This window comes from Artemia sp. Qi Xiang Cuo, chromosome 8 (assembly GCF_049724085.1).
Source record: "Artemia sp. Qi Xiang Cuo chromosome 8, ASM4972408v1, whole genome shotgun sequence".
In the NCBI taxonomy this organism is placed as follows: Eukaryota; Metazoa; Arthropoda; class Branchiopoda; order Anostraca; family Artemiidae; genus Artemia; species Artemia sp. Qi Xiang Cuo.
In genome coordinates this window covers 768,544-901,379 of record NC_142801.1, presented here as the reverse complement: position 1 = coordinate 901,379, position 132,836 = coordinate 768,544, and the positions used below count along the sequence as shown (strand labels likewise).

General features: G+C 35.7%; 1 protein-coding gene across 3 annotated transcripts; it reads right to left on the bottom strand.

Annotated features, from left to right (window-relative positions):
* Window positions 1-14,601: 14,601 nt before the first annotated feature.
* Window positions 14,602-116,046, bottom strand: LOC148949052 (erythroid differentiation-related factor 1). Of its 3 annotated transcripts, none has more exons than XM_089093121.1 (13): window positions 115,952-116,046; window positions 96,105-96,333; window positions 89,992-90,097; window positions 77,681-77,824; window positions 76,186-76,350; window positions 68,840-69,009; window positions 65,790-66,161; window positions 58,873-59,130; window positions 49,388-50,085; window positions 27,970-28,756; window positions 25,688-25,842; window positions 23,750-23,984; window positions 14,602-14,824 (listed from the first exon to the last, which is right to left on the bottom strand). In XM_089093121.1, exons 2-13 carry the CDS (start codon window positions 96,308-96,310, stop codon window positions 14,662-14,664), a joined length of 3,459 nt encoding a protein of 1,152 aa, XP_088949247.1. In that variant the 5' UTR covers window positions 96,311-96,333; window positions 115,952-116,046; the 3' UTR covers window positions 14,602-14,661. The 3 variants fall into 3 exon arrangements, with proteins under 3 accessions (XP_088949247.1, XP_088949246.1, XP_088949248.1); XM_089093120.1 differs by having other exon boundaries at window positions 115,896-116,016; XM_089093122.1 differs by lacking the exon at window positions 115,952-116,046 and adding an exon at window positions 99,484-99,508.
* Window positions 116,047-132,836: the final 16,790 nt, after the last annotated feature.

The window sequence follows — 132,836 nt, the reverse complement described above, 5'->3', positions numbered from 1 at the left end:
GAAATTCAAAATGAACTTTGAAAAATTAAGAGAATGTAACTGTGACGAGGTAAACCACGACAAGACACTACTGAAATATTCCAACTCTTGCATTTCAACGAAATAAATTCAAAATGAACTTTGAAAAATCAAATGAATGTAACTGTGATAAGGTAAACCACGACAAAACACTACTGAAATATTCCAACTCTTGCATTTCAACGAAAGAAATTCAAAATGAAATTTGAAAAATTAAGAGAATGTAACTGTGACAAGGTAAACCACGACAAAACACTACTGAAATATTCCAACTCTTGCATTTTCACGAAATAAATTGAAAATGAACTTTGAAAAATCAAGAGAATTTAACTGTGACAAGGTAGACTACGAAAAAACACTACTGAAATATTCCAACTCTTGCATTTCAAAGAAGGAAATTCAAAATGAACTTTGAAAAATCAAGAGAATTTAACTGTGACAAGGTAAACCACGACGCAACATTACTGAAATAATCCAACTCTTGCATTTCAACGAAAGAAATTCAAAATGAACTTTGAAAAATCAAAAGAATGTAACTGTGACAAGGTAAAGCACAACAAAACACTACTGAAATGTTCCAACTCTTGCATTTCAACGAAAGAAATCCAAAATGAACTTTGAAAAATTAAGAGAATGTAACTGTGACAAGGTAAAGCACGAAAAAAAACTACTGAAATAATCCAACTCTTGCATTTCAATAACAGAAATTCAAAATGAACTTTGAAAAATCAAGAGAAGATAACTGTGAAAAGGTAAACCACAACAAAACACTACTGAAATATTCCAACTCTTGCATTTCAAAGAGAGAAATTCAAAATGAATTTCGTAAAATCAAGAAAATGTAACTGTGGCATAGTAAACCACAACAAAACACTACTGAAATATTCCAACTCTCGCATTTCAATGAAAGAAATTCAAAATGAACTTTGAAAAATCAAGAGAATGTAAGTGTAATACGTTAAACCAAGACAATACACTACTGAAATATTCCAACTCTTGCATTTCAACGAAAGAAATTTAAAATGAACTTTGAAAAATTAAGAGAATGTAACTGTGAAAAGGTAAACCACAACAAAACACTACTGAAATAATCCAACTCTTGCATTTCAATGAAAGAAATTCAAAATGAACTTTGAAAAATCAAGAGAATGTAACTGTGAAATGGTAAACCACGACAAACCACTACTGAAATAATCCAACTCTTGCATTTCAATGAAAGAAATTCAAAATGAACTTTGAAAAATCGAGAGAATGTAACTCTGACAAGGTAAACCACAATAAACAACAACTGAAATATTCCAACCCTTTCATTTCAATGAAATAAATTCAAAAATATCTTTGAAAAACCAAGAAACTGTAACAGTGACAAAGTAAACCACGACGAAATACTACTGAAATATTACAATTCTTGCATTTCAATAAAAGAAATTCAAAATGAACTTTAAAAAATCGAGAGAATGTAACTGTGACAAGGTAAAGCATAACAAAACACTACTGAAATATTCCAACTCTTGCATACCAAAGAAGTCGAAAATGAACTTTGAAAAATCAAGAGAATGTAACCGTGAAATGGTAAACCACGACAAACCACTACTGAAATATTCCAACTGTCCTAGTCAATTACGTCATTCAATGCCCATATATGGATTCCCGTCACGACTTCCTGATAGGGCTGTACAGATTGTGTAATCAATTTCCCAGAAATCCAACTGTATTAGTCGATTACGTCCGTATATGCCCATATATGGAGTACCTTTGTGACCTTCTGATAGGGTTCTACCGATTCTGTAATCAATTTCTCAGAAATCCATTTGTCCTAGTCGATTACGTCATTCTATGCCCATAAATGGACCCCCGTCACGACCTCCTGATAGGGTTCTACCGATTATGTAATCAATTTGTCGTAGTCGATTACGTCATTCTATGCCCTTAAATGGATTCCCGTCACGAGCTCCTGATAGGGTTCTACCGATTATGTAATCAATTTCTCGGGAATTCTCTCCCTTCGATTACGCAATCAATTTCTCGAAAATCCTCTCCCCTCGAGGGATTCTATGCCCATATATGGAGTCCCGTCACGAGTTATAGATCAATACATTTCTCCCACCGTTAATGCGCATGTGCAAACTTCGCCCGGAGACAATTCTCCTGGACGAACTCCAACAAATCAATTTCTCAGAAATTCACTTCCCCTTCGATTACGCAATCAATTTCTCGGAAATCCATTTCCCCTAGGGAGTATATGCCCATATATGGTGTGGGCGTGGGACTGGCACCCCCTTCTCTACTCTTATTACCACCAAAGATAGATGCTTGTCTATGCCAGTCCAAAGGGCTCAAAGAAACATTTTTTTATAAGAAAGAGCGTATCCCAGATTTTTGTCTTGGGGGGGGGGGGGGTACACAAAAGCATAAAATATTTGTTTATATGCATTTTTTTTACGTTTTTACGAGTCGGACAAAAGTTTCAAGGAGCGAGGTTAAAATTCGGTAACCCTCTTTAGATAACCCTTGTCTTTAAGAATTAGAATCTTTTCTGTTTAATTTTTTTCCAGTTTCTTAGCAACGCTTCCAGTCAGCTGAAAATAAAAAGCAGATTTAATATTGCATTACGTTTGTTTCTTTTTTATGTACAAAAAAGGAAAGAGAGAACATATTAAGTTTACTAAACATTTCTAATAAACTTACTAACGATTTTCGGTTTAGAAGGCTATGTGAATAGAAGGGGGGTGAGCCAACTTTTACTATAGTGTATTTTTGCTGCTCTGATACCAATTGTTTCTACTACTTAACTAAAAAGAAAAAAAAAACATTAACTGAAAAGCTTGAGAAATGGCTTGCGTCATCACTTAAGCAACTTTTTTTTTACCAAATTCTTATATTAAAAATCTATAATCTTTAACGCATAAATTAAATATGCATAAAATAATTAGATCAGTTAAATCAGTCAAGAGATTGTTTAATCAATTAAATACTATTTAGCTTCCATACACAATCCATGTATATATATATGGTCTATTTGTAAATCTTTTTGGATTTTGCAAAAACAAAGCAAAAAAACAAAACACGAACAGCTCTTAGATGTAATAGAAGAATGTTCTGCGGGAAGAAAATTGAAACCATACCGCATTTAGCAAGAATTTCCAGTAAATAAATAAACTATTTCTAGTTTAGAATAGTTGTTCCGCCAATTCAGAGATTTGCCAATACGGGGAGGGAGGGCTGAGTTTCCTCTTATCAAATATTTATGCGCATTGTGCACAAATATCAACTTTAATTTCAAATTTTTCAACTTGACTTTTGGGCAAGATACATGGATGATATATTTATTACTTGGGATTATGGAAAAATGAGATTAAACTAAGGTTTTCTTAGAGCATGTGAATAACCTGCGATGGGAAGCAGTTTAAGAGAAAAAGAAGAATTAGTTACCATTTTTGGATTCACAAGGGGAATAACAAATTACAATTTTCAATTCATTGTGCAACTACCAAATAACATTGCAAAACTATTAAATAATAATCATTATTCGCTTTTACATCAAATCATCCTATCAGAGGCTCTATAGTGTCATTTGCGCTTTACTGAAAACCAAATATATTTTGAATTTTTTCATAGCTATAACATTAACAAGTAAAAACATATTGTTAAATAAAACCTTGAATCTTGAATTGCTGGTATTTCTATAAATTAATAAATTAAATATTCAGCTTATTTTCTTTAGTTATTTCCAATCATCTTGATTATTATAGTGTTTTTTTTTTTTTTTTTAAATTAAAGAACGCTGTTCAAATCAAAATACATATAGTTAGCGAATGATGCAACAGACTTTAGAAAGTTTACGTTTAGAGGGGAGGGGTGGGGGGCTAACCAAGCTCCTCTTTGTAGTAATTCATGTTTGTTTCAAGTTTTGAGTATTAGTTTTGATTTCTACTCGTTTTAGGATTTATTCATTCATCCATATTAGTATCTCTTATTTTTATATTTGATGCGATAATTTGTTTTAATTTCTGTTAGTTTTTGGTTTTGTTTATTCTTTGTAAGAAATTTCTGGTCATTTTAAGTTTGAATTGTTATTGGGCTTTATTTATCTCGTCTTAAGCTTTGAATATGGCTCTTTACTTTTATTTCAATGGTTTTTTTTTATTAAGTTAAAAGAGAAGTTGTGCGACTAATTCTGCCAAACCATTTGCTTATTCTGTCAAATTCTTGCTTTAATAGTTTAGTGATCAAATTATGATTACTGTCTTTTATACTAATTATTATACAATTATTGTATTAGTAACTTCTATTGAATAATAAACTTCCTGCTCATTTTACATGTTCGTTCAACATTCAAATGGGGATAAGTCCATTTATTTAGACAGTGAAAAGAGACAGAAAAGCCTATATATTTCGATCACATATACAGCGATCTCTCTAAAAAACTTAGTGAATGACCCGGAAGTTGACTATTTTGTTTTGTATGAAAATGTCAGTTTTAATTTTAATATTTTAGTACTTCTACTGATGACGATCGCTGTATATGTGATCGAAATATCTAGACTTTTGTACCTGTTTTCCCTGTTTAGATAAACGGACTTATCCCCATTTGAACGTTTATTTGTTCGGCAGTGTGGTCTGGGAAAAGGATACTTATTTCAAGGTATTACGTCGAAAATGCGACCTATAAGAACAGTGGCAACAATATTGTGGATATTGATTTGGTTGTTTTTATTTCTTGGTTTTAGACTTTATTTGTTTTTAGGTCATTTTAGTTTTTATCTTTGTTTCATCAACGTTGAAGACGCCTTGTTTTCATACAGGTGAAATATCCACTTCGTTTTAGTTTTTATCTTTCCTTTCTACCGGCTGTAATCCCCTTTGTTTTGTTCTCCGTTGAGATTTCTCTCTTTACAGTTCTTTGTCATAGCTGGCCAGTTCAGCTTAAGATCTTTCATTGTATTAAATATAATATATAATAATTATTGTTTCATTTTAACATCCTATTCATTGTTTTTCTCTAGAAAATGAAGTTCAAAATTATAGAATACACGAGATTCATTTATTGGTGTGCAAGGACGCATCCAGGATTTTTCGGGGGGGGGGGGATACAATAAAAAAAAACGTATCAGAAATTTGTTTATATCATTTTTGTTAAGTTTTATAAGTTGACAATTTTTTTTTTTTGGGGGGGGGGGGTCTAACACCGTAAGCTCCCCCCTCCTGGATACGGCCTTGTTGGTGCATATATTATCAGAGAAAAATTTCTACCTTTTGAACTCTTTGACTCATCATTTGACAAAGTAAGTTCTTTTTTATTGGGCTGCAAATGAGTTTCCGGCGAGAGTTCAACGGTCTACATATTTTTTTTTTTTTTTTTTTTTTTTTTTTTTTTTACTTTATTTCTCGACATAGTTTTGAAATTAGCACCATCAAAATATAATATAGACGAATCAATTTTCATTGAAGATGTCTGAATTGGGAATGGACATCCTCAAGGAATGAAAAAAAAAATTGAAAGATGAAAGAAAAACTCAGAGAACAAAGAACTGTAGAAGAAAGTAAAAAACAACAAAAATAACTATCTATCTCTACCACCTGTTTCTTCTTTAACACAAAAATTATAGAGAGAATGAAAAAAAAAAACCTCTGGATATGGACTTGGTACCAGCTACGTTATTAAAGAATAACTTGGTACCAGTTATTAATTAAAGAATAAATTTCTAATTGAGTGAAACAAAGATAAGTCATTGTGAGGTGGAACAACTCAGCGTCGCGTTGAAGTAAGGGTCAAAAATATTTTCGAGCAGGTGAGAGATGATTTGTTATCTAATGATATAAATTCACTAAAAGACTAAAATTAAAATACTATTGACCTAGGCCGAATTTAAACAAGGCTGTTCCAAAGAATATTTCAAGAAAATGTCATGTTTGACCATGTACATGATATACTATGTCAAGTTGCAGATTTTAGGATAGAGACATAAAAATATTAAGCCTGTTTCTCGACATAACAAACTAATTCGCGCATTTTTTTTTCAAAAGATTCTTTAAAGCTCCGAGCCAATCGGGAAAGTTTTTTGGACTCTTTTGTGGCCCCATTTTTGAAGGGACTGTGCACCAGCTAGAAAAGTTTTCTTCGTCCTTTTCCATGTAGCATTTTAGGGGGAATATAATATCCTTTTCATATTTTCCTTGTCCATTGGGGATCGGACATGCCCTCCTTTTTTCGATTGGCGATTATCATTATCTGCGGCTCTTGCCCCAGGAGATGTGGTGTTTTTGTCATCCACGGAGGAACATTTATTGGATCTTTTGACTACCTTGAAAAAATGGTTATCAGAAAATTCTGAGCCGATGTCTTGGGCGCTGCCTCAGAGTCAGGCTGCAAAAAAGGGGTGGAGAGGGGGCTAGGGGCCCTCCAATCAGTTTTAAAACTTCAGAAGTGTATTATAGCTTTTAACCAGCAAAATGATCCCCATCCGAGCTGCTATGACCACCCCTTTCAAACAAAGTGGGCGGGAAAAATTATACATCGAAGGCAAATTATACATCGAAGACACATGGCTCTTTACTAAGGCAATTCTTGCGCGTTTCCTCTGATCATATAAATAAAAGACGTTATCTATAAGATTAAAATAACAAATAGGGAGGAGGAACTCCCATTTACAATTTTTTAATTAGAAAGTAAGCCATAAACTTTCGTAATGCTAAAATTGAGAAGAAAAAAAAAAGTGTAGGCGTAAATTAGAAGCCAACGAACAAAATGTTTGAACTGGCTTAGAAAAGGTCAATCAGGCGGATTAAACAACGGAAGCATTAATGCTCGATTGGCAAACGAAAGAATTCATCCACTTTTCTAAACTCATTTATGTCAAAAGCCTTTGATCTGCTTTTGATTTTAGGTAACTTTAATTGTATTCGCCTACTCGCCTAGGTGTGGTTTAGTGTTTAAACCTTTTTTTTTTTTTGACCATTTTTACATAAAAAGGTTATTGCTGTTTTTATATAGTCTCATACCGAAGGATATTAATTACTCCGTTCAAACTGTGCATAACCATTCACTCATTTTGATTCAATAAGCTTGACTGAGGAACGGGTCAAGGAGGTCACAGGGATATGCATCCCCTCAGAAAATCGAAAACCGCACTGATCACAGGGGTAGAGAGACCCAGTTTCGTTGGTGCCCCGTCCCCAACCCAACATAGATTCTGTATCAACCCCTGGCTGGATCGGAGCACCAGTTTGAGGTGTACATGTAGACAGTATGCTCAACAGCATAAATATTATATAGTATGGAAAGTTCCTATATACTCCATTACAGATTTTTGGGACTCATCAGTCGCAAACCTTTCGTCATGGCTCAATCTTCGCACGTTCGCAATGACAAATTTTTAGCTCATTGCGATGGGAATATAGGAGCCCTGTTGAGGCTTTCATTGTGACGCTTTAAGGAAACCCCCAAACCGCGTGCTTTGATGTGTCCCATTTCTGAACCAAATTTTCGATACTGTATAAAATTCATGCTGTGGTATGTTATATCAGCGGTTGGCAACCTATTTCGGCTACGGATACGGCTAAAATCCAGCCGAAATAAGAAAATTCAACCGATGTTTGCGTCAATAACATTTTCATTTTAAATTATTTTTAAGGGAATACACTTTAATCAACCAATGGCATAAATTGCATTTTCATTAATGACATGAAAAAAAAAAAAAACAATTTGCCCTCCCCCTAGATGTTGAAAAGTACATTTCACCCCTTTTCTCCCCAAAAACAGTTTTTCGTGAACTGAAGCCACTGTTATCAGGCGACTCATACTTGATGTATAAGAGAGTTCGTGAGCTAACAAGCAAGAAAAGTCTCAGTTCTTGTGCACTGCTAGATAAAAACGGCTCCCAGATACAAAGCGCAGAAGGTATCCGATCGAGATGGATGGAGTATTTCAAAGAAAAGCTTAATCCTGATATCCTTCCAAACCCTGCTGTCCTGGACCTGTTTCCCGTTACTGTTTTAGACCCCAGTCCAGCTCCTCTCCGTTCTGAGGTTGAGGATGCCAACCAAGAGCTGAAGACTAGCAAGGCCCCTGGCCCAGAAGGAATACAGGCAGAACTGCTGAAAGTCCGGTGCGAACCACTTATAGATCGTTTCCACAAGATTGTATCCGCTGCCGGACAAAAGGGTTATTTCCCAACTTCTTGGTGCGAAGTCACAATTGTTCCGCTACACAAGAAAGGGTCAAAGGCGATATTTAATATTTACCGTCCTATTAGCCTAACAAGTCAAACTGCCAAGATGTTCACCCGAATTATACTCCAACGGATCAGAGCCGTGTCGTCCTTAGTCATTCAGGAATATCAAGCCAGTTTTCTCCCTGGGAGATCGACCGTTGACCAAATTTTCACTGTTCGCCAAATTTTAGAGAAATACCTGGAATTCGGTCGCGACCTGTATCAGCTCTTTATCGACTTTAGGCTAGCATTTGACCTTATTTGGAGAAACAGCCTATGGCATATCCTCCTCCATTACGGAATCCCACGAAACCTAGTAGATCTTATCAAAGATATGTACTCTTATAAAAGATATGTAACTTCTTGGTGCGAAGTCACAATTGTTCCGCTACACAAGAAAGGGTCAAAGGCGATATTTAATATTTACCGTCCTATTAGCCTAACAAGTCAAACTGCCAAGATCTTCACCCGAATTATACTCCAACGGATCAGAGCCGTGTCGTCCTTAGTCATCCAAGAATACCAAGGCGGTTTTCACCCTGGGAGATCGAGCGTTGACCAAATTTTTACTGTTCGCCAAATTTTCGAGAAATATCTGGAATTTGGTCGCGACCTGTATCAGCTCTTTATCGACTTTAGGCAAGCATTTGACCTTATTTGGAGAAACAGCCTATGGCATATCCTCCTCCATTAAGGAATCCCACGTAACCTAGTAGATCTTATCAAAGATATGTATTCCAAATTTGGGGGTCTCGTCATGACTAGTGAAGGTCTCACTGACAGTTTCCAGACTTCCGCAGGTGTCCTTCAAGGGTACCTCTTGTCTCCACAGCTGATAAACCTTTTCCTCACAGCAGTCTTATCCCTGGTGGAAACAACTTGCGACGCACATATAGGGGGTGTTCAGACAGATAAGCTAGCCTACGCCGACGATATCGACGAAATGGCTGAAACACCCGAGGATCTAAAAGCCGTTGCTAACAACGTCCTCGAAACCACTAGTCCTTTTGGAATGAATATAAATGTATCAAATACAAAGGCTATGTGCTGCTCACGAAAGCCGCAGGATACAGTTAAGCCAGACCTGAAACTTAATGGAGAGAGTATCCAGTGGGTCGACGAGTTCCCTTACCTCGGTAGTTTGATCACCAGCGACAACAGTCTATCAAAAGACATTAAAAGACGTCTCGCCCTCTCAAGTTCCAGTTTCAAAGCCCTTGTGCCCATATGGCGAAGCAAGGATTTGTCTCTGCGGCTTAAGACACGACTTTTCGATACCCTGATCATCCCCATCGAAATCTACTCATGTGAAACATAGACGCTGAAGGTAAATGACAATCGTCGACTCGCAGCATTTGAAACTAAGTGCCTCCGCCGCATCGCCGGGATCACTTACCTTGATAGAATCTCAAATGTCGAACTTCTTGAGCGCCTTAAAGTACAACAAACAATTCTCATGAAGATCCAGTTCCAGCAACTTTGATGGCTCGGTCACGTACAACGGATGAGCCGGTCCCGTCTCCCGAAAATCACCTTCGAAGGCCAAATTCACGGTTCTCGTCCTCGTGGTCATCCCCCAAAAAGGATGAAGGAAAACTGTACCTCACCACCTTTCGGTCCTTCTTTACCATGCAGAAGATAGTAAAGCATATAGAAGCCACTTCCACGTCATTAAGAAGAAAGAGGCCCCAAGGCGACGTTTACCGACCGAATGGAATTTAATCAAGTTGTCAACTGCAATTCAATTACGTCAGTAGGCAACGAATCCGTTTTTACCTTTCGTCAATGTTTTTGACCATATATACGTCATGCTGAACTGTTCTAGCTGACAATAGAATTTCTTTGATTCTCTCAATTATTTTTGGTTATTTCCAAAGTCATTGAATAAGTGTTTGGAACAATTTATGAGCGCTTTTTCCAAGAACTCGCCGATTGTAAACAGTTTTCCATTAGCATCAATGCAAAGAGTTGCAATAAAGCTGATGGTTGTAGTTGGAAACAAAACTTTTTAGGAATCTTTTATGTTTTCCAAAATTTAATTAATATTTAGTATTCAGATTTCTCTTCACTTAACGTTTCACCCACTCTAGAGCCATTGATGCTTCATAGTATCAAATCGACGTTTCAGTTGCTGAGTCTTTTTTTAGAGGGACAGGTAGCAAGCCTGTCGTCGAACCTTGCGGTAGCTGAAATCATACCCCGGACCCTTATTGCCAAGCAGAGCTGCAATTGACTGCACTATTTCCAGTTTTTTTTAAATACCTGACCTTCCCATACCACAAGGCCTATAGGAAAAACAACCATAAAAGTTTTCAGTTCTGATCCTCTAGTTTCTTGTGTCTCTTTTTCTTTATTTATAGTTTTTCATCTTTTTATGTTATTTTTTTGATATATTTCATTATAGTTTCTTTTCTTTCGCTGACAAAACGTTCGGGCTTTTCAAGTTTATTTTTTACTATCACGATTGCTTTTATTTTAGTTTATTCATAATTGTAAAGAGAGTAGAGTCTAAAAAATTGTTTACTATAATACTTAGATTTACGGCCCACCCCCTGACGCTAATCAGGATTTTCCGATTGGACCCATCAAGTTTCCCAGGTATTTTCTGATATAAAGTTTGTTCGCGATGACCTTATTTGTATTGCTTTTTTTTACAAGAAAAAGAAAGTTATATACAAAAGAAAAAAAATTAAATTTTTATTTCGTGTGATTTTACTGAAAAACTTCATCTAATAAAAAAAAAATGAGCTTAGTTTTGCTATTTCATACTCATACTTTCATTGTTCTCGGTTTCCTTATACTTGTATATCCAATGGATATATCTGGGACCATCAGGGCGGGGGGGGGGGGTTGGCGTAGTATCCAACAAGCGATCATGATATTTTTAAAGAGCATAGAATAAGGAATTTATTGGTACTACTTTTCTTCGTATAGCATTTTTCCTTCAGATGCGGTCAACAACAGCTATGCGACCTAATTTAACCTAAGCTGTTGCAGGGGTTAAGTTGATTTAGAGTTCAGTTACATGGGGTTGAGTTAAACTGGGATGGGTTTAATTAAAATCGAATTGCACTGGGCTGAGTTTCATAGAGGTTGAGTTTAACAAGGGTTGGGCTGGACAGGCTGGAGTTGGACGGAGCTGAGTCAAGCAGGAACATCGTAAAAGATTTACTAGAGACAGGAAGAGTAAGATAAAAACTTTCAATTTCATAAAAAACACATATTTTCCCAAGGCATTAAAAAGTAAAAAAAAATATTTCATTCTATCCAGAAAACTGAAGCTTTTTGAAAGTAATGATGAAAGCCCGGGCCGTTATGACATAGAAAGTTGTCGCTGATAATTATACAACTGTCACTACTGCTCCAGGATTTCACCTTGTTTAAAAAATCCAAAATTTTTTCTTTTTTAGGAAACATCAGAAAAAGCAGAAATTTTTATCTTTACTCATTTAAAGATACAAGGTGGTCTCTACAAAACATTATTTATATTCTCTTCCTTTTTTTTGATAAACTTTCTTTTTAGATTTTTTTTTCTAAAGACACTTTTTTTTAGTAGATTTTTATGTATTTTTTAGTCTTTTACAATTATTTTCGTTTATTATGTTGTGTTAAAAGAAAATAGTTTATATTTTATTTTTGTATCTTGGGCGTCACGTAGAAGAATAGTTTTGAATGTAAAATAAAAAAAATTCTGTACTAAATTTGCATAATTGTTTTTATTCTAATTATATTAGCTGCATTATAATATATTAGTCATTTTTTGTTTTACTTTAACTCATTTGCTCTTTCAATGGAAATAAATTCCATGCACAAGAAATAAGACTTTTGAAAAGCAAATCATTTGGAAGACAATCGGAAAGGTTTTCAATTTCTTTTTTTTTGCTTTTTTTAACAACCCTAGACAATTATATAGAATTTCAGATAGATCTAAAAAGTTGTTTCAACAGTCAGAAACTGAGGTGATTCTAAAATAAATAAACTAAATTACTAATTTATTAATGATTACTAATCAAACAATAGTTACTACTAACTGACTAATAATTGTTACTAATTAGTAACTGAATTACTTTGAATCGCTCAATTGGTTATTACTAACTGATTTAATACTAGTCACTAATTGATATTATTATTAACCACGAATTAAATATAAATTGTCCTTTGAATCGTTAATTACATTATTAAACATAACTTAACTGACTGTTTACACAAATCTTGCATACTTTCATATACTTAGACAATCTTCTATACTGTTAATCCTCTACAAACTTTTAATTAAATTTGAAGTTGCTTTAATTCAACCGACATTTTCCACCTGTATAAACACATTACGACCAGGTCACAGTATATACCTCCAAATTCCTTCGTAATAAGTGACCTGTCATTTGTGGCATTTTTTATGAAATAAATAAATAATAAAAGAAACAGGCAACCTTGTGCCATATGACAGTGTAAAACTTGTATTATTAATCTATTAAAATATACTTAACATACGAAACAATTAAAGACCTATACCAGCCTTGTTAATCGTTTTTATATGATATTAAAAGAAAGCATTCGCTCAAATGCATATTCTTCCAGGAAGTTGTACGTAAAGAAACTGAAATAAATATGAAAAGTTGTATATAAAATAGCAAATTAAATTATTTACGGCCAATAACTTAACTGCTACAAATCATTCAATTGATTATTATTGATTGATTTTTTCATCACTAATTGATGTTATCTTTTAACTAGGCTACTAATTGAAAATTAATTAAAAATTGAAATATCAATTGAATTATTAAAAACAACTAAACTGACTGTTTGCAATCTAAATATCTAAATGACTAAATATCTACGATGTTTAGAGAAACTTTTACATTCTCAGTTCTCTGCGCACTTCTCATTAAGTTTGATTTCATTTTATTTGAACAGAAGTCTTGCACCTTAATGTACACATTATGCGCTGGATCATTGGTTATTCCACCCATCTCCTTCGTGTAGGGGCATATAATTTCTTGTCATGTACATATCTTTATGAAAAAATTAAATAAATAAATAAACAGGTAGACTTTTGCAATGGGATTGTAAGGTTCATGGGTTATTAAAAATGCTAAAAAAATTTCGAGTAAAAAACTCAATACATTCTTTCTTGACAACGGCTTCTCCTTCAGCTTCCTTTGCAATAAGTAGCCTGTCATTCTCTTCGTTTTCGTAGCTTTAGAGGGGGGGGGGAATAACCTTCTGCACTAAAAATGTGTAAAGCTCTTATATTATTAATATATGCATAATATACAAAATAATTAAGATCTGAATTAGTTATGCTAGCCGTTTTTGGTATGATAGTAGTAGATTTCATTAGCTCTATTTTTTAATATTCTTCTAGCAACAACTGTATTTTAACAACTTAAATCCCCTTGATCAAGCTTTTTTTTTTTGAGCAAGCAACCAGCTTGCCAATCTCAGATAAAGAGGCATTAATTGATATTTCGACAGATGATTCTCTGGGTTTCGAGTTTAAACATGTAGATCTTATGAGTTCTGGGCCCGAACAAGGAAAGAATATAAAAGCATATGTGATAAAGCCCTGAAGTATTTGTTGCGTTTCCACAGCCCAGTACTTGTTAAGAGGGCATTGTCATCCTATGTATTAATCAAGAACAAACATAGAATAAATAAACAAATAGAATTTGGTCCAGATTTAAAAGATTAGCTCAAATATTCAAGCTCAAGGACTCATTGAGAAGCATTAAGTTTTCTGTCCATACATGTTCATGATAAATTATTTAAAAAATACCAATGCAAAATGTTCTGGTCCATTTAAATTATGAAAAAAATGTATCAAACTTAGATTTAATAATTGTTTTGTGAAATATAACAATAACTTGCAAAATGTCTTTAAATGTTTGTTAAAAAAATTTCAAGTCAGATTTAGTAAAAAAAAAAAAAAAGGTTAGGAACCACTGTTCTAAGAAGTTATAGGTAAAGAAGGTGAAATTAATCTAGAAAGTTGTTTCAACAGTCAGAAACTGAGGCGCTGCTAAACAACTAAACTGAATCACTAGTTGATTAATGATTACGAATTGAATGTTATATTTATAGCCTACCAACTCAATTGCTACAAATCACTCAATTGGTTACTATCAATTGATTTGTGATTACTAGTCACTAATTGATATCACTAACTACTAGGTGAATACTAATTACTTATACAAATACTAATTAAATTAAAGAAAACAGATATACTGACTTCTTGTAAAAACCTTGCAATAAATTTCACCTAGTTTGATGAGAGCTTAAACTCCGAAATTTTCACCTAATTTTCATTTAGATTTTGTTTTGCTTTAATGCAACTACAGCTTTGCGCCTTAATAAACGAATAACATTTGATTATTAATTTATTAATATACACACAAAATATAAAATAATTAAAAGATCTATACAAGTTATATTATTCGCTTTTTGATATGATATTAGTAGAACTCATAAGTTCAAAAGCTTTCTGGAAAGCCAAATCAAAGCTCTGTAGAAATTCTAAGAAAGGAGGCTTTTGATCCACTTTCAAAAGAACCTGATAAACTTCTTTAAGCTTAGTGACATCAACTTCAGAGAACCTGCAAATAGAAAAATAGCCCCATAATCAGGCGCAAGCGTATAAACTTATTTCAAGGGAGAGTGTATTCTAATAAATATTTAAAATAGAAAAATATGAAAGTTGTAAAGAAAAACAAAGAAATCTTGAATTTTTCAAAATTTAGGGGAATATGAAAAATTTGAAAAAAATCTAAAACTTTCAAAGGAACCTGATACACTTCTTTGTGTGTATTTGTATCAACTTCAGAGACCTTGCAAATAAAAAGGTAACCGTATAATTAAGCGCGAACGCATGCACTTCCTTCAGGAGGGGGGGGGTGGAAGAGATGGTTTTCAAGAAATATAAAAAGACTAAATTATATAAACACTTAAAGAAAAAGAAGAAATCTCCAATTTTTCGAAATTTTGGAAAACAATCAAAAAATTGTCCTACGCCGTTACCTGGGTTTTATTCCATACATATATTTTGAAGTTTAATGACAAGATAAACGCAATAAATCTACTTCCAGTCAGGTTTATGCCCAGAATTATTTACTTAGGGGGGGGGGCTAAATTCAACGGAATCCGGAAACAGAAAAAGTAACGCTTAACTATAAAATAACAGTCGGACCCACGGCCTTAATTATCAAATAAATTTCCTTTTTCTTCTTTATATAGAAACTGCTTTCATCGAGACCTATATAGAAACTGCTTTCATTTGCGGGTTAATTTTTGAAGCTTAAATATAACCAAGAAAACACATTGGCTTATAGCATATTATTTCTTGAGGAGTGGTAATAGCCTGGTAAACGACACAGCATTTGCATCGGAGTCCATGGACAATTCTTCTGGGCTCGGTCTGTTTTGATGGGCGTTTTCGGGATGAAAAACCTCTTCCTAGTTAATTTATCTACTATGGGCTGCCTCCCCATGGCAGCATAATATTTGTAAGCATGGATATATAATGAGTCAGAGGTAATAGGCTTGAGATTGTCTGTGCAGGATTTCGACTCTTGTTGATAGAAGAGCATCGCCAAGTGCTGAAAACCATGTTGTTACCAAAATGGGCCCAAGATTGCACAAAGCCTTCATTCATACTGGAGGTCCCAGGGACATCTTGCTGACCGGTTCTAAGCCGGCTTAAGCACTTCGGTGTAGACTTGAGAAGATACGTGATCCCCGTCCTGCACTGGTATCCGGGATCATTACTTTTCCTGAGGCCAACATAATTTCAATGATTTAAAGAACATGAAAATTGGAACTTGGAATGTTATGACATTAAAAAATGACTATCGTATCGACATTTTGACTGACGATTCGAACTGGACTTATTAGGAGTTTCAGAAACTCATATCCCAGGGGTAGGAAACATGAAATTAGGAGATATAGACTTTATTTATTCAGGCAGGAAGGATGAGGTACATAGACAGGGAGTAGGGCTCATGATGAATAAGGAAGATGCTAGGTTATGTTTAGACTGGGAAGGTATTTATAATTGAATACTAATTGCTCATTTTATGACTAAAAAGTTCAGGGTATCAGTTATAGTAGTATACGCCCCTGTAGTACCGACTGACGGAGATACTAGTGACTCAGATGAATTTTACTTACAGTTACATGAGCAAATAGACAGGGTCCCAGGTAGAAATATGATGTTTTTTCTAGGAGATTTTAACGCCCAGGTCGGTAGAAATAGGGATAGATGGTATCCTAGCCTAGGTAAACTTGGTGTAGGAAAAGAAAATAGTAATGGATACAGACTTTTGCAATTTTATAGGTATAACAATCTAGTTATAACCAATACGGTTTTTGGTCATAAAATGGCTCATAAGTTAACACGGTATTCAGATGATGGTAAGACAGCAAACCTTATTGATTATGTTACAGTAAACCGCAGACTGGCAGGATCAATAAAAAATACTAGGGTACATAGGAGTTCTTTTGTTGATGTCAAAAGTAAAGATCACCATCTAGTAGTATCTAGGGCTAATTTCAAGCTGAAATTCCAGAAGGGTAACTACCTACCGAAAAGTTATGTTGTTGGTAGACTCCAGGACGAGAATCAGAGAGAAACTTTCCAGGAACAGTTGAATACTAAACTTGAGAGTTTCAAATATACAATGTAGAAGATGGATGGAATAATTTGTAAAATTGCTGAAGGTGTCTTAGGGAAGATAGCTAGTACTGCAGCTACGAGTGTTAGTGATAAAGCTTTATGTTTAATAGAAAGGGGAAGGGACTTGTACAAGAATTATCTGAGTGATAGGTCATATGAAAACAAAAGGAATTCAAAGAAGGTGGAGAAATCATTAAAATATGAACTAAGGAGGTGTGAAGTGGAGGCCATGGATAAAATTGCCGAGGATCTGGAAGATGCAGCTAGTCGGCATAATAGTAAAATATTGTACTGGCAAGTCAATCCAGACTTGTCCCAGTTAAAATAAGGAACGGGGTCACAATTAGTGATAAGGAAAGAGTGAAAGAGAGATGGGAAGAACATTTTGAGAATGTGCCAAACCGAGATAGAGTTACAGTAATAGATATCGAGGAAAATGAAAAAATTTTTGATACCTTGGATGTGAAGGAAGATTTGTTTTGTGAGGAAGAATTAGCGACAGTACTAAAAGGATTAAAAAACAATAAGGATCCAGGTGCTGATGGTAAATGAGTTTCTTAAATATGGTGGCTCTGAGGTCAGAAATAAGTACTGAAGATTATGAATATGATTTTTAAAAAAGAAGATGTACCTAACGATTTTAGGAAAACCTTAATTAAGCCACTTTATAAGAAAGATGATAAAAGTGAGTGTGGTAATTATCGAGGCATTAGTCTGGTCTCTGTAGGTAGCAAATTACTTAGTAATATGATACTTTTTAGACTGACAGATGCCGTAGACAAAGTTTTAAGAGAAGAACAGTGCGGTTTTAGAAAATTTAGAGGATGTGTCGACCAAATTTTCACTCTCAGGTTAATAATTGAGAAGTGCCTGAGTTGTCAAACACCTTTGGTCCTCAGTTTTATAGATTATGAGCAAGCGTTTGATTCTGTTGATAGAAGAGCTTTAGTAAAGGTTTTATCCTTGTATGGTATACCAGACAAATACATTAAAGTGATTACTGCTATGTACGAAAATAACACTGCTGCGGTTAAGGTAGGAAATGAGGTTAGCAGCTGGTTGTGTATTAAATCAGGAGTTAAGCAGGGTTTTGTTCTATCCTCCTTTATATGGATTATTTTGATAAACTTTGTCTTAAGGAGCACAGGAAATTTTAAGCACAGGAAAATTTCATTAAATTTAATGAAATTTTAGAGGTTTTGCGGATTCAGGGTGCTAGTATTGGTTTGAAAATTAATGTTAAGAAGACTATGTCACTAAGGTTAGGAATTATTGAAGATGAAAATGTGACGTTGGGTAACGAAAAGATTGATCAGGTGGGCAGCTTCATTTACCGTGGTAGTATAATTAGTAAAGATGGTGGGAGCTGTGAAGATGTTAAAAGTAGAATAGCCAAGGCTCAGGGTGTTTCACCACAGTTAAAAAAAAGTTTGGAAGAATAGGAAGATAAGTCTGCAAACCAAGATTAGAATATTAGAAGCTATAGTGACGGCAGTGGTCAAATATGGCTCTGAAGCATGGACGCTCCGAAAAGCGGATGAAGATTTGCTACATGTTTTCCAGAGAAATTGCTTAAGGATTGTTCTGGGTACCCGGATGACTGACCGTATTCAAACAGCAGGCTGTACGAAAAATGTGGTTCAATACCGCTTTCTAGGACTATGATGAAAGAAAGGTTGAGGTGGCTAGGGCACATTCTGCGGATGAAGGATGACAAACTGCCAAAGATTGTCCTTTTCGGCCAACCGTCTATGGCTAAATGGAAAGCAGATCGACCTAGTCTGGGGTGGGAGGATGTCATAAAGAAAGATTTAAAGGAAATGGGAACTTCCTGGGAGGATGTAAAAAGGAAGCCTTTGAATGAGGGAGGGTTGGGATGGAGAAGGAGCGTGCGTAGCTGTGTTGGCCTCAGGTGGCTTGGTGCTGCGGTGAGTTGTTAGGAGTAGTAGTAGTAATATTTCTGTACGAGCTATACTAACTGACTTAGTCTTTTTCATTGATTTGCTTTCTGGATACTGTCAGATAAATTTTAAAGGGTTATTGATAAATGCTTCTTCTAATTGGTCAGTGTCTCCGCTGGCCCACAGTGTCTAGCTAGTTAAAGAAAACTCCAAGTCCATGGAAGTCAACGTTCAAGTGAGTTAGTGAAGTCCAAAGTTTGTGCTGGTATGACGTTTTGGTAAGTAAAAGTCGGTTATATTTTCTAGATCCGCTTTTGGTTATCCCCTAACCCTGTTAGGAGAGGAGAAGGTAGTTTTAGAGGCGAGTTCTTAATATTTGTTGAGGGATGGCACCTACATTTACACACCCATAGTATATATATATATATATATATATATATATATATATATATATATATATATATATATATATATATATATATATATATATATATATATATATATATATATATATATATATATATATATATATATATATATATATAAATATCCCGTATTATATAAATATAATAACGATGGCATTGGATCGTAGCACCCTGCTTTATCTCCCTCCCCCCTCAGACATATAATAATGACCAAAAGAAACACATTTTTATAGAAACATTCATGTTTTCGGTAGGAGAGGGTAAAACAGAGAATTACCCCCCCCCTCCCCACATACCATGAGCTCGACCTTGGTTTCAGAATTACTCCAACTTCAGTCGCTTACTGCTAAAATTGAACGTGTTGTCTACTTGGAAATCCCAAATTTGATAGTAAGAAAAAGAAAATCAGATTTTTTGATGATCATCCGAAAAAAAGTACGGAAAAACCCGAGAATATTAATTTACTGGCAATAATATAATTTTAATTCAAATTAAATTTGCTCTTAAAAGAACTCTGTCTTTCGTTTCTCGAATAAAACTTTGATCTCCATCGTCATTTATATCTGACTAATAACGATAATTTTGTAGTTTATCAAAAAGAAATTGAACCAATATGGGAATCTATTGTAAAAAAAAAAGATGTAAAGAAGGTGAAGAAACTATACCACACAACAATGTGACCAACAAGAGAGACCTAAAGAGAACCCCTACCTCCCATTCCTTTCAGGGGATATGTCTAAGAAATATAAAGAGAAAATTATATAAACGTAATATAATAACAAACTTATATACGTAATTATATTATAAATATAATGAATAAATATAATCAAATAAACGTGATGAATAAAATCGAAGGACACTATGTTCATTCAGGTTGTCAAAAAGGCAAATATGCAATATCTCAGGAGCGGCTAAAGGTATTAACTTGAAACTTTCAAGAAATGTTGTGCGGGATGTACAACTAAATCATAATACACTATTTGCATCCACATTATGAAAAGGGCGCCTGTTCAAGATCTCAAAAACACCTAAGACTATTACAAACTTTCAGGGCATGTTGTAAGGGCTACTGAACTAAATCCGAAGATATTATGGGGATCCTGGTTGTCAAAAGGGTGTATCTACGATGTCTAAATAACAGCTAAGGGCATTAAGTTGAAATATTTCAGGGCATGGTGACTGGATGTTAAACTAAATAAAAAAACACTGTGTGCATCCAGGCGGTCAATATCCCAGGAATGGCTCACTTTTAGGGAATGCTGAACTACATCAAAATACATCATCTTCATCCTGGTTATCAAAAGAGCGTATCTGCAATGTCTCAGAAACAGGTAAGGATATCAATTCGAAAATTTAACGGAATTTTAAGAAAATATCGAACTAAATCAGAAGACACTATATACATCGAAGTGGTTGTTAAAAAGCCCCATCTGCAATTTATCAGGAATGGCTAAGGGTATTTAATTGAATCTTTCAGAATATGTTGAGGGGATATTGAACTAAATCTAAAGAAACTATGTGCATCGATGTTGTCAAAATTGTGTATCTGCAACGTTTCAGGAACGTCTAAGGGTATTAAGTTGAGACGTTCAAAATGCATGTTGAGATAAATCTTGAACACACTCTATGCTTTCAGCATGTCAAAAGAGCGTGTCAGCAACATCTCGGCAACAGCTAAGGATATGAATTTGAAACTTTGAGGGAATGATGAGGGGTGTATTTAACTGAATCACAAGATACTGTGTGCCTCCAGGTTGTCAAAAAGACATATCTGCAATATCTTAGGAACCTTTAAGGGTATTAATCGGGAACTTTTAAGAAAATTTTGAGAAGGGCGCTGTATAAAGTCAAAAGACATTATGTGCGTCAAGGTCGTAAAAAAGGAACTTTTGCAATATCCCAGGAATGGATGAGGGTATTGAGTTTGAAATTTCAGGGAATACTGAACTAAATCAAAAGACATCCAGTTCAAGACGGCTGTCAAATTGGCATATATGCAATGACTCAATAAGCAGCTAGGCGTGTTAAGTTGAAAAGGTTATGGAAAGTTGAGAGGGATATTTAATTAAATCATAAGACACTATTTGTATCAAGGTTGTCAAAAGGGAATATCTACAATATCTTATTAACTTGCAATGGTATTGATTTAAGACTTTCAGTTAATAGTGAGGAAGGTGCTAAAAAAAATGAAGACACAATATGCATCCAAGTGGCCAAAAAAGGGCACATCTGCAAAATATCAGAAACGGGGGTATTTAGTTGAAAGTTTCAGGACATATTTGAACTAAATCAGAAGACATGTTGTCGAAATAGCGCACCTGCAATAATTCAAGAACGGCTAAGGGTACTAAATTGAACATTTCAATGCATGCTGAGATAATTCAAAACACAAGTTTTCAAAAGGGCGTATCTACAACACCCAGGAGCAGCTAAGGATACTAAGTTGAAACCTTCAGGGAATGGTGAGAAGGGTTCTGAACACAATCAAAACTTAATAAAGGTACTAAAGCGCAAATGATGTTCTATTTTAGTGGACTTTGGAGGAAGGAGTGCGTTCCATTAACTCCTGTTTATGGAAGTTTTAGTTCATTTTAAGTTTGACTTGACCATTTATAGTAATTTCTGCTCGTTTTTGGGGTTTGTTTATTTATTGATATTGGATTTATGTTCGTTTTAAGCTTGAATTATAATTATTTGACTTTATTTCTCCTTGTCTTTGGTCTAATGTTGCTCTTGACTTTTTCTTGAAAAAACTTTTTCTGTGGATCAAAATTCTTTTTAAATTAATATCACACCAAACCACTTATTCAGCGGGAATAAAATGATACCATTAAACCAAACACGAAGAATTCGGTTATTTGAGTTTTAATTATTAAAAAAAAATGTGTGATACTGTCCATAAAAGAGAAGTTCTTTTCTTTGAAATTTGAAGAGATGATTCGTTCTTAACAATTTTAATAGAGACACCTAGGAATAACAGCCATTTTGCGAGCAGGGCATGTTGAGGTAGAATTTCAGAAACGAGGCTGACGTGAACTGTTACACAGAAGGGAGTGTCATAAATCACATGGACAGTTACAGTCCGAAATACCAAGCCCTCCTCCCACGAAGGAGCAGTTTTACGCCCAAAACTTTGCTTTGCTTAAGGCTCTCAAAAACAATAAGCTCAACTAAAAAAATAATTCTCAAAAATAAGAAAAATACCTTGAAATTGCCAGTGAAACCGAAAAATTCGCAAATTTTCTTTTACTAATTTCTCTGATAAGTTTCTTTCAGTTAAGAACTTTGTTCCAAAGAGTACTTTGACCATAAAAGTAAATTATACGTCACATCAAAACTGTAATTTGAACTTGATCGGCAAACTCTCTTTTCCAATGGGTGCAGACTTTCTTTAAATAAAAGCTGACAAAACCTACATTTTGTATTCTCAGATTGATGTACAGGAGGCCCGAGACGGTCAATCATTTGGATCAAAAAGCTTCCGTAAATCGATTGACGTGTGCTTCAATCAACCCTTCCATCCAAAGCTAATTTCAAATACATTTTTAACTCAGGGCCCGATTTTTAGTTTCAGTTGAGAGCCAGGTAGTGAAGTATCTACCGTGTGTGAAATGCAGTCTAATACTTATCTGACTTTTCTTGCATATACTTTGGTTGCACTCAAGCGAAAACAAAAAGAAAATAGGAAACATCGTTGGTCCAAGGAGTGGTACCAAGGTCCAATGGTTGGTCCAAGGATGAGAAATCGCTTCCCTATTATCACTTATTGAACGTTCTTTGCGATACAGAACAAGAGGACAACAGGAATTTCGGAAACTGTAAAATCTAGTTTCAATGTCTTTACCGCTCGCAAAATCCTGTCAAATAACAAACTTTTCTTATTTCGTTATAATGGTCATTACGTTTAACTTTCCGTAACTCAGGGTGATCCCGGTATGCCCCTATTAATAAACAGACATGCTCGCGTTCCGCATTTTTGCTTACTTCCGATGTGTCTTCCATTGCTTGGCGCGTGACTGACGCAACACTTGAACAAAACTAGTCTAGACGGTCAATCACCCTCTTCAACCGATTGAGTGATTCAAACTTTCTATCAATCACCGTCCACGCTTGACTCAGGCGTCAAACAGTTTCGTAAATGGTCAATCATGCTTGAATCAATCGATTAAAGGAAGCTTTTGATCAAAATGATTGACCGTCTCGGGCTTCCTTAAATGTTATTGTTATGCCATTAATATTGGAAGGGTATTTAATACTTAAAAATAACTACCCAAAATTGCATAACAATAATGCCTTAAAATTACCAGCAAAACCCCAAAATGTCAAAATGCCATTTGAAAATTTTCTTGTATGTAATTTCTTCTTCTTTTAGTTAAGAACATTGTTTTCTTTTCGCCAATACAAGTCAATTAATTTTGATTGAGCTGTACCCAATCTCTAGGAGGATAAGGGATTTGGAGTTAAATTTCCATTCTCTTTCCTAATATCTGTAGCTTCACTAAATAAAAAGAAACAAGAGCTTACTTTTTGTTTTTTTTGGATTGTTGCAAATGCAGCTGTATGCTTTGAAGAAGAGTTTTTAATAAATTTTTCAAAAAACTTCGAAGGACAACGTCAGCTTCGTCTTTGTCTTGATCTTCGGTTGATTCTCCGGAACCAAGCGCTACAAAATACATTTGTGACATCTTGTGCAGCACAGAGTGACAGCTAAAGTAACAGGAGATGGCAGCACGTGCTTGTTTGAGCCGGTGATCTTCATCTATACGAAGATTTGCAAATTGAGTGAGTAAGTCAGCAAAGAGGAGAGAGAGACAGAGAGAGAGACCGAGAGAGAGATCTCCATCCAAAAAAAGGAAGAGAAAGGCAAAAGGATTGGATTTAACTTTTTTTAGTTGTTATAACCAGGTTTTGTATATATTTTCGAATTGTTTTGGTAAGTTCCCTTCAGAAAACCTATTTAAATTTCTTAACTTACTAGAATTCCGTTGTCTTAGACAAAAAAAGGTGGCGAATTCAAAATATTTCTTTTAAAATTCCTTTTTAAATATATAAACAAACATTTTAAATTCTTTTAGCTTCAAATGGGTAGCTAAACCACCCTCTTCTCCTAGTTATGCGTATGGCTCAATGAGATTCACATAGTTTCTTGAATACCAATAACTCAAATCGGGTTATACAATCGCTTGTATAACTGTATAAAGCTCGTTTTTATAAAAAGGGAGATCAATGATAATCACAATTCAATAGCAATGTGCATCATAGCAACTTCTACAGTTAGTATTAAGGATCTGGATAATTATGTTGCTGAGAAAAAACCTATTTTGCATTCTAGGGTTCCTGAATCTGAGTCCTAATGTGAAATGTGTGAGCGTCATTCAAGAAGGTGGCCAATTTTAATTTTTTTTGCATAAAAATGCAAACACTGGGTAGGCAGTAAGAGCAGCTGTATTTTTATTGAAAATTACATTAATGACAACACAACAAAATAATATGACAAGGCTAATCTTGGTTTACAATTGAGAGGTACCAAAAATAAGAGTGAGGCTACCAATCCTCGACTAGAAAGGATTGAATGTTATTTGCCAAAACAGCAACAGCAATAAAAAAGATATTACAGGAAAAAAAAAAAATTTCTTAGACTCATAAAATTTTTCATTTTTCAATTTAATTTTACAACATTAAAAGAACACTTTTTTGTCAAAACTTTTCTTTCGGATCCTATTCCGCTAAAAAATTAAAAAAATTGATGCCCAAATAAAAATTTAAAATGAATATAGATAATTGTCAAGTAATCTGTATATTTGGAAGCAGTTTGACCAACTTAAATATTGGGCCTAAGCCCCTCCCTCCGCTAAATAAAAAGAGTGCCAATAACGGTTTCTTTCTTTTCCTTGATTAAAACCATATTCTTGAATCAAAAAAGGGATCACGTCTAGTGCTTCCCATACAAAAGTTATTTTCCTTTTTGTTCATGGTGGGGAACTATAATTCTTTCTCATGAGACATCTTTCTTTTAAACGCCTTTTTAAACACCCGGTTACTATGTGCCATGGTTCCCTCTTTACTAGGTTGCAGCTACCACCGCTGATATTTTTCTAAGCCATTTCCCAAAATCCTTCAGGTCCTCAAAATTCGACGGTTTTATTGGAATTAGCAGGTAGTATTAGATTCTCAGAGGAGATTTTTCCACTTCTTAATCCAGACCACCCTCTCCCCCAATCTTTCGACAGATAGTTTTGATGTCTTCACAAATGGAAACTCCATCTTTCGTGGTCGTAAAATACTTTAAAAGTAAAACTCCGCTCTTTTTGCTCTCTTCTCTCGGTGCCGCCCGCTAGAAAGTGCCACCTTGGGTGGTCTACACCCTCTAGTTATGCCACAGCTCACACCCCCGGTGCGTGGCTATAGTGCTTGCTGCATAAAATTTATCTAATTTATTTCCTTGTAAAAAGGTAAACAAACCTGCACCGCAAAGAATAAGATCGCATCGCTCCAGTTGGACAGCAAGGTATTTAGCTAAAAACTCCATGTCCAGAAACGAATCGGCTGCCTGCTTATAATGCTTTTCAGCTAATTGTCTAATCTTCGTCACTGCACTAGAGCTAACGTCTGCACGCCTGTAAAAGAAAAAAAGAAACAAAAAGCAAAACAAAGAAAAGATTACAAAACGGATAAAAAAATTAATCTTAAAATTATAAATAGATCTTGTTATGAAATTTTGCCAAAAACATTAAAAGTTGGTGATATTGTCTCTTGCTCTCGGCACAATTCATTAATTTGGGCAGCAGACCTTGTGAGGCCAATTGCTTCTATATTTCATTTTCAGACTTGAAATGCACAAACCTTCAAACTGAACTACCTATTGAGTATTTGTTCAACGGAATTAACAGACTCCCTTAGCAAAACAAAACTCCAGAGAGAAAACATACAACAGTATTTTTCTAAAGACGACAACACTGTGTCTCAAGGAACTTTGCCCTAGATGTTTTTTCCCTGAACATAATCAGAGTGAACAGTTATCTAGATATGATATAAAAAATCAAAATAACGAGTTGACTTAGGAACATAAGTGGGATTCTAGGGTATCAGACAATTCAAAAGGTTGGGGAAGTAACTTCAAAGACAAAAGTTTTTTAAGATCCTTATATTGAAATCTTCGCGTTCTCACAGTTTACTACTACTACTACTACTACTAACAACTCACCGCAAAACCAAGCCACCTGAGGCCAACACCGCTACGCCTACCCCTCCTCCATCCTAATCTATTCAAAGCCTGAAATAAGGTCAGTCAGCCGGGTACCCAAAAAAATCCACAGGCAATTTCTCTGGAAAACATCTAACAAATCTTCGTCCGTTTTTCGGAGCACCCATGCTTATGAACCCTATTTGACCACTATCGTCACTGTAGCTTCTATTCTTCATTCGCAGACTTATCTTCCTATTCTTCCAAACTTTTTTCAACTGTAAAAAAACACCCCGAGTTTTGGTTATTCTACTTTTAACATCTTCACTGCTCCCACCGTCTTTACTAATAATACTACCAAGGTAAGTCACGCTGCCCACCTGATCAATCTTTTCGTTACCAAACATCACCTTTTCGTCTTCACTTATTCCTAGCCTTAGCGACTTAGTTTTCCAAACATTCATTTTCAAACCTATTCTAGCACCCTGAACTCGCAAAACCTCTAAAAGTGCATTCATTTTGTTCCCACTGTCATCTAGGATACTAAAATGTCCTTAATGCCCTTACACAAAAATAACTCACAGGAAATTAAACACTATTGATTTAGAAGAAGGGGAAACAACAAAGGAATGAAAGGGAAAAATAAAATTTAAGAAATTAAAATTTTCCCAAATGTTCGTAGGCTAAATCTCCTCATGAAAGCAAAAGAACCTATAATGCATAAACGAGCAGCAAGAGTAGAAGAAAAACTACTCCTTTAACAAGAACAAAGTAATCCTAAGAAAGCAGGGAGGTACACAGAGGAAGTGGCCTTTGGACCCCTCTAAATTTTGAAATCCTTTTTTTCTCCCGTAAATTTTAGTGTTTTCCATTTTTTCGAAATTACCATCCTGTTTTGAAATTTTAGATCTCTGGAGAAAAAATCCAGCGCGTTTAAGTACTGGAAACTCATCAATAATAATTGCCACGTGCCGTCCACATAGAGATATGGCTAGATTTATTAAATTTGTATTTAGTCACAAAAAAGAAAGTCAGTGTGAAATCATTAGAACAGGGGTTCGAGTCCTGGTGTGGCTGGTTATTTGCTTTGCAATGGTGGTCAATGGTGTGACTCTGTAAGCTCAGCCAGAGTCAACCCATCTCTAAATGGGTAACGGGAGAAATCTTGGGGAAAAACACGGGAAGAGTCGAATGATTTTCCCCAAACCATGCATTGCATTCCCGTGCAGGAGCAACGCGTACCATTTGGTCAGCATCCAAAAAAGTAGAAGTTTTTTTTAGTCACCATATATAACCGGCTAATATGTCTCCCTGAGAGCACATGCCTTTACTATTACCTATGTTAGCTCTTTTAAATCTAAACACGTCTGGCTTGTATTGGGGATAGGGGAAGGACAAAAGATATTTTCCGAGAGATGGGTCAAAAACACAACTAATGTGCTTTTTTTAAGGTCAGTACTTTCTATTTTTTCCGAGAGCGGGGCTTTGAGAAAAATGTTAATAGGGATATCACCATCTCCCTATTCTTTCTGCATTCAGTTATGTTAATAACTTAACTTACTTAAGAGATGAGTGATATTGGGCTGCGAGTCGAAGATGAATCGTTGCAATTCGATATTGATAAAGCGGCAGCCGTGAGCAGGAATCCTCCACTTGAGAATACTTCAAACAAGACAAAAACAAGGAAGCTACTTCACGCTCTACATCACTTGCACTTTTAACGCTCAAAGGTGGGTTCTCTTGTAGTACACAAGCAGCATTAAACGAAGTGGTAGACAAATCCCACTGCACAGCGTCCCAAATACCCGGGTTAAAGTCACGCTTTCCTAAAAATTCTAATGCTTTCTTATATGCTTCGATTGCAGAAGAAATATAACTTTGCTCCTTGGGAGACATTTCATTATCCATCTTTCTCTTTTCTAAGTGACTTCGCAATCTATATAATCTTGCAGAGTTTGATTTCAATAATGCCATATTACAGGAATCTCTTATTTCTTCAAAATAGTCAAAACCTTTTTTTAAACACTCTTTACTTTTTACCAAATACTCCTGTATATCCATACCATCATCTTCACCCACTGACGTCACTAAATCCATATAATATACACCTAGGTCATTATGTATGTTCCCTAGTCTTCGAAGAAGTCCAGGTATATCGTAATCCGTTTTCTTACTATTTTCTTCGTCTTCTTCTGTAGGTTTACGATGCTTACGTCGTTTGACTAAGGAAAAATTTTGCAATTGTTTTCCAAAATAAAGTGCTCGTGAGTAGCAGTACTTCGACTTTTCCAGTGCATTTCCTAAGGTGGATGGAAAAAAGATTTCTTCCGTAGCTTCTTTTTCGACACCTGAAAAAAAAACTTTCTATTTAAAGTCAGGAGCAGAGTTTTGTTTTAATACAAGTTCAGAGGGAATAGAAAACAGTTTTTGTGTAGAAGTTAATCCCGTAAAGCTACGTTTCGGGAGGCGAGGGAGCAGAAAAGACAACTAAATAGGAATTTACCGACGGAGATGCCAGACTTGTAAGAACGGGTGAGTTATGTCAAAATTATTTAAGAATATTAAACCATCAATGCACGAGATTACGGCCACTAAATTTTTTTTTATGATAGGTTCAAAACAAAGACCTTAAGCTAAATAAACTCTAAATTTTGGCAAAATCACATTATCCGACACGATTCAGATTTCCCGTGGATAGCATGTCCATTATAGTCATAATTTTTTTTTTAACCTCTGTGCATTTGCATCTGAATGGCAAGTTTCCCCAACAGGAGTGCAAATTAGGGATGGGAAGGGGGCAATTGCCACCACTGGTTTTTTGAAAAATACCTTTTTGGTACTATAATACCAAAAATATCCCCCCCCCCTGATTTAAAAACACCTTTTCGTATCTTAATTTTAAAAGTTGAAAAGACATCCTTGCCCTCACCCAACCCCCCTATTTTTGCAAATTTACACCCCTGGTCCCCGACACTAGCGATTTTAGTAATATTTTTGCCATCCGCAAGTAACTGAAAACACAAGATAGCGTTATTTGGTGTCTGGATTACTACAAGGTCTTTAGTTCAGACACACTGAACATAAATCTCCGAGCCTTTAAAAAACATTACTTGGCCAAAAAAATTATTTATATTGACATTCTTTTGTATAAATTGGAAACTCAAGCAAATAAGCCCCTAATGGTAAGTTATGACACACAGTATGACACAGCATTCATGGTAAGTCCGAACCCACTGGAACTATAAAAAAACCAGTTTGCCTGAAAAAACATTTATGGTGACCCTCTCCAACAACTTACGGTTATAAAACTTACTAAACATGACAAAGAACTTATGTAAGTTCAGACACACTGGAAAACAATCGCCAAGTCTATAGAAACAACCCGCTTGACTTTGAAAACATTCACGGTAAACATCTTTTCATAGGCAGCGCAATAGCGCTGCCTTTGAAAAGAACAATGTTGGCACAGTGTATTTTTCTATTATTTTTTTTTGGTTCTAGACCAGGGCACTTCGTATCGAAGGAGTTGTCGTAGAAACTTTGAAAAGGGCTCATTCGATTGGAAATTGGAAGGACTTGTGCCCTTTTTAATAGTCGAAAGTGATCAGAGGAAAACTAACACCCGTCTCACACCCACCATTTCCCTAAACACATCCTATCAAAATTTTGAAATAGGTATTTTGTACGACGCAGTTGAAAGGTTCGGAAATTATGTCATTTAGGAGTACACTTCACCCACAGCCCTCAGAGCAAGGGTTGCAAGTTTTACCCTGGGGGCATATTGCCAGCCCAGTCTTGATGCAACCTATTGCCCAAAATACTTGATAAATTCAATTCAAAATCAACGTTGCCGTGGAAACTTAAATAACGGCTCATTCTATTGGAAATTCAAAGGGCTAGTGCCCTTTTTAATCGTCGAAAGTGATTGTAGGGCAACTAACCCTACTCTCATGCCCACCATTTCCCCAAACACATCCGATCAAAATTTTGAGATAGCCATTTTCTTCAACGTAGTTAAAAGTTCTGGTAAATAGATGTTTGAGGATGACAACCCCTCCCCCACAGCCCTCAGGGCAAGGGTTAAAAGTTATGCCCTGAGGACATATAAGGTTTTAATAGAAAACATTGTCGTAGAAACTTCAAAAAGAACTCATTTGATTGGAAATTGAAAGGGCTAGTGTCCTTTTTAGTAGTCGAAAGTGATTGGAGGGCAACTAACCCCACTGTCACCTCCACCTTTTCCCCAAACACATCCAATCAAAATTTCGAAAAAGCCATTTTTCTCAACGTTATTTAATTGTCCGGGAATTTTGTCTTTGAAGATTACACTCCCCACAACGCTCAGGGCAAGGGTTGTAAACTATAACCCGGGGGCATGTAAGGATTTTATAGAAAGCGTTGTCGTAGAAACTTCAAAAAGGGCTTATTGGATAGGAAATTGACAGGGCTAGTACCTTTATTAATAGTCAAAAGTGATCGGAGGGCGAATGCCCTCCCCCACGCCCATCATTTCCCCAAACGCTTCCGATCAACATTTTGATATATATAAAACATTTTGAGCATTCATTCAGGTTTTGTACTGGAAGGTCATAAACAAGTTAACTTTGAGCTTAATCAGATTGCACAACAAGTTCAGTAAGTAATTGCGAAATCATCCAAATAGGATTTTGGATCGAGGAAATTAATTGGTGAAAAATATATGCATTAAAGAGAGATTCGCATAATTTATTGTTCAATTCAATTTTTTTTTTTCAGCTTGAAACATTACTAAGAACAGTTTGGCTGACTTGTAAGTCTACGGTGTAACCAAAAGGTACGAACTTTTTGTGTTATCGAAGTTATTTTACTAACTAATTGCTGGCTAGTTAAGCAGATGGCTAAATTTACTGTTCATAAGCTGGGATTGGCTAGGTTTCGAGGTTACCCTGAATGGCCTGCATGTATTGTTGAAGTGATAGATTCGAAAGGAAATGAAAAAATTAGAAATTACAAGTATCTGCTTCTGCTACGGTACACATGATACCCAGTTCGTGAATGAGTCCCAAATTTTAGATTTTGAACGCAATAAAGCTTAGGCTATGAAAAACTCTAAAAAAGGTGTAAAGGGAGCGTTTGAAGAAATCGGGCAGAAACCAGACATTTACAAAGAAATTTGCAAAGACAAAATACCAATTTACATAACTTTTCGGCATCAACCACTCTTATTACCAAGATTACAGCGACAAAATACGAAATTCAGTCTGTCATGGAAAACCTTGCTCAGAAAATAGATCAGAGATTAGAGGAAAAATTAGCAGCTATTGGAGGCAAACAGTCATGTTCTAAGGGCACAGTTAGTGCAATCACAGCGCAAAGCTCGTCGATTTCAAGTCAAATTTACCAACTATTAGTTGTTGAATTCGAGCCGAAATTTGTTGTATTATCTAATGATTTAAAACATTTGAAAAATCAATGCTTATTCATTGAGGACAGGATTAAAGTTGGAGAGTAAAAGCTAGATGTGTATGAACAAGAAAAGAGATCAAATATTATCATGTTCAGTGGGGTTAAACAACCTTCCAATAGTGACTTGCAGTGGGTAGTTCTTTATATATTGACAAACAAGATGGAGCTAGAAATATCAAATCAAGATGTGATCGAAATTAAAAGATTAAATCTAAGCAAAGGCAATAGTAAACAGGATGCAATTGCTCCTTTAGTTGTAACATTCAAGTCTAAAGACCTTGCTTCTAAAGTTTTTAAAGAAAAGTCAAAATTAGCTCGCACAGGTATTTTTGTGTCCGAAAATCTGACGAAACGAAGACGTGATGTTCTGAACTTAGAACGGGATAAATATGGGAATAAGCAAGTGTGGTCTGATCAAGGTCGGATTTATGTACGTCTTGCTAGAGATTCGTTTCCACGTCGTTTATGGTCTATCGACGATATTGCTTAATAGTGTGCACTAATAGTTAAAAGTCGTCATATTTTCACTAGCTGTTTTTTTTATTTTTTTTTATAGAAGTTGTATTGCGCTAAGTCATCTTAAAGTTGTGGTGAGAGACTAAAGACCTTTGAAAATAATCCGTTCCAAGTTGAAGATATTCTTAATGCTGATATTGCACAGGGACGCTCTTCTATCACATTTTGACCGAATAGAGATAGCTATTACGTAAATCGGCTTTCTTTGATATCTAATGCTGATGAAAATTCGTTTTCTCTTGGTCATTGAAATTGCCATGTTACGTCATCGTATCGTGAAATTCTGCAGATGCATGATAGTACAAATTGCAGATTTGATATCAAAGGTCTATGTGAGACTTTTTTAACGTCAGAACATTCTGTGTCCCTTTTTAGTTTTCCAGGATACCAGCTTATTGTAAAAAATAGAAAGACGATGGCAAGCGGAGGTTTAGCATTTCTAGTTAAGGAGCATCTTGTGGCTAATGTGAGGGAAGATTATTCCATTGGGATAGAAGGTAAGGTTGAAATTCTTACTCTTGAGCTGGAAATTGGTGGGAATCAGATTTTGATAAGTTAGGTATATAAGCCTCAAACTTAATGGGAAGAGTTTGCACTTGGTTTTGATCGAGTTTTGGATGAGATCCAGTTGAGTACTTCCGAGTTTATTTGCATGGTTGACTTTATTTTATATCTTTTGTGTTTGAATAATGACAATCTAGAGTTTTTTACCCTTATGGTTAGTCATGATCAATATAGTAGGAATTCCAACGCGCGTTACTGAACATTCAGCAACATTAATCGATAACATATTTGTTCGATCTCGCCTACTTGCTACTTCTTATGCTGATGTAATAATAAGTGAGTCTTCTGATCATTTTCCTTTGGTGTCAGTGACTTCCATAAAGAGAATAAAGAAAAAGCTACTGAGAAAAGAGAATATTGATAAATTTAGGCAAGAACTGAATGTTTTTTCATGGCAAGATGCTTATGATGAATATGAAAGTCATCCGCTGCATTTGATAAGTTTATAGGTATTGTTCAACCGATATTTGATTCAACATGTCCAAAGAGAACTGTCAAGCTGAAGAAATTTACTCCTAGAAAACCATGGGTAACCGAGGAGCTTCTTCAACTAATCCAGAAAAGAGATGATTTGTACGTACTTTATTTGAATTCAGGGTCACATGAGTTGTTCAATTACTTCAAAATACTTCGTAATGAAACTAATCGGCTTCACAGATCTTGTGTTCAAAAATATTATGGGATGAAATTTGAAAATAATAAAGGGAACACGAAAGGTAGGTGAAAAAGTATTACTGAATTATTAAATGGTGGCAAGAAAAATGAAAATTCAACTAGCTTAAGAATTGACGACCGAATAGTTGATGGAAGGAAGGGAATTTCTTAAGTTTTGGGTGAGTATTTTTCAAAAATAGGTAAATCAGTAAGTGAAATTTCAAATAATGATAGCAGCAAAATTGCTCAGCCTTTTAAAGATGAAAGAGGTTTTGGGGGTAAAGATGAACATTGCTGAAACTAATCTAGATAAGATGAAGTACGTAATAGGATTGATGAAGTCAAATCCGTCTGGGAGTGATGGTCTCAATCTGCAAACATTTAAATTAGTAATCGTGTATTTGTTGCCCTGTCTTGTATATTTGATTAGCTTATCGCTGAAAAAGGTGAGTTTTGTTCAAGATTAAAAGAGGCCACGGTTATCATGAGAGGCCTCCTTTGCATAAACGAGGTCTGAAGAAAGGTCTTTCAAACTGGAGACCGATTTCGATGATGTCTTTGTTTTCAAAGCTATGTGAAAAGGTCATGAAAAAGTTATAGAAGATTGTACAACCATCTGAATCTATATGGCTTTCTCTTAGAAACACAGTTTGGATTCAGGAAAGGCCATTCAATAATAGATGCAGTTTACCATTTCACAAGTTTTGTTAAATATACGCTTGAAGGGTGGAAGCTGGTGCTTTCAATTTTCATAGATTTTAGCAAAGCTTTGGATACTGTTGTTTTTAAGATCTTATTGAAAAGGCTACGTTGTTAAGGTGTTCAGGATGTATCTTTGAATTGGTTTGAGTCTTATCTTGGAGGGGAAACACTTAGAATGAATGTTGATTGCTGCAAATCAAGAAGTTAGTCCATTGCGGAGTTCCACAAGGTTCACTGCTTGGGCACCTACTTCACCTAATTTATGTAGATACCATGCAATTTTATATTCCTGGGACACTAATCACGTCCTCTGCTGATGACACTGTGTTTACAGTAACATCATCTTGCCAAAATCTTTTTATTGAAAAGGCAAATAAGGCCCTAAATGAACTGGCAAGTTTTACGAGATGTAGCGGCCTATCTGTTAATGTTTTTAAGACGAACCTTATCATTTCTTCTACGATCAGTGCTCCTATTAGTTTAAATAATAAAATTTGTCTGAATGGTGAATTCCTAAAAAAAACTATTATTGACAAGCTTGTAGATTTTTTTCTTAATTGTAATATTGGTTGGACAGTACAATGTAATGTAATAACAGGGAAAGCGGCAGAAGGACTGGGTCTTATAAGAAGGTCAAGGAATGAGCTCCTACCAAGAATTCTAATGATCCTCTATCATTCTCTTATCAGTAAATCTTATGGTTGTTTGCTGTGGACTAGTTATTTTGTGTCAAATTTTAAAAGAGTTCAAATTTGGCAAAATAAAGTTGTTCGTGTCTTAGGAGATTATGTGAGATTTGAAAGTAGTACTTTGAGTTGCTTCACTAAAATGAAAATTCTAAATGTTTATAAGTTAAGAGATTATCAACTAGCTATTTTTTTTTTTATCAATGTTTGAATCGTTATTCACCGGAGTGCTTTTGAGAAATTTTTAAGTCTAACTACTAGGCATTCTTCAGGGATAGTGTCTGAGGCTCGGAGTACTCCATGCGGATCTTTATTTCCGTTTTTGCAGGACCGCAGCTGTGGAATTCCCTCCCTGAGGGTATAAAGGTTACAGATAATGTTAGCCAGTTCAAGAGTGGGTTGAAAAGTTACCTTCTGGGAAGCTGTTAACAATTTAAGTTGATTTAAGTATATGTCGCTAGTAATTAGTTTCCATGTCGTTTATGGTTTATCGACGATATTGTTTAATAGTGTGCTAATAGTTAAAGTTGTTATATTTTCACTACTCTTTTTTCTTCCGTGATTTTGATTTATAGGTGAATCTCTCTCTGTCTCTCTCTCTTTCTCTCTCTCGCTCTCGCTCTCTCTCTCTCTCTCTCTCTCTCTCTCTCTCTCTCTCTCTCTCTCTCTCTCTCTCTCTCTCTCTGATATAGCCATTCTGTTGAAAGTAATTGAAGGGTCCGGAAAGGGGGACAACCCCCCACAGCCCTCACGGCTAAGGTTGTAAGTTATGCTCTGGGGGCATATAAGGTTTTTATAGAAAGCGTATTCACATAAAATTCGGAGGGGGCTCATTGGATTGGTAATAAGGCGCTCTAGTGCTCTTTTTAAGAGTCAAATGATCGTTGGGCAGCTCCCCCCCCCCCATACACGCACGTCGTATTGTCCCGAAATGCATCTAATAGAAATTAGATATCTATTCTATTCAAAATAGTCTAAATATCATATAACAAGGCTTTTGGGGTTGGAACAAACCCCAGAGATTAGGGGCAAGGGTTGTAAGTTATGCCCAGGGGGTATTTCAGGTTTTTATGGAAGGAATGGTTGTTTTAACTTTAGAAGAGGCTCATTTGGTTCAAAATTGGAAATTCTATTTCCTTTTTAAGTGTCAACAGTGATTGACGGCATTTAGCCCTCCCCCCTTCTATAACCCCTTCTTTAATCAAACGCATCTGACTGAAATTATGAGATAGCAATGTTTTTTCAAAATAGTCCAAAGAACATATAATAATGTCTCTAGGGATGACACAACCCCCAGCGCTCTGGGAATAGGGTTGTAAGTTATTTTATGAGGGCATATAAGGTTTTTATTGAATGGGAGGTCGTATAAACATCAGATGGGGCTTATTTGATTTTAAATTGGAAGTTAATGCCATTTTTAAGAGTCAAAGTGATTTGACAGCAAACAGCCCCCCCCCCCCCTCTCCATGTTCAGCATTTGCCTTAATACCTCCAATCAAAATTTCAAGATAACAATTTTATTCATCGTAGTTGAAGGTTTCGGAAATTATGTCTGTGAGGAAGACAACCCCCCCCCCCTCCTACAGGTCTCATGGAGAGGGATGCAAGTTATACCCTTTGGGCATATACGGTTCTTACTGAACGGTTGGTTTTATATGTTTTAGAAGAGACTCATTGGATTTGTAACCAGAAGTTTTAATGTACTTTTTAAGAGTCAAAGTGATCAGGGCGCAGCTAGCCCCCCCCCCACACACACACAAAGACGTCGTGTTTTCCTGAGATGTATCCAATAGATATTTAGAGACGGTCCTCTTACTCAAAATAGTCCAAATATCATATAACAAGGCTTTTGAGGTTGATACAAACCACCAGAGACTGAGGACGAGAACTGTAAATTATGCCCCTGGGGCATTTAGGGTTCTTTTGAAAGGGGTGGTTGTATAAGCTTTAGAGGTGGCTCATTTGGTTGAAATTGGAAGTTCTAGTTCCCAGTCAATAGTGATGGAGGTCAAGTAGCACCCCACCCAACTACCCCTCTTTTCATGAAATGCATCTGATTAAAATTGTCCGATGGCAATTTTGTTTAAAATAGTGTAAAGAATATATAATAATGCTCCCAGGGTTGGCACAGCCCCCCTGGGGTAAGTTCTTTAAGTTATGCCCTGGGGGCATATAAGGTTTTTATGGAATGGGTCGTCGTATTAAATTCAGATGGATGTCATTTGATTTTAAATTGGAAGTTATAGTGCCCTTTTTAAAAGTCAAAGTGATTTGAGAGAAGCCTCCCCCCCCCCACGCCTATCATTTCCCGTAAAAAAATATCCAAACAAAGTTTTGAGACATCAACTCCTTTAGCATTGTTGAAAGGTTCAGGAATTATGCGCAGCAATAGATGTAGTAGCAGTAGTAGCAGTATGCATATAGCACCTTTTTTTCAATATCCCCTTGAACACACGATGGAATTTTAACTTAATACCATCAACCGGTCCTGAAGTATTGGTAATACTTCCTCTTGACAACCTATATGGGCATAGTGTGTTTCGTTGTATTTCAATACAGTTACAATATTGCCCAAAATTTATTGATACTGAGCTGTGATACTATTTATTGATATTATTTATTTATTGATACTGAGTTGTGGTAGCTGTATGCCTGGTAGATTATTTTATTCTATTTTTGTTCATTTTTGGTATAATGGAGCTCTTTACTCTTTTTAAAAAACACTCATTTTGTGGAAAAAATTTTTTAAATTAATTTCTGTTCGTTTTCTATTATATTTTCAGGGAAAAAGAAAATAATAATTTGAATCTTCCCCGTTTTTGCTTTAAGAATTTATAGTTTGACTTGCTATTTATATGCTGGAGAAACTTTTTCAGCAATTTTAAACAACATAAACTCTTTTGAAAATCATGACACAAATAGTAGTGTTTAATTTAGTCATATACATCCTCTAATTGACGTGATAAATAAAACTTAATCCCGTTCCCCCAAAATTATATCTAGGCCTATGCTCTTTCACAGCATGGATACAATTACGCTCTTATTATTTATAAAAGTTTTAAGACCAGAAATAGTAATAGAAGTGGCCCCAAAAGTTTGAGCTTAATACCCTCAGTCGTTCATTGTATATTGCGGAGATATCTTTCTGGCAACCAGCATACAGACAGTGCTTTTTATTTTAAATTTAAAGCAGAATTTAGTTTCTGAGCATAATGGACAAATTACATAACTGTTGGGGGTTGACCTACCCAATAACCCTAAAGGTATAGTTACTAGACCATTCAGCTATGCTGAACGAAATGGCTGTCGAAAACTTTGGATAGGAAGTGTCTTAAAAATCATGAGCTAAAGAGGAGGGCTAACTTCCCTCCAATCACTATTGACTCTTAAGAGGCCACTAGAACCTTTAATTTTCAATCAAATTAGCTCCTTTAAAATATCAATGATAATAGAGCATCGCTGTCTATGTCCTTGTATGCCTTATAGTGCTTATATGCCCTTTTAATACCTGCATGCATATAGGTTTTTCGTTTAATTGAAACTCCTCCTAAACGTTCCCTAAAAGTTTCAATTTAATGCCGTTAGTGTCGTTAGTTGCAGTAACCGTAGAAGCAGTATTAAATGAATGCACACAGTGTCTTCTGGCTAGCTCAAAATCCACAACCTATGAAGGTATGAAGGTGAAATTTTCAGAGAATATTTCTGTTGTACGGATAAGAGCCTGCCATCCGTATGCAGGTTGTCGAAAGGGCATATCAGCAATATCTTAGGAACAGTTTCTGTGTTAAAGCTTTGTAATTTAGTTAAATATTAATTGGGTAAAAATATATTAAGACGCAAAAACAAAGTTTCAAAATAACCCTTTTTAAGATAAAGATACAAATCGTGGAATGTGTGGGATGGAGGGAACTTGCTCAATAACAATTTTCTAGCTAAATGCGTCAATTTACCGGAAGAACGTGGTTAGGGTTTTCATATATATACCCCGATTTTTGGGACTGAAGGCAGACTTTTTGAATTGCCGGGTGAACATCTGCCCGTTTTTTTTCTCATTAGAAATACCTTGGACTTTGTCTTATAGTCGTCACAGACCTAGTTTTTTTTACAACCTATTTTTGGTAAATTTTTGCCGATATCATCCAAAGTTGGATGCAACTTCAGCCAATTTTGGTTCATGTATGATGCTAATATCAACCAATTTCTGGTGCATTGCAAGAGTTTGTAGTTAGTATCTCCCAAGATAATCTTTCTATCCAGGACCGATACGTTTACCTTGTCCGAAATCAACGTCAACAGAATCCAATAATAAGTGAGAATTTACTGCTAATTTATTGACTGACAAGTGAAGCTAAATCAGTAATCTTTATTGCTTAAGATGTCTAAGCAAATGGCTTATAGCCTAAACATTCATTAACTTAATGTAAAATGTGAAGAAACTGTAAAGTTTTGTTTTTAAATAAATCTGTGGTTACCCAAGGCATTTCTAAAATGAAACAAAAACGGAAATATCAACTACACGGTAATATCAACCACGAAATATCAACCACATCACACAGATAAATTAAATTATTAATGGGAATTAAATTAAAAAAAAAAAAAATCATTAAACTTTTCTAATATAAATCTAATTTAAGCAAAACCACTAATATTATGTTTAAGCTGCTTGGGGTCAAGTAAAACAGAAGATGCATATGAAGAGGGTAAAAGAGCAATTGTCAGTCCTAGAGATAGAGAAAGAGAAACAAGGATGAATTTCAAATTGAAATCCTTCGACAAAAAAAGAACATGGCCAATATTGCAGCAGAAACATGACCCTAAGGAAACCCATTGAGGGTATATTCACATAATGACCCAAAGATGGCAGCATAATAGCTTTAAACGAAATTAAGTTGTTTTAAAAGTAAAATATTGAGAATTGGGACAATTCTTCTTTAAATGGGGAGTATCGTGGTAAAGCTTTCTAATTTAGTTAATTATTAATTGAGTAAAAATATGTTAAGACGCAAAATCAAAGTTTCAAAATAACACTTTTTAAGATAAGGGTACAAATCGTGGAATGTGTGGGCTGGAGGGAACTTGCTCAATAACAAGTTCCTGGCTAAATGCGTCAATTTACCGGAAGGACGTGGTTAGGTTTTTCATATATATACCCCGATTTTTGGGACTGAAGGCAGACTTTTTGACTTGCCGGGTGAACCTCTGCCCGTTTGTTTTCTCATTAGAAATACCTTGGACTTTGTCTTATAATCGTAAGTGTCTAAGTATCTTATTTATATTTTATTGTTGTGTTATTGAGACTTGTGGGCTACTTGGGACAGCCAGTCCCAGTAGCCAGAATATATCCAATTTTATTATCTGATAAATGAATAAAAGTATTGTATTTTAGACGAACTCCCTACGATCTATTTTTAGCCTCTCGAACATACTCAATCGGTACGCCTCATTAGTTCGGTCATAGCCTAAGGCACGCTACCAAAGTTCAATTACCTTAGGGCCAGAGTTTATCTCCCCTATAAAGGGAGAATAAAGGCATCTATGACTACAACCCCCAAATACCACAAATAAAGCTTCACAACATTTCGTGTGTGAAATTAAAACTTACAACGCCTGTTGTGGAGGATATTTGCATCATAATACTAATGCTTCTACCCCTACAACTACTGCTACTACTACTACTGCTACTAAAGCTAAGACTACTGCTATTGACTGTATTCCTACTGCTACTACTGTATTTACTGGTGCTACTACTACAACTAATAAACCTAAGGGTATTAAAACTCTACTCAAAAAAATATTTTATGTATTTGCACTTTTACGACATTAAGACATGAAAAATCAGTCAAAATCAGAAGCAAAAAATATCTTCATATATTTATTAAACTGACGAGTCATATTAATTTGAATTTTTTTCAGTGAGATACAATTTATATTCTGGCTTATAGAATGCATAGACTTTTAAAACCCTACTCATATTAATTTCTGCTCGTTTTGAGTTTGAATCTGTTATTAATTTTAATTTCTGTTCGTCTTGGGTTTCATTTATTTATTGATACTGATTTGTGGTAGTTGTATGCTTGGCAGATTATTTGATTCTATTTTTGTTCATTTTTGGTTTAATGGAGTTCTTTTAATTAATTTGGTTTAAAAAGTTTTTTTTTAATTAATTACCAAAAGAGACACATTCTAGATGACCATCAACTTCATGGTAAGCTATAAAACTGAGTAAGAATGGCTAGTTCGGATACACTGGAAAACAATTTCCCAGTCTGTAAACATGGTCATTTAATTCGCCTTGGAGAAAACATTACTTTTTGCCGTTTTTTCTCAAAGGGAATAAGAGTCTAGCTGACTGTTGGCAAGTCCTTTTGACAGACAGCGCTAAAGCACTGCCTAAGTAAAGAGCCATGTGACTTTCATGTTTTTCCTTTTCCCCCAGTCACTCCGTATGGAAGGGATTGTCACAGAAACTTCAGAGGGGATTCATTCGACTAGAAATTAAAAGTTCCAATGTCCTTTTAAAGAGTTGACAGTGATGGGGAGGGGGGGGGGGTAAAAAACCCCCCCCCCGCTCCTTTTTGCAACCTGGCCCCTCGGTAAACCCCAGATATTGAACCAAAATAACAAGGTAGCCAATTTGTTCAAAATACACAATCAATAGGTCCAACAAATACAGCTCCTAGAAAGACATGATCCCCACAGCTCCTGTGACAAGGGTTGTAAATTATTCAAATTACCAACTGTTTACAGATGGATTTTCTAGGTCTAATCCTTGCGTTTCGCTAACAATGCCCTTCATAATGCACGGACAACTCTCCTTTACCCTAGTCAATATTTACCCTTCGACCCCGCCTCCCGTGTTCTGCTTCATCAAAAATCACCCTTCTTGCCCCAATAAGAGTTTCCACTGAAAATTATAGAAGAACTTTCATCCCTTACTTAGTTGACATCACAGTTTATATAATTATCCAGTATGATCTTTCCCTATCTCACCCATTATAAAAACCCGGACCAAGGTGCGAGTGCTCCAGAGAACGTTGTGCTCCAGAGATAATTATATAAACTGTGGTTGACATATTCAATCAGGGAATCTCTGCCGCCTCCCCCCCCCCCTCACTTCTCTTTTTACCTCATAATTTTCGATTTTAATGTTCATTTTGCAAATTTTGAGGTTTTTATTTTTTAGTCACATAATTCATAATTTCTTCGACCACACTGCTTTTCCATTTACGAAAAATTAAGCAAGAAAAAACGGTTTCTAATTTTAATAAAGCAGTGAAACAAAAATAAAAAAGATAAAACTTTTCCCATTGATAAAGGCTCCCAGACGTGGGGCCGAAATATTCGGAATATTTTGTAATTAAAGTGTTTACTTGTTTTTATTTATTTTCGTTTCACTGCTTTATTAAAATTAAAACCCGTTTTTTCTTTCTTAATTTTTCGTAGTCACATAATTAGCTTAGGTTTTTTTTTAGTTATTTTATCCCCTTTTTAATTTTACGAGTTTTCATTATTTTGAAATTTTTGCTGATTTGGCATTGACCTTCTAATTTTGTGAGTTTAATTTGTTTTTGTTTTTAACATTTTTACGTATTTGAAATTGACCCTTTTATAATTTTCTGTGTTTATGGTTCTTTTTTCGTTTTTATTGACACTAAAGTGCGAATTCGGCCCTTTTTGGGCTTGTGATAGCCGTTTGTCAGAAGTATTTCTTATCTTTATAACAACTGTTTTAGCAATTCTAACATTTGATCCAAAGGAGAAACGTAAATATCAAGGAGGCACACTTGTGCCTCTATAAAGAGGCGACCCACCACAATGTTAAGCGATTTCAGGTCCTAGAGGTCGCAGAGAGACGGCGGTAATTGCATTTTGTAGCCCAAGCTCAAACTAAGAAACTTGCAAAATTTCATCCTCCTCCGACTTTATCTTCATGGGGTAAACTGGGCCGGAAGTTTGGACCCTCCCACCACAGCCCCCCTTTAACGTTGTCCGATTGGGTTAAAATTTAGAGGTTAAGCTTTCCTATGGTCAGGGAGCTTATCCTCGAAATTTCAGCTCAATCCGATCACTCTTTCCCTGTTTTCAAAAAACCAAATATAGCCACTTAAAATTCATTTCTCTTTTGTTTTTTCTTAGCCACGCCTACAGGCCACAGTTGGCCCCGGATCCGGTTGAATGAGGACTCATTCGAAGCAGAATTCGACCTGTTAGGGCCTTTTGATATTTTCAGACCGAAAAAATTATCCCCCGAATTTACATTTACGAAAAACCTCGTTTTCCTATATTAGCCCATGTTAATTTTTCCCTCCACAACCCCCCTTTAACGTTGTCTGATCGGGCTGAAATTTAGAGGATAAGCTTTCCTGGGGCCTGGGAGCTTATCGTCGAAATTTCAGCTCAATCTGATCACTCCTTCCCTGTTTTCCAAAAACCACATATCAAGATTTTTGGGAATTTGCTTGCGTCGAAAATACTTTCTATTTGCTAAACAACAATTACTATTGTGTTTGTATAGTCCAGCGGCTGAGACTTTAGACTTTCAGGCGGAAAACTCGGGTTCGATTCACCATCAGAGCAACTTTTTTATATACTTTGAAAAGAAACTCAGTTTCTTTTTTAAATTATTTGAAAAAAATTACGTTTTCTAAAGAGTTAAAGAGGCTGAGTTACAAGGTCGACCCTTAAAACGTACAGGGATTAGGAGGCACAGTTGGGGGGCTGTTAAAGAGGCTGAGTCACAAGTTCGAACCTTAAAACGTACAGGGATTAGGAGGCACCCTGTACGACGTGATTTGAGTATTCAGGAATTAAAAGCCTTAACACAAGAATGTTCAAGAGCGGGGGTTTGGGGGGCGGCAGCCCCAACTTTAACTCCTGACACGATCAGCTAACAGTTAGTCAAGCAATAATAAGTAATAAACTGTACAAAAACGTGCAGAAATTATTTGAAAAAAACTACGTTTTCTAAAGAGTTAAAGAGGCTGAGTTACAAGGTCGAACCTTAAAACGTACAGGGATTAGGAGGCACAGTTGGGGGGCTGCCGCCCCCAAACCCCCGCTTTCGCAGCCTTTAAATAAAAAAAAAATTTAAACTGAAAGTAAGGAGCGACATTAAATCTTAAAACGAACAGAAATTATTCCGTATATGAAAGAGGCTGTGCCCTCCTCAACGCCTCGCTCTTTACGCTAAAGTTTGACTTTCTCACAACTCTTTTTTGAGAACAATAAAAACTTTAGCGTAAAGAGCGAGGCGTTGAGGAGGGCACAGCCTCTTTCATATACGGAATAATTTCTGTTCGTTTTAAGATTTAATGTCGCTCCTTACTTTCAGTTTAAATTTTTTTTTATTTAAAGGCTGCGAAAGCGGGGTTTGGGGGCGGCAGCCCCAATGCCTCTAATCCTGTACGTTTTAAGGTTCGACCTTGTAACTCAGCCTCTTTAACTCTTTAGAAAACGTAGTTTTTTTCAAATAACTTTCCAAAATAGAGGATGCGGAAATAGTTGCTGGGCCAACATTGATAGTTACGGGAGGTTGCTGAGACGAACCGTAGACGAGAATGCTAGTTTTAGAGGAGGTGACTTGGAGCCCAATCTCATAGAGACCAGAGCAGGCTAAGTTAACTGTATTTTGGAGAGCTTGGTGATCGTCTGGTTGTAGAAGAATGTCGTCTGAGTAACATAAGTTGCTTACATCAATATAAGGCTGAATCAGGAATGGAGCAATATATTCAGTAACGGTTCAGGTGGCATTATTGAAAAGAGCTGGACTAAGCACTGAACCTTGTTTAACACCTTTTCGAACAGTGATGGAGTTACTCAGCCGGTTACCTAGCCGCACCCGTATGGACACATTGCCATACCAATTCCATAGGAGACATCAAAGAAAAGTGTTTATTTCGCTTCTCAAGAGAGAAAGAATAGCCTGTGAATGAATAATAAATTGAACGCCTTAGAAATGTCAATCACACTGCTATCCTGCTATATATATTCCTGCTATATTTATTCGAATAAAAACATAACACAAACATTAATAAAAATAAATATCCTATAATATAACTTTTTAAGGACCAAGAGAAAAAAAAAATTAACGCAACCCTGAAAGAGAAAAAAAAAAAAATAGAATAATAAAACATGGCTAATTAGAACAAAATTGTTAAAAATGGAAAAATTAAATTATACAATCAAGTTTTGTTACATTTTTATACAACTTGCAGAAACGTGTGGCTAGTTCAACACTGGAGGAATTTTGTTCCATTGAATAATAGATTTGTAAATGGGAGATTGCTGGGCAGCACTAGAAACGCATTTAGGAATTTTAAAGGCTCTATTGGATGAACAGAGACAGTGGGCTTCCGAATTATTAATATTATAATAGGTTAGGAGTTGAGGTGGAAGATTATTGTGGAAAGCAGAGTAAGCAAGCGATAAATTTAGTTTTTGTATGATTTGATCAAGTGGAGCTATGCCAAAATCTGAATACAAATCACGAGTTGGATATAGACGGGGAAGCCGAAAAACTGCTTTAATGGCGCGGTTTTGGGCAAATTTGAGTTTTTTAATGAAGGACCGTTTTGTATGTCCCCAAACTGATCCGCAATAATAAAGGTAAGGAAAAATAAAGGAATAATAGAGGGTAACTAGGATGTCAGGAGGAAGAAAATAATTCACACGGTTAATCATAGCTACTTGTCTCAAAATTATTGCTGTTATGTAAGAAATATGATTAGAGAATGACAAGCATGAGTCAATAAATACACCAAGAAACTTGGCAACCTCCACTTGTGGGATGATGTCGGAGGAGTACCTGAGACCAAGAGCAGGTTGAATAACGTCTTTGTTGTAGGGGGTTCTGAATAACACTATTTGACTTTTTTGCTATTAATGGTCATGTTATTCGTAAGGCACCACGCCTGGACTCTGTTCAGAAGGACTTGGGCAGAGGTTACTGCCAATGGTAGATTGGTGCCAGTGATGAAGAAGTTGCTGTCATCAGCAAATAATACAGGATACACTGAAGGGCCCAGGTCTATAACAAGATCATTGATATACAGGAGAAATAAAATAGGGCCTAGAACGGAACCTTGCGGGACACCCCTCCGAACAGGTAAGGGCTGAGAGGATACTCCACCTAGGCTCACACTCTGTACCCTTCCAGATAGATAAGAATCAAACCAAGAGAGGGGAACACCACGAATACCGTAACTATTTAATTTACTTATTAAAATACTATGATCGACCATGTCAAAGGCCTTAGAAAAATCCAAAAATAAGCCCAATACAGTTTTTTAAGGTCAAGTTGTGAGATTATGAACTGTGTGGCGTCAATTAGAGCATGAAAAGTTGAGAATTTCGGCCTAAAGCCATATTGGTGAGGAGAAATCAAGGATACGGATTGCTGACTGTCAAACAGAAAGGGAGACAGACGTCTGAAGATGATTCTCTCGAGCACTTTGGATATAACAGGAAGAATTGAGATTGGACGATAATTACCTATCTCAGTTGGATCGCCCTTTTTAAGAACTGGAATAACAATGGCTGACTTTAGTAAATCAGGGAAAACTCGGTGGGTTAAAGATAGGTTGGCAATATGCTTGATGGGCTCGTAAACAAAAGGAGATATGGTCTTCAGGAGCTTATTACTTAATCCAAGACAGCCAGGAGTAAAACTATTAGGGAGAAAACCGATGATTTGAAGTACCTCATTGCTATCAGTTTGGCAGAAAAACATGGATCTAAAATTGAAGCAAGGGAAAACAGCCTGTGAGGAGGAGCGGGAGTCAGTATGAGGAACATTAGAAAAATAATTATTAAATGCATCAGGTGCATGTAAAGGGTCAATTAATCTACCATTTGTGTCTTTAAGGTAAATAGGTATAGACTTTGATTTTCTATTTTTCGAGAATGTATCATTAATGATGGACCAAATCTTTTTCAGGTTTCCTTTGCAATTGAGACTTCTTGTATAATAATAATTTTTTTCGCTTCACGGATGAGTTTAGCGTATAAGTTTTTATAATGTTTATAATTAGATAGGTCAATATCACTACTGGTCTTACAGGCTAACTTATATAATTTGTTTTTACGATATGAGGAGACAATGAGGCTATGTGACATCCAGGGGCAAATAGGGATATTTTTCCGGTTAGGTTTACGAATAGGAAAAGTTGAATGGATAATCTCACTTAGCCTTTGCGCAAAACCATTTGTGGCAGAATTTACCTCGTGACAATTTAAGACATCGGACCAGTCAGTGGTTCTTAGGCAATCGATGAAATGGTTTATATTTGCAGAACTGTAGTTTCGAGTAGGTGTTGGGATATTAATTCTAGACCGTAGAGGTAGTGGTTGCGAAGGTAGAGACAAGTAAATAGGAAAATGGTCTGACAGATCCGAAAATACTATATTTGAGGACAGGTCATTTCCCAGGGAAGTGGATACAAAAATGTTGTCAATTAATGTTGAAGTTGATCTCACAGGATCGACTCTACTGGGAAAAAAATTGTGGGTAGAAGACCACTCGCGGTTACCGATTCAAAAAAAGTGTCAGATTCAATATTTTTACCAACATTGAGTAGGTTGCAATTAAAGTCCCCAAGAACTCAAGAACAAGAACACACATACAGATTCTTTTCCAGTATCCGATAGCGGTCTAAATAGCCAAAAACGTTACGTGTGCGTTTTGCACGCACAAGAATTCGCGGAATCCGACCCAGTTGTCCCCATGGTCGCACCTTGTGTTGATTTCTTGGAAGACAAGCTTTTCATAAAGCTTACCAATAGTGGAGCAAACGGTTATTGGTCAGTACGATTCACAAACCATTGGGTTTTTGCCTTTCTTTAAGACATAGGTAACAAGACATTCCGAAAGGGTGGTTGAAACATATTGCTGAGCAATACAAACCTGGGATAATAGTGACCAATATTGAACAAGAAGGGGGTAGCGAATAGGAGGAGCTCAGTTTGCACCCTATCGTATCCAGGAGCTTTACCAGGTTTCATTAGACGAATTTGGGCCTGGACAGCTGAAGGTGTAACAAAGCTAACAAAGCTTATCCGGTGGTCAAGTTTCGACATATGGTGGAGGAGATCATGTTTATGGGTGGTTTCAACGGGAGGAAGATCCTCGAAGAAAAAGGAGGGAAAATGTTTTTCCTGCGTAGCGACATCGATCGGGTTAAAATACGAAGACGAACATGTGTGTCAGCTTTGAAACTCTATTCCGAGAGTGTCATTCACTCTCGAAACTACAGTGTCATTCACGAGTTTGGCCCTAGAAAAGAAACTTAGAAATTCCCATCATCCATGTCTACTTCCACCCAGAAAGAAACGTTCCTTTCAATCCATAAATGAATGTTCGAGTCGAGGTTGCTTACACATAATTGACATTTCATTTACAGGAATGAAAATAATCTTTGGCTACTTTTCTTTCTTTTCTGTGGCTACTTTGATATTTCACAAATAGGAATGAAAATAATCCGTGGCTACTTTTCTTTTTTCTTACTGCTTTTCTTTCTTTCTTTTCTTACATATAATTGATATTTCATTTACAGGAATGAGAATAATCTGTGGCTACTTTTCTTTCTACTTTCTGCTTTTCTTTCTTTTTTGTAGCTACTTTGATATTTCAAAAATATGAATGAAAATAATCTGTGGCTACTTTTCTTACTACTTTCTGCTTTTCTTTCTTTTCTGTAGCTACTTTGATATTTCAAAAATATAATTGAAAATACTCTGTGGCTATTTTTCTTTCTGCCAACTTTTCCGTTTTCAGAGTTCAGCGTCACTGTTCGAAAAACAAGAAAATTATAGAATTGAATATGTTCCGAAGGGATCATTACAAATTATCTGCGGAAGTTCCCCTCTGTCTAAGTCTTTTTGTCTAAAAGCATTTGAACTTGGCCCCCCTTTTGTCCGTCATGAGAAACTGTACCTGAAAATTGGCTCAACCCTTCCCCTCCATCCCATCTACAAGAACTGTCTCCCGCCTCTCTTTGTCCCTCTTACCTGACTTCCCAAAGAAAATTGACTTCCTGACTTACCTGACTTACCTGACTTACCTGACTTCCCTATGAAAATTCCAAAACTCCAGTTTTGTTTCAGCCTTCAAAGCTTCATATGAAGTTTTGAATGAAACTTCAAAGCTTTGAAGGCAGAATAGTAAGTTTTTACCAATGTGTTCGTAACTTCTGTCCTCGTTGACAATTTTTTCTTGTGGTGTCTGTATTTTAATTATTATAGCATTTTTTTATTTTATAACTAATTTATTGACTAAAGGATAGCATGTTTGGGCCATCCCTATGAGTGTATTTTGTTTACAATAAATGGTTTGATAAACTTCGTAGATACAGTTTCAGCCTAACACATTCGATAACACATAGAAAATCAATTAAAATAATGAATAAAATATCATACTTGGTCGGTTTTTCATAATTTTGTCCAACAAATCCAAAATTTCATTATCCACATTTTCCCAAGCATTGTTATAGGCATCCCTCTCTTTTGAAGAGTCGCTTTTCCAATTGCGCAACACCACATAGATGACATCCCCGGCAACAGCCAGTGCATAAGTTTTGAGCTTTAACAGACACTCATTTGCCTCTTTCTCCCAATTTCGATAAGACTCAAGGAGCTCCCAAACCCTTGCAGCCATGTTGATATTATGCAAAGAACAACCCAATTCTCTTTGATTAAATTTCGCCTCAGCCAATGTCAAATAGGATAAGATAAACTTGTATAAGAAAGCACATTTCAATTTGTCTTCATGGCTTAGCTCCTCCTCCATTTTGACAGGGGGGCGGAGCTTACCTCTCAACTGTAGCTCCATTGTTTCTTTTCTTTGTTTTTTCTCGTTATTCTTAAACAAAGGTTCATATGGCATTGGTATGGGGTGGAAAGGTCGAGCGATTTCTGGTTCATGCTCTCTTGATGGCTCAGAGTCCTCTGGGATATTAAAGTCTGATTTGGTGAGTAGTTGGCGCAAAGCCTGAACACCGTAACTAAGGCCTTGGATGCACCTTAGTTCAAGTGGTTCCGTAATTCCTTTGAAACGCTTTTCTTTGTATGGTACAGAAGCAGGAAAGCACAGGGAGTCGATCGACACAGAAAACTCGCTAGAAAGGAGAAAATCATTATAAATAACAGAAAGATTCTTGGACCTGTATATCCATCTTGGCATTAAACAATTGCTTAGCATCAGTGTCAATTCAGCTTTCTAGTGGGGGCAATTTACAAAAATTTAGGGGGGGAGAGAAAGGAGGGAACGAAAGGAGAAAAGAAAGGAGAAAAGAGGAGAAAGTAGAAAAGGAGAAATGAGTCAATTTTTTATTTTTAAACGAAAATACTAAATAAAACGTAAATCTAGGAGGGAACTAGAGGGCACATACCCCTCCCCTAATTGACGTCAGTGCAGCTGTCTCGACTGGATATTAGTGGTAAAGCCTCTGTAATGTAATCTAACCTTGCCAACAAATGAGCTAATGCTCCTAAACAACAAAAAATTTAGAACATGCGCGCCTGTCATCTACCACCGAACATTATATTTGACAAGCAAGTATTTGTCTTAGTATTATACATGGTTTATAAGTTTGTAAGAACAGTACAGGCACATTACTAATGTAGAAGAATAGTGATAATAGTCGCAGGATTACCCTAGGGGTATATTGCTTTCAAATTCATTTCACGTTCTAGTTTTGAAATTGCGTTACGTCATTGATCACGTTTTCACGATCATATAGTAAAATCTGCGCCCTTTTTTCCTCTACCCTAGGAATATTTCAGTATTCCAAGATTTTCCATATATTTTCTTAAATATTTCAACGTGATTCTCTCATTTTGAATACTTTTATTTCGAATTATTCGTCTCCCCAACATGATTCCCCATGTGTTTTTATGCAACACCATCTATTTAATATCCTATACCAAAGATTGCACATCCCAGATCCAAACTAAAGATCGCTTTACCAAATACATGAATATGTTATTACATTCTGCGGTTAGGTTGCAGATTTGCAGTTATACCTTTTTATAATATTTTTTCTCTTTTTTTATGTTAGTGAAAATACATCTAATCTGCAGGGTAGTGTCTACTTAATTTAGAGAATCTCTCAACCCATCCTAGCACAAGATTCAGAAGGGAGGAATTGACAAAGAAAAGGGAAAGAGAAGGGACTTGAATGAATATTTTATTTCAAATCTGCACTTAAAACATCTTTTTGACTTTTGCTAATCTATGTACAAGGGGAAAGAGCTCACAGCTTACAATGGCCGAATTTATGTTCACGTCGGTCTAATATTCATCGAAATCATCTTTAACTTTGTTCAGTTCTATTTAGAGCGTTTTAACGTTGTTTTCTTTGCTTTTTCTTATATTTTTATAGAATAAAAGTGGAGACGTAGTTAGAAACGATTAAAACACTAATAACGTTAATACGATTAATGATAACACTGTAAAGAACAAGATAAAATACAGTCACACTGTACGCTCGACAGTCTAACATTCAGGCGAGATAATTTAACTAGAACAAATTGTTGTCTATAACGCTAAGAAAAACTAATTAATAAATAAATAAACAAAATAAGACAAACAACAGGTTTCATCCCACTACCTGTTCGCGTTGTAGCATTCGCCAAACAAGGGTATAGAAGATATCCTATATCTGTCATGAGTAGTCACTACAGAGCAAAGAATGCGACTTTTCTTCATGCATTTATAGTCATTTATAATGCATGAAACTGAGCAGAAGAAACTGACACAAGCTAGCAGAAACTGAGCCCAGTCTACAAGCCTCCGAACTTGAAACAGCCGCAAATAGCTTTGGTATGTTCATAAACCCAAAGAAGACCAAAGCGATGCGCACCACAAAAGACCCAAACCCATCCACTGTCAATTCGTAGTAAGTGGCGAAGAAGTCGAATCGGTGACCAGTTTCGTGTACTTAGGTAGCTTAATATCATCAGACAACAACTGCTCCAACGCCATGAAACGCAGACTTACCCTAGAGAGTACGCCCTTCAAGAGGCTACTCCCCCTCTTTAAAATAAACACCTATCAATGCAAATTAGACGTCGACTTTTTAACTTTCAAACTATACATGATGCCATATAAGGTTGCGAAACGTGGACCTGGAAAGTCGAAGATGAACGCAAAATTTTGGCTTTCGATACAAAATGCCTCCGACGCATTGCCGGAATCACATACCAAGACAGAGTCTCGGACTAAGATCTTCGGAAGCAGCTGAAGTGGGAAACTACTATTCTCCAAAAAGTGCACTTGCAGCAATTTGGTGGCGGGGCCACCTACAGCCAATGGAAAACTCGCGCCTTCCAAAAATTGCCTTCGAAGGAAGGGTCCACGGTAGCCGCCCACCTGGAAGACCTAGGAAGAGATGGCGTGACAACTTCGGAGATGACCTCTTATACCTTCTGAGACAAGCTGATGACCGGGCTTTGTACAGGAAACTGATCCAGGAACGTGTGAAGGAGATGGCCCCAACAAGACACTTGAGGACGTCCGGGACATAAGTCAAGTAAGTCATAAGTCAGTTATAGTCATTTTGGGGGTGAGTGGGAACATGAGGTGGAATTTAGTACCAGAGGATTAAAAACAGCCTTTTGCTCAAACCTTCTTCACAAAGCTTCTCTCCTCCAAGCGAGAGTGGCTTATTTGAACTTTTGCAGGAAAAAGTGATAGGGGAGCGGCCCTTGGCCGTATTTTATTTGTAAAGCCCTTTTTTTGAGAAACTTCAAGGAGTAAACACTCTTCTATAATCGTTTCAATGCGAATTTTGATATTGCCCGATTTAATCTTCTATCCCTTTTAGTTATTTTATAACTTTACTATTCATTTTGCAACAGCTGTTTTTGGCGATTTTAATACTGGTGAAAATACGTAACGATACAGACGAAAATATGACAAATTACAATAATTTATTGCTTACGACACTAAGCAAAATTAAATAATAGATAATTAAACTAAAAATAAAAAAGATAGACAAGGGGTTACAACCCACTACCTTCTTGTGTTGCACTATTCGACCACAGTTCATATAATTATCCAGTATGATCATTCCCTATCTCACCCATTATAAAAACCCGGACCGGGGTGCGAGAGCTCCGGAGAACGTTTTTGCAGATAGAAACATAGGCGGCATCAGATATTTTCACGGGTAGACAAGTCAGATTTCTCTTGGACGCAAAACTTGGCTTCAACGTTGGAACACTAATTTTGAAGAAACTAATTTTAAATTAATTTATTCCAATACATACATGAAAATCGGTAGTTATTAGTGTAATGTTATTATTGGATGTTTTTAGGGATTAAAAATAGGTTTCGAAGTCTCAAGTTGGTTTCAAAGGCATTTTGAGAAAGTTTCTGCCAAAATACGTGTTCCAGGGTAATTGGACCGCTGATGGCAGATCAAATGAGAGGAGCTGTTTGTACGCGCCGATTTAAATATATATATATATATATATATATATATATATATATATATATATATATATATATATATATATATATATATATATATATATATATATATATATATATATATATATATATATATATATATATATATATATATATATATATATATATATATATATATATATATATATATATATATATATATATATATATATATATATATATATATATATATATATATATATATATATATATATATATATATATATATATATATATATATATATATATATATATATATATATATATATATATATATATATATATATATATATATATATATATATATATATATATATATATATATATATATATATATATATATATATATATATATATATATATATATATATATATATATATATATATATATATATATATATATATATATATATATATATATATATATATATATATATATATATATATATATATATATATATATATATATATATATATATATATATATATATATATATATATATATATATATATATATATATATATATATATATATATATATATATATATATATATATATATATATATATATATATATATATATATATATATATATATATGTATATATATATATATATATATATATATATATATATATATATATATACACTACGAAAACTTTACGAAAAAGAAAGTTTTTTTAAAAGAAAAGTAAAGGCCATATTAAACTTAAGATCAGTAGAAATACAAGCGTACAATAATTCAAACTCAAAACGACCAGATTATTAAAGAATAAAAAAGGAAAGGAGAATAATTGGTATGGCGGTAACACTGCATATAAATTTATATGAATGTATATATAGTGGGCTGTAATAATGCAAAAGTTAAATATAAAATTTGTTTAAGAATGGAAAGAAAGACAAAGAATAAATTTACGACGATAATCAAGTAAAAAATAAGTTTTATTTGAACAATGCCATAAAGCGATGACATTTGGTAATGATATTTGGTGCTTCGCATTGATATTTCATTTTTAAAAGTTTTATTAATTTTTTGTCAAAGGGAAAATACGTGGTGGGCATGAATGTAGACTTGCAGCTAAATTAAATATAGTCACTTCTACTTTTAATATCTATTTATTGATATTGGTTTGATTTTTATTGTCTGTAGTACTGAGGAGCTCATGAAGGAGATGATCAAATACTAGTTTTTAAAAATTTTTCCTCTTTGTTCAAAAAAGGAGATAATCAAATATTTAAACTACTAAAACTAAAATAATTACTTGCTAGTTTATTTTCCTTGATAGGTACGTCTCTCGATTTCCTGATTCTTAAATCTTACTTCGTAATATGCACGTGTGCCCAAAAAAAAACTTTTAAATTGTTCTGGGGGGAAGTCCTCGCAGCCAGTTTCTCAATTGAGGTCTTTGCACTCAAGCCATATTCGATTGGTTATTCCCGGTTTTTATTCCCGGCAACTTTTACCGCAACAACCAATAATTAGAACCCAAGTCCTAAAATTGGTCTCAATCAGGAACCCTTATCGCTATCTAAATTCAGAAAGTGCAAATATTATCAAACAGAGGTGTTTATTGTTTAAAGTTCAGGAAAGGTCTGCCCATTCCATATGAAAACATTGATTGAAAACAAAACTAGTCTTATCTAGGCTCTCCGCCAAAACAGGTAACTAGATTTTTCAAATATCACAGGAACTACAATCTGAGAAAATAAATATCACAACGTGAAAAAAAAAAAAATGATAAACTATCCAGTTGCGGATCCAGAGGGGGGGGGGGGGGCGAGGGTCACCCCCGTAAAGTAGTCTAAAGTAGTGTAATTTACCTAATTAACGCAATTTTGCATTAATTAAACTTGATCCTAACATAAGTTTGTCGGATCAACCTACTTTGCGCCCCCCTCCCCTATAAAAATCCTGGATCCGCCCCTGAAACCATCACACCTATTCCACCAGTTATTAGAATAAAAAAAAATCCTTATTTTCACAAACTTCATCAACCCCCCGCCTCCTTTTTTACGAAATCCTACATAGGCCAATCATTTGAGCCCACTGTATGTAAATAATAGATTAAATCATAATTTGTATATAAATTAAGTCATACCAGTGAGATGGGACACTTGCAAACCACTTGGCTGGCTCACCAAGTTTTTTTCTGCTTTCGCAATTACGAATAATGCACGTTGTAACCATTTCTCATTGAGTCAACACACTAACCCGCTAATACAGAAAGAAGTGGGAGGAGCTTTTTGTTCGCACCGAGAACGAAGACCAGAAATGATCTGCGATAAGCTTACTGGATAATTATATGAACTGTGTATTCGACAAACAGTGGTATAAAGGATATCCTATACCTGTCATGGATAGTCATTACAGGATACGACTATTACAGACATTACAGGCTATGAAAAAAATAGTCCTTTTTTCGTGTATTTATAGTCATTTGGGGGCAGGTGGGGAAAAAAAAAATCAAGAAATCCATGGAGCCTTTTGCGTCCCCACAAAGCGTGCCTCCTCCCAGTTAGAACCTTTTTTTTAACTTGTGCAGGAAAAAGTAGAAGGGGAGCTTCCCTTAAATTTATTTTATTCCTAAAGCCCTTTTTAGGGAAACTTGCAGGTATAAAAACTCTATTCTACTCATTTTAATACAAATTGTGATATTGACGCATCCTAATTATTCTATAACATTATTTCTAATTTATTGACTAGCTATTTTTGACGATTTCAAAATTAATGACAATATATTTCCACTTATACTTTAAATTCTTTTATACACATTTTGTAGCGTGCTTATATTAGGTTTGTGCTATTTTACCCAGTAAATTACGGTTTATTCTTTTTCTTGCGTTAATTCTTCTAGATTAGCAGAAACATTTCTACCAAAATATGACTATGACTTGAGGTTTTCGAACAAAATTACTCAAACAAACAAGGGCTACGTTGCCCGAAGAAGCACTGTAAATACATCAATTCCTACATCGCCCCATTCATAGTATTTGGTCGGATATAATGAGTCTCTGCATGGACTCATTATAGCCCAATAACTCTATCTAATAACACAATTTAGCCCAATAATAATATAATAACAATAATAATAATAATAATATAACAACAATAAATATAATAATAACACAATTTAGCCCAATAATTCTATCTCATTAAAAACTCGGAACAAAAAATAAATATTCACGTTACTTCTTGAAAATCCACCGACATCATATTGACATCACAAACAATAAATTACTACAAGGTATTACTACAGTGAGCCGTAGTAAGCTTTTGGTGTTGTGAGATGGTTGTGGGTTTTAAGTTTTCCATAAGCTTAACCCTCCCCATCTCCGGGAGAGAAAGCATAACTTCCCTTGATCGTATTTTCTACCTCAGTACTATTTTTTCAATAAATAATTTCTGAGAACACACTGTCTAATCATGGCAAGACGAGGCAAGACTCTAAAAAAAAAGAAAAAAAAAGATACGAGGATATTTCCGGCCTGTGAAAATGTATCTACAATGCAAATATTTCCGTCCAGATCTCCGCTCAACTGTGCTCAGTGCAAAAATAGAAAAATAAAAAGAAACCGCAATAAAACTACCGCTTAAATAAAATTAGACTCTTTCCATGTAAGGGTGAAAGGGTAAATGAATAAAAATCTGAATAACGGTTACCTTTTCACTGTTACATGGAAAGGGTAGGCTCTTATTTTAATGGGTTTTTTTTACGGTCTTTATTTTTATTTTTTTATTTTTGCGCTGAGAACAGTTGAGTGGAGGTCTCAGCCGAAATATTTGCACTGTTTTTCATTTTCACTGGCTAGAAATATCCTCTTATTCCTTTTTTTTTCGAGTTTTTTCTCAACTCGATAATTGTTTTTGCCTATCTTGGCCAAAATTTTGCACATACCAAATATGCAAGTATCAAAGATGTGACAGGCTACACCCTTGATAGCGTCCAGAAGAGAAGGTGTTAATTAGAAAATGTTTGAGGAAGGTACCAGTCTCTATAAGCCCTGGCTTTTAAAGCCGAAATTTGTGAATTTTTTTCACTACAATACTCTTTATTTATAAAATTCATCAGCCTACCAATAAGGCTTACTTTTAATCTTTTTTCTTATGAAAAAAAAAACAACCGTTATCATAGAATGCAAAAAAAGAGCAAGAGATTTGAAAATGCATTTGAAACTTATGCTGTTAAAGTAATTTAGAAAATAACTGCGGCTAAAAACTGAAGCTGGTCTCCAAGAGACACGTCACCAATGTCATCTAGCCGGCTCACATATCTGCTCCAGAGGGATGGAGCTGAGTAGCGGGAGGAGAGAGCCCCCCCCCGAAAGCTTATGTTTTTATGTTGTAAGAATTTATGGAGCTTATGTTATATGAATTTAGCTTATGTATCAGCATTTGTTTGCATACTGGACAATTTTGTCGGCACATTCTTTATATTCACCCCCCCCCCCCCCGAAAAAAAACCTCAAAACCCGAGCTGCACACCTGCGGCTGCAATGTTAGTTTGTAGACATGGACGAAAACAAACAACGCCTCTCTAGTTGGAATCTCACTACCTCAAGCTTAATAAAGTGAGTGCAAAAGCTTGCACTTAATCCTATCGAAGAAAGGAGTAACGTTATACCATTTTTTTTTTTTTTTATTTCTTGTAATGACAGTGATAATTAAATAAAAATTTTTGATAGATTTAAGGAGCAGGGTTAAACATAAAAAAGAACAAAATAACTATTTTGAAGCCTATGCAACATATATCTATTAAGCTATTGCGAATAAAACGAATACTGATATCTTCTTATGTTTGTAGGATTGTGCAAAATTAAAGCTTTACTGAAAACACAAAATTCAAACATAAGAACGATATTTTTTCATTTTTTCAATATAAAATAATGTCCTAATGTTACAACTTCACAAAAAAACTGTAATGTTTTTTATCCTTTTTGTGTCCTATCATTTTATGTCCTATATCAGGAGGTTATTGTCGAGAAACAAATGTTCCATCCCCTACCCAAAATTTTTAGCCACCCCTCTCGACTTTTCGAACACCTTTTTCGATGTTGTTTTCACTGAAAAAAAACTTTTTCCTGAAATATTCATTAATAAAAATCGAAAAATAATAAAATTGCCTTCCCTCCCCCCAATAGAATTTGACAAACATATTTTGCGCCCCTCCCTACATTTTCATGAATTTGGGTCCTTGAAAATGGACCATAGTAGATATTATGGATACAGGATATTGGTGGATATAGTAGAGGAAAAAGTAAATTTTCTCTAGCTACATGAGTTTAATGAAATATTAAAGCATTTATCTCTCAGAAAAGATTATATTTCCTAGAACAATTCAGAAAAAATGTCTGATAAATTGATGCAAAACTGTCATTATAACGCGAAAACGAACCAGTGTGATTCTAGGATTGTCAAAATGGCTTATACTCACTCATCATCATCATCTTCTTCATCTATTTCTTCCTCAATGAGATCTTCGCTGGAATTGTTGTCTTCGTCTTGACAGAGGTTTGGCGACGCAGGATCCAAATCAGAGGGAACATAAAGATCATTAAGCATATAAAGAGCGGTGATAATATAATCTAGGTGCGTTTTCTCATTAAGAAGCGGAAGAGAGCTCGTAAGTAAGGTTCTTATTGCACCTTGGCGCCCGTCATACGGAGAAGAACGGTAGATGTTCACGGCAACCCTGGAATTAAACAATTAAGGACATAAACAGTAATTACTTTTAGCTAAATTAAAGAATTAATTTTGCATTTGCAGGCTTCCTATAGAAAGGATTTCTCGTAGAAGTTTCCTATAGAAAGTTATCAACGCTCTACTACTGAAGCGAATCCGTCTGATATTAACTAAATAATTTCCGAGACCACACTAGGCTAATCATGACAAAAAAAAAAAAAAAAAAAAAAAAGAAGGAAGAAACGAGAATATAGCGTCTTATCCTGCGTTGCCACTGATGCGACTTTATGCAAAGACGCCCGTCTTTGCATTATCCGTCAAATTTCCTACGTTTTTTGTTGCAAGTTTATGCGTCACAACGGTTCAACGGTTGCGTTGAAATATTTTTACTGAGCCGCTGAACGTCACATCTGTTATTCTAAATTCAAAACTTTTAGAACCATAAATTGCAAGTAACTGAGAAATTAATTATGTTTATGAGAAATTTCCCATTAATATTTGACAAAAAACATGAGGGTCATATCCTTTAATGACAGAAATTAATCCTCAAGGGCTGGGGAGATATTTCCAAGGAAATTAATATAGAAATAAGAATTATCTTTTAATTAGGCATAGCTAGGCTTATACAGGCTAGACCTTTGAATTTTTTCTTGGATTCTAGACCTTGATTTGACCTATTCCTATGCAATGCTGCTTAAATATCCCACAACATTTTTTGCGTTTTCTCGTTAAGAAGCGAAAGAGAGCCCGTAAGTAAGGTTCTAATTGCTCCTTGGCGCCCATCATACGGAGAAGAACGGTGGATGTTCGCGACAACCCTAGAATTAAACAGTAATTTAGTATTTGTAAGCTTCCTAAAGAAAGGATTTCCTGTAGAAGCTTCCTATAGAAAGTTCTCAACTATTGAAGCGAAGCCGTCTGATATTAAATACAAGTAAGGTGTATAAGCCAAGAAATACGTAAGCAAGAATCTAATAAAAAAATTTTAAGCAATGAAAAATCTACATAATTTTTCTGCCTTTAGGGAGCTCATATGCACCATTAGAGTGAGTTATATGTTTAAAGTAATAAAAAAATTACAATCCAAAGGGATTCAAAATATTCTGTTATCAGGGAAAATTTCCCTCGAGTTCACATCTCCAATTCTGTCCAAAAAGAGACAAATTAAACTTCCACTAATTCGGCTGATATTTGTCTGAAGAACCCCAAATCCCCTAAAAAATAAAGCCTCAAAACTATGTATATAAAATATATGAATTCACCTCCCTAATCCGAGCTCTTTCGCATTGTTCCCCCTTTGTCCAACCGACAAGGCAGACGCGAAGGCACACAGCCCCGTTCAATTATCCAAAGAAGGACACGCCAAGAACCAAGTACTTGAGGAAGAGCTTCATCCGGCGTTGCACTTCTATCTGGAACAATCTTCCTGGGGCTCTTATTCCTGCAAATCCCTCTGTTGACTCCTTTAAAAGAAGTTTCAACAGACATTTAAAACCTCGAGGTTTCAAAACGAGGTAATTGAATAGCGGTATATCAGATATCTTTAAGTACTTGGCGCCGTGAATATAGGAATAAAGAAACTGTTTTATCCATCCCTCACCCTTCACCCTCTAAAGGGCTGGAAAGGCATGGTGTTTTCTTTCTCCGTTTCTTGAGTCTATAAGTCTGAACGAAACGAAAAGCCAGCATTTTTTCGAAAAAATGGAATTGCAGAACCCGTCAATCAAAGAATAAAATTCGTTTAGCAGATCTGCCACCAATTTTTTAGACCACACTGGTTTAATCATGACAAAAACGAAAAACCAGGTCAAATAGCCAGTGAACTTCCTCTCTTCTATTTTATGTTTTTTAAGATGTTTTATATAACACAAAATAGAAACAAAAACAGACAAAAAGAACTATTTTAAGTTTTTTATATTGTTCCCAGAAGTTTGTCTACTTTTTATTCTTTCTATTTTTGCTCAGAGAGAGTGAGCGGAGGTCTAGGCCTAAATATTTGCATTTTTCTTCTTTTTCCACTGGATGTTAACTTGCCTCGTTTTAGTTGGTTGGTTCTGCTCTTTTTCGTTCTGACAAAGTCATCATATTAAGTGAGGTCAGATGAGATGAAACTTTTATAATAAGCTTGTTCACAAATCAAGCCTCAAAAATATTCACTTTTATTGAGTTACACTCGCAAACGTAATTATTTGGTCATTCTTTATTTAAGTTTGCTCAGCACTCAACACTCGACGTCTTTTTTAACACTCAAAATAATTGAATAAATAAAGCTGTCTTTAAGTTGAAAAACAGGACTTTTGCCCAACACTCAATGGTTGGGCATGTGCAGGCTCGGATGCAGGGGGAGCGCAAAGGAGCACACGCGCCAAGCCAGAAGGTTAAGACTTGCACCAATTACAGGGGACGGAGGGGCAAAAAAAGCAATGGGGGAGCCCAATTTTTTTTACCCTCCCCTAAACAAAAATTCTTCACCACCCCTGGACCTGTGTGCACTTATATGTGATTGAGCTACTCAAAAACTCTAAGTAGTTATCAAGGAAACAATACAGTGCAAATAAAACCTGAAAATCAAACTCTCACTAATTTGTTTTGTTAAATGTTTTTCCTTTTATAAGTAGAAGATACTTAATAAAAATCAATTCCTCAAGACGTGTAACATACAAGATTATGTAAACTATGTCTTTCTGGCAAACAGACTAATTTACAAAGTCACACAATCGCCAAATTAAGAAAGAAAAGAAGAAACTTTATCAAGCAGAGATGAAACTATTGTTTATCTGGGTTTACCTTATTGTATCTCAGCACGAGATTCGAAGTGAATATTAATTTTATTAATTAGTAATTTATTAATTAGACTCACTAATAAGACTTTGTGGTATCTATTGTCGCTATATTTTACGACGTTTTGTTATTGCATTGGCCCTCCCGGATGTTCTCTACCCGACCCTTGATCTTTTTTGATATTTTAAACTCCGCATTTTGTCTTCAATTCGCGATTGCAATTTTAAATATTGGACATTTTTACTTTGTTTTTCAATTTGTTTTAGTAACACTGAATTAGTTTTGAGATTTGGAATTAAAAAGCCGTTGGAATTAGCCAGGATTAAAATAGATAATTTGTATCCTAACTCATAGCGTTTGATACTTTGTTTTTTACTTGTTTTATTCAGTTATGTTATTAAACCTATTGTAAATCAATGCTTTGTTTCATTTGTTGAATTTTTTTTTGCAATTTCATTCAAGTATTTTATTTACTCCTCGATTTTGAGGGAAATAAATAAATAAATTACAACTGTCAAAGAAACGATCAAAGAAAGCAAAAAAGAAACTAGAATGTCACTACCTTGCAGTTTATGAGATTGAAGGGCCCTCCTATTTAACCTTTTTTTTTGGGGGGGGTTTGTCTTTTTATTTTGTTTACATCTTCTTCGTTTAAGTCTTTTTTTTGTTTTCGTCTTTGTTACATCAGCAGAGGACTCGGCCGAAATATTTGCGTAGTTTTCTGGTTTTCACTGGCTGAAACTGTTTCCCTATGTCTTTGTTCTACAGTTTTAATTCTATTATTCTTTATTCTACATTATTTATTCTGTTTATTCTTTATTTAGATATTCTACATTGTTTCTTATTGTATTTTTAGCGAGTGCACTCTTGAAACCTAATAAGCAAAACTGAGAAATATTAGTCTTTTACATAAGCGTCAAGTTGGCAAGTTTACACGAGTGCCGAGTAAAGAATGAAGAAGGGATGCTCCTGACAGACGTGGAAGAACAAGTGGAAGGATGGGCTAGTTATTTTGAAACTCTATTAAATAGCCCTGCACCTGTAGTTCCACCTGATATACCAGGCCAACCTATCTTCAATCTCAGCATCAGTGAAGCCAAGCCGACAGCCGACGAGATACTCTTAGCAGAAAAAAAAACCAACTAAAAAATGGGAAGGCTCCCTGCACAGACAGCATTTAAGCGGAAATGATCAAGTCCAGCCTGAGATGAATCTTGGCAATCAGGCTATGCTTCTTCTCCACCCTGTTACAGACCGAAAGATTCCCCAAAAAATAGAGAACAGGAACTAGAGTCAAACTCTTCAAGAAAGGAGACGCAATAGAATGCGGCAACTACAGAGACATCAATCTTCTCTCAATCCCGGCGAAGCTTTTCACGACCATAATACTAGGAAGACTCCAAACTGCCTTTGATCCCCACTTATGTGAAGAACAACATAGATTCTGGCCTAAGCGATCGCATTCCTTCCTTATCTTTACACACGATACTGGAGGAATCTAATTAATGGCGACAACGCCTGTACATACTCTTCGTGGACTTGTAAGAAGCGTTTGATTCAGAGGATCGTCAAATCCTGTAGAGTCTTTCAGTACTATGGCATTCCCGAGAAGCTAGTTCGTCCAATAGTTACTATGTACGAAGAGAAAGAAGGATTTGACGATCCTTCTCATGACAACACGCGCTACTTCAAAATGATGATTGGCGTCAAGCAAGGCTTGACGCCAATCTTGCAATTACTGTCAATTTTTCTCTTTGTCCTAGTTGTAGATTAGATCTTTAGACGGATAAATGGACGTGGAATCCAAATTGTAGGAAAGGTTCTCCAGGACGTCGATTTTGCCTATGATGTTGGGCTCATTCAAGCAGACAAGCAAAAGTTTCAGGAATTCCGGAACAAACTCGCAAAGAAGGCTGAACAGTTCGGACTGCACATCAACACTCCAAAGACTAAAGCTATATCAATTAGCAGTTTACCCATGGGAATCCAACTAGGAGTAAAGACATCGAACAAGTGACAGACTTCAAGTATTTAGGTAGTACAGTAACTTCCAGTGGCGGGTCTAAAAAAAAATCACGCACCGGAATAGCCTTAGCCGATGCAGTATTTCGGAGACTTCTACCAGTCTAGAAATCCACAGTATACTCACAGAAACTCAAACTGTTTCAGAGTAATGTTTAGTCTGTTCTGGGTTGCTTTATGGAACGCCCAGAACTAACTGCAGAACAGGAGAAACGTCTTACCGCCTTTGAAAATAACTGTCTTTGCCGGATCCTAAGGATCAGCTGGAGAAAGCATGTCAGCAAAGACGAGATCAGTATTAGCACATGCCAACCAGACATCGCCTCTGTTGCGAGAAAACGAAGATGGCAAGACCTTAGACATATCCTTCATATGCCGGGTCACAGAATTCCTAAAATGCTCCTCCACGGGCAACCGGAAGGCACCCTTCACCAAGGAAGACCAAAGGAAACGCTCCGTAGAACATATGAAAGTGACAGAAGAGCCCCCCAGAGGAGTGTCATCCCAGAGTGGGAGGATATTTAAGCAGCGCCCCCCCCCCTTAAGGAAAGATTGGAGGCTCCTGACTGACGCCCCGTGTGCCTCTAGACACTAGAAGTCCTAAAGTAATGTTTACATAGGCGCGCAACTTGCTAAAAAGTTGGGGCAATATCTTCCAAAGACTTTTTACATCCCCTCCCTCCAAAGCTCTTAGGGTTAAGTAACTATCCTAAAAAGGATGTAATTTTCACTTTGCTTTCTATGCGAAATCAGAAACATAGGTTGCAAATGTATCTTAAAGAAAAAAAAAGTATTTAGCTATTCGATAGTAAAACTACATAGCTTTCTGCAGTAAAGTAGTGCGAACTTTTGGCCGTTTTTGGATAGAGGATATATCAAAAATGAATTCTTCCTTTCAAAGTTCAAGTTTTGCTAAAAAAAAAAAGGTGAAAAAAAGAATACGGCTCTAGACTTTACAGTCTCTACCGGCGGTACCGATCTTTGTTCCATGGCCCTTCAGCAAGAATCTACAATGGGGGATTGGGGGCCGCCCATCCTGTGCTTTGGTACATTTTTCCTGTTTATCCATCCCACATTTATCGATGTACCCACTTACACCTAGGTCTATTTTGGCTGAGTTTACAGAGTCATACTAAACCAAGGCAACCTAGATAAACCAAAAATGGAAGCGTGACGCAGTCGTCTGATAGACATGACAGCCTCTGAACTGTATCCAAGTTTAAACAGTGCTGGTATTTATCTGAATTGTTTTATTTTATATTGTCTTTATATTATATTTGTTTTATATTAATAGTTTATATTATATTTGTATTTTTTATATTTTGTTATTTTATATCATATTTGTATAATTGTTTTGTATTATATTGTTTTATTTTATTTTGTATTGCTGTATTTCTGTTACACAATAGTTGAAGCTTTTTTTCGTTTCAATAAAAAAAAAATTGGGCAGTGTTTAAGTAACGGTAATATTTTGTTTTCTGTTCGTAATGTCCTTATGTGTATTTCATTTTCATTTATTTAATGCTCTATTTTGATTTAATAAACAGGGTTAAAAATTGTTATCATTATTAATATGCCTCAAGTAACTTATTTTGCATAAGTAATTAGTAACGGAGTAACAGTAATTATTTAGTGATCCGTTTTGGCTACTGGGCATATCAAATGTAAATTCTTCGCTTCAGACTTTAAGATTGGGAAAACTTTTATTAAAAATTGTCATATTTATTTACTCTATTTTGGGTCAAAAGTCACTCTTCAGGATGTTTGGATGTGGCAACCTAGACATCTTGACATTAAAAGTTTAAAGTAACCGCAAGACATTTTTGGAATAACTTAGCTTCCTAGGTTAGAAAAACAAACACTTACTTGTACAAAAGTATACCCAAGGGTACAGTAACAGGATTTAAGCTAGGATCTTCAACAACTTCCGTGCAAATAGACGTCAGATCATACAGTTTGACGACATCATCATCTTTTCCTCTAAACAACCAATAGGTATGACCGGCTTTGGTAGCTTTAGATTTGAGAAAACCAAGAATATTCTTCGCTACGTCTCGAACAATGGATGGGGAGAATTCCGAGCCTTTAAGATTAGGAAGGTCCTCTGTTTTATGCAACTCATACTGCTTGACAAGCCCACCTAGATGGCAGCACATAACAACTTCGGGAACGTTGCACATTAGATTATCAAGCCAGTAGTCCATTCCAGTGAGAATGCTGATTGGTTTATTCATGTCCCTAAACATAGAAATATCTTAAATTACCGTCTGTTTTAGTGGACTTTTTTTTTGGCTGAATACCCTTTTCCTGGCTAAGTAGGGGTTGCTTTCCCGTAGTAGGATAATATGTCGTAAGGAAATATTTGAAGGAAATGGGAACTTCTCAAGAGGATAAAAAGAGGGAGACTTAGAACAGAATGGGATGGAGGAGGAGCGTGCGTAGCTGTGTTGACCTCAGACTGTTTGGCATCGCAGTGGGTTGCTAGTAGTAACAGTAGTTTAAATTAAACCCAGAAGCCTCTTGTAAACAAAACATATGTTGATTAAGACAAGCCTAAAATAAAGTGAACCTTAATAAAGGCAACTGAACAGATACGGTATTTTTCGTAAAAGCGGTGAGGGGAGGGGGTGCCTGCTACACTCTAAAACCTTGCTATTGTTGTTGTAAAAACCCTTTTCAAGATCTTTTTATTCTAATTTAGAAAGGTGTCTCTTGAAGAGGAGGAAACAAAACTTCTAATAACTTTCCTTTTGATGACTTGTAAATATTGGAACAAAATTAGACTTTTTTCCTTTTTCTGCCAAATAGTAAAACCAGGGCTGAATCTATACTCAAATTAAGGCTCTTGTACTTTGATCTTAATTTGTCCGAAACAATTTCACTATTACTTAAATTAATTTTAAAAAACGTTTTCCGAAAAAGAATAAATTCAAAGATAAGTAAAGAGCCATGTTAAAAGGTATACAATAACTTAAACTTAAAAAGAAGAGGATTTAGTAGTAATAAACCCAATAGAAACAGATATTAAAATGAATATTCATACCAAAAATAAAGACAACCAATACTGCTATAAATGAACATATGAATCCAAAAAGGCTGGAGAAGAGAAATGAATAATCAAGTCAAAGTGTAGACGAATAGAAATTACGACAAAGAGGAGCAGGGTAATCCCCGCTCTGCCTTCTAAAGACCAGAGCATCATTTGCGCTTTGCTGACAGCGAATTGCGTTTCAAGCAGTGTATATTTTGTTCGTCAAAACATCAACAACACACCAACAAAACAATACCACAAGGCTAATCAAGGTTTACACATATCAATAGTGCTTCCTTACTCCCCTCCCCCTCCTCCTCAAAACCCCAATACGGCTTGAGTGTCATTCACCTTTAACTGAAAATTATATGTATTTTGGAGTATGATTTTTATTCGTCAAAACTGAAAATCGTCAAAACGAAAAAACACGTCAAAACGAAAATATTAAAGAAAATCTACATAATAATCTGGATTACTGGAAATAACTAATGAAGGTAGGCTAGTTACTTGGTAAATAATGATTTTAGGATTCGTTTATCAAATTCAAATTCATTTAATTCAAAAACAAGACATAGCTCTCGTGGGCAAAGCCCAAATATGATGTCTCTTAATCATAAATAGCAAAATAAAGTTCAAAGGGGTCAATCCTAGCCCCTGTTAATTAATTAACCTCTTTTCGTTTTACAATTCATTTATTCATCTCTAGCAGTAGTTTTATCTTATGAGTTGACTCTACCCTCTCCCCTAAGTTCCAACTTAACGGCCAATTTGCGACCACCTCTCCTTTTTACAACCCCTCCTGAGATTTTCAACTTGATGCTCCGAGCTGTTCCCCAAATATTGCAAATACGCCATTTTGATAACCTGTCAAAATATAGGAAATTTTGATTTACTTCGCTATATAGCAATACATAGATAAGAAGATCCATAGAAGTGTGCAATGCAAAAATATTTTGGTGAATCGGAGAACATCTTTAGCCCCTTCTTCATCCTTCATCACAAAATTTAAAGCCTCTTTGCTCAATCCCTACTTCCTTTCCTCATCAGTATCTGGAAGTTTCAATTCCTTCCTCAAAGCCGCCCCAGAGATACTACAGATATTCTAAACTGTAATCTGTGAAAAAATTGTGTAACCTATCTGTCAACAGTGGTTAATTTACATAATTTAATGCCACTGACCTTGGGACTGTGTGGTCATGTCATCCCTGAAGGCAATCTTATTGGACTTTTCAACTATTCTGAACAAAATCACTACCTCAGAATTTGATCAAATGTCTTGGGGGGAGGGGGGTAGACGGACGTTTAGCAAAAAAGAACATGGCCCTTCAGTCACTTTTGACTCTTAAATAGAGCACTAGAACTTTCAACTTTTGATCATGTGAGTACTCTGCCTAGTGAGAGAAAAACTTACTAACTTCATTTAGCTTTTCCGAATAAGGTTTTAATGTAGTTTGTATATTTTAATTTAAGCTCGCAGTATGTGAGGTCTCTATAAACACGGTTCAAGTCTCTAAAAGTGCGGAACACGCGTTACTGTTCAGGAAAGTCTGTCTGTTGAAACCATTTAACAGCAGACAGCTAGATCAGAGATACGGGACTATGTGAAAAGCACAAAAATATTTTATCTTTATTTTCAATGCAGTAGTTTATTTATTCTTATCACAATTATATTCCTTAGTTTAATCAACTTCAATGTACGTAAAAAAAATAAGTCAAAATAAAAGGTGCATAATAAAATGCATAATTTGCTTAATTTTATATAAATTATAATAAAATGGTTTAGATTTTGTAAATTTGAACAAAAATACTTAATTGTTATTTAGGCATAAAACTCAATTTTGCAGCATCTGATCCCCTTCCCCCAAGAGTTTACGTACATATTTACCTTAGGCGAAGGCTGACGCAGGGATGCTTTCCGTCTCCGAAAATAGGCATATCTGACCCCACAAGCATTCGAATATCTTCAAAGTTCCATATAATATTGCGGCTGTAGCCGGTCAAGTTTGCCTCACTTTCAAATTCTTCTTCTTGATCTTCCACAAAAGACTTCTGGACCTAAGGGGGAAAAAGCTCTTAGATTTAAATACTGGAACTACTACTACTACTAACAACTCACCACAGCACCAAGCCGCCTGAGGCCAACACAGCTACGCACGCTCCTCCTCCATCCTAATCTATTCAAAGCCTCCCTTTTTACGCCCGGCCCTGAAGTTTAAATCTTTAAATCTTTCTTTATGACGTCCTCCCACTCCAGACGAGGACGACCTGCTTTCCGTTTAGCCCTAGACGGTTGGCCGAAAAGAAAAATCTTCAGCAATCTGTCATCCTTCATCCGCACAACGTGCCCTAGCCACCTCAACCTTTCTTTCATTATAGCCCTAGAGAGCGGTATTGAACCGCATTTTTGGTACAGCCTATTGTTTAAAATATGGTCAGTCAGCCGGGTACCCAGAACAATCCGTAGGCTATTTCTCTGGAAAACATCTAGCAAATCTTCATCCGCTTTTCGGAGCGCCCATGTTTCAGAGTCATATTTGACCACTATCATCACTGTAGCTTCTAATATTCTAATCTTGGTTTGCAGACTTCCAAACTTTTTTTAACTGTGAAAAAACACCCTGAGCCTTTGGCTATTCTACCTTTGCATTCTTCACCTCTCCAACCATCTTTACTAATAATACTACCAAGGTAAGTGAAGCTGTCCACCTGATCAATCTTTTCATCACCCAACTTCACCTTTACATCTTCACTTATTCCTAGCCTTAGTGACTTAGTCTTTATAACATTTATTTTCAAACCTATTCTAGCACCCCGAACTCGCAAAACCTCTAAAACTTCATTCATTTTGCTCACAGTTTAATCCAAGATGCTTCGATCATCAGCATAATCCATGTCCAAGAGAGTCTTTCCTCCCCGTTTTTTTCCGTGTTCTCCCATTGTCTTTCCTGTGTTCCTTAAGACAAAGTCCATCAAAACAATCCATATAAAGGGGGATAGAACACAACCCTGCTTAACTCCCGATTCAATACAAAACTAGCTGCTAACCTCATTTCCTACCTTAACCGCAGCAGTATTATTCTCGTACATAGCACTAATCACTTTAATGTATTTGTCTTTGATACCATACAAGGAGAAAACCTTTACTAAAGCTCTTCTGTCAACAGAGTCGAACGTTTGTTCATAATCTATAAAACTGAGGACCAAAGGTGTTTGACAACTCAGGCACTTCTCAATTATTAGCCTAAGAGTGAAAATTTGGTCGACTCATCCTATACCTTTTCTAAAACCGCACTGTTCTTCTCTTGAAACTTTGTCTACGGCATCTCTCAGTCTAAAAAGTATCATATTACTAAGTAATTTACTACCTACAGAGACCAGACTTATCCCTCGAAAATTGCCACACTCACTTTTATCACCTTTCTTATGAAGTTGCTTAATTAAGGTTTTTCTAAAATCGTTAGGTACTTCCCCTTTTTAAAAAATCATCTTCATAATTCTCGGTAACTTTTTCTAAACTCAGAGCCACCATATTTAAGAAACTCATTTACCACCCTATCAGCACCTAGAGCCTTATTATTTTTTAGTCCTTTTAGTACTACCGCTAATTCCTCCTCACAAAACAAATCTTCATTCACATCCAAGGTATCACAGACTTTTGTATTTTCCTCTATATCTCTTCCTTCAACTCTATCTCGGTTAAGCAAATTCTCAAAATGTTCGACCCATCTCTCTTTAGTCTTTTCCTTATCACTAACTGCGGCCCCATTCCTATATTTAACTGGGCCAAGTCCGCATTGACTACTCCCTCTCAATTCATTAACATTCCAGTGCAATATTTTACTATTATGCCGTCTAGCTGCATCTTCCAGATCCCGGCAATTTTTATCCATGGACTCACTTCACACCTCCTTAGTGCATATTTTAATGTTTTCTTCACTTTCTTTACATTCATTTTGTTTCAATATAATCTATAACTACGCTAATTCTTGTTTATAAGTCCTTTCTTCTTTTTATTATACAGAAAGCTTTGTCACTAATATCCTTAGCTGCAGTTCAAGCTTTCTTCACTAAGACACTTTCTGCAACTTCACAAATTATTTTTCTAAAATTATTCCAACCATCTTCCATATTGTCGAATTTTAAACTCTCGTGTTTAGTATTCAACTGTTCCTGGGAACTTTTTCTCAAATTCTCATCCCGGAGTCAAACAACACAACAACTTCACAGGAGGTAGTTACCCCTCCGAAATTTCAGCTTTAAATTAGCCCTAGACACTACTAGATTGTGATGTTTATTCTTAACATTAGTAACGGCACTTTTCTATACACGAGAATATGTTACTGGTATCATCAGTGCTTGGTTAACTATAGCGTTATCGGTATGGTTTCTTGTCTATTCGTCCTATCAAGGTCGTGCTAAGTAATCAATAATTTTGTCACCTAACACTATCGCGGCCACAGCTTGATCTTTATGTGTACGAAAATACAAAAGTCTGTTTCCCTTACTGTTTTTTTTTCCTGCACCAAATTTACCTACGCTGGGATACTATCTATGCCTATTTCTACCAACCTGGGCGTTACCATCTCCCAGTAAACATCACATTTCTACCCGGAACCCTGTCTATTTGCTTCTGTAACTGTAAGTAAAATTCATTCGAGTCACCAGTATCTCCGTCAGTCTGTTCTACAGGGGCATATACAACTATAACTGATACTCTGAAATTTTTAGTCATAAAATGAGCAATTAGTATTCTATTATTAATACCTTCCCAGCCTAAACAAGACTTAGCAGCTTCCTTATTTATCATGAGCCCTGCTCCCTGTCTATGTACCCCATCCTTCCTACCCGAGTAAACAAATTCTATCTCACCTAATTTCATACTTCCCACCCCTGGGATATGAGTTCCTGAAACTCCTAAGAAGTCCAGTTCGAATCGTCTGAATTCGTCAGTCAAAATGTCGATACGATGGTCATTTATTAACGTCGTAACATTCCAAGTTCCAATTTTCATGTTCTTTGAATCATTGAAATTATTTTGACCTCAGGAAAAGCAATGATCCCAGATACCAGTACAGGACGGGGATCACATATCTTCTCAAGTCTACACCGAATTGCTTAAACAGGCTTAGAACCGGACAGCAAGAAGTCCCTGGGAGCTCCATGAATGGGGGCTTTGTGCAATCCGGGGCCCATCTTGGTCACAATATGGTTTTTAGCACTTGGCGATGCTCTTCTATCAACAAGAGTCAAAATCCTGCACAGACAATCTCAAGCCTATTACCTCCGACTCATTATATATTCATGCCTACAAATATTATGCTACTATGGGGAGGCATCCCTAGTAGGTAAATTAGCTAGGAGGAGGTTTTTCAGCCTGAAAACGCCCGCCAAAAGAGACCAAGCCCAGAAGAATTATCCATTAATCAGAATCTCGTGTGAATACTGTGTCGTTTACTAGTCTATAATTTCCTCGAGGGGCTCCACTCCTCAAGTAGGAATAGAGTTGACCGCAAGGTCCCCAGTCTTGCAGGTACCCCGAAAGGGTCGAGGCAGCCCTCGACCCTTTCGGTCTAGTCCTAGTCGTTGCTCTTGTTCAACAATATTAGCACAGTAAAGGTTCTGGCCTCTCTTTTGCCCTGGGTAAAATCCTTATTAAACCCCCCCTCTCTGTATCCCAAAAATTTTCCCTCGACCCTTTAGGGTGTTCCCCTATCACCACCTGGGGACACGCTGAATTGCCTGGGGGAGGCCAACTAATATCTAGCCTAATTTATTGAATCACTTCAACATTAGCTTGTAAAACTAATGTAAGATTAATGTCTAGCCTGCGTCCCAAAAAAGTTCTACGACAAAGAATTGGAGGAATTACTACATTAAGACCCATGCCAAACGCTAGCAGAACTTAGAAAAATATTTAGTCCTTAATCAACCTTTTTTTTCCTCAACTAGAGCTGAGGACTCGGATGATACTCCCATAAAGTCGTTAGATCATTGACCAGAGAAGAATAAACTTTGGGCACAGAGCAAAAAGATCAGAGTCCTTACATTCTTTAAAAACATTGTTTTTTGTCAAAAGATGTAAGATCAACAGATTGATAAGTAAAAAAAAAACTACCAAATGTCAGAATGAAAATGAAGCACGTAACATAAGCAGTCTGCCATCCGTACAAATTTTGTTCATACAATAGTCATATCCAATTTCAACACGGGGACGGTTAAAAAATATCGACTAATGAAGTCATGGTGACCAGATGTAGGCACTGATCGTCCAAGCGGCACCAAATTACAATACTAGAAACAACTGCATGTCCTATTTTCTGGAAAAACTGAATCTCAACTCCCAAAATTGAGCTTTAAATTCTGTGTTAAAATCCATTTTTTTTCTGTCAGTACTACAGGTCTAGTCCTAGTCGTTGCTCTTGTTCAACAATATTAGCACAGTAAAGGTTCTGGCCTCTCTTTTGCCCGGGGCAAAATCTTGATTAGCCCCTCCCCCCTCTCTGTCTCCCAAAAATTTTCAGGTTAAATTTTAACAAGATTTTCATTTATTAACAAAATTTTCCGTTTATTTAAATCTGACTTTTCTTACTTTAGTCTCTGAAATTTTTTTAATTATCTCGACATTCTATAAATAGGAACAGGTTTGAATACAAAATATCACACACACAAGAAAATCACTAAAATTAATTAAATTCGGTCTACTTACTTTTATTTTCATGGAATTCTGATGAAGATCTGGGAAAATGAAAATTTGCTTATACTTACTGCCAATTGTGCCCTCTGCTTCATTTTAATAAAAATAAAATTCCAAAAATCACAAAATATAACTGTTAGATTATTTACTGGAAATTCTACACCCCTTAACTTTCTGCACCCGGGGCAAATACCCCCTCTGTGCCCCCCCCTAAAACCATCTCTATTCTAGCAAGTATCAAAGAGGAAAATTACCAATTATGAGCCTCTAGATTACGACAGATTACAATTGATTTTCGTCTCATTTACAGAGCTGCCAAAAATATCCCATGTCAAACTGTTGATTTTCTATATACTGGAAGAACTGGACTATTGGCTTAAGAAGCAGAGCACCCGCTATCCAGCACTGTGAGACAACTGTTTCAATATTTGCATTTCGTACGGCTTACACTCCATTGCCCCGAAAATTTCGACTTCCCGTAGCGTAGCATTATTATATTACATTAGGTGTAAATTGGTTATGCGTATACTATCATACATATTATTGGTTGGTGTAGTGTGTTATTATACTACTGCTATGCCTAGGTAGTGTTATTAGTGAAAATGGTGGATGCAGTGAAGATGTTGAAAGTTGAATAGCCACGGCCCAGTGTATTTTTTCTTCTCAGAGATGAAAAGAGTTTGAAAGAAAAAGAAGATAAGTCTTCAAACAAAGATTGGAATATTAGAAACAAGAGTGATGACAGTTGTCAAGTATGGCTCTTAAACGTGGTCACTCTAAAAGACGGATGAAGATTTGCTAGATATTTTTCAGAGGAAATATCCATGGATTCTTTTGTGTACCCCTCTGACTGATCATATTTCAAACAGTAAGGGTACAAAAAATGTGCTGCTATCACGTTTTTTATGGCTATAATAAAAGAAGGGTTGAGATGACTATGACAAGTTCTGCGGATGATGGGTGACAGATTGCCAAAGATCGTCCTTTTCAGCCAACAATTTAGGGACAAACGAGATCCAAGTCGTCTCCTAATGGGGCGGGAGGAGGTTGTAATAAATTACTTAGGGAAATTGGAACTTCTTGGGAGGTGTAAAGAGGAATATTTTGAATAGATAGGGAAATCCGTAGCAGTGTTGGCCTCAGGCGGCTTGATGCTGTAGTGAGTTTTCAGAAGTAGTAGTAGTGGGATTCAGAGGTACAAATCGTAGATGCAAGTAGAGGAGAAAGAATAGTCAGAATCCCCCAAGATTGACCTCAAGAATACCTCCAAAAAATCCGGGCTTGTAAACGCCCCTTAATTATAATATACATATGTCCAAGAAAAATCACATAAATTCTTTGTATGTTGGCTATCTGCACGTATAATAGGTATTAAAGATGTTGATTTTTTGGCAATTTTATAGGAATGACTTCGGAGAATTGTGTTTTAATCATTAAATCATTATGATACCTTCTTACTGTCTCAATTTTTTTTTTCTGGTTTGATAAAAAATGAAACAGTTCAGACGTTTCCAATAAGATATACCAGCCATAATTTTTAAAAAGGACGCCACTTTCTGTCGTTTTCGCTTCAACATTCACCATCTAATTCCAAATTGTAGCTTTGAAGGGGGAAATCTTAACGAATGTACTTTTAGTTAGGAGGAATGGGCTATGTTAAATGATTGAAATTTAAACAAGTTCGGACCAAAACCCAACCCTTCCTCTTTTCAAACGTACATTTGTATAAATAAATGTTTGTTTCATTTTGTGCTATGAACGCAAGTAGCTTATTTCCCCGTTTATCTAAAATAAATTTGGACTAAATATATGATTTAAAATTATTACAATAGTAATACGATCATGATAAGTCATTTTTAATGTCTAAAAAATATTTTTTTTATCGGTTGGGAGAAAAAAAGAAACAGTTCAGACGTGTTTTGATCATTAATTTCAGATAATCAGTAATCAGTAATTAGTAATGTCCCCATCCAGCACATTTTCGGATCTGTTACAAACCAAGGGACCAATTTATAAGCGTGCTATTGATGACGGGCTCATTAAAAAAAAAAAAAAACCTAGGGCATCATTTTCTCTCGATAGCCAAACCATCTTCTTTAGCTGGTATATACAAAATCAATAAATTAAGTTGATTTTTAATCAATTTAAAAATAACTGATAAAATTTTCTAATTTAACGACAAAATGAAAATAAGTAACAAAAGTGAAAAATACCACCAATAGAATATGGCAGATCAGAACTAACAACAGATACATAGCCAAATATCCAGTACAAGCTTTAAAAATACCCCCCCCCCCATCCACAAAACTGAGTGAGTTTCTAAGGTTCTTTTTAGCGATATAGGCATAATTAATAAAAATTTACGTCGGTAATACAAAAAGATAAACCAGGAGAGTCGTACCTTTTTATCAAACATAAACAATGATCCAATAAAAAATATTCCATTTGTCGATATAAATACACAATTAATAAATATTTAATTAAAATTAATAATTAATAAATAATTAATTAAAACCCAGCAAACACGAGAATCCTACCTTTTTATCCGATCCAACATCTGGTAGAGGAATCGCACCTCGAGACTGTATGAAATCAGGCACACAGGTTTCAGCTAGTTCAATGGTGTGACAGAGAAACTTCTTTTCTAATTTTTTCTCCAATAAAACATCTCGGCTTTTACTCGTACGGCAGACCACTTTATGCTCCATTGAATTAAAAAGAGAGATAACCAACGAAAAGATTAGTGAATTGAAAGAAACATTCACATATAAAGTCTATAAACACCTATTCAGATCTTTAAACTATTACCACTGGTGTGAACTCTTAGGAAGGAAATGGTGGGTGGCACCAGATGAATTTTTTTTTTGGTCGGAATCAAAAACCCAAAATATAGGGTTTTAGTACATATTCTACAAATTATATTTTGCAAATTATACAAATTACAATTATACAAATTATAAATAAAGTCTTCTGTGCATATATCAAATGGACATCCCTTCCCGATATGTACAAGCTAGACCTTCATATGAAGTAAAAACAAATTCAACTGAATTATTTGCGAAATTCACTAAAGTTTAAAAATAAATATAGATTTGGCCTGTTCAGTGTTTTGTTAGACATTTTTTCTTTTGGTCTTTGTTTTCTCTTTGTTTGTCGTACCTACATGAATGTGCATGTTTTTTTTTATATAGTTAATGATCTTATTGATACCCCCCTATTTTCCCTTGCTCACTACAGTCGTCTCAAGCTCGGATCTTTGGCCCTCACCAACATTACAATTGTGTCGTACAAGTGGTGCTTGGACCGAAGTGAACTCGCTGCAACTTATGCTTTCAGTCCTCCCAAATCCTCATGTTGCAATAGCAGGGTTCTAGCCAATGTAGTCTTTAACTCGCCTCACTTTGCTTACGAAAGTTGGCAGGTCGGGCCTTCTGACACCCCTCCCCCCAAATGTACTCAAGTACATTTGTAATCAGTGTTCTAGCATTTCTCGGAAACTCTCTTCGGACAATTCTGAGCCCAAAAATAGATTTACGCAGTTAACGAGGCATACAACTACACATAAGTTAAGGAAATCAATAATTTGATCAATAATTAAAAAGTGAAATTAAAAGTGAAAAAAAAATATTACTTTAGAGAATTTGTAATAAAATTAATAGAAACAATTAACAAGGGTTACAACGTAAAACGAAACACTGAACTAAACATCTCAGTACGAATCCACCCTCTAAGTTCTGCACAAGAAGGGTTCTACAAAAATCCACAAAAGAAAAAATATTTGCATCTGAAAGTTATGATTTGCAAACAGGCTCTAGGCGGGGGCCGGTATACCTAACAAATATGCAAAAAAAAATTCAATTCCACATATATTTTAAAACATTTTTTTCAAAAATTTCTGAGTTCAGAATTTCGTGACTACTATAATGACTGGCGTTTCTTCTTTTATTTCTCGGTATATTCGGCAATAGTTTGACTTGGTAAGCTTGTTTACAGCTTAAAAGCAACATAAATAAGTAAGAATTTATTAATTACCTTGGCTTGATATTTTTCGACCAAGTTTTGAAAAAATTTGGACAACCATTTCCAATCCGATTCTTCCGTTTGAATTAAATGTTTGTAGACATCGAATTCGTCAATCAACAGCGTTTTCCCGATCCTGTGTACTAGCATACTTATCTGCAAAATGTCAACGTTATTTACACTTTTTTTTCTTCTCAAAGACGTCTTCAATGATTATGTTAACGTACATGTGCAATGACAGGCTTTATAAATGCTTGAAAATTTGGAAGATTACACATGTAACCTTACTCATAAGTTTGTCTCTTCACAAAACTCGAAAATGTGTCTTTAAATATTTGTTTCTCTTTTCTATTTTTACTTTTTCATAACGAGTTGCGTAAAAAAATAAAAAAACATGCATGTTATATAGCTAAGAAAATTACATTTAAACTTATTGTTGAAATTTACATAAGTGCCCAATTGTCCACCACAGCCTACTTGCGCTTAGGGAGGGGGGGCATATGGAAGAATAAGTTTAAAATGGACCGAAGGAGTCTCTATAGCAGGGTTTGGACAGGTCGGTTCGTTTCAAATTATAGGCTCTGTCCTATTTCTATAGGATTTTCCCGGGCCCAAATATAGGCCAAATATAGGATTCGTAAGTCCTCGGGATCAGATCTGTGGTAGATGGCGTGGGATGCCTGGTCACATAAATTCGTCAATTCCCGAGTTTTTGCATTTATTTATTTTTTTATTTCAAATACAAACTGTACCAATAGTAAAAAACAGTAAAAAATAAGATACACATATTGTGCCAACGATTAACTGATACAGGTAAAACATTTGGAATCACTCTTGCTGCTTCTTGGGCATCAATTTCGATATGAGGTCAGTTTTTCTCTTTGCAAGAGACTGCTCCATTCTCACAGATTCCACCATCTACTCTCTTTCACTTGTTCTGGACTTCACAGCTCCTTCGAGCAAAGAAACAGCTAGGGCAATGTCTATGGAACCCTTGGACTCGGCAGCCTTCTTCATTCTGTCCGTCGCTTCCTGAAGTTGAGTATCTGCTACTGTTCTCTTTTCTTGCTCTGATACTGTAAGTCTTTTCCTTTTGCTTTCCAGGTCTTCTATTTTTTTATTTTTTTCGTGGACCTCCTCCAACTTCCGCTTGCTTTCCTCTTCGAAAGCTGCTTTCTCCTTCTCGGATAGCTCTTCTATCTTCTTTTCATCCAGATATTGTTGATACCAAGACCGTGCGGAACGTGCAAAATTCAACAGCTCTTTTGTAATAACAAACCGTTCTGGTTTTCGTCCATAAAGCCTCAACATGTCATATGCCATGAGTCTCGCATCCAGAACGCGTTCAGACATCAAGGCCTGGTCTTCAGCGAGAATCCTATCAGAACGCGAGAACTTACGCTCAACATCTGCGCTGCCACGCGACAACGTCAGCACCTCTTTGATAAGCTTGGTAAGTTCCGGGTACTTGCTGCCTCCGCGCTCATTCACCAGTCCAAAATAATGGCTCCAAAAATGATCGATCCGAGTAATGTCCTCACGGAGTCCAGTTTCCGCTCGCAAAAGCAGCCACTCAGCCTGGGCGACGTCTGAGCTTACTCCAATCGCAATCTCGCGTGCCATAACCGCTATGTCTGAAGTGCTTCTTGAATCATTCATGTTGATCGGACTCAAACAGCGTAAAGTCTCTAGAAAACCATCCTTTTCCAGAGGACATTTGTTCAAAATATGGCGAATACCCGCAATAAAATGTTTTCACACATTGACATAGAAAATGGCCTTGTCAAGTTCAAGTTCAATCATTTTATTATTAACATATACATGTATATAATTGACATAGGCCCATGGGGAGACAAGCTCGAAAAACTAGGCCTAGACAAAGATACAATAAAAAATTTTACGCTACAATACAAAGATAATTACGACGGCAAAGATACAATAATACAAAAATAATATGAAAGTAGCAGCTAGCCCAGGATCCAAATATAAATATAAATATATATATAAAAAAAAAAGAGAGATCAATATTATTAAAAATAAATTCATACTAAAAGATAGCCGAGAGGCCCACATTCACATAGAACAAAAATCCAAACAAATAACTTAATCATATTAAAAAGACACTTAATTAAAAATAATCCTGAACTAAATGAAATTTAAGATTCCTTTTTATTAAATGGATGGAAGAAAATTTATCAATAAAATCCTTGTGAGCATCCCAGCACCGGGCTATTGACACAAACGGGGCGAATTTAGATCTCTCAGTACTATACTTGTCAATGTAGATACTCTTTTTTTGTCGCGTGTCATAACGATGTAAATCTTGTGATCGGGAGAACAAACTTTGATTGAGGTAATATGGCGGTAATTTCTTAATGTCATAATTAAATTTGAAAACAATTGCTCCAAAAGTAAATTGTTGAGAAACTGGAAGTATATCTAAATAAGTATATAAGGATGCTGTAGAAGACTTATTTGGAAGTGAAATAGGTGATGAAATAAAAAGTTTGAGGATTCTTACTGCTTTATTTTGTAAAAAACTGTATTGGTTTAATATGGCTTTTAAATGTAGATAAATATACTAGAGAACAATAATTAATATTAGACTGAATCTGAGCAAAGTAAATGCTTCGTAAAGCAGAGTAGGGCAAATAATACTTCAACCTTCGCATTAAACCAACACACCTTGAAATTTTTAAAAGTATATTTTGAATGTGGGTTTTAAAAGATAATCTTTCGTCAATCATAAGTCCAAGGTGCTTTATCACATTCGCCCGAGATATTGATAATAGATACTTTGAAGAAGTAACTCGGGTAATACGAGGGCATATATTTGACTTCCTGCCGTAAATTATGAAATTAGTTTTTGATAAATTCAAAGCAATAAAATTTGCGGAACACCATTCAAGAACATTGGAAAATGCAGTATCAAGTTTTGCCTCCAATTCCTCGTCATTCCTATCAGAAATTGAAACTGCCGTATCATCAGCAAAATATTTGCTGAGACATAGGATTGCCAAAGCGTGGTGAAAATCATTTATATAAACTAGAAAAAGCAGAGGACCTAGGACAGAGCCCTGAGGCACACCAACCATGGAGGACTGAGGAACAGGCGAAGAGAGAAAATTACCTCCATCTATTCGTTGCTTTCTCTTATCAAGATAAGATTTAACTAGATCCAACGCCGGTCCGCGTACACCACAATTATCCAATTTACGAAAAAGAATACAATGGGATACTGTATCGAATGCTTTTTTAAAATCCAAGTATATTGTTGCTGGAATTTCACCTCTATCTAAGCCTTCATGAATATATTGGATGAGAGCAATGATAGCGTGCTCAGTATTGTGTCCAGACCTAAAACCAAACTGGAAATTTGTGAAAAAATTAAACGATTTAAGAAAATCATAGATCCTCTTATAAATTGCCTTCTCAAATATTTTAGAAAATGCTGACAAAATAGAAATAGGGCGGTAATTTGATGGGTTTTCAGGAGAGTCACCTTTGTGAAGCGGAATTATCCTCGCTTCTTTAAAAGCAGACGGGAAAAATCCTCGCGTCTTTCAGTGTTGCTTTCTCACCGAAAGCTCATCCAAAATTTTCTGAAACTATGGGCTTTTCTGCAAATTTTTCAGCAAGGTTCAACATTTCTGGTGAGAAATTTTCAGTCTTGGTCACGAAATCTGGAGTAAAGACCCGTCCACAAAGGGTTAAAACTAGTCTTTTGATCTCTGAGTGCAGAACATGAATGAGGCTCTTCTTTCTAGAACAGTTGGGTGAAACTCATGAACAGTTCTCCTGAGGCTAGAACAAACTCGAGTTGGGACTTCATCGTCGAACTTTTGATATAAGCCACAATCTTTAGAAACTTGGGAGTGGACAGAAGATTCTCAATTTTTTTCTCTCTCGGCACGAAGTTCAGGAAGTACTCTAAGATTGCCGGCAACTGCTGCATGATTCTAGCGAGGGCACGTCCGATCGTCAGCCAGCGGCTTGGGACATGCTTCATGAAAGCATTCTCTGGCACTCCCACTTTCTTTTGGCACTTTCGATAGTCTTCACAACGTGCAGGTCAGCCGTCAAAAAATGAATGCACAAGAATAACAAAGTCGGAACTTTCTTCTCCGAACACCTGAAGACCTTTCAAGAAAGCGTTATGAATTATATGGATGTTGCAAGTACCTATGTTCAACATTCCCTTTCTCGTCACTTTCTTTTTTTCGGCATTGAACTTCTTCCAAACACTTTTGTTGACGTTTGGTCCGTCAATTCCAAGCGTGATCAGTTTTTCAAGTGGCAGCTGATTCTGATCAATGGCTGACATAATCTTCCTATACAGGTCATCACTTGTCGCGTGGCCCATAAAACATGTACATAAATGTCTGCTCTGGATTTCGTTTCCGTATGAGGACCAATATCGAACACGTATCTGTAACTCTTTCATACCAGCATTTTTGGTTGTCTCGTCATATTCTAATACAAAATATTACTGAATGTCCTTCACAAGCATTTACTTACAGTAAGGATGCAGTACATTGGTGATCAGGTACGTGAGTTTCTTTGCACATAGAGACATTCCGTTGGGGATCTTACCGGGGAACATTGCATGGAAGGTTGCAACCATATGGTCTGAAGAGTTAGCAGACATGGAACTCTGTATCGTCTGAAGTGCCCATATTAACTCAGCTTTATAATCAGCATCAAGCTCACAAAACATGTTTGTACCAACTAATGGTTTATCCTTGGTTGTTTCATAAAATCAAGAGTGCCTGGTCAGGTGAAGCCGTAGTGAATATAGTTGGGCAGTGACTGAAGCACTTTATTCTGTTTATTGTGCATATTGGTTAAGCTGAGTACCCACAGCTCTGCAATCCAGATTTTTTAAGCAGAGATCGCAAAAGAACGAGTACTGGTCGTTCCCAGTCTTACACCATTCGCCAATCTTTCTACCACTGCAATCCGTCTTAGCAAGCCATAAACTATTGATCTTGGTAGGCCCCATACTTAATTACCAAGCATCAGATGCAAAATAGCATCCCTCGATTAAAAGGCTATAAAAAGAAAAAATGTGGATATGTCCGAAACTGGGCCGTATTCGCATCCTTCTTTTATAGCGTTCAGCCAGGAAACGCATAAGTCGCAAGAATTCTTAGTCTCATTAAGCAGAGACTGCTAGCCTATATACTGATCTTCGCTCATTTCGGACAGGCCCAATATGACAAAAAACAAAACATAGGCTACTAAGTCAACACAACAGAATAGCCCAGGCAGAAGCAGCTTACTAATCCCAACACAAAGCATTAGTTAAGTTCAAAAACAGTTGTAATTAATTATCGATCTACAACGAAAGACAGCACAGTCTACAAGCAGAGTCAAAAGCAAAGAAAAGCACATCTTGACTTACTTAACGAGCAGTGAAAGTTGCAAATCATGAGCAATGTTCTTGGTGCTCTTCAGCCGAAAATATAGGAATAATAGGATTTTAGCCAAAATATAGGCATTTCATAGGAGTGCATTAAAATATAGGAATTTATTGGAATTTATTGGCGAGTCCGAACCCTGCTATAGGGAACCCGGGAAATGATGACCCAAAATGCAATTTTTTCAATTTTGACCTCCCCTAACCCCTTAAAACGATACTAAAAACAAAAACAACTTGAACACACAGAAGGCAAAAGTATTATTGGAACAGGAAAAGTGTGTCGTCTTGTTTTTACGGGGGAAAGCCATGCCAGCCCGCCAACCAGCCAAACAAAATAAATAAGCAGAATATTAAATTCTAGAAAAAACAACAGCTTCTTTGAAAGCAAAATATCAGAAGAGTATTTATTTAAGGATCTAAAATCATTCAAAGAAAAACTCTCTTCACTAATAAGCATAAGCCTGTAAATGCGCAGACAAAAAAAAATAAATAAAAATAAAACTCATATGTAAAGCAGGAACAACAGTCCAGTATCCCTGCGTCGAGAGACCTAACAAACAAACAAAAAAAATCAAGATAAGAAAAAAAAGTAAATGACAGTTCTCAACAGTCAACATGACGATATGAAGACTCTTTTAAATTCGGAGTATTACAGGAGAATTTCTTCAAGGAACTCCAGTGCACCTTCCTTAAAACACTTGTTTTCACTCTTAGGCTAATAATTGAGAACTGCCTGAATTTTCAAACACCTTTGGTCCTCAGTTTTATAGATTATGAGCAAGCGTTCGATTCTATTGATAGAAGAGCTTTAGTAAAGGTTTTATCCTTGTATGGTATACCAGACAAATACATTAAAGTGATTAGTGCAATGTACGAGAATAACACTGCTGCGCTTAAGGTAGGAAATGAGGTTAGCAGCTGGTTTTGTATTAAATCAGGAGTTAAGCAGGGTTGTATTCTATCCCCTTTTAATGGATTATTTTGATGGACTCTGTCTTAAGGAGCACAGGAAAGGCAATGGTAGACCACAGAATCAAATTGGGAGGAGAAAGTCTCCTTGACTTAGATTATGCTGATGATTTAACCATCCTAGATGAAAGTATGAGCAAAATGAATGAAGTTTTAGAGGGTTTGCGAGTTCAGGGTGCTAGAATAGGTCTGAAAATGATGTTAAGAAGACTAAGTCACTAAGGCTAGGAATAAGTGAAAATGAAACGGTGACGTTGGGTAATGAAAAGATTGATCAGGTGGGCAGCTTCACTTACCTTGGTAGTATTATTAGTAAAGATGGTCGGAGCAGTGAAGATGTTAAAAGTAGAATAGACAAGGCTCAGGGTGTTTTTTCCCAGTTAAAAAAAGTTGGGAAGAATAGGAAGATAAGTCTGCAAACCAAGATTCGAATATAAGAAGATGACAGTGGTCAAATATGGCTCTGATGCAGGGACGCTCCGAAAAGCGGATGAAGATTTGCTAGATGTTTTCCAGAGAAATTGCTTAAGCCGGGTTCTGGGTACCCGACTGACTGACCGTATTTCCAACAATAGGCTATACGAAAAATGTGGTTCAATACCGCTCTTTAGGGCTATAATGAAAGAAAAGTTGAGGTGGCTAGGGCACGTTGTGCGGACGAAGGATGACAGATTGCCGAAGATTGTTCTTTTCGGCCAACCGTCAAGGGATAAACGGAAAGCAGGTCGTCCTCGTCTGGAGCGGGAGGACGTCATAAAGAAAGATTTAAAGGAAATGGGAACTTCGTGGGCGGGTGTAAAAATGGAGGCTTTGAATAGATTGGGATGGAGGAGGAGCGTACGAAGCTGTGTTGGCCTCAGTCGGCTAGGTGCTGCGGTGAGTTGTTAGTTGTATTAGTAGTTTAATGACATTCACTTCGTCAGAAAATGTGATTTTTTTTTTTTTTTTTTTTTTTTTTAGTAAATGGTACAGATTTTTCTTTTAAAAGTTCAAGAGAGGGCAGCCCCAAAAAATTTTATAGCATACCTGCTCGGGAAACACTAAAAAACCACTCAAAGAAATCCTTTGAGCAATTTGTGCCGCTTTGGGAGTTCCCTGTGGTGTTACCCGCGTTTATTGACAAGGTTGTTGGTAAAAGAGACGTAAAATCCCATTGTCTTTTCAGAAAAGTTTTACAGTCAAATCACAAATTGTCGGTCATGGCCGGTCACAAATTTTCGACCGGCTTTAATGACGGCTTGTTCGCGGGAAGAATTTGCTAATGGGCCTTTCTTCTTTGTGACGGTAAGCCGATGCTGAAGTTAGCGAAAAGATTTTGAAGGTACCGTACGTGATTTTGACATAAATAAGGTAAAAAGCAAAATGAAACAAGAAATTCTTAAAAATTCAAGTCAGATATTTTCTTAGACTAGTCAATTCATACAACGAAAAGCTTCCATTAATTACAAATTAATTTTCAGTTTAGAATATTTTGTCGCTGACTCTCATCTTCATTTAACACTGGATTATCAACAGCTATTTGAATTCTGAAAATCCACATTTTCACTGACACTCCAAATCAAAATTCCTATTTTGAATTAAAACCCTTGTATGGCGAGCGTTTAGTGGCTTAATGAAAAGCGTTTTAAGCATATTACTGAGTCAGTTAGGTAAATTCACTGTGAAAGTTGTTTCCCGACGCAATCTTGAAGTTTCTGCTCAACTATTCCTTAGAAATTCCTGCAAGAGCACTTCCTGTGGAGGTCACTAGCAGCTCATTGACGTTTTATTGAACTGCACTTTTATGAAGTAAAATAATCCTCATAACCTTAAACTTCAATAGCTGGATATCCTCCACATTTTACTCATTTGATATTATCATATTATAATGTGGTCACTATTAAAATGGCACCAACCTGGAGGAAAAAGTTCCCCAAAAAGCTTAGTAATGTTGTTAGTTTTGATTTCCCAATAGTTTAAGATATATATATATATATATATATATATATATATATATATATATATATATATATATATATATATATATATATATATATATAAATGAGGCATCGAATAGAATCTTTGGAATGGGTTCCAAAATACTTTCCGTTAGTCCTTAAGAATAAGATATGTCATGTACAAATGCCTAATTGCCGCAACTAGCAAAACTATCAAATTTACATATTTCGGAAGGAAAATGGCACGGCCACTTAAAACCGCATATGTGTACAGAATAGAGAGATTAATTATTGTCAACAAAGTCGGCTCAAGCTTCCCCATCAATTGGAAAATAGAGAAGTATAGCTGATGATTATTTTTTATTATATACCCTATGGCTTAATCCAACAAAAAAGAAGGTTATCAAACAAAAGCCGGGAGTCCTGCCTCTCTTAACCCAACTCATCTCACCAGTTTTTTCAGCTACGGTGCAAACGTATGCAGAGACGTTTCAGCTGCAATGCAAATTGGATATAGCTCCAATGCTATTTTACTGCAGTTCCACTAGTTTTCATTATTCTGCGTTAGTGAAGGTACTATAAGGATTAAACAATAATAATGCCCCAGGTGCTGATAATGTGGCAAACGAATTTTTGAAATATGATGGATAAACTACTAAAGATTATAAATGTGATTTTTGAAAAAGGGAAAGCACCTAGCGATTTTAGGTAAGTCTAATCAAAACCTTGTATAAGAAAGGTGATGAGAGTCAGTGTGGTAATCACAGAGACTTTAGCTTAGTTTCTGTAGGAAGCAAACTACTTAGTATGATGATACTTTTTATGATACTCTGAGAAGCTGCGGATAGAGCTTTAAGAGAAGAACAGTGTGGTTTTAAGAAGGGGAGAGGACAAAGTCGAAAAAATTATCACATGTAGATCAATAATAGACAACTGCATGAGTCAGGCCGACTCTTAGTTCTCAGTTTTATAGAAGATGAATCAGTGTTTGATTACTTTGTGACTTAAGGGTGCAAGAATATGTTTGAAAATTAGCGTTAAGAAGACTTAGTCGCTAAGACTGGGAATAAGTAAAGAAGACCGATTAAGTGGAGAGCTTCACATACCTAAGTAGCATTATTAGTAAATATATTAAAAGTAGAATAGCCAAAGTCCAGGATATTTGCTCATAGCTAAAAGAAAGTTTGGAAATATAGGAAATAAGTCTGCGCACCAAGATCATAATATTGGAAGCTACAATGAAGATAGTGGTCAGGTATGGTTATGGTGCTTCAAAAAACCGAGAAGGATTTGCTAGATGTTTTCCAGTGAAATTGCCTGCGGTTTTTTTTTTGGGTATCCGACTGACTGACCGTATCTCATACAGTAAGATGTACGGAAGATGCGGATCAAACCTACTATCTAGGGTTATAATGGGAGACAGGTTGGGATAGCTAGGACAAGTTTTGCGGAGGAAGGATAATATATTTCCCAAGGTTGTCCTTGTTGGGCAACCTTCTAGGTCAGAAAGAAAACCAGGTCACCCCTAAAAGGAGTGGGATGATGTCGTAAGGAAAGACTTAAGGGACATTGGAACTTCTTGGGAGGGGATGAAGAGGGAGGCTCTGAATAGAATGGGATGAAGGGGGAGCGTGCATATTTATGTTGGCCTCAGGCGGCTTTGTGCAGCAGTGAGTTGTTAGTCGTAGCAGTAGTTATATACGAGAGCAATATTGCTGAGGTTGAAGTAGGAAATTAGGTAAGTGCATGGTTCCGTATCAAATCAGGAGTTAAGCAGGGTTGTGTTCTATCCCCATTTATATGAATCGTTTTCATGTGCTTTGTTCTACGGAACACGACAAGGGCTATAGGAGAACATGAGACCAATTGGAAAGGTAAAACTCTCCTAGACTTAGATTACGTTGATGATTTGACTGTCCTAGATGAAAATATTGGAAAAATGAATGATTTTTTGGAGGTTTTGAAAGTTTAGGGCGCAAGAATATGTTTGAAAATTAATGTTGATAAAATAAGTCACTTAGACTAGAAATAAATGAAGGTGAGGGGGTAATTCTGGGTAGTAGAAGATCATTTAAGTGGATAGCTTCACTTACCTGGTTGGTATTATTAGCAAAGATGGTAGATGCTGTGAAACTGTAAAAGTCAAATAGTTAAGCCCAAGGGTATTTTATCGCAGTTGAAAAAAGTTTGGAAGAACAGGAAAATAAGTCTGCGAACTAAAATAAAAATATTTGAAGCTACAGCGATGACAGTGGTCGAGCATGATTGTGAATCGTGGGCGCATCGGAAGATAGAGGAGGATTTGTTACACTTTTTCCAGAGTAATTTTCTATGGATTGTTTAGGGTACCCATTTGACTGACCGCTTTTCAAACAGTAAGCTATTTGAAAACTGTGGTTCTATCTCACTTTCTGGGGATATAATGACATGAGGTTTGAGATGCCTAGGGCACGTTTTGGGGATGGATGATGATAGTTGCCAAGAAGAGTTCTTTTCGGCCATCCATCTAGGGCCAAAAGGAAAAGTAGGTCGTCCCCAAATGGAGTGGGAGGAAGTCGTAAGAAAAGATTCAAAGGAAATTTGAAGTTCTTGGGAGGCCATAAAGAGGAAAGCTTTGAATAGATTTGATGAAGGAAGAGCGTGTGAAGCTGTGTTGATCTCAACCAGCTTGATGCTGCAGGGAGTTGCTAGTAGTTGTAGGAGTAGTATCTTTTTACATTTTATCCTTTATCATTATTTATTCTTTTTTCATTTCTGAAATGAACAAGAGCTCCCCCACTACCTTCATACGTAAGTCACAGGAGCGAGATACAAACTATAGTCTTAATTTGAGATTAAAAGTACAACAGTCGCTGGAACTATGCGTACCCGCAAAGATTTTCGAGAGAGGACTAGCCGGAAAAAGCCTTCCAAGGAAGAGGCTAAAGTCGAGAAAACAGTATTATTTCCGGAAAAGTGTCGTACTATATCCATATGTAATTCCACTTTTTATTTTTTTTTATCTTTCATCAGGGAGGTAACACCCTTCTTTTCCCTCCCCTAAGGGATCCATTAGCCAGGATACATACTAGAACTACCAATATTAACAACCCTCTGGAGTACAAAGTCACCTGAGCTCCACAAAGCGCAATGTCATGCAAATTTCATGGTTCTACTTTCCTCAAATGTCACCACTCTTAGATGTCGAGGGCCTTGTAACACAGAGATTTGTACCTTAGTCCCTGGATTTCCAGTCACTGCTTGTCCACTCAGCTCTTATTAGCTATACAAAGAAATAAAATATCCTGATTCTGAAAAAAAAATTGCAAAATGAACTAAAATGAAAAGCATTTTGGAGCAAAATAGAAAGTACTTGTGTTGAATTTTTGCAATTTTGTTGCCTACAATGTAGGGGTTGCTAACAAAGGAAAATACTCTGCAAAACAGCTAGGCTGATATTGTGTTTTTAGTAATTGGTTGTAGAATGTCCTCATATTAAATATGTTGAAAACTGAATGTTCATATCAAAATATAATTCTGATGTGGTAGCGTTATTAAATTTTGAGGCATAAGTGTAAGCGGTACACAAATACAGCAATTAGCTTTGGAAAGCTAAAAATTTATTGTCACTGAGAAGAGTAGATGTGGGAATACAAAAAATAAAAAAAAAGATAATAAAGAAATTCAGTATTACAAACGTTAAAGCTCTGCTTTGAGACAGATCAAATTACTGGACAACACTGTTTATATAGAAGTGAGAAATAAAAAAAATCTTCCTGTCAGTAAAACGGACGTAAGGGAATATAAGGTAAACAGAAGGATTTTGGAGCAGAAGGAAAAGTAACTATGTTGAGTTTTTGGAAAGTTAGTTTTAGAATCAACTTTCTTATTATAGATGAAAAATTATTTTTGGAAAGTTAAAAAGTTCTCCTCTACTGAGAGGAGTAGAGGTGTGATTAAAAAAATATAATAAAAAATTAAATATATACTAATCAAAAAGAAATAGATTAATTTACCGATGCTTTACTAAATGGAATCTTGAGAAGCTTTTTTATGTTTTCGGCATCAGCAACGACATCCATCTCTCCAATACACTCCATAAAGGCAGATGCAATATTAAAACTATAAAATAAAATACAAATAAACCCATTAATTACAGCACAGATGGAGCCGTCTAACTACCTTTAAAGTTCAGAATTTGTTTTGAGAACTCATTACAGAAATGTTGCATGCGTCAATATAAAAGAAAGGACATGGCACCGAAATTTTGTTCCCTTTCGGAAAAGAGGTGGAAGGTGCAAAACGAAAAAGGAAACGGGCAAGTCATGGTAAAAATAATGAAAATCATTGGGGAAATGCCAGTAACCTTGATATTTAGGAGAGGGTAAAAGCATGGAGAGTGTACATGCTTGATGTGACATGTAGGTAGGATTTTTTGGGGGAGGAGGCTACAATTTCGAGGAGCACAACTTTGATTAGAAACAAAGAAATTAAAACAAAATATATAGTCTTTGATGAGGTAATGTTGTAAAATTTTTGAATAGTAAGTGAAGATGGTACACAAATGAAGTTACTAGTTTTGCTAAATTAAGAAGTTAGTACCATTGAGAAAAGTAAGTAGGATTAAAAAAAAACAACAACACGGTGATGAAACTAAATATCCTAAACATGCACTTCATAAAGGCGGATGCCACGTTAAAAGATAAAACACAAATAGATATGTTAATTAAAGTACAAATGGAGTGGTTTAACAATCTATAAAGTTTAGAATTTGTTTCAGAATTCACTAAAGAATTGTTGTCTGCAACATTAAAAAAAAAACATAAGAAAATAACAAAATAAAAACTGGACATGACACCAACATTTTGTTCATATTAGGAGAAGGGGTGGAACGTGCAAAAAAAAACCGGGCAAATTACGGTAAAAATAATGAAAATCGCGGGGGAAAATATCCGCATCCTTAATATTTAGGACGGAGGTATAAGCATGGAGTGTACATGCTTGATCTGCCATTTCTGTAGGATTTTTAGAGGAAGAGAGGGGGCAATAATTTGGAGAAACACAAATTTGATTAGAAACAGAGAAATAGGCATATTAGATGACAAATAATAGACATCACAAAAAAGCTGTAAGTATCCCAGGCAGGGGCGTAAATTGCTAAGGGGCAGGGGGGGGCCAGTTGACCCCCCCCCCCAGACCTCGTTTTGCCCCCCCCCCATATTTTTTTAGATTATACCCTTATCTATCCTTCATCCAAATAAAAAATACAAATTTTATCGAATACAAAATCTTATATGAAATGAAGCGTAGCCCGGAGCCTCGTGTTTTCTCTAGCATTGTCAAGTAAAGATAGTATTGAATGAATTCATTTGTTGAATAAGAGTGTGCGATGAGTCAGAGAAAAATAATCGATATTTTTATACCTAGTCAACCGGCTAAAAAAGCTAAGTTGGTGGATAGTGTAGCAGCACCAGCAGCTGGCCCAAGTGAGGTGTGTAATTTTGCCATTTATGGTTTGACTAATATAAATTATATATAAATATAAACTTATAGCCTTTGCTTCATTCAATAAATTCCATGCGGACTAAAGTTTAGCCTACAGAAGTAAGATCTTAATATCGCGCTACAACTTTGTATTAATGTATAAATCGCAAATTTTGTGGGAAAAATCATAGAACCAAGCATATAACAAACAATTATAGATATAGGCTAGAGGTGTCATTCAAGGAGGGGGGGGGCAGGCTAGGACTTCAGAGATGACTACAGGGACTAAAGCCTGATTTATCAGACTTAATTTATGGCAAAGAGTTTTGGAAGAGCTTAAGAGAATGAAAGAGCAGTAAATGCTTTCCTAAGGCCCAGCCATTTTTGCTAGGCGGCCGCTCACCATTATTTATACCTCTTGTTATATTCTCACCCTAGAAACTGGGTCTGGCGCAAAAAGGGAATGAAAAAGAGCTAAAATACATTTGAATTGACAGTTTTAGTATCAATAAAAATTGCTGCTTCGTGACAAAATTCTACTTTTTAAAGTTAAATCGGCTGTTATTGCGAGGCATTCGCTTCACGTTAGCGTGCTTCATCCAAAACAAAATTTGCGACTTGCCTTCCTAGATTTTGCTGATAAGCTAGATAAGTACGAGAATTTTGTTCTATTGAGTTGCTAAGTTTCTTATTCGGATTATGTTATCGTTTAATTTACGAAATTCTACTCGTAGTTAAACTGACAAAAAACAATATATATGTTTTAACCCTTTTAAATTTCAGTTGACTAGCTTAGACTATTTTACTGAATTCTAAAAACTGGAGGCGCTTAAACATGCAGAAGATGCTAGAGCGTATTAAATGATCAGTCGAAAGATATTTGTATGCTATCGTCAATTTTGGCGGAAATAAAGCTATTATTATAAATGAGAGAAAAAGCACCCTATTTAATAGACCACCCTGTTATTAATCATGAAATAACAAAAACGAAAACTATTAAGGGCAAAATGCCAATACGTAACACTAAACGGTAGCAGAAAAGCTAATTAGAAGCTAGGAGCAGGGGCGTCACTATCACTTTTTTTGGAGGGGGGGGGGGGGCGAGCACGACGAATTTTTTCCAGCAAAACCAAAACGCTACCGACGGAAAAAAGGTTTAGAGTGGCGAAAGTTTCTGTATAAATGGAAGTAAATGGCTTGAAAACAGTATATTTTGCTGTGGAGCGTTGGAAATTCTAGAAATATTTCACTATGAAAGTCTGTTATTCCTTATGTCTCCTAGACACCTATTTAAGGGAACAACTCTTTCAGAGCTATCGGCCTCTGAATAAAGTTAAAATGTTTAAAAGCGAAAGCACTGGATTCTTTTTTCTAGGGAGGAAGTGTAGCCGATGCATCAGATACGATATTGAGGGGCAATCTTGACATCTCCCACCATAAAAGGGAGGCACCCAACCAGCCAAAGCTAGCTGAATACCCCAAAACAAACGGTCGCCGTTTTTCTGCTAAAGCCTATGAGAAAAAACAATGGGTAGAATACTCTATTAAAGAAGACGCCATTTACTGCTTTTGCTGTCGGCACTTTTACTTAAAAAGAAATCATTGAAATACTTCTGATAATGTACTGTTTGTTGACACAGGAATGAATAAGTGGGAACAGCTATTCGAAAGGATTGGAAAGCACGAGGCTTCAGAAGCTCATAACCAAGCAAATCGTAGCTGGAACAAATATAAAGCAATTGAGTGTGGTACATCTAAGTCCATAGCTATAACTCTCTATTCAAATCGGAAGAAAACCATAGCGGAAAATCGCATGCATATAGTCACACTTGCGAAAGTGGCATGTGCCCTAGCACGCCAAGGGCTCCGTTTTCAACGTCAAGATGAACAGGACAACTCACACAATCGAGGTAATTTTATAAAAATACTAAAAATAATGACAGAGGGAAACCCGGATCTTCAGCAAAAATTAAAACGTTGGTATGAAGCTATTTGAGTCCCAACTACCGAAATAGTCTTATAAGCGCATATTGGCTGACCTCTTGCAAGAACAATTAAGTTACTCTATTAAGAAATGTTGGGCAATCTGCGCAGATGAAACGAAAGATCTGTCGAAGAAAGAGAAGCTTGGTTTAACTATTCGGTTTATTGATAGTAATGCTATCATCCGCGAGGAGACATTCGGAAGTACACATCTTGAACAATTAGATGCAGCATCCCTTGCTAATGCAATCAAGGATCTTGTTGAAAAGCACAGACTGGATTGGAGCACCAGTGCTGCTCAATGCTATGATGGGGCGAGCGTCATGAGTGGCGCATGTAATGGTTTTCAGGCTATTCTTAAAGGATTTGCACCACAAGCTAGGTATATTCATTGTCACGCCCATCGCCTAAATCTTGTGCTTGTGCAGTCAATAGCTTCTTGTCCGGAGGTTAGAAACTTCTTTTCTTGCATTCAGGCATTATATGTCTTTCTCAGCCGAAGTGCACCACGTCACGAACTTTTCCTTCGAACCCAACAAGAACGCGGAGAAAAGAAGATTGAGCTCGAGCGGCTAGCTGACACTCGATGGTGCTATTGGTTTTCCTCAATTCAGAAGATCCGGATACGTTTAGGTGCTATTCTCGAAACACTAAGGGTTATTTCGGATAAAGCCAATTCAACAGAGGACCTTTCTGAAGCTTCTGGGTTGCTGGCAACAATTGATGCCAAATTCTTGCTCATTCTTAAAATAATGAGCAGTATCCTTGGTCCGATAGATATTGCATCCAGACAACTCCAGTCCAAGAGCCTCGTTCTTTCAGGCGTAAATTCTCTACTTCAAGCAGTTCAGCAACAGGTTCTAGAGCTCCGATCTAAAGAGCGTTGGTTTAAGATGGTCGAAGCAACGAAAATCTTATGCAAGCAGCACTCAATCCAAAGAGAAAAGCCTAGACGCCCGGTTGCTATAAGCAGACGCCTTCTCGATTTTTATGTCGAAACGACTGTCGGTGCCATAGCAAGAAATCGAACAGAAGAGGATCGTAATATTTTTCAAACTTATAGGTCGGTCATTTTATACTTCATAGTTAACCGAGTAACTTCAGAGCTGAGACAAAGGCTTGGTGAAAACTCCTCAGTAATCCAAGGCTTAGAAGCGTTTGAGCCAAGTTCCCCGAAGTTCCTGGATGCACGTCTAATACAAGACTTTGTACGTGACTTTCCTACATTATTAGTAAACGAGTTGAAGTTTGAGTCGGAGATAGCCTTGGCAAAATCTTATTTACAAAGGATGAAACCAGAATGCCCATCAAAAGTTCTTGCCTACCTCTACATGAACAAAGACGCCTTTGCAGTCATCTCGGAAGCTTTCGAAATTGCTTTGACGCTCCCCGTTTCAACTGCCTCTAACGAGGGTTTTTTTTCAACGCTTAAGAGGGTTAAGACATATCTCAGAACAACCATGACTGATGAGCGACTTAGCGATTTGTTGTTAGTTTGTTAGAGCGACCCAGCCGGAAAAAGCGAAAAAGATAGATTATAACATTGCCGTCGACAAGTTTGCTTCCCTGAAGCAACGACGTTTCCCATTAGAATAATGGCTCTCTCTGGATACTTCAGTCGTGATGCAAACAAATTTAAGATTCATTTGCTTAATTGTGTTTATGTACTTGAATTTTGTTTATCTAATTGTGTTCAAAACTTTGTTATCCAAAGAATTTTAAGTTGGCTACCGCTTAATTTGGCTTGATTTCCTCCTCCCTTGGATTTTTGCTAATTCAACCCACTTGAGGCTGCCTATTGAGACATGGAATTTGCCCCTCCCCAGGCTTTTTTTTTTCATTTCCGCCACTGCGCTTCGCGCCAGAAAACCCTGTTCTAGGCCTTCACTCAATTCAATTCTTAACAAAACAAAATGACATTTCCTAATTCTAAATTTTCTTTTTTGGCTTAGACCCTTCACAGCACAATATTTGTTTTTAAGTAATTTGCTTCCCTAAAAAGGAGTCTAAGAGGTCCAATATAAGGGATAATACAGTTTTTAATAATATTTCAAAAATATCCGCTACTTCGCGGCAGGAAATGCTCTTTCCAAGCCATCCACTCGCTCTGAATTAGATACTTTCACCAATTCAAACTTTATTTCTTTTTTTTACTTTTTTTTTAACAGAATATAATCAGCATAGTTTTGTACTTTCCTCACAAAGTAAAAGTGAAAATTTGCAAATTTTCTTCCGTGCGGTGGCAAAAATTTTTGACGTTTGCCCCCCCCCCCATAATTTTTCTGAATTTACGCCCCTGATCCCAGGATTTACAGTATGGCAAATAGGCGTGGATATAGGCAATTGCCCAGCCTGATTGATCTGCTTGTTCATTGTTCAAAAAAGTATATAACAATCTTTGTGCTTTCTTAAACCAAAACTAAGTGTTTGTAATTTTTCAGACCCATAGTCGATTCAGGGAGTCAAACAACAATCTTGGCTTGGCTACAATTCAGTTTTGTGCAGTTTAACTTACATTGTTGCCAATGTATCAACCCTCCCCGCCCCAAAAAAAAAGAAAGAAAAGTTTTGAAAATTTCAATCTAAGAATCTGTCAAGCTAAAAATAAAGAAAATAAAACATTTGCCTAGATATAGGAAACAAAAGTAAACTGCATAATTACCTGGAGAATTCATCTGGCGAGCCTGTGTTGAATTTGATCCCATATCGTTTGTTAATACCTGATAGCCAATTGGCAGGCGGTAGATTCAAATTAGTATTACATTGTAACTCTGAAAAAACAACAGGACTACGGTCTCCAGTAGCATGCCTCACTGTTGTTGAGAGATGAGACAGGGATTTTTCTTGATTAATATAATCTTCACCCATTCTACCTCTTTTATAAAACAATTCTGCAAAAAAAATTAAATGGTAAGGAGAAGTGAACTGTGAACTCATAAAGGATTGAACAAGAAGAGAATTTCCATGAAGCAAATGTGACCACAGCAAAAACTCCTTGGCGATGTTATTAAATATGTTCTGAAACCATAATGGCTATATTACGATAAACTAATAAGAGAAGGAAAAACATTAAGAATAATACATACATAAAACATAAAAGTTATATTTTTTAAACGTGTTTTATAAATGGACTAAAAATGGAAAATACTTTTTCTCAAGAATCTATGAATACACGAGAAGCTTGAAGCTATAAATGACTTACGATAAAAAAAAGAGAATGAAAACTTTAAGAATAATACATACATAAAACATAAAAGTATGTTTTTTTAAACGTGTTTCCAAAATAGACTAAATATGGAAAATATTTTTTTCTCGGGAATCTACGAATATATAAGAAGCTAGAAGCTATATATGACTTACGATAAAATAAAAAGAGAACGAAAAACATTAAGAATAATACATACAAAAAACATAAAAGTTATATTTTTTTAAACGTGTTTTATAAATGGACTAAAAATGGAAAATACTTTTTCTCAAGAATCTATGAATATACGAGAAGGTAGAAGCTATGTATAACTTACAATAAAATAACAAGAGAACGAAAAACTTGAAGAATAATACATACATAAAACATAAAAAGTTATCTTTTTTAAACGTGTTTTCAAAATAGAGCCTAAATATGGAAAATATTTTTTTCTCGGGAATCTACGAATATATAAGAAGCTAGAAGCTATATATGACTTACGATAAAATAAAAAGAGAACGAAAAACATTAAGAATAATACATACAAAAAACATAAAAGTTATATTTTTTTAAACGTGTTTTATAAATGGACTAAAAATGGAAAATACTTTTTCTCAAGAATCTATGAATACACGAGAAGCTTGAAGCTATATATGACTTACGATAAAAAAAAAAGAGAATGAAAACTTTAAGAATAATACATACATAAAACATAAAAGTATGTTTTTTTAAACGTGTTTCCAAAATAGACTAAATATGGAAAATATTTTTTTCTCGGGAATCTAAGAATATATAAGAAGCTAGAAGCTATATATGACTTACGAAAAAATAAAAAGAGAACGAAAAACATTAAGAATAATAGATACATAAAACATAAAAGTTGTGTTTTTTAAACGTGTTTTCAAAATAGACAAAAATGGAAAATATTTTTTTCTCAAGAACCTATGAATATACGAGAAGCTATATACGACTTACAATAAAATAACAAGAGAACGAAAAACTTTAAGAATAATGCATACATAAAACATAAAAGTTATCTTTTTTAAACGTGTTTTCAAAATAGAGCCTAAATATGGAAAATATTTTATTCTCAAGAATCTATGAATATACAAGAAGCTAGAAGCTACATATGACTTACGATAAAATAAAAAGAGAACGAAAAACATTAAGAATAATACATACATAAAACATAAAGGTATGTTTTTTAAACATGTTTTCAATATAGACTAAAAATGGAAAATATTTTTTTCTCAAGAATCTATGAATATTAGAGAAGCTAGAAGCTATATACCGATATGACTTACGATAAAATAAAAAGAGAACGAAAAACATTACCAATAATACATACATAAAACATAAAACTTATGTTTTTGTAAACATATTTTCAAAATAGACTAAAACTGGAAAATATTTTTTTCTCAAGAATATATGAATATAAGTGAAAAGGAGGGGCGCAAAACAGACTTGGCTTTACATAACATAGTATTAAATTGATCTAAATTATAAATAAAAAAAAGTCAGTGAGTTGTGGAAAATGAGCTAAAAAGATCAAGTGAGGTAAAACCCAATTCGTTTTGCATCCTTCGTTTTCACTTAACACTCATACATTCTCGAGTAAAAAAGTATTATTTTCTTTTGTGTCCACTTTGGACACAAGTTATTTTTATTCAATATATTCTTTTATATTTATTTTCGACTTTGTCTCCTTTAAGACAAAAAAATCTTTACTTTTATCTAGGAAAAAAATCGTCTTACCTAAGAATCAAACCTAAATTACCACTGTCACAGGGGAAGTGGTTTTACCACTGTGCTATTAAGTCTTGTATAATAGTGTTTGTTTTATGCTTTTTACAGTGCCAAATCACCCATTTAGGTAGTTTTATTTATAAAATGGGGAGTATGGAAGAAGGGGGAATTTTTATACTATATTATTGCACTGTCATCGGAAGTGCATGTACTACCAAAACTTGGAAGTAATTGAACATTCCGAAGTGGTCAAAAATGACTTACAAATTTTAATGCAAGAAACAAACGAAAAAAGAGACCAAAAAGTTGATTAGTCGAGAAAGACGAGTTAATAATAAAAGAAAAAAGTAAACAGAGGGTAATTTTCAGCCAGTGAATGAAATGAAAAAGCTCTAGAGTCAAAAATCCATAAATCTCTATATTCTCTAAAGCCTAAAAGTGAAAAGAAAGACAGTTTTTCAGCAGACAGGATGCATAATTCCCAGGAAATATTTCATGCACAATCTAACTTTTGAACGGTCTTCCATTAGCGGTTTCTTTTATTCAGTCAACTGTTTGCTTCTGCATTAGTTACCTCAAAGGGTCAGTCTTTTTGTACTATATATAGCCTACTTCTGTTAATTGGGGACGACATATCAGAGTTTTTTGCTAAAATATCCGCTTGGTTTACTCGTTTCATTTACTGGCTGAAAATTGCTTTCGTTTTGTCTTGTCTTTTTCTTGATATTTGTTATTTCTTTCTTTGTTGTATGAGGAGAGATGTTTTCCTATGAGGAGGAAGCCTGATATAAAAAGACGAGCCGTAAACCTAGATTTTGACAAGTACATTAGGAGGTAATACTACGGAGTGCTTTGGACTCCCTCCTCATTTGAATATACAAAATATGGGAACATAAACCAAGAGTATTATATTCCGGTACTTGTGCATTATACCCACTCTTTTATATACTGCTAGTTTGGTTAATCCTAATGAAATAAAATAAAATAGGATGAATATAGAATAGTTTAGAAACAAATTGGGCTATATATTTGCACATTAGGGGGGGGGGGGGGGAAGAAAAAAAAGATACAAGAGAGATACCGGATTATAATGATTTACTAACAAAATTACATGTTACAATTATGCGCCCAGAACGCTATTATGTCTTCGAGAATCGCTGTAAAATTATCTCTACCTTCACACTTCACTTTCGCCCGCCACATGTGCTCGACTAAGTAAGTTGATAAATTTTGGCGGTGAGTACCTCGGTGCCGTTTATTTTGCCATTTGGCTGAGCCCAATTTGAGTAAAGTCATGGTTTGTCCATTTTTACACTCTTTTGTCTTCGGCAATAAACCCTTATCCTGAAAAAATTCAACTGCCTCTTTTTCTGTCTTTGGCAAATTCCAAATTATAATTTTATCATTCATTTTACATCACCCGTTTCACACAACTCGACTCTAACAACTATTTTATGATCAAGTATCTCTCCCGCATCTGTCCCGGCAACTGCCGCGTCTTATTTGACATATATAAAAGAGTGGGTATAATGCAGAAGTACCGAAAAGTATTGTAATACCACGAGAAAAATTTCCGAGCAAACAACTGAGTTTTTATTCTGCAGCCTTTTGGACTAGGCATGCTTGATGCAGCTTAATTTTCCCCAAAAGTGCAGGACCACTCATATCTGAATACAATAACAGTAATACTACGGAACAGACTTGAAGACACCATCCCCAGGTCATACTTAGTTACTATCACAATTACTGGCATCTAGAGCAACCACAAACTAGAACTCCCGTGCCACATTTTCATGTTACTCTGTCAACTGTTACTCATTGGCCACAGTTGCACAGCACTGAATGCAACCACGTTTCACTAGTAAAAACTTGTATATTCAGTTTCAAACTTGTTGTAGAATTGAACAAATCCGAAAACAGATCTTATGTGCCTGAAACACTAATAAAATAAATACACCAGAGACTGATGTTCATCCCTGTGCTGGCTAGGTTTCTGTTTTTATCACCGTGTGATGGCTCTGTATAATTTCTGGCAATTCTGGGCTGTACATATGACAGTTGGTTAACAGACATAATGACACAGCATTAACGAAAATGAAACAAGACATATATTCTCATAACTCAGCTGCTTCTACCATTAAATGCTCAATACGCAGTCTAATCAGAATCCAATCCCTCTAAGGCAAGACCAAGACCGTAGCCATGGGGGTTAGGGGTTTGAGCCCCCCCCCCCAAAAAAAAAAATTGTATGTCCCACTCGTAAAAACGTAAAAAAAAACCCTGAACAAGATTATAGCCTAACTCTAACTGCAAGTAGCTAATAAATTCAATTGACATCCAATGAATAAACCTTTCTGATCAATGAGGATTGAAAGAACTCCCTGCCTCTCTCACAGAAGTCCAATGAAGCACTGTCACACAAAACCAGGTTTAGCATGTTTTGTTGAACGAATTCTACAAACAAACCAAATAATTGGGCTTATACTAACCAACTTCAACCCCCACCCCCTCAAAGGAGTTAATATAAGGTGCAGAGCCTAAAAGGGCACAATCATGAACCCAGCCCCTAATTTCCACCTAGTTTGGTTTGGATTTAACATCCCTTTGTTCAGGCAAAGAATTTAGGGACCCTATTCATCCCCCACCACAAAGCTTGGATTGATCCTGGAATATAAGAAGTAAGTAGTAGTAGTATGACGGCACTAGATCCTTAAGGTCCAAACCGGCGGTGCTGGCCTCTGTTTTATGGCCCTTCAGCCGGGATGTGCAATGGGGGGTTGGGGGCTAGCCATCCTATGCTTTCGCACACTGAATGTAGGAAATTTCTACTGGTCATAAATATAGATAATACATAGAAAAAAATTAGAAATGGATTTGTGTAAAGTCATCAATTAAAATATAATAGAAAAAAGTAGATAATTTGCATGGAATTTCATGCAATGAGCACAAGTATTTCTTAGTTTAATAAGAAAAAAATGATTATCTTTATAGTGTAACTTTCTTTTTGTATGGTGGGAATTATTTGGGATGTACCCTTTGGTGCAGCTTGAAAAATGCATAGGGAAGAGACCATAACTAAAACTAGTCACATATGAAGACCGAAGGCTTTCCACGAAATGCAGTCTTGAGTTATCTCTTATCCTCACTTCTCCTTTGGGACATGAACCTCCCTCACTCAAACATACAATATGCTGATGACAGTGTTATGGACAAAAAGTAATACCTTTGACAGTGCTTAATAAAAGCTATAAAATTCACTTTTTCTGTCTGGGAAATTCTCTCAAAACTAATGCTTAGTCAATTGCTCCTAACAAATACTAGCTACAAACTGTTCATACAAAACTAACATTAAATGAAATCACAATCCCTGAAGCCAACCACATTTAAGTCACAACAAAGAAATACTATAGAAAATTAGAATGATGAAAAGACTATCATCTACAACTGGGAGTTATAATGAGAAGACAATAGCCTACTTTAGTTCTATAAATGTCATATAAAACCTGAAATTGGATATGGGCTCGTTGTAATGGTGTGTGTGAAAAAACCCACTAGAGAAAATTGAAACCACACAATGTGACGCAATCCATCCCATATTTGATATCAGGAAATCCACAAACACCAAGTTGTTTCATAAAGAGAGTGGGCTATCAGCCATAACCAAAAGAAGAAATGTATTCCTAATCAAATACTTTTTTTTCAAAATAGAAGCTAATAGATCACACATTATAGACAACTGGCTAAGAAATGCATCCATATTTACAGGCCTTGTCCATTAATTTGTAAATGTTCAAATAAAATTTAAGAATTTAAGACATTCTTTCAGACTTGAAATTGATAATAGGGTAACCAGCCCCTTCTCACATACTTTTTTCTCCTGCAATAAAAAATGGTATTAGCTCAAAAACTTGAGAGGACCATTTCTCTTAAATGGTCAAAAGGTCCAAAAAATGTGCTTCCAGGGTGAAGGGGGACATAACTCACTCAGCCCTATGTTCAAGGCACAGTATATAAATAATAGACAGTATGATCGTTCCCTATCTCACCCATTATAAAAACCCGGACCGAGGCGCGAGTGCTCCGGAGAACATAAAAACATAAGCAAAGTGCAAAGTGCAAATTCACAAAGTGCAAAGATTTTCAAACAGAGGTGTTTATTCTTTAAAGTTCAGGAAAGGTCAAGAATTTCATACAAATTTTTCATACACACCGAAACTAGCTCTTATCTCGGCTCTCCGTCAAAACAGGTAATTAGCCTTTTTCAAGTCACAAACGAACTACAATCTGAGAAAATAAATATCACGACGTAAAAAAAAAAAACAAAAAAAAACTGATAAACCATCACATCTATTCCACCAGTTATTAGAAGAAAACAAAGATCCTCTATCAAATTTCGAATGACATTGCTATCCACCAAGAAATCCATCCACTGGAAAATATATAGCAAAGCTACAAGCAGAGGCAAAACTTAAGAGAACAATCAAACTTGCAAAAGAAGAGGCATGCAAAAAATTTCTCTTATCAGTGTCCCACAAAGCACAAGAGTCAAAGATTCATAAATTCCTAGACAAGATGTGTGGCAAATTCTCCACACAGAACCCCTTCCATTACCAGCTAACTCTAAATGGTCAGCAGCTGGAAACCAACAAAGAAAAACCTAAATTCTTAGCATATTTGTTTGAGAAGACATTCAAAAAAACCCCTCATAATTCACCTCAGATCAACTTAATACCCCATTTTGACTTGCATGAGTCCCAGTATCTACTCTAAGATTTTCCAATGTTGGAGCTGAATAAAGTACTCAATTCAATTAAATCCAAAACATCTTGTAGCCACGACCAGATCCATTCATCTTTGCTCCAACACCTTCCAATAGAGTTTAAAAAAACACTCTTATCTCTCTTCAACAATGCCTGGAGCAATTCCTTCTTCCCATCTGCTTGGAAAACATCACTCATCATCCCTATATTAAAACAAAATAAACCCAAAGAGGACCCCAACTCCTTCAGACCCATTATGATCACCCCAGTTCTGGGAAAATTATATTAGAAGATAATTCACTCCCGATTGTATTGGTTTGCTGAGTCTAACCACCTCATCCCACATACCCAAAAAGCATTTAGGAAATATCATTCTTCCATTGATGCATTTGTTCGCTTAACCAACGCCATATCTGAGTGTCTGAAAGACAACCAAATCCGCAGCCTTCTTGCAGCCTTCTTGGACTTCCAAAACGCATATGATAATATCCAACATCCACTCCTACTGCAAAAATTATCAAAAATGGGTTTTCTAATACCTGTAGTGAATTTCTTTAAAAGTTACCTATCTGAACGCTCTTTTGTTCTCCAAGTAAATTCCTACATCACTTCTAAAAAGTCTGTCTCCAAAGGCCTTCCCCAAGGTGCTGTCCTCAGCTGTCTCCTGTTTTCACTATATTTATGGGATCTGAACCTACCCCAAACAAATATTCAGTTTGCAGATGATATAGTCCTATGGTCTACCTCAAATAATTTTGAACTAGCCCAATCCAAGTTACAAAAGTTGTTTTATGCCTTTGAATGTTTCTCCAAGAATTCATGCCTACCCACCGCCCCATCAAAATCAGCTATAGTACAGTTTCATAATAAGAGAAATCCCCAATCTGCCCTACTAACCCTAAATGGTGTTGTCATCCAAGAGCAACAACACATCAAATATCTTGGCCTCACTTTAGACCAAAAACTAACTTTCAGGCTCCACATTGAAAATGTGAGAATAAAATGCCTCAGAAAAATGCGCATCTTACAAAGACTACTCAATACGCCTTGGGGTTGCCATGAAAAAACTCTAATAAATTTCTATAAGACTTATATCACATGTCAGATTGATTATGGACTAACTGTCTATGGATCATGCTTAAAAACTCTATTTCGCAGTCTGGAGACTGTCCAGAATACTATGATTCGTGCTGTACTCGGCCTCAGGAATCACACCAAAACCAACTTCCTCCTCAGTGAAAGTGGTCTCACCTCTATTGCCATGCGTAGAGACATCCTACTTGCCCGCTACATTACAAAAATTGAAGGTAACAGTTCCCATAGATTACATGACTGGCTAAGAAACCCTGGTGGTTTTAGGGGCCTTGCACGGGAATTTGCAACCACCCAAATGACCTACCCCATGCCTTCATCTTCTTTATTTCAAATATACCCCTGGATACCTTCCTGGGCTAATCACTACCCAGAAGTGAACCTTTTGTTTGCGCCAGCTATTAAAACAGATCTTTCCCTTTCCTATGTAAAATCAATGTTCCCTGAATTTGAGTCTCGGAGATATATCTACCACCTCCCAATTTTTGTGGATGGCTCAAAAACAGAATCCAGGACTGCTTGTGGAGTCCACTTCCCATCTTTAGGTATAGCAGCTGTAGAAAGGCTCCAAAATGATGTATCATGACAGCTGAAATAGCTGCCATCAACATTGCATTGGAAACCATTATAAAGATGCCAAACCCCCCAAGAAACACCCCTCTTATAATTTATTCAGACTCAAAATCAGCCCTTGCCTCAATATCACCAGAACATTCAGACTACCCAGACAATGATACCTCGACCACTCTTGTATTATTGAACCAACTACTTAAACAAGGTATATCCACAAAATTCCAGTACATCCCAAGTCATATGGGTATTAAAGGGAACCAGAAGGCAGATGAAATAGCTAAATCTACCCTTCAGTTAGAAACAATTTCTGGAAGACCTATCCCAGTAAGAGATGTAAACCATTGGCGCCTAAAAGTTTATCTAGCAAACCAATGTCCACCCAACCTTTCTCCATTTACATCCCGGAAAGACTCAAAGATGTACCACAGAATATGATCAAATGCTACCGGCCTTAACAGCCAAACTTATCACTATCAAAACACAACCATTCCAACAGTAATGAGCCCTCTTTGCCGCCTATGTCAAACCTATGATGAGGCCATCAACCATGTTCTTTTTGATTGCCCTGTGGCAACTCTCAACCATAAAAAAGAATGGCTAACTTTATCTGCTATATTCAAGCGCCTTAAGCTAACCCCTAATATTGACCAACTAACACAAAGGAGACACTCCAACTGATGATGCAGAATTGTTCAAAGCTGTCTTTAACTGCCTAAATATAGGTGATTTCATCAATGATGTATAAATTCTATTATTGAATAATAATAGTCTAATTTCTATATTTGATTTCCCAGGACACCCCTGACATAATCAGACAATACGAAAAAGGTTAAATGGATTCATCCGAAGCCTATAATTGAAGAAGAAGAAGAAGACATTTATGTGTCTAAAAAAAAAAAAAGCCTGCTGTGAATTGGAAGAAGAAAAGCATAAACGAGGAAAAATTAAATGAAAATTAAAGGAAATTAAAAGGAAAATAAAATAAAAGGAAATTAAAGGGAAAATTTTCCTTACCAATAAAAAAAAATAATAATAAGAAAAAGTTTTGATGCTCTATGGCACAATATTACTATTTAATACCACAGACTATCGTCAAACCTAATAGATAATCTGTGCTAAAACTGCTAGGTTACCCCTTTGTGGTAAACAACTTTGTGGCAAATTTCAAATGCTCCCGCCACTTCGTGGATCCCTCTCCACTATGAAATTTCGGTTATTTCCCTGTTGCAGTATTGATTAGAACTGGAAATTTCCTTATTTTCACAAATTTCATTAACCCCCCGCCCTCCTTTTTAGAAATCCTACATAGGCCAATCATTTAAGTCCACTGTATATAAACAATAGATTAAGTCATAATTTGTATATAAATTAAGTCATACCTGTGAGATGGGACAGTTGCAAACCACTTTGCCAGCTCACCAAGTTTCTTTCTGCTTTCGCAATTACGAATAATACAATTTTGAGCCATTTTTCAGTGACTGATAAACACATACTAACATTGCTAACCCGCTAATGAAAGAGTAAGTGGGAGGAGCTGTTTGTAAGCACCAATAATGAAGTGCCAGAAATCATCTGCGGTTAACCTACTGTTATATCATCTTTATACAGTGGTTCAAGGGCATTAAATCATGCAATTGGTCCAATTTTAATGGATACATTTTACTAGAAGAGATGAGCACATTGCATTTCATCATAACCTAAATCAAAATAGGAATTTTTGTTTGCATGATTGGAGGTAAAAATAAGGGCTCTGACCCCTTCAACCATCCTCCTTCTAAACCACACAGTTTTCCAGAAAAAGGTTATCAGTCATGCTCCACTTTCTAAGGGATCATGCAAGCATTTTCAATCTTGGTGCAATAACAAAATCCTGGTTAGGTGTAACAGGGCTGAATTCTACCCATGAAACTTCAGTGAAATGATCCAAAATGAGCTTAGTCTCAACCAAAGTGCAAAAATAACACAAATCTAGGCTACCAAATGGCTTCAAATAAAAATAGTAGTGCAAAAATGCACTAAGTACTGACCTGGTACAAAGATAAGAAAATTCTGAATCATTGCAAAAATGAGCCAATTCTGGCCTCCATGCAAAAAAAAACACTTTAACCCTGAATCAGCCAAGAGGTAATTCTTAATTCAGTGCAAACATGGATAAATACCAAAGTTGGTACAGAAATAACCTAATTCCTGATTTTGTGTACAAACAATCTAAGGCCAATTTTCAGAGTTTGTGTGATATGCTGCAGAAACCAGTCAAAAACAAGCTACGTCCAAGCTGTGGAATTTTGGTGATGCAGTACTAAAATAAGTTAAGTCTGAATTCAATGCAAAAGGTTTAAGTCCTGACTATGTACAAAAATGAACCATGACTTGACTTATAGCAAATTTGAGCTGAGTCCTAACTTAGTTGAAAAATCACCTCAAGTCCTGTTTCAACTATTTCTTAACTGAGTCAACATAAGCTGTGGTACTTCAGTAACGTGATACAAACACAAGTCAAGTCTTCACTCACTGTAAAACGAAGCTGCATCCAAGCTACAGACTGACGTGGCAGAAAAATGAGCAAGAGCCTGATTCAATGCTAAAGAAAAGCCCAGTTCTGGCATGTTTCAAGTCTTGAAAAATTACATTTACTGTAAAAACAAGCTAAGTTCAAGTTAAATTCAGTCCTCCCCCCCTCTTCGTTTCCATTTTTTCGATCAGAAAGGTACAGAGGCAGAACCTTACTTAAATTGGAAACATGAAATGACTCTCAATCTGCATGATTGGAGGCACAATGTAGACCCATAGCCAACTTTTCAGTAAAAAGGTAAGTAGTTTTTTTTTATGTGATTGACTTGAATATAGGCCATGTATCTAGGACCAATTAGGGTTTTCAGAGCCTCTTCATTAACTTTTGCACAAGTGTTCAAACCTGTTTGAAATTTATGGGATAAGATCTAGGATTATTTTGTGTGGCTTTTGAATCTATTGCAGGGTTAGCAATGCAAAAGGTTCATTCCATTTTCCAAACATAATAGTTTCTTGCCCTGTATTTGATTTTAATTATTTCAACCTAGGGTATACATAAGAATTTTAGATAAAAAGACTGCTCCTACTTTACTAGATCCTAATGTTGAAATAACAATTAATTTGCCTTTTGAATTGTGTTTCTGAAGTACCTTTTTTGGACTGCTTGGACAGACCAATAACTGATATACAAGATTGCAGACATCTTTGCATTGTTGCATAATGTTTTTAATTATGCATATTGGAATTTTGTTCATATGTGAGCAGGGCCGTTACGTATAGGGGAGGCGGGGACGCCTCCCCCCCAGTATTTTGATCACTCGGTAAAAAAAAAGTTGGTGGAATCCTTTGTTTGGTTCAATAAAGGCCACAAAATACTGACATGTCATCTACAGAAATTTTGAACTTGGTTGGTAAACACAACAGTTTTACCAACTCCTGCCGTGATTTACAGATGGTGCCACAACTTTCCATTTGTTTAAATAAATAGCATTAAAATAGTGACATGATACATACCAAAATCTGAATCTTAGTTGGTAAAGCAGCAGTTTTACTGACTGGTGTAGTGATTTTAAATATTGTATTCGAAACGGAAATTATGCTAATTTTTTACAAAAACAGTCAGTAAAAATGACCACCCAGTTGGCAAAATCTCTTGCCCCCCCCCCCAACATTTTGGCTAGTAACGACCCTGTATGTGAGTTCTTTTTTGCTTTTCATTCTGTTTATAGACAGTATTTGCATATTTTTCTTATGCTTAAGCTATCTGTTCAGGTTTCAGTTTCTTCTTTTATTTTTTCCTGTTCATAGAGGCTTCCAGATCTCAAGCCGAAATATTTAGTTTTTTATTATTGTTTTGTATAAATAAGTACTTATTTGTTTATTTTCATTGTCATATTTATATTTTTTACCTGTATGAGCATTTGGCCCTTGGGAGCATTTACAAAGGTAGCAATTAGTAGGCTATATTAGAATCAGTGTTAAAAAGAGCATTGATTAGTAGTCAACAGTCGAATTCCAAATGACCTTGGATTTTGTAGTGTTTTGTGCTTGCACTTGCTTATGTAGTGCTTGCTTTGTTATTACTGCCTGCTTTATTATGTGTTGTTGTTGCAGGTGGGTTGGCTTAATAAATAATCATCACAAATATAATACATGGTGTCAGAAGTCAGAAATGGACAATCCACTGCCATGCCCCACATTCAATTGGGAATCAGCCAGTCTACAAGCATGCATGAAGTTTGAACAGCATGCAAATCTCATATTCAGCAGACCATTGAGCAGGAAGAATGCCAAACAACAATGCACATACCTCCTTTTTGGTTAGGAGAAAAAGAACAAGATATCTTTAGTACTTGGACATTCACTTCAAAACAAAACAGACAAACTTGATGTGTATCTTCAAGTTTCTTCAAGAGAGCACATAGCTCCTATAAGTAATCCTATATTTATTTGTTACAAATTCCATAAGTGCAACCAGTTGGAGCATGAGTCAATTGTACATTATATTACAGCCCTCAATGTGCTGGTCAAAGACTGTGAAATTGCAAGTGCATTTGAGAAAGAAATGGTGAGAGACAGATTAATATGTGGGCTGAAACTACAGAGAATTAGAGAAGAACTATTATCTCAAGGTGGAACCCTTACTCTTCACAGGGCAGTGGCAATTGCAAGAGCTTTTGAGACAACTCAAGAACAACTCATGTTCATGTCATAAGTTGTCATACAACAATAAACAAACAAACTATAAAACAGGAAATAGATTTTGTAAGGAAACAAAGGAAGCTTGACCAACCTACAACAAGAACTGTTACAACAAGAACAAGAGCTGTAAGAACTGTTACTTCTGCGGTGGGATATAGGATCAAAGCCACAAATGTCAAGCCAGAGGCAAATCTTGCTCCAAGTTTGGAAAGACAAATCACTTTACTTGTGTCTGGCATAGCAAACCTATAGACACTATTGATATAGAAGCAACTGATGGAAACCAAGAACAAGAAGTTTATATTGATGCACTATCTATTGGAGCTATAGCTGAGAAATCAAGCCAACTAACTATGGCCATCAAACTGAACAATTTAGCATGAACACTCAATTCAAAATCAACACAGGAGCTGAAGTGAATGTCATACCGAAGTTTGTCTACAAGAGGCTTAAACCCAGACCACAACTGAACAAGATGAACCAGATCCTTGTAGCTTATGGAGGAACGTTTATTCCAATTGCTGCAGTCTGCTCTCTAAATTGTAGACAGGATGGAAATGCCACAAAAAGTACAGCTTCTTTGTAGTAGATACACAATCAAACCCAATACAAGGGTACCAAGCATGTTTAGAAATAGATCTTGTGAAAGTTGCCAGATCTATCTCAGCCTTATCTGCCAAGAAGAGCTATCAGGAGAACCAAATTGGCAAAGAATTTGGTGATGTATTTACTCGGATAGGTAAAATTCCCAGGTAAAGTAGAAATCCATTTTAAGGCAAATGCAATTCCTTCTTTGAATCCTGTGTGCAGAATCTCTTTTCCCTTACATGACACGGTTAAAAGCAAACTTGAACACCTGGAAAGCTTAGACCTCATTGAAAAAGTGGTAGTTCCAACTGAGTGCATTAATTCAATTGTAGCAGTGGAAGTCAGATGGATCATTACATTTATGTTTGGACCCTAGACAGCTTAACAAATCAATTCAAAGGCCCTACTACCTAATGCCAAGTTTCAAAGATATTGCAGCCAAAACTCATGGCAACAATTAGTAAGCCTATCAAAACCTGATGTAATATTTGGATATTGCCATTTGGTATAATATGCACAGGATAAATTCCAGCAAAAGATGGAAGAGACATTTGGTGAATTGAAAGGTGTTGGCATGAAGAATGAAGAACATGATGGTAATTTGAAGGAAGTTCTACAGAAGGCAGGAGAAGTTGGGGTCACATTTAATCTGGAAAAATGCATATTTGCATCTACAAGCATAGCATACTTTGGACATTTGGTTACTGCAGGTGGCTTAGAAAACAGACCCTTCCAAAGTTGGAGCCATAAGTGAGATGCCACAGCCAGCAAATAAAGACAAACTGGCCTCATTCCTTGGAATGACCAACTTTCTGTCAAAATACATTCCAAACTAGTCATTCTTAAACTTTCAACTCAGGGAGTTAGGAAAACAAAATGTCTTTGAGTGGACCAAAGAGCACACAGCAGCAATGGATAAGATCAAAACTTTGATTTGTAGTAGCCTAGCAACTATTGACACAAAGGCAAAATCTGTTGAGCTGAAAACTAATGCTTCCAAGCACAGTGTTGGAGCAGAATTAAGTGTTGGTGTGAAAATTGTTGCTTTTGAATCAAGAGCTCTAACACTGACACAACAGAATTATTTCCCAGATTGAGAAGGAGCTTTGTGCCATTCTCTATGGCTGTAGAAATGTCCACCAATTTGTTTATGGGAGGATAATTGTTGCACATACAGATCATAATCCATTAGAGGCCATATTATCAAAACTGCTATGCAGAAGCCATATAGAAAAGAAATGGGATATCCATCATCTGACTTCAAGTCCAAATTTCCCACAGTCCAATGGCCATGCTGAAAAGGCTGTGGATATAGCCAGCAGGATCATGTTAAAAGCAACAGAGTTCAACACAGACCCCTACCTTGGTCTATTGGAATACTCTATAGATGGAGTTGCATGCCCTGCATAGCTCCTTATGAGTAGAAGCTTAAGGTCCTTCTTTCCCTGCACTCAGCAGCAATTGAAGTCAAAGACTATTCCAAACACAAAGTTCTGCACAGCCAGAGCTAGACAACAACAAACACAGAAGCAGAACTATGACAAGGCTTCTAAGAACCTAATGAAGTTGAAACACAACCAACCCATCTGGGTCAAGCTATCAAAGGAAGCTGCACATTCAACAAAAAGTGCAGTAATGTCTTGTATGGCCCCAACATCATATCTTATCCAGGCTGAAAATGGTAGATTTTATCACAGGAATCAGGCCCATTTGAAACCATGGTCCTGTACTGGAGACTATTCCCAACAGTCTTCAGCAATCACAGGTGATGTGGAGCTGCTACCAGAAGTTCACCCATCTTGGACCCTACCGTCTTCTCTAAAAAGTGCTGTCCCAAAATCTATAGTACTGGGCAAAATTTCCAAGACAGTCCTTAAAGAACCCCAAGAGCTCCAACACCCACTTCCTGAACAGACAGTAATAACAGAAATGGAGATGGTTCCCTAAAGGACAAAAACTGGCAGAGTGGTTAAACCAAGGAAGAAAACAAACATTTAAATTATATTGTTAATGTTTTTTTTTATTGTTAGTGTGTCACAGCTTTATTACCTGTGAAAGAAAGGAGATGTAGCATTATGTGCTTGCTTTATTATGTGTTTTGTTGCAGGTTGGTTGGCTTAATAAATAATCATCACAAAAAATAATACAGATTAAGAGCAGAGTGAAGTCCCAATTCCCTGAGTACTTCCTATCTTAATTGCAAAAATATCTAGGTTTCTTCTGCAAAACAGCAGCAAAATCAAGAATTTGTGGAAAGGTCCTTTAAACTGAATTAAAAATGCAGACCTATACACCTCAAAGAAAAGTTAATAGCAGTAATATTTCACTAGGAAAAAAATTAAACACTAAAAAGTATGTCATTTACTTGTAATTGACATAAAAGTATGTCTCAATGATAAAAGAAACTGGAATGAAAATAACAATATTGCTGAAACTTAACACAACTAAGAAAATTTACTATTCAAAGGCACAATAAAGACAGCAATTTATTTAGCCAAACAATCACACAACAGACAACTAAAAAATCATCACCATCTTCTAACTATTGTAAAATTTCAATATAGACTACAGAGCTAGGAGACAGCAGTAATGCATTTTTCTAGGGCAATATTTCATGACTTTTACAGTACAGTAACATCATTGTATAGAACATCTAAGAAATTGGGTAAATATTTATACTAACAGATTATTGAGATAGCTAAGAAACAAACTTACCTTTATAGTCAGAACTGCATCCTGAATCCAAATTTAAAATTCATTTGCATTGGAAATGAATTCTATCCCCACCCCTATATATCCCAATTCCGGTTATATATTTGCACATTAGGGGGGGGGGGATAAAGTTCAAACTTACCTCTATAGTCAGAAATTGCATCTGGAATCCAAATTTAACATTCACTTGCATCAGAAATGAACTTTACCCCTACCACCCCCCCCCCTAATGTCAAAAAATATACCCTGAATTGGTATAAATAGGGATGGGGGTTAAGTTCATTTCTGATGCAAATGAATGTTAAATTAGGATTCAGGATGCAATTCTGACTCTAGTGGTAAGTTTGTTTCTTAGCTACCTGAATAATCTGTTCATATATTTTTAATTTATTTAAAGGCACAATAAGACTAGCAATTTAATCACCAAGACAATCAGTAAGCTTCTCCATCAAAATTTTACTTTCTTCAACTGGTTATTTTATTCTGTAGGTTACAACCAAAAAAACATGGTATATTGCTATGTTAAAATTTCAGAATAGCAGCTCTCCAGGAGGAGACATGCCATACAAAAAAGATTGTCAAATTTGTGCTTATTTTAAGGGTTTTGACACTTTCTTACACCCCCCTCCCCCAAATGATAGACTAGATCGTGCAATGCTAAATATAGTAATAAGATAAAAAAAAATGTGAAATTGTTACTTTATAGGATAATCTACAGCAAATATCAACTAATAATTTTTCTTTTTTTCCTATTTTCTTGAATCATTTCTAGTTAATATATCCTGGTACTTGTCTATTATATAAAACACACTTGAGAAATGAATTTTAGTTAATGCTAATGAAAAAAAAATGATGGAAATAGAATACTTTATTAGCAAAATTGTGAAAACTACAACTTGGAAATATGCTCCCAGAACAAACCCATAAATAAATGAAATGAACTAAAGCAACAAATGGTATTTTACTTTTAGAAAACCACATATTGACATGTAAATTGATGGTTTTCAACCATGGCCTAGTGTTACACTTCCAAAAATGTTGCTTCTTGTAGTGTACAAAGTCATTGTGTGTCCATAGACAGTGTTTTGTTTTGGGCAACAACCCCTTATCCTGGAAAAACATAATTACCTCTTCTTTTGTCATTGGCAAATCCCAAATCTTAATTTGAACATCCATGGTGAGACACTATACTCTATCACTAGTCAAAGAAAACTAACCAGTGTCCTCAAGAATTGCATTCATAATGAATTAAAATGAACTAGGTCAAAAATTGCATTAATAATGCATTTTTCTTTGCCTTTCAGACAGTCAGCTGACACCAAAGCTCTCAATTTAATAATTCACAAATGATCTTCACAATTTTGCTAATGAAGTATTCAATTTTCATCATATTTTATTGTCACCAAACTTCACTTCTTGAGTATGTTTTATATAATAGACAAGTACCTAGACAAGTATATAATAGACAAGTACCTTTGCAGAATTTAAAACTGAGCAAATAAGATGGCATATTCTTGATGTGTTCATAAAATTAAACACAGCATAAAATTGTTTCTGTGTTGACAAGAATAATATTCAAAAGAATTGCCAATGTAATATATTAGTAAAATGTAAAAGTAAATAGATCAAATTAAGAAAATTGTTTACTTTCCTACCTTTCTTCAACTGTTGACTTTCTTAATGTTGATGTCATTCTTGTCAATATATAAACCATAATATTGCTGCACTGAAATTCACAAAAAGCATTTCAAGAACACCAAACAAATCACACCATTTTATTTATTCAATTCAGAATTCTGGAAAATATTTTATTGATGAAAACTGATGAAAAAGCATGGATAAAAGTGGTAAATTATGAGGAAATATGATTCATTGATACTTGCTGCATAGCCAAATATAGAGTCAGAATTTCATCATTTTTTATATAACATAGGGCTATATGAAACCAGTGGAGGGAGGGGGCTAGGATGAACTGTCAAAAGTGCCACAAAAACCTTTAAAATGAGCATAAATTAGCAATCTAAAAATGCTTCTCGGTAAAATTCTACTTTAGCTACTTTTGACTATCTTGGAAAGGGGTTAGGTTAAGAAAATGAAACTTTCATGGATGGGTCTAAATGCTAAAGTATATTCTGGGAAGGTATCTTGAAATACCTACCTCCACTCCTTCTCCCTCAAGAGGATCCTGACCTTTGATGACCTTTAAAAATTTGTGTGTTATAGAAGTGTAACCTTGCAAAATAGATCTTCTGCTTAAATGAAGTTCAGCAAAATTGTTTTCAGCTTCACAACTTTGATCAATTCCAATTTATAAGGTTTTAAAGATATGCAAATACATTTACTAATTTTTGGAAGTAAACTAGGACTATTTATATGTCTTAAAATTCTTCTCAAATAACTGAAATTGCATTTTCACAGCTAAAGACAGAGAAAAAGAAACTGATAATTGAAAATTAAGTTAAAATGTTGTTTTGTAAAAATTTCAATGGCCTATAGACCTGTCATGTAGGCAAATTTCATGACCCTCTAGAGGGAGAAGGGGTGGAGGTAGGCACTTCAAAATACCTTCCTGGGACATACTTTAGCCTGTAAACCCATCCCTGAAAGTCTCATTTTCCTAACCTAACCCCTTCCCAAGATAGCCAAAAGTAGCTAAAGTAGAATTTTACCTGCTTCTCTTTTGATATAGCATATCTTCTCTTAGAGAGCCACTATTTTGCAATTTTACACATTGCTCTGGGACATCCACCACATGGCCAACATGGGACTAAAGTTTATTTGTGATGCAAATGTATGTTACATTTAGATTGAGGATACAATTCTAATAGGACAAAAACAAATAGCCTAAGTCTAGGCTAACCTAGTAGGCTATTTAATTTAGGTTTTGTAAATGATAATAGCCTACTCTTTTTAAATTGAAAGATGGGAACTGTTACTCTTACCCTGTACAAAATATTAAGCTACATACAGTAAATATAGACTAGGTAAATCAAGCTAAATTTAGCTAGTAAATCTAGGTAAATTTAGCTAGTAAACCTAGCTAAATCAAGTTCAATCATTTGGCCTATCAAGTTTTACTCCTAACCTAGATATAAGCTAAGTTTGATAAGCATAGGCTATAATCTTGTTCAGAAAAATTACATATCCGTAATCATATGCCTGTCCTTTGAATCTGGCCTTGAAATGAATTATGGAATAAACGAGCCATATATGGGTTTCGAATTTTCCAGATTTTTTACAGTTGAATTTACTGCTTAAATAAAATTAAATCCCTAAACTGTTTTCCCATAATTACAGAGAGTTATAGAGAATCCCAATGAGCCAAATTATCCAAAGTACTTAAACAAAATCGAAAAAGTCTCAATGCAAGTTGTGCTGGAAAGGGAAGTTTTCAAGTGGAGATGAACAAAAAAAATCATTTTGTGATAATGCAGCCTACCTGCTTATAAAAATTTGTAACCTGGCTAACATGTTTATTAGTGACATTATTTTTTGTAAATTTTCGCAGTTCATATAATAAAGTAAACATACCGCTCGATACCTTTTTTTATGCTCTTTCCGAATATAATAATCATTTTTTGTCGTAAATAGATTTCCGATAGATTACCCCCACCCCTTTATAACCCGATTCAGGTTTTTTTTTTGCCCATTCGGGGGGGGGGGGGATGACTAAATTTTTTTATGATGTAAATGAGAGGCAAGTTTAAAATTTACCCCCACCGCCTAATGTGCAAATATATACCCTGAATTGGTATATATAGGGGTGGGGATAAAAATCATTTCCGACATATTTGGAAAAAGCATAAAAAAGGCATCACGTGGCATTTTTATTTTATTCGTAAGTCAATAATATGAACTGCGAAAAATTTACCTTATTTTTAACAGAATATGAATTTAACAGCATTTTTGAATGAATGAATCAGAATGAGTATTTCAGGTGAAAGATTTTTTAAAATTAAAATTTAAAGTCAAATAGAAATTACCCTGCAAAAGAGAGGGATCTCCGATCTCTTTTATTGAAAACATAATTATTTGGACAATTGTTGGTCAGTCTTTATTACCTCTAACGAGCACCGAAAATCATAAAATGTCCTTCAGAACCCCTGAAATCAACGACAAAAATAAATAAAAACAATAAATTGATTTGATCATATAATTTTTCAATTACAACCTACTGCCACGATTCATAAGAAAACGTTTCAAATATATTAGGTTGAAGACTCACCGCTACTGCACAAGAAAAAATGTAGTAATAATTTCTATTTAATATTGGTGCTTTGTCTTTGTCAAAAACATTATCGGGGTGGTGTTTTTACACAAAAGATAGGTTGAAGCAGAAATAACAACTCCATAATTTATATTTTTCAACCTTTCAGCTCTTCATAGACTAGGTGGAGTATAGCATTGTGTACTCCACAATAGACTATATTGTGGAGGAAATGTCCTTTCATTGTGCATGTCTGTCACATTTCCTCAATGCTTCCATTTCCAAAGACAGATTCTAACTGCGAACAGCGATGGTTTCAATGGTACCCTTATTTGGGCATTTGATATTTTATCAGTCGAGTAGTTTGTAAGGATTTTTTTTTTTCAGAGATTGTTCTTGAATCTGAAACCAAACTTTAAAAAAATTGTTTATAGGCTCCATAAAGCGGCGTTCACAAGCATGTCTAGCTACAATCCCATGTCTAGACACGTGTCTAGCCAGGATCCAATGTCTAGGCAACGACCGTTCACATGTAAAATTCGGTGCTTGGCTAAAACTACAAATTTAGTCTCAAAGTGTCATTTCTAGCCAATCAACAGAGCCTACGCAGGAAAAATATCAAATACTACAATCACTATTTTCACTGTCACAAGCGAATGGATGAGATAAGCAAAAAAACTACATTAGCGTGCATCATTATTTTTTCAGGGGTTGCATAATTGCCTAAAAGGAAAAAAAACAATTAATGAGAAAACAAAAATTTAAGTTCAGTTTGAAAGTGTAAAGATAGATGATGAAAATAGCGGATCTTGATACATTCTAAGTGGTTCCAATCGAAAATCCTAGACTTTGAGTTCTAGAGTCTAGAACTCAATGTCTGGCCAAGCGCCTTGTCTAACGCGTCTAGCTCAGCGCCGAATTTTACTTGTGAACGGTCGTTGCCTAGACATTGGATCCTGGCTAGACACGTGTCTAGACATGGGATTCTAGCTAGACACGCTTGTGAACGCCGCTTAACTCGAATCCAAACATAAAACCAAAGAGTACATTACTTTTAAATAAAGCTGGTATTGATTTCTGAAAGTAACTTTTGTTTCTCCAAATGCTACTAAGTCAGAAGAACGCTGCACCAGAATAAATTAGTTTAACATGTCTTTTCTGTCACAGTACCCTTGTTGGGCTCTTGTACGGCCGTGTGGGAAATAAAGGAGACTAGTCAATCGATTATACTCGTTCCAATAAAACAGAACACAGCTTTTCAGCCAAAGAGTCTGTCGGAGGACAAGTACAAAAAATATATAGCGTATGCCCTTTTATGAGGACTCGAATTCTGTTTTTAGCTCCTTCCCTTATGTCAAATTCAAAGCCCCCCTTGAGTAGTTTTGTTTGTTTGTAACTACCCAAAGAGTCAATATCCTTCTGAATGTATTCGTTTTATTACTGAACATAAAAACCTTCGTCCCTGAAGCAAAACAGAAAGTCCACTTTGAAAAACTAAACATGTCTGCCGCCAACCATGAATCTAACTGTTTATTCGTCATTTAACGATCGCTCTTATAAGTAAGATTTTGGCCTTTTAAACGTTACGTCCCTTCTTTCGATTCATAAAGTACGTATAAGAGCCTTTACCCTTAATTACCACTTCGATCCTACCCAAAGAATATAAAAAAGACGCGAGGACAAGACAGAAAAAAATATTAAGTGCAACCTTAACCAGTTAATACAATATTATAATATTTCAAAATTAGTGTTATGCGTATAGCCGAATATTTATAAAATGAAGCCTTTGTTTAGCTCGACAGTTTGCACTGAAACTTAGTATAATTTCTCGGGTACGTTCAGAAAATTTTACTCCGAAAATATTACTTTTTATACGCTGAAGAGTATAAAAGAATTTAAGAGACACAATCGTAAGTCAAGCTAAATATTAAAATCTAGCAGGGAATAAAAATAGTTGTGAGCCAACAACAGTGGAAATTTGCCAAGTTTTGACTGTTACAGACTTGAGTATTTTTGATAACTGAAGAAAAGAAGAATTAGTAGATTTTTCTTACCTTATATTTTTGGTGGATATATGGCAATAAGGTAATAAAACTGCACAGAAATAGTTATCCTGATTATGTATTGAGTTAAAAGAGTGTTCAGGCCATGATTTACAAATAAGCCTACAAGGCCCGGCCCTACGGGCGTACAATGCCAGGGGGCATAATAAATTATTATTGAGTGATTTTGTATTTAAAAAATACTAGACTGATGTGATTTGTCGTCAAAGTGCCAAGTGTGCTCCACCGCCGTGCTGCCTGTTCACAGAAAATTGATTGTAAAACAACACAAAAATTCAGTGGCCACTTATAAACTGTCAAATGTCTCCCAAGAATGGCAGCTGAGAGTTCAGTATCACGTCATTTTCAATACTTTTGGCTCATCAGTTGCGTTCTGGTCAGTGCTACCACTATTCCCAAATTTTTGTGGATTTCCCCGAATTTTCGGAGATATCCTTGAAAATTTCGCAAAATAGGAGCGGCAAAAACGCTTGGGTCTAGAAGCGTCAAAGCTTTAAATCCAGCCTTGGGTAGGTTGGAGAGACAAACAGCATCATATTGCCATGGGCCCACGTACCTTCACTGACTCTTCATTTTTCAATGTTGAAATTCCATCAAAACTAGTATTGGCATTTGTAAAAAATGCTAATGCAATAGGATCTTGGACAAGTTGCCCACATAAATTTGAAATGTTTGCACTTTCATCTCTTGGGGGCATTCGTATGATTGCACTGGACTTGTCTGGCACTCAAGATATGAGTATTGTAGGAACGGGGAGTGTACGTCTAGAGCGCAAAATTGCCAAAGCATTAGCTAAGAGTGATGCATTAATCTCATCAAATCAATTTGAAATTTATTCGGAAATCACTTCCAAAGGAGACATGACATTGGTATTTGTAAAAAATGCTTGTGCAATAGGATTGTGGACAAGTTTCCCACATAAATTTGAAATGTTTGAACTTTCATCTCTTGTATGTAAAGTAAATGGAATCACACTCTAAAATTTACCCTTTGATACATCCTATTGGACACTCTATGAGTTGACAATGCAATCCCTAAATCGAGATTCACAACTATTTGAAAATGGTATAACTGATACAATGTTTGCTAAAACTCATGGTATCATTTTACTGGAATTGTCGGGCACCCAAGAAATGAGTAATGTACGAACGGGGAGTGTACGTTTAGAGTGCACATTTGCCGAAGAATTAGCTGAGAGTATTGGATTGATCTCTTTTAATCAATTTGAAACTTATTGGGAAATCACTTCCAAAGGCAGTGTTCTACTAGACATCGCACCATGAACACAAATCAAATAATCAGCGTATTTAATATGGATCCATGTATGTCAAAATACAAATCCTATTGTGTACAATCGTACTTCCTTGAACAAATTCAAAGTGTTAACAATACCATTATCATTATTAATATTAGTCCATCGAGTGTAAAGACAAGTCAATGTCTGTGCATCTTTCAAACATCCAAGAATTTAAAACTTTTTGATCCTCTTGGCCTATTATATACATTCTACACTCCACACATCAACAACTTTACTGAAAGCAGTGGGAAAACTATTATTCAAAACCAAAAGAGAGTGTGGGATTTAACAACTAAAAGCTATGTTTTTCAGGCACTACTATATTTCGTTTACAGATGCCGTGGCTATACTTACAAGGATGATCTCAACATTTACGTAGACAATCCTCGCCTGAATGACTTCACAGTGGAATGAATTTCATTCCAGAATAATATTGATTTTAGTGCCCTACGAATAAAATGTTCTAAAAATTTATATAAATTTGTTTATTAATAAAAAATGTACATATGCATAAAAATGACTTTTTTCTCCTCTTTAGATTTCTTCTTGTACTTATAGGCCATTGTTGAAAACAACTAATGAGGGTAGATCGTTTGAAATCACTATATATATTGATCTTGATGAATTGCAAAGTCAGGGTCACATTTTCTACAGTACAATGTAACTTCACTCTTATTGTATCTCTTTGTATAGTCAATGATACTATTTTTATTCATATTGTAAAATTTATGTATTTCAATTTGCTTATTTGAAGCAATATCACATCCAGTGTTTTCAAATGGTGAATCACATTCTTTAGCAGCCAAATAAAAACCACTAGGTTTACAATCATAGTAGGTATTGCCTCCACAACGACGACGTAGAAACCATATTCTCTTGTTCCTCCAACAGTTGAATAGTAGACCTGATTCTTCCTCCTAATACATTTTAAAACCACAACGATACCAGTCACTTAGAAATCAACTAAACTCTCGTTTAGGGTTCTTTCCAATCATACCAGAATAGGTATTCCTCCACTGATCATATTTATCATAGTGAAAACTGGGGCATAGGTGTCCTCTAGGGTCAGAGTCACAAATCTCTTCAAGACAGTAATTACAATCTTTAATTTGTACTGCATATCCTCTATGCAATTTAAATGGATTGCGTAATCTACACTTTTATCATACTCGTCAATAATTGTACAATTTTCACATGACATGATGACCAGCTGCCCATTGTGTACACACATAGTGGCAATGTATAGAATTTTTTTCCAGTGTTAACTCTCTCACAGCCAAAATGGAACTGATCTACGACAAATATAATGTTCGTGAGAGGGAGGGAGAGTGAGAGAGAGAGAGAGAGAGAGAAAGAAAGAGAGAGAGAGAGAGAGAGAGAGAGAGAGAGAGAGAGAGAGAGAGAGAGAGAGGACTAATCGTGTGACATCACAAAACCTGTTTCAATAGGATCTTCTAAATTTTTCGATTTGTTGATTGTTCTCATTTGGATAGATTCTTAAATTTCTAAGTCGGAAAGGCTTAGGCTACTATCAAATTATTTTACTAATTTTTTTTTTCAGGTAATATATCAATAAATTCAGTAATTGTATTTGACCCATGTCGTAAAAATTGCATACCATAATCTGATGATGGAGAATCACTTCTCATTATATCGTTAAGTATTCTTTGAGAAAATATTTTCCTTTGAAGAGACAACTCTAGAAAATCATCATCTAGGATGGATGGACATTTTCCAAAATTACAAGAGTCTTCATAATTTTCTGTTTATCACATCCATCTATTTTCATTGTAATTTCTACTGCTATGTTTTGCATTCTCGTCTCTGCATCATTGCTGTTGTTACCAACTCCCCTATTAACTTCTAATAGTGTAAACATAGCAATCATTATTGCAAGCATATATCTTGTCAAATAACCGAGTATAATCAAACTGTACTCTTTCTGAATTCTATTATCTTACAAATATAAATTAAATTGAAAATCTGTCCTTATATTGGTTCTGATTGTGCTGAACTGTATTTAGGGCATAAGGGCTATGTTTTAAACAGGTCATGACTCGACCAGGTCTACCAGGTATGCAGGTTATGTCTCAGGCTATTTTTAGTGACTCCGTATTTGGAGTGCCGATCACTTGTAAAGATATTAATGATCGAAATATATATGATAATTTGATCGGCTTACACAATATATTGGTAGGTTTAGTGTCAATATAAGGATATATCTTCTGTATAAATGGTCTTACTCTTGGTCTTGTGGCTGTATTGCATAGAATACATGGTCTTGAGGGTGTTGCTGGACTCCCTCTAATGCTCCCAGTTTGCTCCCCTCCCAGTTTGCTACCCTCCCAGTTGACATTTATTTGCTCCCAAAATGTTGTCAAAAGTAAGATAAGCCTGCGCAATTCAAGCATCCACAGAAACGGATCAGTATTAATACATCTTTACCTTTTTTATTATTATATGGCTCATTTTTAAGTTGCCTCTGTCATTTTCACTTGATCTGGGAACATTGGCTCCAATTTCCCACCTCGGATTTTGACAAACTACACCATTTGTTTGGGTATGGATTTAGTGATCTACTAATGTTTCCAAGCTTTAAGAAGTGATACCAAAAGGTTTTTCTAGTGCTATATCACGCTTACGGATAGTTATTTGATAAAAATCACTTAGATATGAGCAATTGATTTCAAATGAGTCCTTAAACATTACTCTAAAAGTTTTGGTAGCCCACTATGCTCAGCTTTTTGGCTTGAGACATGACACCAAAGGTGCCGTGTTTAATACCATTTGGAACTTGCTGATGGTAAAATCTATAGGAATAACGTAGATATGACCTATTAAAAATCTATCTACAATGTTTTGGTAGCCTGCTAGACCCACCCCCTGAGAAATGGTATAAAAAGTGACTTATGGCACTGGCAGATGGCGGGGTTTATCAAAAGCCCGTAGATAGAAGAAATAGCTTTTTAATGAGCCAATAAGGAGCTCTGTATGACTGTATGATGTTCTGGTAAACCGCTAGCCCTGAATAAAAAAAAAAAAAAACATTAGACAGATCTTTGCTACCCATGCAGTAATTGTGAAATTTAACACGAACTTCTAGGTTTTGTAGATAAGCTATGTTTATACAGGAGTAAATATGATGAATTTTTCTAAGAAAGCTATTCAAGTCCCGAAGGAAGAGGGGAGGATTCAAGTTCAATTTGTGTTCCTCTCAAGGTTCTCCCACGTTTTGAACATCTTTCACATAGCCAACTTTGATAGTCAAATTACAGCCGTTAGACAGTGAACCAAGTTTTCATCGAGTTTAAAAAAATATGTTTATTACGTTTTATTTTTAATTTAAAGTTAATTTCGGGTGAAAAACAGCTTTATAAATAAAACTGAAATCTAAAGCTGGAGCTTAATTACATCCATCTTAGAGAGAACGGTCCTTATAAACAATTATTCAAAATCAAAAGATTTTAAATCAACAAAGAGTTTTAAAACTACAAGTGCAGGGGAGGGTATTTTCAAAATATTTAATAAGGCTTGAGAAATTTAGTTTAAAATTTCAATAATTAACCCCACATATTTGAAACAATTCCAAAGACTTGAGCTATAGTTTAAGCCATATCGGAATCTTGTATGAATCCCTAGGCTGCATACAAAAGTATACACAAGTTCAATATACTTTGTAGGTATGATTGGGTGTCTCGCTAAAGGAATAGATTAGGGGCTATAGAGAAGAAAACATGTTAAGACAACAATTCTTATTTCAAAATATGAAAAATAATTATAGTTAACACATTTTGATAGTAACTTCACTATGTTTAACCCTGACCCTCCTAATGTGCAATATATAGTCCAAATAATATACATTTCTCATGTATTCTGCAAATGTGTCTCTTTTTTTATCCATGTACTCGTAAATTGGATTAACTGTAATGAAACCAGAACCGGAAAAACAAGACTTACGGGTGGTGAAATTCATGAAAAATATAATTTAGGCTATATCAGCTATATTCAGAACCCACTTTAACAACAAGCTAAACCCCCAGGTTGGAACCTGATTTCATCGAACATGTTCAGCTTGTCATGGTTGCAGCGGCAGCTGCAACCTAGAAAAGAGCGAACAACAGCCCATAGTAACCAAAAGTTAAAAACCGCGTTTAGAAAAAAGCTACATAGTGAAAAAATTTTCATCTGACACTGAATCAGGAATGGTAACTATTATTTCGGTTTGTCCTAAAAGTAAAAGTTTATCGCGAAAAGAATTTATGGTGATTAAAAAAAACTGAGACCACTCAAAAATGGCGTTAGATCAAAATGAAAAGTGTACCATTGGAATCAGCATGGTTGAAAACCTTGCAAAGGGAAATTGCAGTCCCTATCCTTGAACAACAAAGAAAATCACCTTTTTACATGGGTAGCACTGATCTGTCTCCCGTTTTTTTTCTTTTTTATATCAGTGCTAGGAGGTGACCAGAGCACCATAGAGAGTTGTGTAATAGCTCATTTGAAAGAAAATTAAATTTTTTAATACCCTTTTGAAGTGACCAAAAAGATTGGAGGGAAACTAGCCCCTTCCTACAGGCCCCCTCCTCGCAGTCATTCAATCAAAACTTCGAGATAGCCATTTTGTTCAACATATCCCAAAAGTCCAATATCTGTGGTTTTGATGATGATATAACCCTCCATTATCCCTGACGAAAGGGTTGTACGCTGTATCGGTATCGGACGTATCAATATCAAGTGAATCGGTTGAGGTGCTACCATTTCATCCTAGGGGTGTTATATGTTAGCATATCCGGGGGATGGGGGTAAACCATAGCATATATTAAATACTTAACCAAACCTAACAGAGGTACCTTTTCCTTCCTAAACCCCAAAAAACTCAGTTTTTAAAATTTTAGATGTTATGACGGATTTTGTCGATATCCTGACGCGTCGATGTTATGACTGTTGACGCTGTGTCGGGTATTGATTGTGACTGTCTATAAACTGACGTGTCGATGTTATGAATGTCGATGTCCTGACGGTTAGTGGTTCTGACGGATTTTTTGTCGATGTTATAACGGATTTTGTCGATGTCCTGACGGTAGTGGTCCTGACGTATCAAATTCCTGATACCTTCCCTAATCAATCGGAATGGGTGTATTGTTATTGGGCGTTTTGGCATCATCTGTATCTTAGAAAGATTTTTAGTAGCTCATATAAAAGATATTGCTCATATATACATCCCTCCCATAAATTTCACCATCAACAAGTTCCAAATGGCACTGAAAAATTACATTTTTGGTGAATTGTCTCAAGTGGAAAACCTGGGCTACTGGGCTATCAGAACTTTTTAGCGTGACTATTAATGGCTCATTTGAAAGATACTGCTCATATCTACGTGATTTTAATCAATTCTAATATTTAAAAGTCTGATATAGCACTAAAATAGGGACGTAACTTCGTCAAAATCCTGGGGGGGGGGCACAGGTGGACCAGATCAAGTGAAAATGTCAGTGAGAAATGAAAAAAAGCCTTATAGTACCATGAATGCAAGAATTATTAAAGAAGACTGGCCCGTTTCTCTGAATTATGCAGGCTTATCTTAGTTTTGACAGGATTTTTTGAAGAAAGTTTAAGATTAACTAGCAGGGAGGGAGTTTTTTTAAATGAAAAATGATATGAATCAATTACCTGCAATTTGGTAACCAAAGGGATTGTAAATATGTTTCGATAAGACAAAACCGTATGAAAAACAGCCCCTTCCAGTAGGCATGCGACAAAAAAATACTTAGATCACTAACCTGCTGCAGCGCTACATCACAATCCATTTCGATAGTTCTTTTAATAGACATAATTGTTTTCTTGTCAATAACTGTTCAAGTTATGACGTTAATAGGATTGGTTTCCACCTTTTATATCCACATTCAAGGCCAGAGAAATCAACTTTTTAAGTTTATTAACTCCAATTGTTTCAGAGCCGGTTCTATGGCTAGGGAGAGGATTCGTAAAACAGTCTGAATTCATTGCGGGGAAGAGTCATAAAACCCATAGGATTTATTGCAGGGAGGAGTCATAAAACCAGTAATCATTGCGCAACTCACACACAAGGCCAGAAAAATAAGTTACGTAAGAGTTCATCGATCTTCAAGAGTACCTTAAGGCTATATCATTGCGCAACTAACATTCAAGGACAGAGAAATCAGTTACGTAAGGGTTTAGGGATCCTCAAGAGGATCCTCAAGAGTGTGCTCAGCAAATATCGCACAAATTGTTCAAGGGGGAAGTCTTCGCAACCAGCTTGCCAGTTCAGGTCTTTGCACTCGAGGCAAATTCGATGGATTAGTCCTGGTTCCCAACAAGAATTTCTGTAAGTTTGAGGAAAATGGAGTCACAGTCTTGCAGAAACAAATCAAAACCTAGCAAAGAAGCTGTACAAAGTTCAACCCAGTCCTGGTTGAACTTCGCTGAAGTAAGGATGCTTTGAAAATTTTTTAATTTTTGGTTTTATTGGTCGCATGTTGTTGTGAGTCTTTTTGTTTATATATTTTTGTCTTGCTGAGGACGACCCTTGGACATAGGGCCGAAATATTCATCCAAATTATCTTCACTGTCTTGCAAAAAGATTTTCCTATTGTTCTTCGTGCTTTTGCTGTTTGTTATGGAAAGGCAGTGTGGTCTTCGTCGCTAATTGATGACCATGTACAAAAACAAGTACTCCTACTGAGTCGAAACAAAAGCAATTTAAGGCAAAACTCCATCCCAAAACCAGCTTAGTTCTGGTTAAGTTTACAAACGCGACGTAAAGACAATATAAGCCAAAGCACTGAAATGACTCATTGTAAAAATGATCTACGCTCAAGTCACGGACTGACTGGTTATAAAAGTGAGTTAGATCCTGAATTAAAATATAAAACAATAAACAAATTAAGTTATATAATAATTCACCCTTAAAATAAATCTAAAATCTATAGACCAATCCTGAAACAAACAGATAATAATTACTGTAGAATTTTGGATGGATGCCTAAGAAAAATATTATTCAAATATATAGATTGTAGATGTAAATAATTTTTGGCTTTTTGTAGAGCTGAAGATATACTGGCCATCTTCATGTTACAATCTTAAATTGAGACGACAGTTGATTTACGATTTCATTACAAGCGTATTTTTGAATTACATTTTGTTTTAAATGATTTTTTCTTTAATTACCGTCCGATACAAAAAAATAGGAAAATATCGAGTAGTGCCGCCATTTAAATTAAAAAAAAAGTAAAATTCTTTTTTCTCGCTTGAATATTTAAACAAAAAAAAAGATTTTTTTAAAAAGTAGAGTTTAATGAATTGCGCAAACAAGGGGTATAGCGATAATCAAATATTGTGCGAAATCATGTTAAACTAGAGGACTCGCATTATTGCTGAACAAAATACAGTATTTCCTGTATTTTGGACGAGATACTGTATTTTGGATTCAGCCGTAGAAGCTAAAGTATAAATGAAGCAGCTGTCCTAGTTTTCCCTGTTCCAGGTAGCTCCTGGAGTAGGTAGATATGTGGTTAACTTGGGCCCTCCGTGCATTGAGATGTAATTGAATTCAGTCTATGCTTTTGATCGTAGTCGAGATATTCAAAATGTGGATCTAAAGGAACTCTTTTAATATTTCAAGGTTCTATATACTTTGGCTGTAAATTCATCTTCTTCAAAGGTGACTCATTAATCTTAAGTACCAAAATGTATATACGAACTGAAGATTTTATTGATGTAGCTACTACTTTAAAATATACCGGAGCGTCAAATGCTATTAAATTTGGAATAATCAGCGTTTTCTCTTAACACTGGACGGTAATCTTGACAAATGTTTCATCCCCTATTTTCTCCTGCATGTAGTTCTTCACTAACAAAGGATTAATTTTATCTGACGTCTTATCCAAACTCAAAAAACTGCACGCGATTGACATAACCGAACATTTTATTGTAGAATACTCTAATTTCTTTCTCTTATCTTCAACATAAGACATAATTAGTACTTTTATTATTACCAAGGAGCCTTCTTTCAAAATACTAAACACTTTTAACCCATTAGACTTGATTGTACACAGATAAAATGTACAAGTAGAGTAGTACCTTATATTTCTACTACTTCATGTTCCTTGGCACCTTTCCAAGGCAGATTACCAGACTGGTTATTGCTATTGATATCAATTGCACATGGAATTATACAAAAACCGTACAAGAAAACCCACGTCTCAGGCACTACAGTATCAAATGTACATTGCAAAAAAAAGTTGGCAAGGTATAATGTGGTCTAACATGTTTTGGGAGTATGGTCGAAATTATATAACTCAATCAGACTGGTTTTTGAGTCAACATCCGTTTTTTTAGGAGCCAATCAGGGAGAGAGAGAGCGGAGACTACTCAATATAAGATAACTTGATTGGTGATTGGATTTGAATAAAAGGAATGGTTTTCATTACAATTCATATTAGTAAGAGAATTGAATTCAGAGAGAATAGTTTATTTGAAAGGATATTAGTAGAGAAAAATGAGTGATGCATTTACATTATTGGAGATTGATGATGGAGACAGACACACAGAGACACACACACACACACAGACACATAAACAGACACATACACAAACACACACAGACACACACACACACAGAAACAGAAACACACACACACACACACAGACACAGACACACACACACAGACATACAGACACACAAACAGATACACACACATACATACACACAGACAAACAGACACATACACACACACACACACACACACATATACACAGCCCTACACACAGCTATCCCCCCCCTCACACACCCACACCCACACCCCCTCTCCCACCCTCCCACACCCCCACACACACACCCACCCACACTCACTCACACACAGACTAACACTGACACTGACTCCGTCACACACACATACACACACACACACATACACACACACACACATACACACACACACACAGACACACACACACACAAACACACACACAGACTCACAGACACACACACACACAGACATACACACACACAGACACACACAGACACAGACACACACACACACAGACACACACATACAGACACACACACACAGACACACACACACAGAAACACACACACAGACACACACACACACAGAAACACACACACTCACACACACACACAGACAAACACACACAGACACACACACACAGACACACACACACAGAGAGACACACAGAGACACACACACACAGACACACACACACACAGAACTTTGATTTTTTCAAAGTTCATTTTGGATTTCTGATTATCTTATACACCCGTGACTATAGATACATGCTCTGGAAAGGTGCCAAGGAACGTAATCTCCCCAAATAGCACAGGAAGGAACATAATCAGCTCGAATCCATAAGTACATACTCTGGAAAGGTTTTCCTATAGCTTCAGAAAAAAGCATGGTAATTCGTATAGCTTCACGTAAAATGGTACTTAGCACTCTACTGACCATTTTGTTAAAAATAGTTCAACCATCAAATATTGAAACTCCAGGGTCGACACAACGTCCCAGGGCCGAGGGATAGGCGTTTTAAGTTATACTCTGGGGATTTATATGGTTTTTATAGAAAGGATACTCGTATAAACTTCAGAGGGCTCATTTGATTGAAAATAGAAAGTTCTAGTTCACTTTTAAATAGTCAAAAGAGATTGAAGCTTAATCTAGTCCCCCCACGCCTTTTTTCCCCAAACCCATCCGGTAAAAATTTTGAAATAGCCACTCTGTTAAAAATAGTTCAAACATCAGATAATAAAAACTCTGAGGTTGACACAAACCCATTTTTTCACTTTGATATTGTTACTTTGATATCAGTTTGGAACTTTGATGAATATTTGATTTTTTTAAGTTTGATTTTGAAATGAGAAATTTTTAAAACTTGAAATTTTTTGCAATCAAAAACGAACAAAAATTAATTTAAAAAAAATTTCATAAAAAATATTTTTTTAAAATAAAATTAACGGCAGTTTTAAAATAAAGCTCAGAAAATAAAAATACATTTTAAAATTACAACTAAAAACGAGCAGAAATTACTATTAAAGAATAAATGAAGCCCAAAACGAACAGAAAGTAAATAAACAATCATAGCAAAAACATACAACAAGTTATTATATAATTGAATTAATAGATTTTAAATCGATTAATTCTTAGATTGAATATGAAAATCAAGTTTAAGACAAAAAAAATATTTTCCTATTGAAGTACAAATGAAACTTAAAACGAACAGAAATTAAATAAACAATCAATGCAAATAAACCAACAATAGATATTAATGTAAATTAATAAATACATATTAAAACGAGTGAAACTTAAATTGAATATGCAAATTAAACTTGAAACAATCAAAAATCACCACAAATAAGAGTTTGGGTATGACCTCTTTCTCTCACTGTAAAATTCTAAAACCTATTGCGTTATTGGCGCTTTACTGAAAACTATATGCGTCTTAAACAGTCTTGGAAAGTGTTAACAATATCAAATTGAATATTTGATGTATAATGATAATAATTTTTGAAAGATCCATCAGTTCAAGAATTTATTTCGCTTTAATTTTATTTTTATTTTCAATGCTGAAGCACTGGAAAAGAAATTATTTGTAATATAGTCCGTTTTCAGTTAAGTGCCAATGACGCAGTAGGCTTTTGGTTTTTATTTACAGTTAGGAAAGGAGGCAGTATCCAATCACTTGTTTGTAGGGATACTATATACGTCTTTAACAACTTTAAAAAGAGCTAATAAATTAAACTGAATATTTGATGTATAATGATATTAATTGCTGAAAGCTCATCAGTTCAAAATGTTACTATAATTTTAATGTTTATTTTCAGAGATAAGTACAAAACAAAATATTTGTCACAAAATTGGTTTTCAGTAAAGCGGCAATGACACAATAGGTTTTAGACTTTTACAGTGAGAGAAGGAGGTCATACCCAAACTCTTGTTTATGGTGATTTTTGATTGTTTCAAGCTTAATTTGCATATTCCATTTAATTTTCACTAGTTTTAAGAGTTATTTATTAATTTACATTAATATCTATTGTATGTTTGTTTGTATAGATTGTTTATTAAACTTCTGTTCGTTTTAAGTTTCATTTGTACTTCAATATGAAAATTTTTTCGTCTTAAGCTTGATTTTCATATTCAATCTAAGCAGTACTCGCTTTAAGATCTATTTACTCATTTATATCTTTACTTGTTTTATGTTTTTGCTATGATTGTCTATTTAATTTCTGTTCATTTTGGGTTTCATTTATTCTTTAATAGTAATTTCTGGTCGTTTTGAGTTTGAATTTTAAAAGATATTTGTATTTGCTTAGCTGAAGTTTAAAATGGCCTTTAATTTTCTTTGAAAAACTGATTTTTTTTCGGAAAGTTTTTTTAATTAATTTTTATATAAAATGATGTTTCTTATTTTGCGGTGTAGGAGAACCATATTAGAGTCTATGATTGTGAAAGATGTGAAGTCCGGGTCGGCGAGGATTGGAGCGCATTCTCTGGGATTGGTTACAATGTCACATCGACTTCTGTTTCGTTCGCTTTCGCACATTTTACCGAAGGCTGAATTTAATATGACTTTATAGATCTCTTTTTCAAAATTCGTTTTCGCTTGTGAGCGTTTACTGACAAAGGTGTCAATAAAAGTTTTCCTGTATGGCTTCTGATCAAATTTGTGGGCTCTACGCATCTTTGTGACTTTGAAACTATTGGATACCATCCACCACAATAGCACATGGTGAACAACGATATTCTGTTTCGGGTTAAGGTCAGCAATATGTTTTTGCTTTGAAGGTACCCAGTGCATACTCCCATCCTCTACCAAAGATAAATTGTATGTACTCAGCTTCTTAACGACCGGTCTATTTATCCACGGGAAAAATTTTTTTACCGAATCATGGATTTCCATTGGTATTTCTCCGTCAATTTCAAAAAACAATCCTTGCGGTCCATTCTCCTCAACGGTGGCAATGTTGGGAAAGTTTGAAGCACAAGGATCGGTAAGCTATTTGTAATTGCCACACGGCAAACGGTAGTGAGAAATCGCAGACGGATAAAGAGAATTCATATAAAAAAACTTCATCTGACTTTTCATTGGTGTGCAGTCCTGTCAGATCAGTTTTCAAAATACGGTCCCCGTGAAAAACATACCCTCACCTCATTGATCTCTCTACAAATAGATAAAGATCCACGTCGGTGATCAGACCTATTTATTCTTTACTGATTTTAAGAATCAAATCTATTACCAGATGATGAGTGGAAAAATAATATCTGAAATCCAATCCAAATTCCCCATAGATTTTATCAAAGTGCTCGCAAAAAATGTCTAAAAGAGTCAATACATCACTATCCAAGTACATTTTACAGTAATTCCACGCATCTTTACATCCTCCCTTTGCCTAAACCCTCTTGGCGAATTCATAGTCAACAG

What these genes read in the sequence shown, in the direction of transcription:
- LOC148949052 (XM_089093120.1), bottom strand. Translation starts at nt 115,923, where the DNA reads ATGCTTATCAAACTTAGCTTATATCTAG. An exon ending in TCGCCAGATGAATTCTCCAG is followed by an intron (nt 90,098 to 96,104) that starts GTAATTATGCAG and finishes TTTATTTTATAG; the next exon opens with TTTTAATATTGCATCTGCCT. An exon ending in CAATATCACTCATCTCTTAA is followed by an intron (nt 25,843 to 27,969) that starts GTAAGTTAAGTT and finishes TTTCTTTTACAG; the next exon opens with GCGTGCAGACGTTAGCTCTA.